General features: G+C 33.9%; 5 protein-coding genes across 7 annotated transcripts in view; 2 read left to right on the top strand and 3 right to left on the bottom strand.

The window, feature by feature from the left end:
• Positions 1 to 8148, bottom strand: part of LOC129000430 (uncharacterized) — a 23566-nt gene extending 15418 nt beyond the window's left edge. The window contains exons 1-6 of the mRNA XM_054427394.1: positions 8128 to 8148; positions 7244 to 7288; positions 5878 to 6709; positions 5598 to 5688; positions 4210 to 4294; positions 3431 to 3466 (exon numbers count right to left, since the gene is read on the bottom strand). Of these exons, the coding sequence (XP_054283369.1) occupies positions 3431 to 3466; positions 4210 to 4294; positions 5598 to 5688; positions 5878 to 6551 (886 nt within the window). The 5' untranslated portion in view covers positions 6552 to 6709; positions 7244 to 7288; positions 8128 to 8148. The remainder of the gene's footprint in view (positions 1 to 3430; positions 3467 to 4209; positions 4295 to 5597; positions 5689 to 5877; positions 6710 to 7243; positions 7289 to 8127) is intronic.
• A 10497-nt stretch (positions 8149 to 18645) lies between these two features.
• On the top strand, positions 18646 to 21654 carry LOC129001324 (uncharacterized). The gene is made up of 4 exons (XM_054428590.1): positions 18646 to 18714; positions 19213 to 19303; positions 20632 to 20661; positions 21228 to 21654. The coding sequence occupies exons 1-4, from the start codon at positions 18679 to 18681 to the stop codon at positions 21629 to 21631; spliced, it is 561 nt and encodes a 186-aa protein (XP_054284565.1). The 5' UTR covers positions 18646 to 18678; the 3' UTR covers positions 21632 to 21654.
• Positions 21655 to 28547: 6893 nt separating this feature from the next.
• On the bottom strand, positions 28548 to 38295 carry LOC129001820 (uncharacterized). The gene is made up of 5 exons (XM_054429264.1): positions 38192 to 38295; positions 36863 to 36947; positions 32261 to 32302; positions 30448 to 30507; positions 28548 to 29422 (listed from the first exon to the last, which is right to left on the bottom strand). The coding sequence occupies exons 1-5, from the start codon at positions 38219 to 38221 to the stop codon at positions 28587 to 28589; spliced, it is 1053 nt and encodes a 350-aa protein (XP_054285239.1). The 5' UTR covers positions 38222 to 38295; the 3' UTR covers positions 28548 to 28586.
• Positions 38296 to 42356: 4061 nt separating this feature from the next.
• On the top strand, positions 42357 to 43085 carry LOC129000432 (uncharacterized protein K02A2.6-like). The gene has a single exon (XM_054427395.1). The coding sequence runs from the start codon at positions 42357 to 42359 to the stop codon at positions 43083 to 43085; it is 729 nt and encodes a 242-aa protein (XP_054283370.1).
• A 4320-nt stretch (positions 43086 to 47405) lies between these two features.
• On the bottom strand, positions 47406 to 114840 carry LOC128999323 (E3 ubiquitin-protein ligase RBBP6-like). Of its 3 annotated transcripts, none has more exons than XM_054425753.1 (18): positions 114592 to 114840; positions 103002 to 103212; positions 99581 to 99668; positions 97702 to 97750; positions 97195 to 97254; positions 94545 to 94633; positions 93777 to 93891; positions 92573 to 92700; positions 88560 to 88714; positions 87464 to 87788; positions 86720 to 86829; positions 85609 to 85719; positions 85261 to 85354; positions 83315 to 83479; positions 81994 to 82227; positions 80820 to 80945; positions 80298 to 80414; positions 47406 to 50532 (listed from the first exon to the last, which is right to left on the bottom strand). In XM_054425753.1, exons 2-18 carry the CDS (start codon positions 103165 to 103167, stop codon positions 48117 to 48119), a joined length of 4548 nt encoding a protein of 1515 aa, XP_054281728.1. In that variant the 5' UTR covers positions 103168 to 103212; positions 114592 to 114840; the 3' UTR covers positions 47406 to 48116. The 3 variants fall into 3 exon arrangements, with proteins under 3 accessions (XP_054281728.1, XP_054281729.1, XP_054281727.1); XM_054425754.1 differs by having other exon boundaries at positions 80820 to 80933; positions 86720 to 86835; XM_054425752.1 differs by having other exon boundaries at positions 86720 to 86835.
• Positions 114841 to 117305: the final 2465 nt, after the last annotated feature.

Here is a 117305-nt window from a genome sequence, read left to right on the forward strand (position 1 = left end):
TTTATTAAACGCATAAAATTGCTAACAGTGTTTAAGACGGCATTTTGTTAAGGCTAAATAAGTCAATAAAAAAAAAAAAAAAACTGGCAATGATTCCGGCGAGGAGTGGTATTCAAGCAATTAACTTAGGCCTATGGGCATGATATAGTTTTTAATAAAGGTTTGAAGGAAAGTAACTGTGACCAGACTAGGGGGCGGAAAATTATTTGGGCCTAGGGGCGCAAAAATGCTAAATCCGGCCCTGGAAATTCTTATCTTTAAGATCGTTTCAAACAAGATGGCTGAAATAGTATCCATTATTTTCTTATGTGTAGTTTATATGGTAGTTAAGTTTTAAAATGAAGTACAGCATTTCCAAGTATATTTTAATATTCTTTTAATAAAAACCGTATACATTTCAAACTGAAGTATTTTCTTTGGTATTTGTACCTAGATTTTTGTTAAAATTTTATATTTAAAATAGCCTAGTGTTAAAACAGCTTATAATTATTTTCTCGCAAACTCGAGAACTCCGTACTTATTATTTTAAGGAAAGTACAGTAGATTTATATTTTTGTAATTCGTGTGTTGAACTTAGAATGCACTCTAAACACAGTAATATTCATTGTTTTATGAGAGTTTTATAGGTAGATAAACGGTATTTTGACTTTAAATTTGTAATTTCTAATATAATGTTAAATACCTCAATGTTTATCATTGATATGGGATTTTTCATTGTAAAATATTTAAAGCAGATGCGGTTAGTAATACAATGCCGTTTAAAACATGTTTCTATCGTGTATAGTTCACGAGATATGAGCGATGTTCTAGAACGCGCCTCAGCGCTACTTCCCCCCCCTCCTACCAAGTTGTGCACCTGATGGAATGGCGACAACATCGGTTTTTGTCCTCTCCAAGGTGCCCCCAACAACAATCAAAAGTCAAAATGCGTTACACTTTCGGTACATACCCAATGTTTACAAGTCTGTACTACACGTTGATTTCTGCCGCGCAGCGGCCTCACCCGCGTCACCGTGCCGCTTCATCAGAAACCTCGCATAACCTTGTAATATTTCGATATAATTACCATATAAAGTCACTTTAGCGTGTAAAACATATTATGCACGATGAAAAACTGTACTTTTGTTGTTTTAAAGGGGTTTTAATGGATAATTTAACGTTTTTTAGGGGTTTTTATTCAAAATTTTAAATAAATTGTTAATTAGCTCAACTAATATCATAGATACTGGACTTTTCCTGGGTACTTTTTTAAAGCAGATAAAGTTGGTAATACAATGCCGTTTAGAGCTTATTTCTATCGTGTATAGTTCTCGAGATATAAGCGATTTTCTAGAACGCGCCTCTGAGCACCTTAACAAGTTGTGCACCTGCTGGGAGGGCGACAACATCGGTTTTTGTCATCTCCAAGATGCCCCCAACAACAATCAAAAGTCAAAAAGAGTTACACTTTCAGTGCATACTCAACCCCCTATAGATGCTGGACTAAATAGTCAATCGGCTAAATCAGCTGAAAAAGTAACGTCCGGTGAGCAAATAGCATTAATTTTCATTGCATACGATGCTTTCGTAAACAAGTGGTGAATCAACTGAGCAAACTCAACGTGGTGGGTCAAGAGTAATACTTAAATACTTTTTTAATACTTTTTATTGAAATGGCAACCATACAAAGTATTTTTTTTAGCCAAGTATGAATTGAGATGAGTGTAGGATGAGTGTTGCGATCTTTTAGTCTTGTTAGTGACTAAGGCCAACATATTCCTGTACAAACAGCTTTTAATGAATAGCCCATTCAGCAAATGATGACTAAAGGACCTACAGTTTATAGTCGAATCCCAACAAAATTGTTGCCTTGGTATTAAAGAATTGGTCTAATTATCAGGATAGTACTGCGGATAGTCGTGGTAGTCACTAGTGCGGTAATACGTTGATTGGAAACTCAATTATGTTTTAGAAGGCTTCCGTAGCCCCTATTGGTCGTCATTGGTGCTAGGATCTCGGCCGGCTCGGCATCAGTTTACGCTTTACGGGATTTAGATAGTAGATACTGAATTTCAGGCATGTAATTATCATTATATTAGGACAGGTTAGTAACCTCATTTTATGTCAATAAATCAATCCTGTAGGCAAATTATGTATAAATCATTATATTACATCAAATATGTCATTACATTACGAAGGATGGTAAATGAATTTACAAGCTTATGTGTATGCATTTTATTGCTTACCGTAGGGTATAATTTAAAAAAAACCTTTGAAACAAAGAATACATTTTGGATTCAAAGTAATTTTAGCCTGATATTAACCTGAGAAAAACAGTTTTAAATTATTTTACTTCACTGAGAGTAACCAATGAATTGAAAATATTCCCATACGTAAAAATTTATGTCATTTAAAATCACAAATCTTTTTAAATTAAATGGTTTACTGTGTTTTAGATCCGTACTTCAACCTGACTGTGCAGCCCGGGGATTTATTATACATCGATGTGTGTGACTTCTCCCTGTTGAGTCATCTGAAGACACGTGCTTACAATGAAAAACACGTGTCTAAAAGAATTGAATGCCGCAATCAGGATCAAAATTTAAAAAATCTATAATCATTATGGAAACAAGTTTTCGAACAAGGCTTGAAAATTTGTGTCGTTTCAATGGCCGTAATTTGAGCGATGTAAATGTTCAAAACTAGAAACAAGATAATTTATTTTGTGAATGGCTGTAATAAAAGTTATTTTTATTTTTAAAACCTTTTCTATTTTTAAGACTTTAAGGGCAATTTTTATCCACCCGTTTCCCATGGACGACCCTGTATTTACCCCCGAACTGTATTGTGGGCTACCTTATTACCTAAGATAAGGTAAATGAGTCTTAATCACTAGTACTGCCAAGTAAGAAAATAATATAAATCTAAATCATGGGTGTTGGTGTTGCTTACAGCCAAGTTCAAAGTCCAATCTAGGATCAACCTTTATGATACTACTGTATAGAGCACTTGAATAAAGCAGTAATTTGTAATAGTACATAGTTTTATTGACTATTAACCTACAGGTAGGTTTTTAGTCAATAGTTTTAGCTTATACTGGCCAAAACTCGGTATCAGAGAACACCAGACAAAGACACATTAGTGGTGGAGAGTTTGGTTCACCGGGCTCAGCCAACTTTGGATACGGAGCAATATTTGTGTGTGGTCTAATCGAAGTGGTAACACATACGCAATAGTTATTTCTATCCGAAGTTTACAAAAAATTTTGTTTGCGTTACTTTCTCTTGCTTAAATCAAAAGTCTATAACCAGTTTGTTAATTTGCACTTTTAAACGCATGTTTTATGCATAATATTTTGGCCTAAGCCTTATACCATGAATAAAGCATTGAAAATGAAGTTTGCATGAAGCGTTCATTAGACGAATAGAAGATAGGTCGTTAGATATCTCACCTCCATTAGAGTTTTCTTTGTTGGGCGGTCCAAGAACTAAAAAAAACAATTATAAAACATAATTTATGAATAACCTCTGCTATAACAGTATAAGTAACTTCGGGGTTTTTTCTCACAGTATAGATATTTACCTATTTATCAGTTCATATCTATAGTAGGCTACCTTATTTATAATGACTTATTTTAAAAATTAATTGAAATTCTATAACTATTATGTAAACAACTTTTCAACATTTATTCCTGCAGTATTATTATAACATTGTTTATAGCTAATGGACTACCAACATAGGCTTGACGCTCAGTATTGCGCCTGTTTTAGTATCATTTTACAGTACAGTATATGGATTTTGTGGTTAAGCAGTAAAATTCGTACCTATTAGCAATGTCGCAATGCTAGAGGAAAACAAAATATAACCAACGTAAGTATGAACAATAAAATAATCGTAAACAATTGTTAGATTGCTATATATATAGTACCTAATAATTGTTTTAATCATTATTAAAATGCAAAAAATACATACATCAAAATAACAATAAAAAATACGTAATATAAAATCCAAAATTCATTGAAATACTTTGGTGCAACATAATACATGCAGGATTTACACTGAAATCGTCCTTTATTTAATATGTTGTACAGAGAAACATTCTATGGCAAGTTCGGGAACCGCTAGCACCGACTGTATATAAGCTATAAAAGTACTTATAAATATGTTGTGAGTATTAAGTGTTGTATTGTTACTGTTTACTGAAATTACGTAGCTATTTAATAGTTCTACCTTCATTTTTCTTCAAGCCACTTGAACTTTTCAACCAACTAATAATACCAGCTTCACTTCTGGGAAGATATGAACAGCTCAGCAACTGAAAGCAACATGCTTAAACAATTAGCATAAAACTAACGTTGGCATTACCGAATTTATACTTACCTTTATACTTACATTATGACTACTGATGCTTCTACAATAACTGGGTCTCTTCATAAAAGTAAGCTTTTGTTATAATTTTAATTTTAATAAACAGAACAAGTTCATCAACTATCATGATAAACTTATTTCAAAAGAGTGATGACGAAAATGGTAATATAAAGTTATGGTATACGTTTGATACAACCTTCTGGAAATAATATTTATAACAGAGAACACCATACTTATTATTAATACTATAATGACGAGAAAGGTGAAAGTTTTTGTGTTTGTAAGTTTGTTTGGGGCTTAATTACGCATTAACTACTACTGATCGGATAAGGCCGAAATTTGGCAAGATATTTACATCCCTGATCAACAAATAGCCCTATGCTTATTTCGAAAATTCTATGACAGCTGTTCCAACTAAACATGTTGGTTCTATCATTGTTCTATGATGATCAACGCACCACTATTTTTTTGTTCAAATTTATGACAACAGCTTAATATAAACTAATCAGCGTCAAAAAACTCTGATACACAATGAGAACTGTAGGAATATTTACTGTTATGTTTTATGTTTTTCATACCTTATAGTGAAAAAAATGATTTTTGATATTGTGCGAATAGGGCGTATTTATTTTTTTGTACATATTTCAAACCATATGCCGGTAGGTAACTGATCCAAAGTGATCCTGAATGGTGAAGGACTTCTCTATCGAAATCAACCAGTCCACCACCCCCCCCCCTCCAGTGCTCTTTTGGGGCTAAAGTGAACCAGCAAACCAGTCCCCGTACTTATTGATTGAACCTGTGTTTCAATAACGTGTAAACTACTTATACAATTAAACAGATTTTTCGTGTATAGAGCCAATATACCCCAGTAGTCCACTGTTTTATTTTACGCTCTGCTATGACGGCTTTCACAGATTTTATGTCATTCTTAGGAATACATTTAAATTTTCTAATTAATATAAACAATGTTTTTGGATAGGATTTTGTTAGTGATTTATAAAAAAAATACTGTGGAAATTTATTTTATAAGTTTATAGGTTTTCAGACAGCAGATTACTTATACATAAGCATTCTCTTTAGCGTTCTCTTTCCATTGCGAAGGACGAGAATGGCAGATAGTGTGTTCATAATTTTGCTGTCGCAACATAAAATATGTATGCAAAAGTCAAAATGTTTCAGTTAACGTAAGAGCTCTGTTTTATACCTTAGATATGATAGTTTTACTTATTTTTTAGTTAGGTACTCACAAAAGATAAAAGGTAGAAGGTAGTATGGATATTCATAATGGTGAACATGTACTGTTCCACCAGATGTAGTTCTGCATGTACTGGCAATGGCCTTCTGGAGATAATTATACCAATTAAGAGACGCCTGTGTCGATACATAATCTTTGTTCCAACGGACTTTTGTTGCATGTTTTAAAATGTATTGCAAATCACAGATATATAGTTGAGAGATAGTTGAAAGAAAAATCAACATGTTACCGATATGTCTTTTATTTCAAGTAAGGATTTCTGGAATAATTACCACCCTTGGCTGATATTTATTTTGATCTGTTTGAAAACTCGTTCAACTTCTTTCCCTTCCAGAAAGTTTAATTTGCGTATTTCTTCAGCCGTTTTACTCTCTTCTTCTTCCATTTCCTTATCGTAAGAATTGTTTGCTTCAACCAATCTTTCTTCTTCTCTGGCTTGCATTTTGTCCAAATCGTCAATGTTTTTGTTGTATTTAGTGTCTTCTTCAGTTATGAGACGGTCTGCTGCATCTGAGGTGAGTTTTCCTAATCCTCTTTGGCTATAAATGCTTCTCATCACTGAACTGTGTCTCTGCCACTCATGATTTTTTTGTTGGTTTATTTCGTTTCGGCTTTGTATAATGGTTCCTCTTTCCTGTTGTAGCAATTGTGTAAGTCTATTTCTTTCGTTAAAGAATTTGACTCTGATGGAATTCTTCAAACTTCTTAGCCTCTCGATCTCTTTGTCAGACTCCTCAAAGAACGATAGCCACTTTTTGATCCTCCTTTTCAATTCATCCACCTCAGTTGAAGTCAGTTCTTTGTCGTTAGCATAATCGTTGCCGTACTCCCCTTTCTTCCATTTTCCATCCAGCAGGTATATTACTTCGTTATTATTAGTTGAGAACGCACAAACGTTTTCTTCAGGACCTTCCACTAATAGGAAATCTCCGACGTTCTTTATCATCTTCGGTGAGCCAGATTTCGTACATTTTCCTCTAAGTGACTTATGTTTCTTATCTTTCAAAGAAATTATTATTTCTTCTTCACACTCTCTTGTTTTCCCTCTTTGTTGCTCAATCAACACGTTGTACACTTGTCCAGAACTCGTTTGTCTCACCGATCCTAGAAATCCAAAGAATAAAGGTAAAATATAAATACTTACAAAATAATTATTACATTTTTTACTTTTTAATCTGATAATAAAAGTTTTATTATTAAAAAATGTTCACAACAACTCACAGCATTATGACTTACAACCTTTGTAAAAATGTGGCTAAAACGACTCAAGTAAATGAACACATTATATGATTAACTGCCAAACCGGTTACTTAAATTTATTATAAATTAAAATATTAAACATATCTGTGAGAATCTGTGAGCATGCATTAGATGTCTCTAATTTGTTTTATTGCTCGTAAAGTTGATACTGTAAATTGGATTATTTACCGTTTCCTAAATTGATAACTTTTCTATATGCTCTATAAAATGTATAAATCGTTTGATTTTTAGGTACCTAAACTTATTATATACGTTTTCCAGTACATGATCGAAGCTTTCAAAAGCATCAATTTGCATAGCCTGTAAAACGTATTCAATCATAAATTTAATTAGTACGGAAAAGTGACTGTCCATATAGTTTAGCAAATAACATCTTACCGTTCGTATTAGCTGGGCCGAAAACAAAGTTTGAAGGGCTGCCACCTAAAAACATGAATATAATATAGCAATAAAACACTTCGTGTCAATCTATATGTACTGCGTAGTTGATTGTAGGCTTTCACCATCAAAATAGACTAACGGATCATGTTCTTCAAGGGATGACTATATCGTTCAATTAGTGAAGATAGTGAAGGACGTTTTGGATGGTTACAGCAAGTATACTTGGGGGGGAAATGATTGATGACATTGTTGTTCAATTTTCATTTGAATTTCAGTTTACCTCAAAGATGGAAAGCTCCAACGAATCAGAAACTTGGGCGTTTGATGTATTTGAAACTTCAGGTGAAGATAGTGATCTTCGCTATTTCAACGATACAGGCTTCCCCCGGATGTTCAACTATACATTATGATGTTTGCACTGTTGGTTATTGTAGCAATTTTTATCATTGCTTCGACTGGCCAAACTTTGGTATCAAAGAACATAAAAAAGGCTTATGAGTTAGCCAAGAGTTTGATGTACAGCACACCTTAGCCGCTCACCCAACTTAGGTTATGCAGCAAGAGGTGTTAGCGTCTGGTAAGTGGTAACAAATACCTTTGACTATTAGTAGAACGTCAGTGCACATACGCAACAGTGATTCCTAAGCAAAACTACATATCTGAAATGTTAACAAACAAATATTACAAAAAAAATTATTTGCGTTTGTATCTGGTTAATTCTATTAATCAAAAGTGTAACCAGTTTTTACATCTGCACATCTAGACACATGGGTTGAAGCATAAATATATGGGGGTCAGTTCCATATGATGAAAAAGTATTGGAAACACATTGTGCATGTAGGGTATTTAAATATATAAAAATCAGTAGTGTGGCATCTCACCTTTGCTGGAGTTTTCCTCGTTTGGCGGTCCATACACTAAGAACAAAAACAATTTTACAAGAAGATTTATTATTTAAAATTAAAATATGTTTTACTAAAATAACCTAAGTGGTTCTTTCTTGGAGAATATTACATAATACTTAAAAACCATAAAAAAATACTTTTTTAAAACCTAATTGTTCGATTTAAATTCTGAAATCATATTTACACAGCTTTTAAACATTTATTCCTGCAGTATTATCAAATCAGTAGTATTTATAACTGATGTAATCATTAATACCAAGAGGAAAAGTCTTGTTGATAAGTACAGTATATATTTGCTAATATATAGAGATAAATTTCGTGGTTAAGTAGTAAAAGTTGTAGAAGCAATATAACAACTTTAGAATAAAACGAATGCAATGACCAATAAACCAATCGTTATTTACTTCATGAATTGCTTTATTGTAAATGCTTCTCTAACCATTATTAAAATGAAACATACATTTTTGCAACATAAAACATTCAGGATATACACTTCAATGGTCCTTGTTAGACAAAATCGTTCAATAGCGAAATCGGGAACTACTAGTACCGATGTATAGATATGATAAGGAGTTTTAAGTGTTGTAATTAATATTACAACACTCAAAGGGACGTTTTGGTTTTAAGTAGACCTACATTTACTCAAAATGCGTTCTATTTATTGTTCTACCTTCATTTTTCTTCAAGCCACTACTTGAGCTTTTCAACCATTTAATAATACCAGCTTGACTTCGTGAAGGATGTAAACTGTTCAGCAACTGAAATCAAAATAGTCATTAGCTTAAAACTAACGTTGTCATTGTCTATATATATTTGACATAATAATATTTGTAAATACTGCATTAATCAAGTCTCTTTCACAAGTTATTTAAAAAGAAATATTTAAATAGACTTAACCAGAGCTTTCGACTATCATGATAAAAATCTTTAAAGGAGTGAATACCAAATGGGTGAGTATATAATGTTGTAAGAATACTTTTTATACTGCTACTGCAAATAATGCTTAGAAAACTTGTGTTTATAATTTTGCTCTTGCAACCTTAAATATGTATATATTTGTTTTAGTATATATGAGAGCACTATTTTAAGAAATACCTTAGATATGATAATTTTACTTATTTTGAAGCTAAAATACTCACAAAAGACAGAAGGTATAAGACAGGTTGGATATTCATTGTGGCGAACCTGTATTCTTCCACCGAATGTGGTTTACATTTATTGATAATAACCTTCTGGATGTAATTATACCAATTTAGATACACCACCTCATTATGCTGCGGCAATATGTTAGCTTTGTTCAACGGATTTTGTTATATGATTTACATTATTGTATTATAAACTAAAAGTTAATTGTTTGATGGTTTAGCTGGGATATCTTTTTATCAAACGAAACATGTACCAGTTAGTATACTATTGCTATTCGTGTGTTATTCTGTTTAAAATGTTGGCCTAACCATAGATAAACTTTTGCTTTTATATTGATTGTTTGCCATCGATCAGCATTTTTACAAGCCATAACACAAAACCAAAGAGCACGTTTTTTAGTACATGTTTTTTTGGAAGTATGAAAGTCCCAATGAATAAAGACAGCTGAACTTATTATGAACCATCAAAAAGCTACCGACTACCTAAGATTGGATCGGTAACTTTCTGTGTACTAGGCAATTATTTTACCGCTCAGTTATGGGGATATTTTATTTTTATAATCTCTCTACTATTGTCTGCTTATTGCAAAATTTTACTACGAGGTACCCGGCGATTACCAAACCTTAAATAACATAAACAACCTTCAAGTGTGAATGTGAAGCAGCACGTACAGTTATAGTGGTAATATTAACGTTACAACAAATAACAATATCCCTGCCACAGCAAACCTGCAGATTAAGAGAATTTCCATTTACTTATTTTCTTAAAAATATAAAATTTTAACCAAATTAAATAACCTTAAACTAATTTAAAGAAATGTATTGAAATGTTTGTTAAGCTTAGAATGGAGAAAATTATTTTACTATGAAACACAACTCCGTCAATAATGGATTAATTTTACAAACAATGTGGTTTTAGCTTTTCTCAGTAACCATTAAACGGTAATAACGCATCAACATACAAAACTAATTTTTACATGACCTCTATAATATAGTTAAGAAACAAATTGCAAGAGTTCGTGTTTTAATGGGGGGGAATGGGAAAACCCAATGTTGACTCTATAAATAGGCTCCCTTAATATACCTTGTTCCAAAAGTGCGATCATTCTGGTTCGCAACCCGTTTGAATATACGAAAGGTATGCAGTTTTTTACCAAATTATTAATCACAATTGGATCATTTTTACTCAAGTTATCGTGCTAACGGACACATATAAAAATATATATTGTTACATTCTGGCCTCAGGTTGCTCAGTCTGGGGTGGGTCGATGTATATGAACAGAGTGTTCATCCTTAATTAATCTAAAGTTCTTCATGAAAAGGGCACCACCTAGTTTTAAGCTTCCTAGAAACCAAACTAGGAAATATTCCAAGGAGAAGGAAAATGTGATTAATTTTTAAACAAAGTTACTAAAAAGATATGACAGAGGCTAATATTAAAATAAATGAAATTGACCAAACATACAAGTCTCAAATAATATTTCTATAAAAATTCAACTATTATCAATGACAGCAGAGATTATTATCTTTTCTTTTTATCTACCAACTAAATATGCAATCAAACAAAACTAATATTTTTGATTTGAAACACTATAGCTTCTAAGATAAGGCTACTAGGCAATATGAATGAATACCAAAGATGCTAAGGTTTAACTTTTTGAATAGCCTATATGTTTTGGTCAATACAATCGTTCAAAATCCGTTATCTGCTCGCAACTCTATTTTTTCCAATTACACTTCTATAACTTATTGAATCCTTTTGTAGGTAATAATTAAAAATACAATATTTAAATAAAGTTTAATAGATTGAAAATATCGATTACGATTACTAAACCTATGTATATAACCAGTAAATTTGGTTAGGTTAGGTTTTGAACAGTTTCATCCTATAATTGAAATATTCAGAGACTAACACTTAACTAATCGATGTGTTTTCTCCACTTTATATGAAGTGTGATAAAAAACCTTTTCTAAATTGCCTTTTCCTTTGCTAAATTCTAAAAATTTAATTATTTATTACCTACAAAAGGTATCAATACGTTATGGAAGTGTAATTGAACAAATTTAATTGCCCGCATATAACGGATTCTGCCCAATCTTTATGTTAAAATATTTTTAGTTTTGAGTAGTAAAATACAACTAACATATCTTTGCTTGGAAACATTTATAATTCATCATTACTTTAAGGCAGCAACGTAGGGTGAAAAAATTGTAGAGTAACTATTTGTTTATATTTACAACGTATTTTTTCCTATCACAAACCCGAGTAGGCGGATTAAAATTGTACATTGAAAACCTTGGGTGACGCGGCTGACCAATCAAAACACAGATTTATTATTTACCAGCCAATAGTGTCACAACGTCAGTGACGTCAAAGCCAGCTGTTTGGCAACAGGGATAGTTAGAAGGTTATTTATACAAATCGTTGCAAAATATTTTAGTCGATTCGGACCATAGCATCCTCTATACAAGGTCGCTGCTAAATAAAAAGGACAACACTGCAGTCCCCAGCCTATTGAACAGCCGCTGCACTGGTTTAGAATGAGATTCATAATAGTGGCTGTGTTCGACGCCTTAATTGTATATTGTAATAATCCGGTTTAGGTTTTATTTTTCAATCAGTTGATGGTGTATAGTCGGAACTTCTCATTTAAGTAACTCCGTCAAAGAAAACTACATTGCTGACTTTTCTTTTTGAAAACAGCGATACAGCACTATAATAGTCTATACGTTTCATATATTTAAATGAGCCAATTATAAAACAATAAAAAAATTACAACCAAAACAATAATATGTTATATTTTATGTATATAAGTTATAACAAGCCACTTCCTTCTAAAGAACCATCTTCTCTTTCTACTGGTTTAAATACTCTTAAACATTAATATTAGTAGAACCCTGGCTAATTTATCATTGTTAAGCACAAACATGATACTATAACCATAGATGAATTATTATATTATTTCATCTATGTTAAAACTTAGATGCATTAGATATATTAAATATTTGTGAAACCGGTAATTTCAGTTAAGACTCTGTCAATTCTATCGGTAAAGCCACTTCTTCCCTAATTAAGTTCCCTAATAAAAACTGAATCGAATAGCGCATTCTTGAAGCATGTAGTAAGATGTATTCGAGCGATGGTAATATAACTCCTTTTCAAATTTCAAGGGTTTTTCCTATGATATAAAGTGGTAAAAAAATACTTGCTGAGAACGTACAAACTCAGATAAGTAAGGTACAAAGGAGATACTCCATGGTGTACTTAAGTGGTACCTAGCCTTAGCCCTGGTGCCTAAGGCTAAGTCCATAGAAGATAGTCTTCAGAAGTGTAATCGCTAAATAGTTAAACTATTATTTTTCGTTCTGTACTGTATTTTGTGATTTGCTAGTAAACTGTAGATGGCTTGATATAAGCACATGTAATACGTCTTTTGTTTACTTTGTCCTTGTTATTTGGCTTAACCAACATAGTTACTAGACAACCCATAAGATCAATGTTGAATAAAAAAAAGTTTTAAATGAGTTGTATAGCGAAATACTACTTTTCCTGTGGTGGCTGACGGCAAGCACGTTTTTAGGCCCATAAGGCCCTAATTCCTAAATGTAATCAAAGTCTTTCCGCTGGATTTCGAAATTTAAATTACCGACAGACAGACAGATAAACAGACAAACAGGATATAGGTGACCACACCGTGACGGTTGTTCCAATAATTAAAATGTTATTTATTTATTTTTTTTATGTGTCATGTCAACGGGTGTTTTGTGTTTTCAAATGTAAACGTATGATAAATCGTAGAAACGGATGAACCTGATGATGTGTCAGTTGTCACGAAACGTATAGTTTAACCTGACGGATAAGGATATTGTAAGGTAACAAAATAATTCTAATAAAATAGACGTAGCTCGATAGTTCGTGTTAATAGTCAATATTCAATAGTCATTTATTCAGTCTTTAAACAATACAGTATTGTAATTGACATCGTCATTATTATTGTAAAAAGATATAAGCTGTCAATACTTGAAATGAGAATTAAGTTAAATTGAATTGAAATTAAATTAGACATGAAAAAATATTAAAAATTATATCAAAAGTTATAGGCTGCCCTTAATTTAAAATATAACAGGTTTAAAATTGGCAAACTTAACAACCTCAAACAATGAATGACAGTGGGTCTTTCTTAAAAGGTTGTGATGGTTATCACAGGTGAAATGGACTGATCCAAATAAAACTACATATAACAAGAAAAATTAACAAATACCCCCGCAACAGCAAACATGCAGACTAAGCGAATTTCGACTTGTCTGATTCACAGGTGAAATGGACTGATCGAAGTAAAACTACATATAACAAGAAAAATTAACACATACCCCCGCAACAGCAAACATGCAGACTAAGCGAATTTCAACTTGTCTGATTACATTATTACTAAAATATTAAAATGAATAAGACATATTTATTCCAAATTTAAATAACATTAGATTTAGCGAGTGCTTAGGTTTGCTGCCACGGGGAAGATAAAAAGTATTTTTTGACCATTCGTCAATAGTATGGTATTAAATAAATAAATTTGCCAAATTTTATCAATATACAGGGTGTCTCAGACCACCCGGCCGACTTGTATAGCTCCAATATGAAAGCAAATGGAAACCAAATTGCAACTGGAACCCCCTATTTTGACCCCAAGGAATTCAGCTAAATTATTTTCAACCCCAAAAAAGCACCCCAAAGGGCAGATTTTGGGGGGTTGGGGTGGTTTTTGGGAAATTTTCAAATGTAAAGGGGGGTCGTGTTATACCTCTTTTTAAAGGTCCTTTAGTCCTGAGTATTTTAGTGGAAAAAGATTTAAATTATCTTCATTCATATTTACAGGGTGTTCAAAAACGTACAAAAAATAGACCTTTGAACTACTTTTCACTGTAAAGAGGTGGAATTTCGTGGGGGGTTCAAATTTTTAAAACACTTTAATTGCTAAATGAGCTTTCAAAAAACTCTAGTTTCAACCCTTTTGCTATCTTTTTACTTATGTTACGCATTTTCAAACTTTTTGAAGTTTCAAAAGCTGTTATCTCAAAAATTTCAAATGGCAACATGGGTTTCATTACAAACCACATTGTAGCCCTTAAAATTTGCTATAATTTTTGTATTTAATGTTTTTTGGTATCTTCATTGGTTAAAGAGATATAGCGAAATTAGTGTATTTTAATGTTTTATTAAATGGTATTCAAAGTGTATGCTGTTGTAAATGTACACCTCTAGGTCTCAATTAAAACTAATTTTGTCTAAAAAATAAAATAGTACTCAGATTGTTGATCTTGGAAGATTGATAAAGGAAAGAACACAACTGCAAATATTCTAAGTTATTTTACAATTCCATGGCTCTAATAGTACTTTGAATGAATGATTTATTTGAACCAGCATTAATAGCCTACATACAGATGGACTTCTACAAATGCTTAAATTGCCTTCCATTTTGATCCATGCAAACCCCAACTCTGTTTATATGCACGTAGTAATTCTTCTCCACTATTATGGTACTGTATTGATATTTTACTACCGCAGGTGCATTCACCTCTCGTACAGGTCCAGTAAGCTCCTTATAATTTGTTTTATCTGATCAAACGTGACCAGTTTCACGCACACGCTCATTGATTTCATGATGATTTTTTTTATTTACCAATAGCATTTATAGACAGTATTCATTCAAAGCACTATTAGAACTTTGTAATTGTAAAATAACTAAGAATATTTGCAGTTGTGTTCTTTCCTTTATTAATCCTCCAAGTTTAACAATCTGGGTAATGTATTTTAATTTTTTTACATAAGTAGTTTCAATTGAGACCTAGACGTGTACATTTACAACAGCATACACTTTGAATACCATTTAATAAAACATTAAAATACACTAATTTCGCTATATCTCTTTAACCAATGAAGATACCAAAAAACATTAAATACAAAAATTATAGCAAATTTTAAGGGCTACAATGTGGTTTGTAATGAAACCCATGTTGCCATTTGAAATTTTTGAGATAACAGCTTTTGAAACTTCAAAAAGTTTGAAAATGCGTAACATAAGTAAAAAGATAGCAAAAGGGTTGAAACCAGAGTTTTTTGAAAGCTCATTTAGCAATTAAAGTGTTTTAAAAATTTGAACCCCCCACGAAATTCCACCTCTTTACAGTGAAAAGTAGTTCAAAGGTATATTTTTTGTACGTTTTTGAACACCCTGTAAATATGAATGAAGATAATTTAAATCTTTTTCCACTAAAATACTCAGGACTAAAGGACCTTTAAAAAGAGGTATAACACGACCCCCCTTTACATTTGAAAATTTCCCAAAAACCACCCCAACCCCCCAAAATCTGCCCTTTGGGGTGCTTTTTTGTTGTTGAAAATAATTTAGCTGAATTCCTTGGGGTCAAAATAGGGGGTTCCAGTTGCAATTAGGTTTCCATTTGCTTTCATATTGGAGCTATACAAGCCGGCCGGGTGGTCTGAGACACCCTGTATATCCATAAACAAGTAAACTACAACCAACAGTTTTCATTTTCTCCATAATAGAAAAAATATTAAGGTTGTTCCGATTGTAAATTTCAAAATGGCGGCCGTTTGAATTTTTCTAACTAAAATAACCCAAAAACGGCTAATTCTATGAAAAATTGTCAAGAATACTTTATTTTTGCATTTTCTATCAAATTATATCAATATCAAAAAGATCGGACAAAATATAACTGAAATATAACGTTTTTTGTGTAAAAATAAGGCAAAAATTAAGGGTTCTCCGACTAACTTTGCCTTATGTTTACACAAAAAAACGTTATATTTCAGTTATCTTATGTCCGATCTCTTTTATATTGGTATCATTTCATAGGAAATTAAAAATGCCAAACAAGTATACTCGACATATTTTCATGGAATTAAACGTTTTTGAGTTATTTAAGTTAGAAAAATTCAAACGGCCGCCATTTTGAAATTTACAAACAGAACAAATTTATTATTTTTTTATTATAGGTCTTGTGCATATTTACATATTCACCAAATGCCATAATCATCGAATAAAAAACTTCACAGATAAAAATATTGTTGTATAAAAACTAAATGGCGGATATCTGGGTTAATATGCATTTCCGGATATACCTTCCCATAAACTTTTTTCTTCCTTTTAGTATGGGGATTCATTTTCTAAAGTTATGAAACGTTTTTAATGGACACCCTGTATACATATATGTGCGTGTGTGTGTGTGTGTGTGTCCGTTAGCATGATAACTCGAGCAAAAATGCTCCGATTTTGATGAAATTTTGTATAAGCGTGTAAACCTACATTTATTCGAACGAGTTCGCGAATCAGCATGATCGGACTACGGGAACGGGGGTTTACGGTTTACGGGGGGAATAGGGTGTTCCCATATTTGACCCAATAAACGTAAAATTTAGCAATTTCTTTCCAAACCATTTTGTAGAGCTTAAAAAAACAAATAATTTAGTATATTGAAGCGTTATGCGCCTCGTGGTTACGGAGAAAATTAAAAAAAAATGTAAATTTAAAATTCCTATGTTATTTTTATGAAGAACAAGTAAACTGCTGTAGTTTGTTTGTTTATAAACATATTTTGATCAAATTTGGAAAATGTTTTTATTTCTCACTAACTATTAACATAAAAAAAAAACAGTTTTACCCTCCCTGATGCAGCAAACTTAAGTACTTGTTAAACTAATTCTATTTAAATAGAAAATACATGTTATATTGTTAAGTAGACATTTTAGTGTAAATCCAATCAGGTAAATGGAAATTCGCTTAGGCTGCAGGATTCCGGCGGGGGCATTGTTATTTGTCATAGTCATACTACAGATGATGTGAATGTTTATTTATTATCAGCTGTCTTTTTTGTTGTTCACATTTTTTTCATAAGACTATCAACATAAGTCTACCGAATAAAGCGCAATCCTGATGGAAGTGTTGACAAATATCGGGCGAGATTGGTCATCAAAGGATGTGCGCAAAGACCCGGAATTGATTCTGCTGAAACCTTCGACATGGTTGCTCGTCTGGAGGTCGATCGAGAAATATTGTCACAGCTGTTGGGAAGATGGTTCTTCGGCAGTTTGACGTCTCAACTGTGTTCCTGTTTGGAGACGTAGAAGAAGAGATTTTTATGAAGCAACCTGAAGGATATTCAGATGGGACAAATCGTGTTTGTCGTCTGCGTAGTCTCAAACGCAGCTTATACGGCCTGAAACAGGCACCTCGATAATGTAATAAACTGTTTGATGACTTCATGAAAGGCTTAGGATTTCAACAGAGAAACACTCCTCAAAACAATAAAGATTTCCCGATTTCTGATTTATCCTACTAATATTATAAATGAGAAAGTTTGGATGTATGGATGTATGGATGTATGGATGTATGTTTGTGACAAGTGAACGCGAAAAATACTGGTCGGATTGGGCTGAAATTTGGCATGATGATAGCTCACATTCCCGATTAACATATAGGCATATTCTTATTTCAAAAATCCTTTCGGGCTACGCCCCAGTGGCTCTGGAGTTTCCCATGTTAACCTTATGAGAAATGGAATTATTGAATCTTAACAGCTGTTTCAATTAAACAATTTGGTTCTGTTCTATGATGTTCAATAGCATTAAAGTTACAAGGATTACCAACAGGGTGCAGCACTATTATTTCTTTTACATTTATGACAACAGCTAATTTGCAACCAAAAGGTGAGTGAGCGTAGCGAACGAACTTCAACCAGGACGTGATTGAGCCATGCGAACGAGATAATCTTGAAAATTAAGAAGTTAAACGGGGCAAAGCCCGCGGGTTACAGCTAGTTGATAATAATTAATAATACACAAGTGTTAAAAATGTAGAACAGTCACTTTTATTTTGTTTGGATTCAACGTGTTTTGCCGGGGATGAATAATTAATTTGTTTTAATGAGTTAATTATTATTTGATTAAATTAAAATTTACCAATAATATTTAACTTTACTAAGTTTAGCGTAGAGAAATCGGTATGATCATCGAGTGTCAGAATAATATTATACATCAATGATTAGAACAAAATACCTACGGGTTAATGGCAGGAATTTGAAAGGTCCTTTAACTAATAAAATAAATTAAATATGAGAAAGGATTAGAAAATCACGAATTACTCAAAAACTTCTCTTGTACCCTAAACAAACATTTAACCAAGAGTCGTATAACGCAAAAATACTGAAATCGTTACAAAGTCTGATCTGAATTAAATACCTCACAAATTTGTTGGAAAGACTTAGTCGCTTCTGTTGCGTGTACCATTGGTAAAATTGGTGCAATTAAATGGGTAGAATGCTATTGACATACATTAGTATGGCTTCACAGTAGATATCATACAACATGAATGTCTGTTATGCTTTCATCTTCGTTTCTTTTGTAAGTACTTATCATTATGTCAGCTTAAATTAATTGTTGGTTGGATAGTAAGTTTTTTTATCAATAATTCTATTATAAATTCGTCCATACTACTGGTAGTAATTATTGCATAGTCTTAGTTATTAAATAATCTCTATTAAAAAAATATATTTACGTTTGTTTTGTGATTTTAAAACAATGTAAATATATTTGATAATAGTAGCTTTGTTGCATTTTCTTATTTAACGTGTTTGTTCACTCTGATGGTATCTATTTTAGTTCTTTAGCTAAAATAAATCGTAGGTCAAGACTTAGATGATCCAGCATTAGGCTTCTTCTCCATTATAATTTACAATATTAATTTGAAGACATTTATTTGGATTCTGTTTTGCCTCTGGTAGCAGGCCTTCACACAATTGATTTGATTGATTGATTTGAATAATGGTATTACCACATGGTAATGAACCATGTTCATTCATTTATTTGTCCCTGACGATGTCCCATCATGCTATTTTGCAGATGCTATTCTGTTCATATCTTCCTGTGGTAGAAACAGGAGGAATTCTGGAGTTGTTGGGTGGTTGGAGTGGTCTCAAATTGCATGAGTTAGGTAAGGATAAACAACATAATTTATTTACAGAAAAAATATAGTAATAATTTTAATACTATAATAGTAATCCTTATAATTTCAGTACAGCTATCTCTCTACAGTCTAATGTACGAATTTGGCATAACAATTGTTTATAACAAACAGATCTGTGTGCTGAAATAACTAGAGGTCATATATATTACACATAGTAGCTTGCTTAAAATTTGGTCCCCAACATCCCTTTAGTTCGTGTATTTTCAAATTGGAAATAGCAAATAGATTTAGTTCAATTTTGTGAATTTTGACCGATAACTACTTGTAAATAAACCTTTGACGATACCAATCAACTCAACTCAACATGATGGCGACTCTGTGATGTGTCCACTTAATTGGTTAAATCGAACCCTTGGAGCAATATCCAACCAAGTTCAGGTCGAGGAAATATTTTATTGTAACATTTATTACTAAAATCAAACCATTAAAAGCTAGGTTCAAGCTCATTTTTTGAAATCGGGAGTTAACGTTACTTAAGAGAACAATAAGTAACGTGATGGTTTATACGTTATATTGTTTATAGTTGTAGTAGTCCTTTGGGTATTATATTTTGAATATTTTATTTTTGAGGCTTTGCTAATACAAAGCATTTTGTAATTTTGAAAGAACTTATGACTTATAAATACGGATATTTTCTGTTACGAGTAGTAAAAATCGAGGTTTCTTTCGGGACCTGGAATGTAATCCCGTTCTCAGGCAAGAATGTACTTATAACAGTACATGAACACAGATGAAGTTGGAAAAACCCAATTTAAAATCCTGGGCTTGGTTTGTGTCCTACGTGGTTTTTTCCTCACATTGAAACGAGATCAGATTTCAGATATACCGAAACTTCGTGAAATCTTATTTTGACAACACGCGTTGGATTTTCTCATAATGATATGTTTATTTACGAAAATCTCATAAGCAAGACTCGCGTATAGTAATAATAAAATATAATAATATGTAGTAATTTAAACCCAATTTATTAAGGTATTTCACATGATACTTGTCGTGCGTGTAATTTAAATACGAACAGAGGGAGTAGATAGGGTAGAAGCTGTCTAAAAGTGAGTAGCATTAATAACATTTGTATAAAGAATTAAATTTACATGTTTTAAGTACAGTATGTTTCTTGGTTATAATGAGAGATAGTCTATTATCTCCGTAAATATAATTTGAAACACAAAAAGAATAATATGTTTAGTAACGTATATTTTAAACGAAACTTAAGAATTTGCAAATAACATTGCTTTAAATATGCACATAGTAATATTTGGTTTGGTATTTGGATTCATCTATGTTTATGTTGACAGGAATTGCCAAGCACAAGGAGCATGATGGAGGTAAGAGACGGCTTTAACAAATCTATTATAATAAACCTCTAACAGAATGTAACAATTTCATATTGATGCTATTACCATATAGGGGATGTGCCTACCTAGTACCTTAATAAGTAACGGACAACCCTTGTCAATCTATGGAGATTTTCTTCTCGAATATAGATGGATAAAATTACAGTAATGCCAGAACATTGTTTTATCATGAAGTTTTTGGCCCATAGTTCTGATGGCGAATCTCCGTTCTAGAACAGGCTGACAACTACTTTACAAATTTGTATACTGTATACCTGTTTTGGTAACTAGCTGAAACTGTTCTATGGTTTTGTCAACTATTTTCGTCGTATAAAATAAATTCCTTAAACAAAAAAATTACATTGTTTTGTAAAATAGTTCACAAATTTTACATTGATCTGTGGGAGATCAAATCCACATAAGGAATACTGCCAGTTCCCTATAAAATGTATCGTGAAAAATAATTAGAGGTGTAGTAAGAATTGTTAAAAAATAATTTAATAATTTTGTAAATATTTAACCTGTATAAGTATTTTATTTTATTTTTCATATGCCAGCAAACCAAGTGTTCGTCGGAGCCGCTTTTGCCGTGGTGATCGAGCAAAAGAGCAAGGATATTGGCCAGTGTAAGGAAAAAATAACTATTACATCAACGGCTAAGAGACAAGAAAAGAAACTATCCACTAAATGTGCACCTTACGGGAAGATTAGAAAAGTAAAAAAAGGAAATGATGATGCAGTGGTCGTGGGGACTCTTGACAGCGGATTTTGTGCTTTCCTACCAAATGGGGTCAAGGGGGAAGAATTTTACTACCTTATGGATGGGAAATGGAAACAAGGAATATTTGGTGTAGCCAGCTCCGACGACAAAGACCTAACAGAGACTGAGATCAATGAAGCAGGACTAGTTGAGAAAATTGAGAGTGTTCTCAAACATAAAACAGAAATCAAATTAAATTAAAGTGTTCCAAGCTTCCAGGAAAACAGTACTTCTTATTTTTATCCAATTTGGTTATGCATAACCTACATAAACAGTGCTTCGTTTCTATAATACTACAGTGAACCATAATTATTAGTAACATTTATTATTTTAGGAATTGGTAAGATAGAATATTCATTCACTAAAATTTTTGAGGAAACGACTACACGACCTACGAAACCTCTCTGTCTATATTCAATACAAGTAGAAAATTACACTTCAAGCATTTTTAGCTTGACGTTTTAATTGGCTATGAAAAAACATGACCGTCCAATTACAAGTTGGTTTTGTTCAAAACACTATCTCGTGTTTCACTCAATGACTAAGTGTTCAAACAGTAAACTTGTATAACTAGTTTTAGAAATATCACTATCTAGACAATCTATGGTTGAAAATAAATATTAAATCTAATAGCTTTCTATCAATCATTCATACCCTTGTTTTACAAACTCAAATTTGGAAAATAATTTTTTTTTTAAGGGAAGAAGAGTTAAAAAACCTCTAGTACTTAAGATAGGTCCTTGGCTCGCCCTCCCTTATTTTACTATGAGAAGTGAAACAGCAAGAAAATTGTTGATTTACTCCGTTTAATGTTTTCTCTAAGCATCTAACAGCTTCTGAGATACCAATGGTTGCATAGTTAAGTTTTCACTCTGTATATGTATATACTGTATACATATATACATATACAGTATATATTTACATATATTTAGTAGACCTATCCATCTAGGCCTATCTACTTATGTATATATACATATACCAGCTGTTGACAGTCTTTTTAGCTGAATTTATTAATATGCTGTGACCAATTGTTTATCCTATAGAATTAAACCCAAAGAGTTAAGTTCCAGTCATAAAATCTATCCTCACATGAGGAACAACTATAAGCCCACTGAATTTGTGACTTCAATATGGAACTCTCTTTGGAACAACCTACATAAAGTTTTAACCAAAAATACTGTTGATGTTTTATTTCCTTTCACTCATAATTAATTATACCTTAAACCAAATTTGTCAATCTCATAACCTAGTTAAACAGTATTAGATAGTCTATCTTAAAGTAGAATAAAGTAACACAACAACCTTTATTTTGTGACATGATGTTCTCTGTTACTGTCTCGGCATGCACCTGATTTGATATTATTGTTGGTTTCTGCTGTCCCCTATTTTTAATATTTCTTTGGCTACCGATACTGCATATTTAATTCTCCATCTCTTTCTTTGTTTAAGAAGCATGTAGTAGCGTGGCTTGTAGGATTGAGCTCAGAGGACACCGAGGCTGTTATCGCGTTGGGCTGACCTGACCGTTGACCCTACACTACAACACACAATCACTGATACAAGGACTAACTAATACACTACCCACCACTCACCTCCATTCGACCTATTTACTTGATCACTTGATTTTTAAGAGAAATCATGATTCTTTTTAGTTCAGGAAAATATCGTAGTCCAGTTCCAAGCAAGATAAAAAGTTCACCCAGCAAGACGTGCTATAACAATTACACTCGATTACATTTCCCACTATACAATTTACCCGCAACTCATGTCTACGCACAGGCCCCTGCCTATGTAGACATTTTCCTTTTAATTTGATAAGGTATTTTTATTTTTTCTCTTTGTGCCATTTAGTTATACAGTATTATACTTTTGTAATTATTATATTTTTTTACGTTAAAGGATTGTATAATTATTATGTAAATACCACGAAGTGTATTATGCCAGTTGGTAAATAAAATGTTATTTCATTTCATTTCGTTATTTCATTTCATTCATTTCATTTCATTTCACATTTAATAATTTTTACCTGAGATTATGCAGGCAGTTCTGGGAATTTAATAGCTGGTTAGCTAAAAGTAGTAGATGGTTAATTGCTGTGGCATATTATTATTAGTTTTTGAAGAGACTGTAGGAAAAGGATGCAACACATCATTGCGAAGATAATAGTTATTTATGTAACTGGTGGGAGAAGAGGCATTTGTGCACAATGAGCTGTTCCAGCTGCGATGCAATCCCATGGCAGGGCTACTACAGAAATGCAACGTAGTAGCCCTGATCCCATGGTCAATTGTAAGCCTGGCCTTCTGTGAAAAAGTGGCACTTTGCTGCACACGAGAGAAATCTTCACGTAGGCGAGTTACTGTTACTATAAAGCATATCAATAATTAGTATTTCAAACACTGCAAAACTCGTTTTTAGGTCAGGGTAGATCCAAATATTGAACGAAATGGGAAAAGCTGCACCAGCTGATCGTATAGTCGTAATATCTTTAAGTGTTGCCACGAATACTAGAAAAATACCGGTATTGATCATAAATATAAACAAATGACGTTTTTGGCCCAAATCCTATACTAATAGCATTAACATATGGTTTAGACAGTTCCATTTAAAAAATGTTAAATAATGTTTACTTTCGGGCCAAGAACGTCATTTGTTTAAGATTATGATCCATACCGGGTCTTTTCTAGTATTCGTGAGTGTTGTCAAGTTATTTTCAAGCGTACACGTATTACGTGCCCAATAAAAACACGCTGTTTTTTGTTGTTTGGATGGAATACTGGAGTGCAGCAAAAATAGTGCGGCAAAAGAACTAATTAATTAAGTAATTAGCAACTTCCTGTGCTATAATCAGTGCATGGAATGCCACTTTGTCAGGTGACTGTAGGAAAATGTATTATTAGTTTGTTTATAAAATGAGTAAAAATGTAAAAATCTGGCCAGCTTTTATGATTTTATCTTGGCTAAATTCTGCTGGGAATTGGCATAGACAAAAAGAATTAAATATAGACTGTCAGCCGTGCTGCGGTTACCATGGTTACCATAGGTTCTGGCGAACACCGCTGGGAGCGCCGTGTAGTTACGGCTGACAGTCTATATATTTAATTATTCTTATCTATGGAATTGGACACAAATACTTGAACGTATCTGTGGAAATGGCTGAGTGCAAAGGTGTAATTTATTCCTGTATTAACTTTTAACGAAAACTATACCCGTTTTACAAAAAATGTTACAACATATTGGCTAATGGTAACAGCTAACTGAATAATGATTTAGAATAGAAGATTTCCAATGTTTATTTTGAGGATACGGTTTTTATACAGTACACGTATTTCGGAAGAAATAGCATGAGCAATAACTCCTAAAACGTACTAAAGTGCGTACTTTAAGCACTTGTACAATATGTTTCGACTTAAAACTGATTTTATTGAAAACCGTTTGAGATAGAAGAGCACTTGAAATACAACAGTTGTAGATAATAATTTAAATCGACACTAAAGATTTTCCATCAGATTTAAGATCCAAGCATTCATTCAGCATATACAGACCCAAATACATTCTTGCCTAGTCAAATTTAACCGGAAATAGCTTTTACCCTTCTAAAACCCCCTTAAATTTAGAGTTTTGCAAAACCTCGTCTTATTGCGCATCTTCACCATACAGGGACTCCCCAAGTAAAATTTTGATCATTGTAAGTAGTATGTTTTTAGATATAGTGATCATCTGTCATCTGAGTTTTGTTTGCCTTCTATACAGAAAAAAGATACAGGCTATTTCATAATTCTCAACCGGCCTTTAAAGGTATTATTTCTGGGCTCATAACAAATTTAAATATGCCATTTAAATCGTCTGTTCGTCAATGGTTACTCACAGAGCCGCCACGTTTGATTTCAAACATAGGTCTTTTCTCAGTAACCATGATACTTAGAACTTTGTAATTTTGCATGAAACTTAATACCGTACCAGTGAAACTAACTTTTGGAAAGAAATATCAGTTTTATCAATGAATAAATTGAAAATGGCTACCTAAGTTCTAATTTGGTATGGAGGTGGGGTTATATGGTGTAAACATTTGGTTTCCCCCATTAGTAGGTAGCCTAGAGAAGTCAAAAACTGTCAGAAACATTAAGCTGGTTTGGATTTCTTAACGGTTTAGAAATTGCTAAGCATTTTCGTTTCAAAGAGGTATTTGTCTTCGAAACATGCTATGAACACTATCGCATGGATGGTATTCACAACAGGCAATTAGCATTCAATAACTGCTGTCAGAGTTATTGTGCAATGTGTGTTAGTCCACACATGCTGCTATATGTGCTATATGTGTGCCGTACATTTGGCCTTTACTGCCCTAATAACGTGCATACACGAATTTCTGGTATCTGTAAATGTAGGACTAATGTTATTTCAGTAACAAAATAACCTCCTAAATCATTTATCTCACGGTAAAATATGAGGTTAAGGACTCTTTTTCAGGACTTTTGGAAAATAATTTTTCGATAAAACAGCAAATTGTCCTTCCATTGAAAGACTTGTCGCTGGCATTACTTTTTGTCTGATTCCATAAAATAAAGTAAAGCTAGTTAATCAAATAAAATAAATAAAATAAAATTACTTAAGCCAGTTTTCGATGAGTAGATATAATATACCGGTTTTACCCTACTTTAGGCATTTTAGAGGCTATTCGGGGGCAATTTTTCTACGAGAAAAATGGAGGAGCTTTTTTGGCCACTTTTTTAAAGACCCTGCTCTCGACCTATACACCCCTTTATAATTTTTTTACTTTTTTAATACTAAAAAACACGCCTGGAACATGGTGAGCTTTTTTTGGCCACTTTTTTTAAAGACCCGGCTCTCGGCCTATACAAGTCTATACAAATGTTCAATACTATTGTACAACTCCATAAACATTTAAAATCCACATTTATTCCCATGTATATTTTCAAAATCACCGACTTAACAGTGCGAGGTTTGCACAAGATCTTGGGCGTGCTCCCGGCCGCGGGCATGCTTCTGATCCTCAGCGATGACAAACTAAAAGTCTTATGAAATAATGTTTGAAACAAAAATTGAAGAACATCCAATCATCTATATTTTTCTACTGAAAGTTTTTCTCTGGCCGAAATATAAAAAAATCCTCGATTACTTACTTTCATGTTTACTCAGAGTAACCTTTTTGTATTTTCCTTAATTAATAATTACACACTGGCACAAATTAAATTATATTTATGTTGTATTAAACAGTAGTTCATCTAGAATTTTAATATATAAATTTCATGCTGTATATATTTTTTATTAGAAGCTAGACAAATGAAGTGTAAGTGATAGGAGGCGCATCACTTTGAACATCGTCACGCCCCCGACAGTGCCGTGCTGGCAACACCTATAGTTTGAAACCATTGCTATTGCTGAAATTATATTATACAGTAACACATTTACATACAAAAGAAACTGGTAAATGGTTTTAAAATTTTAAACTTTTTAAAACTGTATTATTATGTTGAAACCCATGTAGTAGGCTGGAATTTTAGCCGTTTTGATGTATATCAAGCCTTTTTGAGATATAAGAACTTTTAAACAATAAAGCAGACCTTTATTTACTAACGCTGATATTATATTACAATACATTGGTATACAAATGAAAACGGTTTGATTTATTTGTACTCATATAAAATAATATAATTCTTTTGAGTTATTGGAACCTCTGGTGATTAAAATCACAAACACATTTTCATGATAACTGTTTGATTTATTTGTACACATTTAAAATAATGTTAAAATAGTATTTGATTTTTTTATGTTGTAGCCTATTATTGTTTTTGATCAAAAGTTGAAACCAATGTAGTGTGCCTAAATGTTTTTTTACTGTTTTGCTGTATCTCAAGCCAATAGATAGAATATGCCAAGGAGGTGTTTTTGTTGTTTTATCTAGTGTCATCTAGGAGGAGTTTGCGTATTACGAAATGCATAAGGGTAGACGTATAAGAGCTTCGCTCGCTCCACTCAAACAGCATTGTCTTCAGTAAAAAATTGCAAAACAAAAATATAAATATTTTCTCTGACTCTCAATCAGCTATTCCAGCAATTGAAAACTATAAACACTCAAAAAAAGTGATGATATTATTTACAAAATTTTCTCCAAAGCCCAGGAAAGCCCAATACACTATGTACTCCACTGGGTACCTAGTCACATAGGCATAAACAATAATGAGATGGCTGATCACTTGGCTAAACAGGCAGCTAATGATGGGGAATCTGTTACGGATGTACACGTTCCTTTCAATGATTTCAAATCGCACAGGAAGAAAAGACATAGAGATGTTTACAGCAACACAATTTTGTTCTCTGCCAAAGACCATGGTTCTTTGAATCCAAATTACAGCGAAAAGAAATAATTAACATCTGAAAACTCAGACTAGGTCATGCTAACTACAGCACACATTTACGCTCTAAGAACTTGTATTTGATATATTGTGTGCTCCAAAAAAAAAAACTTACAATAAAAATTAAAACAACAGAAACTTTCACATTAATGTAAACTTTGTAACTAATATAACCTAGGCCTAACCTTTGTTATAGAAAGTGTCAAATGCCCAAAGACAACCACAGAAGGATTCAGTGAGTAATAGTCAACATTAGAAATCGAATAGGGTGAGTGGAGCAATTATCTAAGCCTTGTGCCTTAAGAGCTCAGAATAAGAAAAAAAATTAAAAAAGAAAAAAGTGTTATAGCTACTGGACAGTCCATAAGACTAATGTAAAAAATATTAAAATTTCATTTTAAGTTTTTCACGAAAAACAAATTTTTCCAAAACAGAGCCTAGCACGGATGTTGTTTTTGGCCTAAAACTAAGATATTTTTAACAATTTGTGGGAAATCATAGAATCCACTTTTAAAATCATTGTGCGCAAAAGTTACTCATACAGATATAATATAAAATATCCCTATTGCTCTTGCTACTAGAGAAGTTAATATGTTATACAGATAATGTTTGAAAGAAATAATTAATTCTTAGTAGCATTCATAACATGCATTCTGTATTATATTTTTTAAGGCAAAATGTAAATATTCGAAAATCACTCCAAGGAAATTATGTGAAATGGGAAAGAAAAAATCGACACATTACCTTAAATCACTTATTTTAAGACTGTAATTATGAAATTACCACCCTTGGCTGATATTTATTTTTATCTGTTTTAAAACTCGTTCATTTTCTTTTTCTTGCAGAAGGTCCAATTTGCTTATTTCTTCATCCATTTTACTTTCTTCTTCTTCCATCTGCTTTTCGTAAGAGTTGTTGGATTCGTCAAATCTTTTGTCTTCTTCGTCTATCATTTTGTCCAAATCGTCAATGTTTTTGTTGTATTTAGTTTCTTCAGCAGTTATGAGTTGATCTGCAGCCTCTGACGTGAGCTTTCCCAATCTTCTTTGGTTATAAATGTTTCTCATCTCTCCATAGTGTCTTTGTCGTTCCTGATATATTAGTTGCCTTATTTTATTTCGGTTTTGTATACTGGTAACTCTTTCCTGTGTTAGTAAATATCTAAGTCTATTTCTTTCGTTAAAGAATTTTTCTCTGAGGACATTCTTCAAACTTATTATCTTCTCGATTTCTTTGTCAGACTCCTCAAAGAACGATAGCCACTTTTTTATCCTTTCTTTCAATTCATCCACCTCAGTTGAAGTCAGTTCTTTGTCGTTAGCATTATCGTTGCCGTATTCACCTTTCTTCCATTTTCCATCCAGCAGGTATATTAATTCGTTATTATTAGTTGAGAACGCACAAAAGCTTTCTTCAGGTCCTTCCACTAATAGGAAATCCCCGATGTTCTTTATCGTCTTCATTGAGCCAGGTTTAGAACATTTTCCACTGAGTGACTTCTCTTTCTTATCTGTCAGAGAAATTGTTATTGTTTCTTTACACTCTCCTGTTTTCCTTTTTTGTTGCTCAATCAACACGTTGTACACTTGCCCATTAATCATTTGTTTCATTGACCCTAGAAATCCAAAGAAATGTTAGTAAAAAAATACTTACAAAATAATAATCATTATTTTTTCATTTGTAACCTACTAATGATTTTTATTTTAATGCTAAAAGAAATCTTCACGAAAACTCCATGTTTTATGACTCAAATCAGTAAACTGAGGGTGTAAGTACAGTATAGCTAAAACATATTAAGCAAACTAACAAAATAGAAGATGCTTTAAGCTTACTTCAATGTGCTTCAAGATGCTTCAAGTATGCGTCAAGCTTACTTTGATACTTGCAATTTTTACAAAAATATAAAACATAAATTTTGCGAGTATTTTTAATTTATCGAAGTTAAAATGTCTAATATCAAACACTTTAAATGATTATATCTTATGTTCGTATTTAATTATGTGGGCAAGAAAGAGTGCCTTTGAATATTTCTTTAACAAAATTACTTTATGATCAGATTGTTAGAAGGTCCCATGACTATTTAGTATTCGTTTGTTTTATGTAATTAAATCACAGCAACCACTTAAAGAGGATTTAAATTATAGCTACCAACTAAAGAGAGTGCGTTTTAACGATAAAAAATCTTATCGATCACCCTAAAATTTAGAAGGAACATTAAATCCTCTTTTTTAACTACCATAATATAATGGATTATTTAAAAGAATAATTTAAAGAAGAAGAAACTTGGGAGGTAATTTTAATAAATGGTATAGAAATAGGCAATTTTGTATTTGCTTGATACGATGGTCGAAATCTTTAGATTATTATAAGGTCATTAATACTATTACTTCACTTAGTCATTTGAACAGGGTTCACTTTTTCAGCTTTAAAATGGTTTCTAATAAACACCATTAGCTGTTATTGAGTGGTAGACAAACTTTCACACCTACCAAACCTGTCATTCATAAGATTCTATGAATTTAAAAAAGTTGTACTTTAAATAACACCTTAGATTAACAGCCTTAATAAACAGACTACAATCACACGACAAATTAAAACAACAACAATTAATTAATGTATTCAAAAGAACGAATATATTACCTGACAACAGTTCTCCATTACTGATCACTAGGTTGCTGAAACTGTTTCCCCCATAGTTGCCTAAACCCGTATAAACAACATACATACAATTTATGATAAGTAAGTTATGTATTAACAAACAAGCAATAACTGTGATTTTTAGTTGTATCTTATCTTACCATTATGGTATCATACTAATAAAATGTGAAATTTCGAGTGTTTTTTGTTTATTTGTTTGAAGTTTGATCACGCATTAACTACTGTTTGGATTAAACTGAAATTTGGCATGATGGTAGCTCACATTCCCAATTATATAGACATATTCTTATCTCAAAATGCCTTTCGGGCTCCGCCCCAGTGGCCCTGGAGTTAGTACAACAGCTAGTATTATAAATGTGAAAGATTGTGCGTTTGTTTGTTTGAAGTTCAATCACGCATTAACTACTGGTCGGATTGAGCTGAAATTTGGTATGTTGCCGTTAACATATAAACATACTCTCATTTCAAAGATCCTTTCTGTCTCCGGCCCAGTGGCTGTGGAGACTCCCATGTCAACCTTATCAGTATTCATATTTAAAATTAATTAAAGAACTATGGGAAACCCATCTAATTCGACGGTTACTATTGAGGTTTCTGTAACTTCAGCTAACTGTGATGATAGAGTGAAAATCTTATTTAAATTAAGGGAGGATAAGCATAATAATGAATATGAGATTGCGTAACTACCTTCAAAAACGTGGTTGGGTTTATTTTGCCCAAAAGGGTTTTTTGGAGTCTTATAATAATTGTTTCTTGTTCATAAGTTTTGTTCATGTTAAAGCCACTTTTACTATATGGGAAAAGGAGTTAATATAATTGGTCTGTCATCTTACGGAAACAGTCTATATTACTAATAACTGGTTACATCTGCTTTAGGAAAATCATTCAGACCGTATTTGGATTGCATAAGTGAATCACCATCTTTGGCCATAAAAACAGAATTTCATCAGTATATTAAATCAGTTTATTTGTATTGATAAAAATATCGGATTCCCCAGAAGGCAGGAACATTCTTACTTCGATCCAAGCAATTTTGATTTATTCTCTTGCCACATCGACCAATGTATTTAATCATCCTGCACTTATTTGCCAATTGATTAACTTCTGGCGTAGTTTTGCCTTGGCTATATCGATCACATAAAGTTGTGCATGTATTTTGTGGATGGGATGGACCATAAATTGTAGTGAATTTGACCACCAATCTTGAACATTTGCTGAACCACATCACATCCATAACCTAGTCCGGCTTGGTTGGCAACAAATTATGCAAATGAGATGAGATGTGATTGCACTGTTGTATTTCCGAATGTTTTGTATGTAGTGAGGTTTAGATGCATTGTTCGACCTAGCCATATTATATAATATACATATTATATTATATGTATGCACATTATGTACATCAAAGTAAAAACCCTTTCCCCCTTTTTAATACCTGAACTGCCATTAATTCACCTACTGCACCAAACCATAGATTAAACCTACTCCGTGCTTGGTCTGGTCTATTCCAAAACTTGGAACACAGCTCAAATCCTCAATGTACTCATCTAAAAATGATTAATGAAAATAGACCAAAAAAGGCAAGTGCAAACCCCTACAATAAGCTAACCCGATAAGGAATAGTTATCTGTTCCTTTGAAATTGACAAATCCAACTGTTTTTATAATATAAATTTGTTTAAGTGCATTAAAGCATAGATTAAGTCATATATTTGCATAGCCTATTAAGTACATTCAATCGTAAATGTGTTTAGTGCGAAAAAGTAACTGTGCAGATGGTGAAGCAGATAGCATCTTACCGTTCGTAATATATTGGCCGACCAAGCCTGGAGGGCTGCCAACTAAAAACAAAGACAATAGAGCAATAAAACACTTCCTGTCAAACTATATACTACATTCTTGGTTGTAGGCTTCCAAGGTAAAAATTTGCTGTCGGATCTTGTTCTTCAGAATATGTGTTATTTGCCACCAGTGTCATTTGCCACCACTCTAGGATTTGTGTCATTTGCCACCACTTTATACCTGGCTAGGTGAGTCATCAGCCCCAACCCTAGTCCGTGGGTCATCACCCCTCTAGGCACCGGCCGATGGACCAAGGAATACCTATAATTCACACTATCACCCTCTCTTGCAACATTTTTATGGTAAAAATTCCAACACTCTCTCTAGGAGTAGGGAAATACATGAGGGAAACTCTCATTCCTATATGTGGTTTTGTAGTGTTACGACATAGTTAGTGCTGTTCTCACCAAGTTTTACAAAGTGTTAGTCTAATTTATTTATTTATTAATTCGCTAAAAACGTTCATAATTATTTGCAAATCTACATGAATTAAGCTTTCCAATGACCCACTAATTAATAAGTCGGTCCAGTAGAACTCTAGATTTAGTTGTACAAAGATTTTCAAAGTTGAATTATATATAAGTAGATGCATATTGCACAAGAATGACATCACAGTTAAATGAATCTTTAATACAAACTAATTACAAATGTAAACTAATAACGTACTAAATAAAACCACATTCAATCAACAAATTAATTTAGATGATAGATGGACTTGGTTAACATGCTTTTAGTTGGTTATTTTTAAGAAGTTATCAGGCGGAATTTTACACAACATAAAACCGACATAAGAACGATTCTTTCCAAAGAACTTCAAGATAACTTATGATAACAAAACACAGTTTTTAGGTCTGTTGTTTATCCCATAACTGTTACATGAACCTAACGTCTCAAAGGAATAATTTCAATATATTTTATGATCTTTTTAGAATGTAGATGTAATTTTAAAACATTTATAATTTATTCTTTGCACTTTTTCTCCAAACTTACTCGTTTAGGAGCTATATCATGCTGAATGTAACCAAAAGCTACTTTAATCTAAATTTTACACGCTGTAACTCCTTTACGTAGCTTTATAGAAAAAAATAAACTAAAAATTTTTTTTAAAACTACAGTCTAAAATCATCATAAAATACAAGGTGTCCGATAAGAAATTGTTAAGTTAAATAATGAAAATATCAGACTTTAAAGGATGAGAATTCATATTTTTGAATGTCATAAGATAGTAGTTGAAATTCCCCGTAGAATGTTTTCTCTAAATCGAATAGTTTCTGAGATTGCAAGTAGGTGGTACATTTAAGTTCTTCACCCTGTATATTCGCAGAATACTAAACACTGAAACTGCGTCTTTTCAAGTATTTTAATGGGATTTTATCTCATTGATGCGTTGTATACTGTGCCAAATGTTATTTTTGTATTATTTATCTAATCTTAGGCCATGTAAGGAATATTCAAATAGCTTAAAATACCTTAACATAGATAGGCCTATACTGTTTAACTTGCGATTATGTGATTTTGGACTAAAAATGTGAGTTTTCTTTTGCCGAACAAGATGGTAAAATTAATGTTCACAATTCACAGTTGTAACTGGAGTTATAAACATTTATTTAATATCCAAAACAAAATTATAAGTACATCTACATGGTTATGACTCATAGAAACGGCCATGGCGGGAATTCCAGGAACTGACCCTACTGGTGGCAAATGACACTGGTAGCAAACGACACTGGTGGCAAATAGTAGGACACCTGTTCTTCATAGGATGTCGTGAATTTGCGAAGACTGATTCAACTATCTATAACTAATATGAAAACCTTTATTTCTAGAAGCATTTTAAGACCAAGACATATAAAATAACTCAAATAAAAATGGAGTTACCTATAATTGATTGCAGATAAGTACTAAACTAAAACGATAATATTATTGACGATTCGTGATTCAGCAGTGTGCTTTAGGTAGTCTGATCTTAATAATCAATAGCTGAAATGAAAGCTGGCATTTCACTAAACGTTTTTAGACCAAAACATATAGGGTAATGTAATTAAAACTGCTGGAATACATCTTTAATTTAAGTAAAAATATAAAATATAAAATAAAATTTATATTTTTAAGTCGAGTAATACATTAGATAAATTTATGGTAATACTTTATGACAAATACGTGCTTGCATAGCTTTATTTTAAGACCAAAATTATGAAAATCGGTCTGGTGGAAGAGCCAACAAACGAACTCGAAAAAACAAATTTAACTCCCATTAGAAATGTACAGGGAGTCCGTTTGTGTATAACTCGAAATGTATACGTTAAAATGAATGTCGATGCTTGATGGCAAATCTGTGGTGCGCCCATACCTAAAGGTGTCATACTAAAGCATATACTGTATAGATTTGGTCATACTAAAGTTCAAGGCCAAAATTATGAAAATCGGTCGGGTAGAAGAGCTAATCCGACTCGGAAAAGAAAAACCAATAAATGTTATAGATGGCAATAATTGGTTTACCAATATGCTTAATCTAATCATACGAAACACGTGTTAATAATTAATTAAACAGATTATTGTTATATTGTTATTTAATTGATTTTTCTTTCATTGAATATTGTTGTTAACAATTTGCATTTGTGTTTAAAGTGTGTTCCTTATGTTAGTGATGCTAATTATCTGCAATCAATGATAGGAAATTCTATTTTTATTTAAGTTATTTTATAGGTCTTGGTCTTAAAATACTTCTAGAAATAAAGGTTTTCATTTTAGATATTGATAGTTTTAATCAGTTAGGTTTAAGATACTATATTGCTCAATCAGAAAACCCAAATAAGATTATATCTTGGATATGGAATTTAGTTTTAGATATATTTACTCAATTCTAATAACGTTATCCTATTTGCCGTTCCACAAAAGATTATCTAAAAGCAGGTTCTTTTGACGTAAGAACCTTCAGTGAAATACCAGCTTTCATTTAAATAATTGATTATTAAGATCGGTCGTACCTAAAGCACACTGCTAAATCACGAACAACCCAAATCGTAAAAAGAATTGAGTTATTTATCATCGATTTATAGTCAACGATTTTGGTTGCAGCCTCAACAGTTATTGTCGACTTTGACAAGTTTCACCTAGTAAATCTTAAAAAAATCAAATTTTCATTATTATTTGCAAATCTACATAAATTAGGCTTTCCAATGATTTATTATTTATTAAAATCGGTTCAGTAGAACTGTAGATATAATTGTACAAAGTTTAACGACAACATCTTCAATTCACTATTTTCTCACCACTATAAGGAGGTTGCTGAACGTTTTTGCAAATAACTTTGAAATGGTGAGGAAATCAACCAAAGTGAAAGGTTATATTCTGATAGAGAATGAAATTTCCTACAAATTTCAAACAGAAACTTGAATAAAGCAGTTTTTAATGTATTTTTGTTGTTTTTACTTTTTTACCACAAATATTTAATAAAATCACACTTTCATAACTATTTGCAAACCTTAATAAATTAGGCTTTCCAATGGACCCATTAATTAAATTAAATAAATTAGGACCCATTAATTAACAAAATCGGTCTAGTAGAAGTCTAGATTTAGTTGTACAAAGAGTTTAACAAAAATATCTCTAACTCAGTATTTTCTCATTACTATAATTCTAGAGGTTGCTTAACTTTTTTGCAAATAACTTTTAAATGGCGAGGAAATCGTCCAAGGTGGAAGGTGATATTCTAAAAGAAAATTAAATTTACTACAAATTGATACAATGCACTTTTTGGAAATACCCAAAAAAGGCAATCAAAAATCGCACACAAATTAAAAGTATGAAAAAAAACTGGTTTCAATGTATTTCTTATGCAAGACATGTTTATTTTATTTTGTTTTTCACCATAAATCATGACAAAAACAATAATTATTTGCAAATCTACACGAATTAAGCTTTCCAACGAGCCATTAGTTAATAAAATCGGTCCAGTAGAACTCTAGATTTAGTTGTACAAAGATTTTTAAAACTGAATTATATATAGAATAGATTAAACATTTTTTAGCCATAAAAATTACTTTACCACACTACACTATTTTGACGAACTTCCCACGCAAGTATTTTGTCCAGAAAACCGCTGTTTGCCGACAGATTAATCAAATGGGGTTTCATTAGGTACTACTGTACTGTAATGAGTTTTACCGGACACCAATCAGCTGATTATACTGTATTTGGGTGGCAATGAGTAGTTATAAACAAAAACATAACCTCTCTTAGAGGTTATGACTAGTGATTTTTAGTCCTTTAGTTGGTGGTCATATATAAGGATTTGTACGGATTTAGTAGTATGGCGTAAACTATCGTACGTCAATCGTCCAAAATGTGTTTCAGGACTCGTATTGTAATCCCGCGCGAGACGACCATACACTCGTCCGGCAAACACTTATTTTCGGGACTAGTAACGTAATATACTATTACTGATGTTTTTACTTACGTGCGTTTTAACGCAAATTACCATTTCGACATAGTACTTTAATTTCAACTAACGTAATTTGTTATTAGGAGATCTTCAGCGAAAAATATTGTTGACTTACCATTTTGATATTTTTTAGGTGGACCCCCGAAGACCCAGTCAAAAATTCCAGCTTCAGCAGATGGGAGCGTTAGACATCCCAATACCTGTAAATAAAGCTGTTGATATGATCATCAATCATTTCTCCGCACTAAACATCTACCTATGTGACACAAACACCTATGTTATATATGGTGTGAGGTCCCTCACTACCGGTACAAAATGTGGCCCAACAAGATTACAGCGGGACCAAGAGCCCAGCGGATAACGAGTCCAGCGGATAAATGGTCCAGCGGACCAAGAGTACAGCGGAGAACCAGAGTACAGCGGAACCAGAGTACAGCGGAACCAGAGCACAGCGGACCAAGAGTACAGCGGACCAAGAGTACAGCGGACCAAGCGTACAGCGGAACCAGAGTACAGCGGAACCAGAGTACAGCGGACCAAGCGTACAGCGGAACCAGAGTACAGCGGGCCAAGAGTACAGCGGACCAAGCGTACAGCGGAACCAGAGCACAGCGGACCAAGAGTACAGCGGACCAAGCGTACAGCGGAACCAGAGTACAGCGGAACCAGAGTACAGCGGACCAAGCGTACAACGGAACCAGAGTACAGCGGGCCACGAGTAGAGCGGAGCCTATATAAGGAGGCGCAGAGGAGCCCACAAAGTGAGTCGATCACGGTCATCGGAACGAGAAGTAATTGCAATAGTCCAGCTAGATCATCAAGTGTAAGGAAGCTGGTTAGGCAGTCCACAAGTATACAGGGTGTTTCACGGGAGCCCTGACAAACATATGTTTAGAACATATGCTTATAGGACATTTTTTCAGTTTCGACCCCAGGAACCATTTCCCGAAGTTTGTCAGGGTTCCCGTGAAACACCCTGTATAATAGGTATTTTCTATAATGTGCATCTGTACTATTTTTAGACGCCCAGTATTCACTGTATCTACTTGATGGTGAAGGTTCCAATCAATTAGTTGACTGGGTAAGGTTGTAAATTGAAATATTCAGTAGTCAACAGCTGACACAAGACTTCAAATTCCTTGCTGAAGACTAGATTTAAATTTCCCTTAAACTTGAATTAAAACACTATTTTTTTATGACGGTTAGTTTGCTTTTAAATCTGAACGGAAGAAGGTAAACTAGAAAGGTCATATATATTATTGAAGGCTAGATTTTCCACAACCCTATGCTCAGTTATTTATGCATTATAAGATAACCTGTTTTTTTTTCTTCAAAAAACAGGTTATCATATATTGCATTTAACTAGATATAAAATAAATTATAACTACAAAAAGAAATTAATTTTACTGTAGGTCTACGTATATAAGATATAGCTAATGCTTACAACTGCAACCAGAAGAATGAAAGTCCTCATTATATTACTTAGTAAGCACAGTCATGCAGTTTGAAATGGTAGAGATGAGAAAGAGTCTTAAATATGAAAGATCCATGTTTACATTGCTTGCTTAGCAAACAGTTGGATGAAAGTCTAACATATCAATGTCAATCCGTCCAATGTAACACCTGGTTAATTTCTGTCTCGTCAGAGGGGGCTGTTTACCATGTACCTATGAATGGAACTAGACATTTTATTCTTATGTCATAACTTCCACCAGTTTTAGACAATAAATAGACATAGTTTGATTGAGCCTCTGACAGGGGGAGCTGATATCAATCATACATTTTGTTGCATACGAAAACTTTTTCACCAATGCAATTTTAAAGAACAACTAACTTACTATAATCTATGAGTGGCTCATTGAACTACGTGCAGATTTAATGGAAATTTGGTCCATATTGATGGGATATCTATTTAAGTTTCCAAAAGTTAGATTGGAATGTATGTTGTTTTTTAAGAAAATTGCGGTATCTATCATGAAATCTAACAAAGTTTCATAATTGCCGAAGCAGTTTATAACAACATATGATTTGTAGTGTAAAATATTCTTCATATTTTTTATAGAATTTTAAGAATTAATTATGTTATGACTCACCTTCACATCCTGGAGAGCTAGGTTCTGTGACATTCTTCTTTCACTTAATTACTAAAGAACAAGTCCTAGGTATGTTTTAGTTTAAATTTATGTTTGTGGGTCGTTAGTTCAATCGGTAAGTAGTGAAAACATCATAGTTCAATTTAAGCATAACGCATTGAACACTCTATAAGCTCTGGTAGGGTTATATGTTTAGTTTTTACTTGGAGATAGATAAAAAGAAGTTAAATATTGTTTGGTATCATTTATTTAATTACCTTTACCCGTTTAAGGTTTTAAGGAGTCGATTTGAATGAGAGTTATACTGTGGCGTAATTATTACAGCTCATCAAATTCACTGAATTTCTGGAGATAGGCATGGCACCCAGGCCTAATCAAAAGCTTTTAGTGTATAACCATTGACTATTGGATACTGAATCTATATGGACCAGCTGTAGCAAATGTTTTGTTAAAAAAGAATGTAGTTGTGTGAGCCAGTCACAGAATGCGCTAGTGACTAAAACTCTATTTTGTACCTTATTTTTTGTTGATGGCCAGTCGCTATAGCTCACAATAAGTCATTTCATTAGTTTGAATTGGTAAAAAAGATTGTGTATTCAATATAAATCGGTAATTTATATTAGCACAATCTGTCGAAGGCTCATATCAACTACGACGATTTTGGTTAAAAAAACTGGCTACAAATTTAACATGGGGATGGAATGTCTAATAACTTAATACATTGCTCAGATTCATAAATTTTTAGGTTATTTTTACGTTTTATACATTAAAGAAGACGAAACAAGTCTCATCTAAATTTCTGTCTGTCTGTCTGTCTGACTTTCTGTCTGTCTGTAACACTCAAGATGGCATTTTACGCAATCTTCTCCAGGAAAACCAGAGTACCTATCAAGATCCAAGTCATTTTCATTTTAATTTATTCACTGGATTGGCGAGAGTGTCTTTAGCCATCAAAATATGGCCTCACTAATTTGTAAATAACATTACGGACGTTCAAAAATGCAGTTTTGTGCGATTTTTGTCAAGTTTTCGTCCAATTTTGATCACATTATCATCTATGAAATAACGAACAGCTGTTCGGATCAAGATAATTTTTTCTAGCTGTCTCTGATATGTTTACAAATGTTGTTTACAAATACCACAACCATTTCCGATCACGTTTTGAAGGCAAATCCCATCCAAGTGAGATTAAAAACGTGTTTCTTACATAAAGGATTTAATTAATCGCAAGTGGAATATAGTGTAACCGTAAATTAAATAACTATCCTATAACTATTAAATAACCTCCAGGGGCCCATTTCATAATAAACTACAAGTTACAAGTTACAACTTGTAACTTGTAATTTCCATTAGATTTGCATTGGGCGATCAGCTGATTCACTAATAATATTAGTTTGTACTTTATTATGAAATGGGCCCCTGGTCAGAAACCAGAGATTCTTTTTGCATAGAATTGTTCTTAAGATTTGATAGCTAGAAAGAAGACCTTGAATCAGTGTTGTATACGGCTGGGAAACTTCACAACACTTCAAAATGAGGTGTCACTTGATAGGGGTTTACATTGAAAAGTTTTTAGTTGCCCCCCCCCCCCCATCCCCACTTTTGGGGGGACACTCAAAATTTTTAAATGTAAACCCCCATTTAGTGACACCTCATTTTGAAGAGTTTACAAAAACTTAAAGAATGGTGAAAACCAGAGTTCACTATCTCTTCTCTATCCAAAATGGTAGCCAATATTACCATTACGAACCATATTAACCACTGATTTTCCACAACATTTGACGGGCTACCATTTTGGATGGAGAAGAGATAGCGAGCTCTAGTTTTCACCATTCTTTAAGTTTTTGTAAACACTTTATAAAATGAGGTGTCACTTGAATGGGGTTTAAATTTAAAATATTTGAGTTACCCCCAAAATCCCCCCTTTTGGGGGGCCACTCAAAAATTTCAAAATCATAAAATGAAACTTCCTGCTAAGATTGCACGACCCTTAAAAGGATATCTTTGTATATTAACTTGGGAAAATATTAGATGGGGGGGTCTTGACTTTTTATTCACCCTGTATATAATTCAGTTATAAAATCTTTGTACAACTAAATCTAAGTTTTAATGGGCTGATTTTATTAATTAGTGGGTTGTTGGAAAGCTTAATTAGTATAGATTTGCAAATAGTTATGAAAGTTTGTTTTTGTTATGACTTATGGTGAAAAATAAAAAAACACGTTTTCCATAAGAAATACATTGAAAACGGTGTTTTTTACACTTTTATTTGGTTGCGACTTTTGGCTGCCATGATATCAATTTGTAGGAAATTTTATTTTCTTTCAGAATATTACCTTTTACTTTGGTCGATTTCCTCACCATTTAAAAGTTATTTGCAAAAAAAGATAAGCAAACTCCGAATTTATAGTAATGAGAAAATACTGAGTTAGGGATATTTTTTTAAACGTTGTACAGCTAAATCTAAACTTCACTGGACCGATTTTGGTAATTAATTGGTCATTGGAAATCCTAATTCATGTAGATTTGCAAATTATTATGAAAGTGTGATTTTATTAAATATTTGTGGTTATTATAGCATGAAATAGTACAAATAATTGAATAATAGATAATTTATTAATTGATAAAATAACAGGAACGATCTTGAAATTAGTCGAACCCAATCTCTGATAATGTTCATAATCTATTGTTGGTGATCATCTCCTCATGCCTTCTAAATTAAATCTTAACAAATAACAAATCTTCTGGTTATATATATGAAACATAAATTAACTTTACAACAACTCCTTCCAACGTAAAATAAAATTATTTAAAAAAAATATTGAAACAAAGGGAGGAATTTGTTTATAGATCTAATTTCGCTGGCATTCTGCAGGTTCTTTGAGAGCGTCAAATGACAGCATCTGATAGTGTGTTATTGTTTGTAGTAAGAGGGATATTGGTTGATGAACATTTAGGAGATATTGGTCTGGTATGTGATGATGGAGATTTTGCTGCATCGTCATGTTGTAACGTTATCTCTTTAGGACGTGAATAGATTTCTCTTGAATATTGTACAGTGATATCGGCGCATGGGCTTTAATTTTATCAGCCTATCAGTATGAGATTCGGTATAAGAAAGGTAGTGACATAAGTAAAGCTGATGCACTATCCATCAGGTTACCTTGTGCCAATGAAAATGATGTGGGTGAAGTGTAGCATTCTTTTCGTCTTATCACGAGTTACCGATCGATCACTTCAAAGGAAATCGCCCTCGCCACCAAATTTTATCCAATCCTATCAAAGGCTCTTGATTTCACCGGTAATGGATGGCCTAGTTTTTCGGATGATACAGATATCAAATCATTCTTAAACAAAAGCATACAATTATCAGTGGACCGTGGGTGTCTCGTATGGGGAAATCGTGTAGTGATACCTTCTACTCATCAAAAAGAAATACTAATGCTGCTACATACAGAACATCCTGGCCAATCAAAAATGAAGACATAGGCACGCAGTTTTGTTTGGTGGCCAGGAATGGACAGAGATATAGAAAACATGGTGAAGGAATGCTCGATATGTCAAAAGACACGTAAATCTGCTCCACTTGTACCCCTACAACCATGGACATGGCCACATCATTGCTGGCAAAGAATTCATCTCGATTTTGCCGAGTTTCAAGGAAAAGACTTTCTGTTGGTTGTAGATAGTTATTCTAAATGGATTGAGGTGTTCTACATGACTGGTACTACTGCTAATCACACTATCGAGAAGCTGAGACATTGCTTTGCAACTTTCGGGCTTCAAAACACTGTTGTTACCGATGGAGGACCACAATTTAGATCTGAAGAATTTGATAGTTTATTGAAAACTATTGGAGTTCACCGCATATTTACTCCTCCGTATCATCCTGCATTCAACGGTCTTGCTGAACGAGCAGTTCAGACAGTCAAGGATGCGTTCCGCAAGCAAATGCTTCATGACGCCAAGCATAACTGTTCCCGAAGTATACAACATCGTATAGATTCGTTCCTCTTCGTTTATCAAAACACCCCACATTCTATCACTGGCATGACACCTTCAGAAGCTATTTTTAAATACAAACCTAAGACCCACCTGAACCTACTAAAACCCCATCTGGCATCAGAAATGGAAGTGAAGCAAGATAGTATCACTAAATTGGCTAACACAAATCGAGGGAAGCCTAGAAACTTCAATTTGGGAGAACAGGTATTAGTGCGTTCAGTACGCAAGGAGATTATATGATGGCATCCTGGGGTTGTTACTAAGATCATAAGTCCTGTCACATATTTGGTGAAAGTAGAAGGCCGGACAAGGTTTGCGCATGCTGACCACCTTAGAACAAGTCACTTGAGAAGCGAGGAAGAAGAGGACGATATCACAGTACAATTTCCAAGAGAAATCTATTTAGTCCTAAAGAGAACCAAGTGCTTTTCGTTGGAACGCCATGATGACACACTTGACTAATTAGGTATTGAACTCCGCGACTCCGCGTAAGTAGACTAACTTCAAACACGAAAAACAAAATTAAACAACTAATACTTGTCTTTAAAGATTTAAATAACTCAAAACACACACATGAGAACTTTTTAGGCTCGTCGCCATTATTATAGCATGAAATAGTACAAATAATTGAATAATAGATAATTTATTAATTTATAAAATAACAGGAACGATCTTAAAATTACTCGAACCCAAACTCTGATAATGTTCATCATCTATTGTTGGTGAGCATCTTCTCATGCCTTCTAAATTAAATCATAACAAATAACAAATCTTCTGGTTATATATATGAAACATAAATTAACTTTACAACAGTGGTAAAAAAGTAAAATAACAAAAATACATTATTTTTTCTATTTTTAAGTTCATATTTCTAGCCAGCTTTAGGCTGCCTTTATTAAGTATTTTCAAGAAATGCATAGTAATTATTGGTAGTAAATTTTATTCTCTTTTAGAGGATAAAATCAAACACTATTAAGTCTGACTAAAGATTTAACATTAATAATTGTCAAGTATACTTTTATAACCATCTGACTAACCAATTTAAGACTAGGCCAGTTTAAAAAAAAAAATAAGAATTTTAAGAAGCATTTCATGTAACAATTGAGGAAACAGCGTTTTTAGGGCATTTCAACCCTGCTGAGTACGAATCTGCCTGTTGCCAAAGCGAAATTTGAGTTGCCATATCTCCCTCGTTAGTTGGCCTAAAATAATGGTTTATAGGGGGTTTTCAGATGACAAAGACACATTACAACACTCAAAATTTACTTAAATTAGGTTTTAATGGCATATCTTCCAAAATTGCCACCAAAAACTCGAATTTCCGCATATCTCACTTTGCTTGTTAGCTTAAAATAATTATTTAAACATCTGCATAGGATTTTTCTCGGATTCCAAACATATCGCATCACCTAAAGTTTACTTACATTAAGTTTTGGGGGCATGAATTCCAAGATGGAACCCAAGATGACGTCGGAACCAGTTGCAGAACGCAAGACGTTGCCCGATATCATTATTGTCTATTTCCCGGACCAAAATCATTTTGTAGGGATGGAACTTATTGTCTTTAAGGATGTTACAGATCGTTGCACGACTAACTCCAGATTCTCGTTCGTGCCGTCTAATGGAATCATGGGGCTGAATAAGCACGGATGCTATAATATCTGCAGACTTCTCATCCCTAACCCGTCGATGAATTTTCTTACCCTTGTTGTGGTGAGGTTGAACAATTCCTTCTGTCTGGATTCGTCTTGAGTCTTGCAAATACATGCCGGGAATGAGGGAACCGATCAGGAAAACGTTGTCGCCAGAGAGTAGCAGCCCAAGCAGCGCCTTTAAATGACCCAGCTTCAAACAGAACTTGCTACATTACAAGAAAATGGCAGCGCAAAATTACTTTAAATAACCATTGTCTCAATCATTTTTAGCTGCCATTTTGTTATTAATGGTCCGATTTCTATTTTCTTTATGTTAATTGTTATGTTTCATCAAGACCTACAAAATGATACCAAACTCGACTATACTTGCTATTTGAACATTTTGAGCTACCCTCTACCCCCGCTACCCCTAAGGGCAAAATTTTCAAAACTGACCGTGATTATTGTAGCCCTTCATTTCCAAACAAGTTGCCGCAAACCGATTTCAAATATCTCAAATAGTTAAAAAGTTAAGGAGGGTGCAAGTTAATTTTTTTACCACCCTTATGGTTATGTGGATTTGAAACGTTTTAGGGCGCCATTTTGTTATTAGTGAGCCGATTTTGGTTTTCTTTATGTCAATGTTTATGTTTCATCAAGACCTGTAAAATGATACCAAACTTGACTATACTTGTCATTTGAACATTTTGAGCAACCCCCTACCCCCCCTACCCCTAACGGCAAAATTTTCAAAATTGACCATGAATATAGTGGCCCCTCATATCTAAGAAGGTTGCCACAAACCGACTTCAAATATCTCAAATGGTTGAAAAGTTAAGGGGGGGTGCCAGTTACTTTTCAGCCACCCTGTATATTTTATTTGAGTTTCTATCAAATACAACTTTAAATATATAAAATATTTATAAAATACATAGGTATTTGTGCTACTAGGGAAAAATAAGTAAATCCATATCAATATCGATCGACCATGATGATATAGAAAACTAAACAGACTAAAAATAAAAACTAAATAGCAAATCAAAACTAAATAAACCACTTGGACACTGCGCTAAAATCAAAAACAACAATCGACCTTGAGGGTTGAACCACGACTGAGGAGTGGGGGCAGTCGCAGTTCCGGCTGTTTCGCCGGTATGTGTGTTTATCTTCATAAGGCACAATGCCCCGCTACCCACAATGCCCGGCAAAACCGCCGATCCGGCGAAGAGCATTTTCCCGCCGGACCGGTGGTTTCGCCGAACCGGAGAAGTGTGGCCTTCCCCATGCCTTCCTGTGTATCTCAACTTGCTCCGTCGGTTTCACCTTCGCCGTAAGTGTGTCCCTGGCCTAGTGAGGTTACTGTAATATTTAACAACTACTTATTGCAGGCACTGCATACATTCATGGTGTCAAAATTGCAGGATTACTCTTGATATTTACAATGCCAGGAAAAACTGACAATGGCATAAAATACGTACTGTACATCATTCTGGAGTTACTGAGTTCATTCCCAATGATTTGGGAAAGCATATTTGTTGCAAATTCCCTGTTCAGAAGGAGTTATATCCACGGTTTTTTATTGGAGTTATTTATTACACCTCTTACCAAAACGTCCCTTGCTTTATAGTAACGTCCCTTTATAGTATTTCATATTAAACATACTTCATAGCTAAAACACCATAATACTCGTTTTCTTTGTGTTAAAAATATGTTTTAAAATGGTCTTATGATCACTGATACATATTCATTACTGTGCTTATCAAGTATCAACTATAATTGACAATTTAACAGATACAATATGGATTACAAAAGATTTGGATAAATTAAATCGACCAAAGACTGCTCTCAGATATACTAATAATTTTACCCGAGCGAAAGTCGGTCCCCCTGGTACTATTATATTAAGAGGGGAACTCATTAACCTCTCTTAATCGATTTCATTGTAACTCTAAAAATTATGACAAGAATAGGTTACTAAAAGAAATTCATTAATTATTCCAAGCTCGTAATTGAAATCGGTAAAACATTACTGTGAATTTAATAAACATTAACTTTCTCCAAGGTATTTTATTGCTTACCCAATAAAGCAAAAATATGAAAAACTAGTAGAGAACCAAGCAATTAATAGACAAATGCCTGAAGAGTTTCTAAATTCATTTTGCTCATAGCTCTTTGTGAGGTGATGATAGAGATTGAAAGTGTGAGTTCATTTATTTATTTTCTTTTCCCCTAAAAGCCGCGTTTACTCGGGCCAGTAGAGCAGGCAGGTCCCACCAGCTGGCCTCATGTAAACACGGCTTATAGACTCAGTTGAAAGAAATAAGAATTTTTTTGTTGTTTCAATATTTTAGACAGTGAATTTTAAAGCAGAAAGCTGTTTATTTAACATCGCTTTCTTTGAAACTTACTATCCTTTGTCGTTATTATTAAGTTTACATGTATTTTTATAATTAGTTTATTTTATGCATTAGCAAGTAAGTTGTCTGTTTCACTGGAAGTGTATGTTTATATTTTATACTGCTCAATTTTTTGGAAATAAAGTAGATTTTGATTTTTATTTTTTCTCTCACTACATCTTTATACCTTTGTTTGAAACATCAAAGTATTTCTAATGATGTCCTATTTCCTATCATAGTCAAATAATGGCAAGTAATTTAGCAGAATATTGTCTTTAAAAACAATTACACACAGTTATTAGGGAATAAATCAAAATATATATTGATTGATATTTACAACTTTGAACGCTTGAATGTTTGATATTATTCATCCACTATAGTCTAATAGGCTATAGGTCATTTAGGCTAAATCCAATGAACAAAGCAGTGTAGTGTATGTAAACAGTTTAAATATAATAATGATACCTTTATACATCTAGTTTAATCCTACTGTATTGTAAAATATTGGCAGGGACTGGAAAGTAGATAGACATTTTTTAAAGTATTTATTTTCATTGTTCAACACAAGCATTATAGGATAGAATTTCATGTTATTTAACTATTCAAATATACACATCATAAATTAGAAAACTCAGAAATTAAAGAATTTCCTTACACTATAAATGGTTTGCCATGAGCTGAAATGAAAAATATGGTATGATTTGGAAAATAACAATTTTAAAAAGATAATTTTTAAACATTAAAAAAATTGCAGTTTTATAGGAGACAAATAATTTGTTTTCATAAGGTAAAACAGCTTATCACACTAGATATATAGGCAATATAAAAACATGCATGTCATTTTTTTGTAAATTTTTAAGGCTTTAACAAATAAGAATGATTTATTTAAAAAGTTTTAAAATCCAAACTATACAATCTGCTTATTAAACAAAACCACCCCCTCCATTGTAGACCTTTTACAATTTTGTTACATTGATATAACGTCAAAATATTTTTCCCCAAAAATTCATATTTACAAAAATGAAATATACTAAGAACACGGGAAACCTACATGTTGTGTTTCTACATGAAAAGAATAGTAAGAATGGAATAACCAATTGATCACTTTATACTCACACTTTATTAGTATATACCATTTTAATACTAAAATTTACACCTCTTTAGAAAAGGTCCCTCCTTTTCAAAGACGTATAATAGTATGTCTTTACTCAAAACTGTTAACTTTTAAGGATTTTGATGGTTTACTTATGTTTTGACTTCTTCCTTTTCTTCGACTTGCTGCTCTTTTTCTTATGCTTATGTTTCTTCTTCTTCTTCCCTGAATCACTGTCACTGGAGCTAGATTCGCTGCTCTCTGATTCACTGCTTGATTCTTTCCTCTTCCTTGATTTCTTTTTCTTTCTTTTCTTACTCTTCTTTTTCTTTCTCTTTTTCCTCTCAATTGATGAATCAGAACTAGAGTCAGAACTGGAGTTTGAATCCGAACTTTCATCAGTCTCTGGTTCTATCTTCTTGACTTTTTCAAGGTCTTTAACTTTGGACATTAAATCAGTAGTTCGCTCGATCTCACTCTCTGATTTCAATTTTTTCTTCTCTTTTTCATTACTTGGAGATCTTGATCGTTTCTTTGGAGGTGACGAATGAGAGAGTGTCACTAACAGGCTTTTCTCTTCGCCGGGAACTTCTGGTTCTGATTCAGGTTCAGATGCATCATAATCCGGTTCAAAATTTGCCTCATCCAAAGCTGACTTTCTCCTATCGCTGGACAATCTGGGATTCTTCCTCCCTTTCTTTTCTGAGAGATCTTTTGTCTGGTCCACCTTTACGGTAACTAGCCTTTCAACAGGCTTCTCTTCTCGCTTTCTAATAATAATTTTTTCAGTCTTCATTTCTTTTTTAAGCTTTTTTTCACGACTGGAACTTCTTGAACGTTTTTCTCTTCTCCTCTCTTTATCTTTATCAGAAATTTTTTCTACTTTTCTTTCTACGCTTTTGTTAATTTCAATTGCTTTCCTTCGGGTTTCATCTCTTTCTCTTTCTCTTGACCAACTGGTGTTCACAACAACTCTTCTAGCACCAGGACTTATTTCTCTAAGCTTTTCTCTATCGCTAAATTTTCTGTCTAAATATCTCTTAGGTGTTCTAGATCTGGACTTCCGTTCTACAGTGCTGCGAACCCTACGGATCTCCTCCCTGTCATTTTCTATTTTGGCTCCAAGCCTTTCTTTGGCAGATTTTCTAACAGGAGAGTTTGGTATAACTGGAACAGATGCTACCTTTGGTTTCTCTGAGTGTGACCTAGACTTTAAGGGGTCTGATGAATCAATTGAAATAGCAGTAGAAGCTATTTCAACTGATCTCTCTGGAGCTTTAGACTGATGACTCGGAATTGTGATTTGAATTGAATTCGCCACTTTTCTCGCTTCCCTTGAGTCATTTGTAGTAGTTTCAGGGGAAACATTCACTATTTCCTGAGCAGGCTGGTCTTTTGGTGGCGCATCTTTGCTGTCTTTTCTTTCCTTTACCTTTTCAGGGATTTTTTCAGATGATGTCCCTTTTTTGATGTCAATTGGCCTAATGGCATTAATTGCTTTTTGAAAGATTGCATTTTCAGCCCTTTTCAAAACCTCTGATGTAACAACCTTCTTTTCTGTGGAATTGTAACCATCTTCTCTACTCATCTTATCATCCTGACTCAGAAGGTCTTCATCAAGTTCCCATTTAGACAACTCTGGAACGGGAGCTAAAACAACATTTTCTTTAACTTCAGAAGCTTGTTTTGTACTCTCAACATTACCATCACCTTCATTACCTTTCTGCTCAACTTTACCATAGTTTTGCACAACCTCTTTATCAACAGATGTCCCTTCTATATCACCATACAAGGGATCTATCGGGTTTGTATCTACTTTCGCTGCAACGACTATAGGTTTTCCTTCAATGGTTTTTACTGGCTCTAACTTAGTCTTTTCAACAATATCTTTCTTTTCCTTGCGTTTCTTTTTCTTCTCCTTTTTCTCTCCTTCTTTTTTCTTCTTTTTGTCTTTTTCCTTTTTCTTTTCTTTGTCCTTCTCTTTTATTGGAGTTGCAAACTCTTCTTTCTCTTTTTCCTTTCGTTTCTCCCGCTCATCACTCGGTTCTTTCTTTAGATCTACCAGTACTGGAACTCTAGTGCTGAGTGTTGTGGCATGCGGTGGCTCGGAGTTCTTAAACTGCTCCATGTTTTGATCTCTGAGATTAATCGCTTCTATAGCTTCACCTTCACCTCTCTTATTTTCTTTGCCACGTTCATGGGATCTTCTCTTCCTGGGGCTAGATGATTTAGTGTTACGATATCCACGATGATATTCTTCATACTCTCTCATCCTCTCTTTTTCTCTAGTCTCCAGCTCTCTATCCCTCGTCCGTTCCCAATCCCTGGCAGCTGCTTCCCTTTCTCTCTCCCTGTCACGATCTCGCTTGTCTGAGACGACAGTGACACGCCGTTCTGAGTACTCAGCTGGGTATTGATCGTAGTTGCCACTCGTCTCTGTGCCAGGCGGCACTGTTTCATTGTAGTTATCATATCGACTAGACCTACTGCTATACCGACTTGTTTCTGGTCTGGAAGATCCTTGCTGATAGCCGCGACCTCGATCATCATATCTAGTTTCATACCTGAAAAAATATAAATATAGTTCAAATGTTTTGGCAAAAATATGATACACCTTCATAGACATGGAAGAAACACAACAATTACAATTGAATACAGAGATTATTTGTTATAATTATTTGTTTTGAACTTGATTTACAATAATTCATTCCTGATGACTTATCATCAGAAGTCACTGAGTTTCCATTATAAAATAAAAGTTATGAAGTTATTAGAAAATAAGTTTTAAAAAAATTTAACCATTGTGACTTAATTCATCATGAGTTGAAGAGTCTGGTTTTAGATTCCTCAACTTATTTGGCTGCAAAAATTACTGAATCTTTTCATATCAGTAATGTTATAAAATAGTAGGCCCTACTGTATTCAGTACTCAAACAAGTAGGTGAGTGATATGCTGTATGCACTTGAGAGAAATGTTTACGCACAAGCCCTGCAAACTGTGGGCGACTGTGGAAAGTTTCTCGAGTGCAGCAAAGGCAGTTTGTACTCTTGTTACACATTATATTTTTCCTACAGTTACTATAAATCATATAAATAATTCATTTTTCAAACACTGTACAACACGTTTTCAGGTTAGGCTAATTCTTAACATTGAACAAAATTGGAAAAGCTGCACCAGCTGATCATAGTCGTAACATCTTTTAGAGTTTCCAACTTATTTTCAAGCGTACACGGATTACGTGCATAATAAAAGCATGCTGTTTTGTGTTGTTTGGTTGGATTACTATTTTTGGTCCTAGGACGCTAGGCACGAGCCCATTACATTACTTCAGGCTAGACGTAGGGGTTCCGGCATTATCACTTAGATAAAATCCATTGGTAAATTGTAAGAATTTTGAACCCGGGACCTTTGGCACCGAAGTCCTGCGCTCTCTACACTAGACCAGTTTGCTATTGGTTGGAATACTGGTGTGCACCAAAGTAAAAAAAGTGCGCCAAAGTAAGTCTTTCTGTACTATAATCTGTGCAAAGAAGCCCACTTTGTCGGGTGACTGTAGAAAAAAATATTTTTAAACCTAGTATCATACCTATATTTAAAGTTTTCATTACATCATTTTTTTAAATTTCCCTCTACTATCAAGTGTATTAAAATTATTAAGCTCAAAACAGTCATTATTTCTGATTCATTAAAAAATTGGCTTACATAATGTTGTCTATGGCACAAATGTCATCATTCTTTTTTTCTGAATCATAAAAATCTAATCAATGTTTGTTGCAAAGCCCCAGAACAGAATTTCATATTAAGAATTGAATAGAAATATGCATAATATAACATTAAACAAGTTTTTAAGTCAATTGTGTTTCTTAAACATATCATTTAATAACATGTCAAATTCAGTCTACTAATTACTTTCAATGCTGTTGTTTCAAATGAAATTTGATTCTACGTACACACCGAGAAATTCTGCATCATCGTGAACAGCTAAATTTTGGTCTCAACACTCTCTTGCCAATTGGGTTTTATCGTGATTCATTTTCAGACCGTTAATGTTGAACCACCGTTCCAGTTCCAATGGGGCTTGATAAACTTAGATCAATAATTCTGAATAGTTTTTAGATTTGACAAATGCAGTTGTATCACCGGCATATAAAATAAGGCTGTTGCGGACGATATTAGGCAAATCATTTATATACAAAATAAAGAGTACAGGTCAATGAGTCAAGCTACTGTACTAGTGTTGGCTGCTGACTTGTAGAAGAACCATTAGACGACGACTGCTCGGTTTGAAGAGTAGTAGTCCACTTCTTAATTGATTGTTCCAGGGCTCTCAGAAAGCCTCAATGTTAGAGTCCTTTTTTTCAGGGTTCTGGTAGAATTTTGAAAATATGAGATAACGATGATGGTGGCCTCAGTTGCAGGCTGAAATTTAATCAGGATTTTTTATGAAATGGTCTGGTTGTATTAGGACACAACCCATCGGTGCACGTACTAGAGTCTTAAGCCCACTCAATTTTAAATCTTCTGTCAGCTGTATAAATGCATTGTCATACTCCAGCTTTGATGGTTTCCCCCAACATACTGCCTTTGTCACCAGACTGAAGACTGTTGCTCCATTATCACATTGATGTCAGAAATATAGTGATTTAACTGAGGTCTTCATGGTTTATTTCTGAAGGTAACGGCAACACCAGCAGACATATGTTTAGGATCTGCAAAATCCGTGGAAATGGTGTGGGCAAAACCCACTGAACGGTTATCTCTCATCTTGTCGATGATGATTTTCATGTTTGTTTTAACAATATAAATTTTCTTGTTGTCAAAATTAAGGGTAGACTTCTCTTCTGCTGCTCTAACTATTTCTTTAAACTTTTTGGCCAGCTTGATATGCCCCTGTTGCTAAAGTGCAATTCGTGAGATGTAAATACGTGCCGGGGTAAAAAAATGAAGGGTCAGTGGGGAATCATTAATGTGCAAAGCCACAATGTCTTCCAAATCTTTATTAATTTTCCCAATTGCAAAGTTTAGTCCTAGTCTGTCATGTCTCCACGGTAAGGAAGCAATCATTAAATTGGTATGATTAGATATCATACGTTTTACTTTAATTGGAATTCCATGCCATTAGTGCCTCCGATGACCAAAAGATAGTCCCCCTTTCTTTTCTTTTCTTCAAAGCCACTGATCTGCATTCTCACACATTCAACCACATTACTGAACTAAATGTTTGGTTTAACAAAAGAGAAAACATTGAAATTAGTACATTGTTTAAGACTCTTCTTTACCCCTGCAAAAACAATAAAAACATGCCTTGGACGTCCCTCACTCAGGATGGAATGCGTAAAGATATAATGTTAAAACTTTCTTTCCCTTACAGATTAATGTTGGTTCTAAGGCCCTCATTCATGATATAACCCAGAAAATCAAAAGTATAAGTAAAAAAAATCCTTAAGTAACGCAAATTAAGTCACTTTTAATCACTGATAAAACTAATTATTTTTATCATTTTCAATTTTTTGAGATATAAGAGCTCTGATATAACTATTCAACTACATTGATACCAAATTCCAAGAAAATCTGTTGAAAACGGCGTCTGAAACGGGGGACAAAATTAACATGTTTTGTCGGATGCTACTGCGCTACTAGCCTTTTACAAAACTTGGCTCAGGCGGCAGATGAATCACCGACGTGTCGATTTAGTAGTCGTGTATTTGCGATGTTTTCAGAATGGCGCGCATAATGATCCCGCATTACCCTCCCGTCCTTAACACCTCCCCCCCAAAGCCATATCCCCAAAACGCAACTACACCGGGGGGGTGAAGACTCTTAATGAGGTGGCCTAAATTTTTCATACATGGCTGTCTACCAAAATAATGAGTTTTGACTTTATTCATTTTTGCTTTATTATCATTTTGACTGTTGTTTTGTAGTTGACAATTTCATTTATCTTCTGGCCTATAAAAATAACTTATTTGATTGGTGGCATTATTTTCTTCATTACTTCACTACAGGAGTTTTTACATTCAAAACTAATCTTACAAAATTATAGTTATGAACCACAATAAGAGATCCACCAACAGTTTTTTAACGTCTAGCTGCACAAGGCTGTAGAGCAGGAAAACAGTCAACACAATCAGATTTTGTATTCTTTAACTGTTCATACTCATTATTTTCCAACGTGCTATTATCAGACTGCAATATCTCCATTGCTTTAAGTAGGTTTAGGTTTTCAGTTTTTACTATAGCCAACTCTTCAAATAAAATTTCATAAAAAATGTGTGGTAACAGAGGGGTATAGTGTTCGCCTTCAGATATGAAGGATGTTGATTCATTCCCAGCCAGATTGATTCTGGATCTAGATGACATTTGACATTGGGCTACTAATTAATTATGTTAATTAACAAAAGGTAAATTATGTACAAGATTGTTGGACTGTTCCCTTACAAAAACCTGAAAAGTTCCACTGGCATGGATAAACACAATAACAAAATAAAAGGTTTACTGGGACGGTTTGCATGTTGGTTAGAAGAAAATACACTCCAGCCGGTGTAATCACAGAGTGGGATATAATCTAGAGGTCGCAAGATTACAATTTCTGTTTGGCAAGTACCTGTTTGAAATTATCAATAGTTACTGCAGAGGAGCTAATTGTTATTGAGGCTAATTGTAAGAAACAACCATGTTTTCCAAAATTCACCTCAAATAAACAAGTATCCTCATTCTTGCCAAAATTATGCAAGTCTTTTTACTTAATTTACATAAGTAATTTAATTCATTGGGTTTGATTTACATTTTAGCATTGATCAAACCTTAGTTAAACATAATGCTTCTGTGACAACATGAAAAAGTCAAACACTGATCGATAAACAAGGGATGGTAGACATTTAGCTTTGATTTATTTAAAGCTCAGAGACCAAATCGTAGTTGGTTATAATTATTTAAATTGCTTTGTGAAAACCATGAAGCACCAATTGTAAGGAAGAACTTATGTGGTCTAATTATAATACTTCCAAAATCGGCATTAAAATATTTGATCTGTTTCACACAAAATCAGTTATTTGTTTTAGTATCCCAAGTACCTACCCAAAAGTATGGTGATTGATACAGCGATTGATATGAATGAAAACTGTACTGTGAGATAGGCAAGATATAATCTGAAAAATGGTGGATTTCAACCCCTGGAATTCAAAACATGAAAAAGATCTTTCAAAATCAGAGCAATGTACAGATAAAATGTCTAATCCTATATATTGTGTGTGGATTTAAAAATCCCCTTTTTAGCGAATTTTCCTAAAGGGAAGTAGCTATTACCGTAGGTCTCATGGTAAGACCTTGGCCCGGGACCGATTTACTTTTTCATTTTGATGTCCCCAGAGGCCAAAAACACCATTCGTTAAAATTTTTATATATGTATATATATATATATATATATATATGTCCGTCTGGACGATAAATTGGGTAATTTTTTGAAGTTTTGCAAAATATCAAAGAATTGATTTTATACACATTTAGCCAATTTTGGACTTTGATGGAACACTATTGACTTAATAACATGTATAGAACACTTGTACTATGAGCATTGTAAACTGTAAAAATGTTCTGATTTAAATTATTAATTAAAAGTTCACTTAGTACCGAAAATGAGGATTTTTCTTTAAAATTCCCGGAATTCCGGTAAAACTCCGACTATCCGAATTTTTGATTATCCGAATGGGGTCTGGTCCCTATTGATTCGGATAATCGGAGTTCTACTGTACTGGTTTACTTTTAATCTCAAAACAATTTGACTTCCTCATATAAAAACCTATGAAAATTTTTAATTTAGCGGTAGAAGTAAGACATGAAGTAAACCCATGACAAAGCGGTTTATGCTTAATATTCCTCCAATTTAATGCCAAAAATGTCTCCAGCCCTTACATGGAATTTTGACTTAAGATGGTAGAGGATTTTTTACCCTCAAACTGGTGGTATGACTAAAATATTCGTAGTAGTTGGTGCCTGTAGTGGCAGAGACTATAGGAGTAGAGTTTTCTAAGGTTTCTTTAACCCTAAATAAATGGTCAATAAATATTGTAAAATTTATAGCTTGTATAGCAATTGAAATACAAGATTCCACACTTCCATTTATTACATAAATGAGCTTTATGGTGAGACATAAGGACTAAATTTGACTTGGTCAGGCCTCGGTCCGCAGGGGCAGCCATGCGACAATAGGACTGAGGGAAATCTCCCTCTACACGTCGGTTTCTCAATGTTCTCCCGCAGCCAGCTCCCATCTGATTAACTACATACACACAGTCAAAAGAACTGATCACCTAATGATCGCTGGGAACAGATCACCTGATGGTATCGTTTACCGAATTGCTGTGTCGTGTTTTCAAAGAGATCAAAGTTTACTGTGCGCCATAATTTTTCAGATCAAGACAGAAATGTCCTAACCTAACCTAACCTAACCTTACCTTACGTTACCTAACCTAACACCATAAAAATATTTACTACAATATAAGACAAATGTGTAATAAAGACAAGTGCCAACAAATTTACACGGAGTAAATATTTCTGTGAATTATTCCATTAGCCCACACTATGTTCACTAGCCCCCAGTGCGTTTGGTGGTAGGGTGATGGGTATGGTGATGGTCAGGCAGGGAGAACGGCCTCCACTCAGTCCAACTGTTGCACCCTCGGAAAATGCCGCATGACTACGCCAGGGGGGCCAGGCTGGCCCAGGTCAGATTCAGTCCTGTTGTCGCTTTACCGAGCTTTATATAACAAATGGACCAAGGTAGAAAAATAAAATCAATCTGTCAGTTGCAACCATCGTAGTATATTAACACAACTGGAACGCTAAGTACGAGTTCACAAAAGCGCGCCATTGTGGCAGCCTTCCCCCACCACCATGTGGGACCCAGCGGATTTTAGCCAATTCATCGCATAGTACGCGAAGCTGTTAACTCGCTCATAGCCTTCAATAACGCTCATTAAGTACAATAATGTTTATATATTTGTAATCTGCATTAAATACAGAATGTAATGGTATAAATAAATTTTACTTTTGATTTGAAATATAATTTACATAGTTTAAAAAAGTCTACAATTACTACATCAAGACATGAAAAAGTTAGTATGCGAGGAAGTATTTTATTTTTGGGCCAGAAGAAAACTTCAAGTGACAAAGTTGTAGTTGAAGAGATGATTTTTAACATTTGATTGAGCAATTTACAATTAAGTGTGTAGTTTGTTTGTAGTAGAGTGATTAATAGCGCTACAAGGTTGATTTTATCTCGCACCAACCTCCTCAGTCCAGCAACTCTTTATGTTTTTGCTACTCAATCATTGTAAAGCTAAATAAATTTTAACTTTTTTTTAATAGTTGATGTAAGTTAAAGAATACAACTATTCTATGAATGTGATCATATATTTTATTTATTTGCTGAAGATAAATATCAATATCGGTACCAGTACCGGGCTGCCGCCCATGAATGAAACTTATAGGGACACTGTTTTACAAAACCGTTTGTTTCTCCAATGCTAGGAACTTTATGAATGAATGTAACAAAAAAAAAAGTTAGGTTTAGGTGTAAGGCAGAGATTCAAGAAATAGATTTTGTTTCAAAACACGTAATGCAACTTTTGTACTATATTTAAGCCCGATCTGTTTACGTTTATATTTAAGCATTAATCTGTGCGGCGTTAAGGGCCAGCAGCATGTGTCTAAGGAGGACAAGGAAGAAGCGGAGGACCCTTAGAGAGTTTGAAGATGGGGCTGGAGTACCAGCTTTTTATTAATTTAAATAGCAAATGTTTTATTATTTTTCCATGTCAAAATTGTACTATAACTTATTATATTTAAGTGTTTTGGTTCTTTTTAGCGAATTTCCCTATAGGGAAGTAGCTATTACCGTAGGTGGCACGATAAGACCTAGACCCGGGACCGATTTACTTTTTCATTTTGATGTCCCCAGAGGCCAAAAACACTATTCGTTCAAATTTTTATATATGTATATATATATATATATATATATAGACTTATATATATATATATATATATATACGTGCGTGAACGCGATAACTTGAGTAATTTTTGTCCGATTTTGATGAAATTTGGTTTAAATGTGTAAAGCGGGATAAACTTGAATGAGTTCGCGAACCAGCACTATCGGACCATGGGAACGGGGCTTTACGGGGGGTTTTATGGGGTAAAAATTGGTTTTTCTCACTTTTGACCCTCAAAACACAAAATTTCCAAATTTCTCTTTAGACCTTTTTAAAGAGCTTAAAAAAACAAATAATTTAGTAATTTGTTCAATTATTAGTAACGGAGAAAATTAAAAAAATTTTAAATATAAAATTCCCAAGTTATTCTTATGGAGAATATTGTCAAATGTTGTAGTTTGCTTGTTTATGAATATATTTTGATCAAACTTTGCAAATTTATTTATTTTGTACTAAGCTATCAATATTTTACTCAAAAACACACTTTATTAGTTTCCTTGTAGCAGCAAACCTAGGTACTCGTTAAACCTAATGTTATTAAAATATATTTACAGTAGACTCTCTCTTATCCGGACTCCTCGGGACCGAGGCCAGTCCGGATAACGGGTTTTCCGGTTAAACCGACGTCCCCAATAACTCTTTAAAACGGACTGTTTACTGTGATATTCGACTTAAATTTAGGAGAGCATTGTATTTAGACACGTGATCACTGGTCTCAAATCTTTCCCATGAGAACAGTCGTTTCAGTACTGCCCACTTCCTGCTGATCTAGTCCGGTTAAACCAATGTGTTGATAAAAATTGTCCGGTTAAAGAGATGTCATTTCCACCGAGTGTAGTCCGGTTAAACCGATGTCCGGTTAAAAGGTGTCCGAATAAGAGGGAGTCTACTGTAACTGAAAATCAATTCATACAAATGGAAATTCGCTTAGTCGGCAGGTTTGCTGCGGCGGGGGTATTATTTAAGCACGATTGTGGACCGTAAAACATATTCTTAGAAGTACTGTATAGTATTATTAACCAAACCCTTTTCTCTTATGTGTGATGATACGAATTCTAAAACATATACAGAATAACAATGGCACTCAAAACACTTTTTTAACTAATCGTGTCTTTGCAACATTATACAGGGTGGGGCAGGGAAGTGTCCCTAATTTTGAAGGCACATTAAAAGACAACCAAAAATGTTTGAGCCAAACTTTATATTGGGATTAAATGGTTACATCTAGGAGTTTATTTTAATATAACTTTACTTGGTTTTAAACAACATATCCTGCAAATGGTGTCCCCAATCGTAAATACACTGCTGTATTCTGGTTCTGGAGTTCATCATAACTCTGTGAAGCATTTGCTGTGGAATGCGGCAAAATTCAAGGTGAATTGCATCCTTCAAGGCATCTAGGGTCTTCCCTTGAACTACCCTAGACTTAGCATTACTCCAATAGAGCATGTTCTACTTATTTACCGCTTTGGAAATAAAATTTGGAAGTGTGCCTCGTCACTAAACAAAACCCGAGCAGCATGAGGTAGTCCCGCAATTAAGATTTCACATGCCTGCATTCGTTTGTTGCCAGTCCCGTTGTGTGAGTTCATGAGCAACTATCCTCTTGTATAGATGGAGGTGTAGGTCCCCATGGAGAATACGAGGCACATTATGACTAGAAAACGCCAGCACGGATGCATGCTCACAAGCAGAACGTTAAGGATCTTCAGGATGTTTTCAGGAGTCCGTATGGTTCTTTGAGCTCCAAATATCCTTCGCAATACATCACCACATACATGGATGTCCTTCACACACACCAAAGTGTAACAGCTTTGTGGCAGGCTATCTGATAACAAGTTTGCAGCGCACACTAGCTGCACAGAAAAAATAAATATATTTGGATTTTTGAAAAAAATACAATTTGAGTGCAAAAGCACATTGCTTACTCGAACAAGCCATGTCTTCTACTGACAGTGATATTCTTAGAAATTCCCAAAACAGTTATGTGGTACCTGTAATAGAAATGTATTTAATATAACTATTGATTGTACTCAAAACGTTTCTGGGAGAACCGTAAACGAAAAGATCAGCGGAACCAGAAAGGACGGCCAGCGGCACGATTTTTAAAGAACCTCCTTGCGCTACTTATTACTCAATTACACACAACTAACAAATGTTATTTGAAATTGCTTGGTTATATGCTGAAGATCTCATTAGCTACAATTTTTTCGCTTGAAGTTTGCTTCTGACCAAAAAATAATAAAATCCTCGCTAAGTAACTTTTTCATGTAAAGGTGTGATATTTTTTTTAATATTTTCAGTTGTTAAAATTCAAATTACGATTTAAATAAGATTATATTTATACTGTAAGATTCTACATTTAATGCAGATTCCGAATATATAACTTTAATTGCAGTCAACCTATTGCATGGACGGCCAGGAGCACATTAACAACCGCGTGTACGGCTTTAGGAACTGACATATCTGCGTTGGGTCCTACATAGTGGTGGGGGAAGGTTGCCGAAATGGTGCGCTTTTCATCCCACATCTCCTATCTACCCGGTGTTCCAGTTGTGTTATATACTTTGATGGTTGCAACACGTAAGCATTACCAAACTGTCAAACATTATTTGAAAAAAATCATATCAAAGAATATTTTCTTTCTACAAAGAAACGAGAGTGGTAATAATGGGTAAGAAATTTACTTTTTCCCAATGTAAACATTATTTCAATAATATTACATATGCATATGATAATCTCAACACAACAATTCAGACAGTTTTGTGAGTTTTGTCAGTTTGTGAAGTTATAGTCACAGTAGTAAAACATAATGTTATTACCAATAACATAACTTTTCTTTATTTAGTCTCAAATTGCATAACCTTCGATAAAATGTGTGGTTTATGTAGATTTCTTTATAACATTTTTTACTTTCATTAATGCAAAATCCTATTACAGTAAAAAGTACTGCTAATCTTTTGTATTTTTATCATAACTACTTGAAAAATAATTTTATTTTGGGTGTTTTTACATTTCTATAGAGGAATAAATAAGAAATATTTTTTCCTATCAGTGATTTGACATAAAAATTATCTGTTCATGAAACAGAGTTTAAACTTACAACCTTTCAAAACTAATTATACTTTTTTCTTTTTATACTACCGGTACTTTATTATAAAATTGCTATCTTAATATTTATAATAAAGTGTTATAATTTTCAATTTTTTTTATTAGATTACACACATAAACAAGTATGTGGTTTAATAGGTTTGCTATATTTGTTGAATTTATACATACTATACATTTTCAAAAACTTGTCTGCAAAATCACAAAAATTTTCTTGCTACTATACAGTTTACTATGAGCCATTTGGAGGGTTAAGAAAGTCCTTGAGAGAAGTTAAACATTTGTACCCTACCTGCCATGTTAAACCTCCCTATCCCAAGTGTGATGTAAACAAATTCTTTACTTCACTCGGTGAAGTAATGGAACCCATTCAAATAACATTGAGTGCTCAACTTAATAAAATATACCTCTATGAAGCCGACGTTCAACGCTAGAAATCAGCTGTGAGCTTGAATGTTATTGTTATGCTTTTAAGTATTTTCCTAACCTAGCTTTTGTTTGTATAAGAACGTACGTTGTACTGTTAGAAGATGAGTTAAATGGATAATGAAAAATATTGTATGTAACCCACTGTATATTGTCGGGTCAGGTAAAATCTTGTACGTTACACGTTACGCAAGAGCGTGTTTACATCACTAAGGTGACAATGTTCAACTGTGTGATGTAAAAACGCTCTTACTACACTTGTAACGTAAATAGCCATTGTTTTCTTGTCTATAGTGATACTATGAATTACCTATTTATTTACATGCACTAACTAAATATACTGTTTAATTATTGTTATTTCTCAATATATCATAGCCTATATGAGAATTTTTTTTTATCTCGCCATTTTAATTTTTTTCTGGAGATACACGTTGCAGGATTTGATCATCCAGGAGTTGTTAGGTTTCTGATCTATTCGACCAAAATGTTTGGTTAAAGGCTCGTGCAAACCGGAGCGGGAAGGGGTGAGTGACCAGCGGTAATCATCGGCAGCGGTACGTGGCAGGAATGGGGTAGCCCACACCGAAGCAGCAGGCAACGGAAAGCAGGACATCTCCTCAGTTAATTTTCAGCTTAAGATTAGTGAATGTTTATATTATTGTGTTTTATGAGTTCAAGTTATGAGTCTGAGGCCACAAGAAAAAGAAGCTTTAGGAAAATGCTAGCAACAGCTGAGGATGAAGATGAAGGTGGAAGAGATTGGTCCATTTGGGTTCATGAAATCTATTAAACTAGTAATTTATTTCGTGAGTACCGTACCCTTATGCTGGATCTAAGAAAAGACGAAAGATGGCGCTTGTGTGGATGGTCACGTAATTTTTCACCAAGTGCTTTAAAATCCCGCACGGGAATTCTTCCTTCTCCTACCATTGTCCCGCTTCGGTTTGGTTGAGCCTTTAACTCTTGCAAGTCTCAACCTACTGTATGGTACTGTGCCTCTTTAAAGTTGACAAAACTTAAAATTTAAGAATAAATTTTGAAATAAAAAGTTTTTTTTAAGGCTTTCTTATTTATACCACTAAATGAAACCTGTTCTTAATCTAAATGATATTTCTTCATACTGGACTGCTATACCGGTGTATAGCTTCGGTACTAAAGAGACAATACACATTTGTTTGGGTAAAACAAGCCTTGTTATGATAGGATTGCTTAAAATTAACATTTAATATTAATCCATTTAGTTTTAATCCAGAGTACTGACCAATGGTAACCAATAAACCGAATCATGAAACAAAATAATAAATGATTTTTTCCCACTACTCATTGAAAAAGTATCAAAAATGCAAAGTAAAAAAAAGGTTGCCTTTGCTTTTATAACAGGGTTTTAATGATAGGCTACTTAGTTTTTTATCAACCTGTATTTATACATTATTAATGACAATAACTTTTACTGATTAAGGTTGAACACGGTGTTTAGGCCTACAACCTTATTAGAAACAGAAAATAAATTTTGGCAAAAACTATTGTACAAATGAAAAAGAAAACACAGTCATGAAAAAAAATTTAATAAGGTGTACAAAGAACAGGATATTGAATACCTTTATAAAAATCAATAGCACAGTCATTTTTGATTAATTAAATTATTGACAAATCATACAATATTTATTCTAAACTAGCCAATACAATAAACAATTATAATATTATATAATGTATGAAATGATCCCATCTCAACAAAAATTTAAAACTTGGAATCAGGTACAAGCTATTGCCCATAAACTTCTAATATATTATGTTATGCTTAAAAACTCAATAGAAGTATGGTATTTTGAAAGATTATAGAATTACTTTATAAGTAGTATTTTAAATGGCCAAAAGAACAAGATAGAGCTAATCACAATACTGAGTAGAACCTCTGTAATCCGAACGCCCCATTGCTGTACTCTTTACACAGTATGGTAGTTCTTTTTTGTATACAGTAGACTCCCTCTTATAAGGACACCTTTTAACCGGACATCGGTTTAGCCGGACTATACTTGGCGGAAATGACATCTCTTTAACCGGACAATTTTTATCATCACATTGGTTAACCGGACTAGATCGGCAGGAAGCGGACAGTACTGAAACGAATGTTCTCGTGGGAAAGATTTGAGACCAGTGATCACATGTCTTAATACAATGCTCTTCTAAATTTAAGTTGAATATCACAGTAAACAGTCCGTTTTAACAAGTTTTTGGGGACGTCGGTTTAACCGGAAAACCCATTATCCGGACTGGCCTCGGTCCCGAGGAGTCCGGATAATAGGGAGTCTACTGTACTGTATTTATTGGTATATGCACCGTAATTTTTATACTGTAGTGTACAGTACCGTTTATTCACTATGTTTACTACTGTATTAAATTAACACTGTATTTGACTTTATTAAGCATTTTTCACTTTTTCCGTAACTATTACAATTCATGTTAGCTACTGTTATGTAAAAACAACAATATGTTCTGTAATCCGAACTATTCAATAGTCCGAACCACCCTCTGTCCCAATTAGTTTGGATTAAAGAGGTTCTACTGTAGCAATAAAAATATATAAAATTGTGTTTTTGAAATTTTCAGAGAAATCAAACTATTCAATTTTGTATATAGTTAATTTAAAATTAGTTGTATGCATACAGTATAGTACTATTTATAATATGAATATACAATTTATAGATAGTTACAGTTCAACAACACCACTGTTATTTCAAACAATTTAGTCCGTTCATCAGTTAAGAGAAAAAGCAAAATTGTAATAATTCAAATAAACATTGCAGTAAAGTGGTATTCTAGCACTGTACCCATTATATTGAGACCTTTATTGATTTAGCAGTTATTGAAAAAGTTTTATATATTTTACTGTTCAAATTCTATAAGTTTAATGATACAATAAATGAATAAATGATAACACTAAAAAAAGTCCTAAGAAGTAATTTTAATATTTAAGTTTTTGTAATCAAACATAAAATCTTCTTTGATAAATAAATAAATGAATGAATAAATAAATATCTTTACTGTCACAAAACGTTTTCAAGATTACATAGCAGCAGCTACAAAAACAGGTGACATTGTCAACATAATCATTATAAATAGGTAGGTACTTAAAATACTAAAAATACACAAAGATTCATTGAAATATTATTTTTTTGCATATTTTACTAACCACTAATATTAACTAGGTTGAAATTTATTTTTAAATGTCTTTCCCATATGTTTTGGAGTTTTCTACTAATTCGAATCGGTGAATCGCAAACTGAAAAATTCTTTTTGAAAAGGGTGTTATATGGATGGTCAAAATCCTCCACACACAAGTTTTTAAAATTTGACTGCACCATTAATAAGAATTTATAAAATTAAACTTGGTACAGACATTATATTTAGTTCTTTAAATACACAATACATAAATTCTACATGAATATTTCCATTTGGCAAATTATATAATTCATTTATCATAACTTCATATCCCATAATGAAGTATTGAATAAAAATTGGCCTAATAGGTCATTAAATGTATTTTCATGTCTAAAATGTTTTTTGGAAACAGGAAGATTTTAGTTTAAGTAATATATTTCCAATGCACTTGGCCCAGGTTAAATTTGAACCAACAGGCCTTTTTTTTAACTTTTGACAGTTTTGGTTGATGGTGATGGTATAGTATTGAATCTTACCAAACATTGTGTTCATCTGGATTTAATTTTAACCCGGTTCCAGTAGTTTTAAATGTACGCATGTTGCAAGTGTTATAAATGCATATATGCAACAGAGTATAACTATAATAAAGAACTATGCGGTCCTAACTTTGCCTTAATTAAGGAGAATTTTCATTCAATTTCAAGTATGATTTTTTAAATATAAGTACATTAAAAATGAATATACCTTCGAATTAAAACATAATTTTTGTCAAAATTGCTGACAAACAAAGAAGCAGTTTTTAAAGTTATGGATTAGAAATGTTTAACTGTTGCAGCTATAAACTATTGTGCCTAAATTTAGTAGGTCATTCAGTGTTTTATACAGACTCTTAAAGAGAATAAGGAAACTTAAACGATTTAGGATTTTCGTCACAACAACACAGTAATTTGAAATTTTTTGTATCAAAAAGACTAAACAAAATCAAGAAATACAATTGCGCCCCTAATTGCATAATAAAATGTTTGCAATAAGACAATAGGACTTAAGTTGCCAAAATACAATTTAAATTCTAAATTATCAACCACTTTCTTTACGGATACGAATTGTCTTCCGTACCAATATTACTAATAATATCGTGTTTTTATTTTCAAACAAACTCACAAGATCCTTAGTCCGCATAATACTGGATGTAATTTTTTAATACTAATTATTAAAAACTAAACATATTTTATGTATGGTATTCTTAAGATTTGTTCAAAATACATTATGTTTAATTCAACTACTATATAGTAATCTGAATATTACAATGATGCTCTTCATTTTGCAAGAGTAAAGAATATGACAAGTATGAGTTCTTAAAAATATATACACTGTGGTATGATCACACACTTTATTGAATATCCCAGGTTCTGGTTTGTGTGGAGTCTAATCCAAGAAGTGCTGATTGTGTTATGAAAAAATGCTGTGTTTCTTATAACAACATTCTCAAGAATATATTTAGAGAACAAAACAATTACCCACATCAGGCTAGAAATTTTTGTCAACAAAACAAATTATAAGCGTGTTAACTACATGATTAAAAGTTGACCACCATTTTTAAAGAAGTTGCAACACTAAATTCTTATTTGCTATACAAATCACAACATCAAATCACATGTTCTAACATGTTCTAACACACATGTTCTAATTAAACCGTGAATACTTTTTTTAAAATTCCATACTATTATTAAAGCAAATTGACTTTACACAACGATTTCATCAACACTTTGAGCTCCACGGATTAATCAGTAATTTTAACTATGCCAATTTTTTTCATGTATTTGTTCTTGTATTCTAAACAAAAAATCCAATTGGTTTAACACAAAATGCCTGATTGCAAGTACATATCACAAGGGTTGAGCACATAGCATCAACTTTCAGCTGAGCTGTCCAGCTGTCGATTGTAGGTCAGCCTCTCAACAAGCTCTGCCACAATCTTAAGTAGCACATCAAACCTCTCCAAGAAATCAATCAAACCCTTTAGTCCAAGGTACTGTTCCCTACCCCATAGATGTATCATCCACACAATAGTGCTGGTAAAAAAAACAAAAACCCAGGTTTCATTTTACAACAACCCCAAGTCAACCATATTTTAACCTCACTTGTAACTAAAAACAACATCTAAATCGTGGAATAAATCTCGTAAAAAGCAATTGATGTGGTTAAAATTGTGGGACTATTATCATACAACTGCTATCTATATAAAATATTCCAAGAAATCAATCAAACCCTTTAGTCCAAGGTACTGTTCCCTACCCCATAGATGTATCATCCACACAATAGTGATGGTAAAAAAAAACAAAAACCCATGTTTCATTTTACAACAACCCCAAGTCAACCATATTTTAACCTCACTTGTAACTAAAAACAACATCTAAATCGTGGAATAAATCTCGGTAAAAAGCAATTGATGTGGTAAAAATTGTGGGACTATTATCATACAACTGCTATCTATATAAAATATTTGAGGGCTATCCAGAAAGTGAAAGACATTTTGGACTGGGGCAGCAGCGGGCGGGACTAGGACCGATATCTTGGCATCGGAATGTTCCTACACTCAGTACGCAACCAGCTGTGGGTAGCTGGAGCATCTCGTCTTCTACAGCGGAGTTTTGAAATGAGCGCTGTGCTTGAAAATCCCGCCAGTTGTGAAGTGTGTGGTGTGATAAGGTTTTTGTTGGCAAAAAATTACAAACCGATTGAAATTTATTGCCAGGTTTGTGATGTGTATAGCCAGGGAATTATGAGTGAACCGCCAGATTTGGCGCAGAGTGACTAAAATCTGTTCCCAGCAATGAAGACGTGGCTCGCTACAAACGCTTTGACACTGATGCTAAACATGACTGTCATCGCATCAGTGGTTAACCACGCAAGCAGCAGATTTATACAGAGGGCAATTAAAAGCGTGTACTATATTACGATAAATGCCTCAATTTGAATGGTGTGGTTACTGGTTATAGAGAAAAATAGCCAAGAGTTTAGCTTAAAAATGTATGTAATTAAATTAGTTTTTTTTCACATTCTATATGGTATATTATTGCAAACCGTCTGTTACTTTCTAAATAGCTCTCCTATAATAGGCTACTGGTTTGATAACAAAGTACAGTAGAAGAATACTTTAAGTAGATGAGTTGACCTCAAACGATGTAAAAGTTTAACATTAAACACACTCAGATTCTACGCTTAAATGATCAGAAACTTATGTTTCATCACCAAACACCCCTCCAAACGAAAATACAGCTTCTTTCAGGAAATATACATATTTATGTGTAGGACCCATTTGGGTCGATTCTTTCAGATTAGTGCTTTGACAAAATGAGTCATCAAAATAGAGTCACTAAAGTCATTTCCAGCATATTTTTGCACTAAAAAGAATTAGAATAACGAAAACATTTTCATTATTATTTGATATTTTCATTATAAGTATTTGGTAGGCCTATGAATGCAAATAAAATCTATGTAGTGCTGACTTCTGTGGATATATAGAATTTTTATTCTTTAATTCTAAATGATTACCTCAATGCTGAGGCATTAAAATTTCCTCCCTACATCAAAGAACAATTTCAAAAGTTTTACTGTGACAGAAACAACCAAATTTCACAATTACGTCAACCTAACAAAGTTGTTGACCAGATCTTGTTATCTGTCAACATTTATCAACTATGTGCTGTCAAGAGTTTAAATTAAAGATCACTTGATCAAAAAGTCTGGCTACAGACCCACTAAGCTGCTAAGGAATAGTTTTTGACTATTGATAGATAAAAACTTTCTATAAAAAAGAATGATTTAAATTCAAGCCATTAAATATACAGAGTGTTCAAAAAAGGTTGAGATATAATTTACTCAATTGATTCCTTGGGTAAAAATAAAGAGAAAATCAAGAGTAATATTTTTTCCAAAATCGCTTCCTTAACCAGATATCCTCCATTTGTTATTTTTTACATAAACATTTTTATATTTGAGTTTTTTCATCCAATCTTTATAAAACTTGGTAAGTATGTTAAGGTAGAAGAGACCCATGTTACTTTAAATTTCAAAATGGCGGCCATTTTAATTTTTTAAACTTAAATTACTCAAAAATGGATGATTTTATGAAAAAATGTCAAGAACACTTTTATTTATAATTTTAATTCCCTATCAAACAATACCAAGTTCAAAACGATTGAATGAGAAATAGCTGAAATATTATGATTTTAGTTGTAAACGGGGCAAACCTGACTAGCTTCTGCCTTATTCTACCCCATTTTACAACTAAAAATCGTAATATTTCAGCTCTTTCTCATTCGATCGTTTTGAACTTGACATCGTTTGATAGGGAATTAAAAATGCTAAATAAAAGTGTTCTTGACATCTATACTAATATAAAATTGAGGCGGTGTCTGTCTGTCAGTCTGGGCAGCTTTGTCACGACTAAAATACCAAACCGATACAGGCAAAATTAAGCAAAAACTAGATGGTCCACAAATCAAGGAATGTCATAGGTCTATTCACTTCCCATAGTTCCTCTCGGGCCACGCCCTTTGGATGTCCAAAGTTTTGAGGTGAGGTTTTCAAATGTAAATATTAATTGGTCTCCATGGAAGCATGAGAAAATTCACAATGTTTACCTTTGTGTTGACATTAAAATGTAAACAATCAGATGCTCAACACAATAATTTCAGACAGCTGATCCAAAGAAATCAAATATATTTTAACACCTTAACCGTAATACCGGTCTGTGAGACCAAGAGGGATATTTGTTTCTAGGGTGTGGTAGCCCTGCTTGACCTAGATACCGGCCCACCTCAGTAGCTTCCCCCCTCCTACCCCTCTTCAACGCTAACTGGTTTTCACTCAGTTTCAGTTGGGAGTTTGATTGTGACATTACGACTTTTAAAGTTCTCCCGGTCTGTCAGTCCGGGTATTACTATATACGTTACTTCTACTCCGGTCTCTCATACCGGCTATTACGTTTAACGTTGTATGTGCTGTCTTGTAACTATGGGTTTATTTTGTAAATAAGACTGTAAATAGTTGTTTGTTTTTGAAAGTATAATTATTTTGTAAGGAACATAGTTTAGTAAAAATGGATGAACCCAGTACAAGTAAAAAAACTGTTTCAGTCAGTGATGTAGATTTTGTTGATCGGATAAATTTGATGCTTGAAGATGCTCAACTAGATGATAGTGAGAGTGATGTTGACTATGATCCTGTGGACGATTCGGATGCAGATCCCGACTATGTACTGTCAGAGGAAGAACAGCAAGAAGATCTGGCTGATTTGGATGACCCAGGCGATGAAAGCAATGAAGAAGAGGAACCAGAACATGAGGTACTTATAAACGATAATAGTAACCTACCTAAATACATTTTTGGGCGTTTGAAAAAAAATGAAAGTGGCCCGCCATATCCATGGTGTACACAAGAACCTGCTCGAAACCCTCGTGTACGTACCCCTGCTCACAACATTATTAGGGGACGGTTGCCAGGATTGACTAATTATGCAAAACGCATTGGAAATAATCCTGACAAAAGAAAGGTCTGGTATTTGATATTTGACCCTACCATAATTGAAAAAATTGTTTTGCATACTAATGTGAAACTAGCGTCAGTAAGACTAAATGTAAGGGACCCATCAAACAGATCAAACTATCGAGAAACAGATGCTGTTGAGATCAATGCTTTAATTGGTTTATTACTTTTGACCTCTGTTTTGAAATCTAACCATGAAACTGTCATGTCCATGTTTTCAAAAGATGTTATCAACAGACCTTACTGTACTTCAATGCAACCATGTCGATGAGGCGGTTCGAGGTTCTTCTGTCATGTTTACGTTTTGATGATACTCTGACACGTGCACAAAGAAAAGAAACTGACAAAGCTGCACCAATCTCGGAAATATTTTGTAAAGTGATTGAAAATTCACAGAAAACCTACAGTCTTTCAGAAAATGCAACAATTGACGAGATGCTTATACCTTTCCGTGGCAGATGCACCTTTAGAATGTACATGCCAAAAAAACCTCACAAATATGGCATCAAAGTAATGTGTTTGGCTGATGCCAAAACAACATTTTTATTCAATGCATGTATTTATACTGGCAAAAACAGTGACGGTGTAGGTCTTTTGCCCGAGGAACAATTTAGGTTGGGCAAACCCACACAGTCAGTAGTTCGACTGTGCAAACCAATCTCCAGAAGCAACCGTAACATAACGGCAGACAATTGGTTCACAAGTTTAGAAACTACGGACGAGCTTGAAAAAATGGGACTGATGTATGTAGGAACAATGAGGAAGGACAAAAGAGAGGTGCCAAAGGAGTTTCTACCTAGTAGACAAAGACCAGCTAACTCAGCTCGATTTGCAATCAATGGCAACAGGACTCTGGTCTCTTATGCGCCAGAAAAAAAACAAAGCTGTAATTCTAATCTCAACAATGCATCACAGCTTTGAAATCAATGAAGAGAAGAAGAAACCAGAGATTGTATGCTACTACAACACTACTAAATGTGGCGTAGACCTTTTGGACATGCGTTGTGCAGTGTATGCCTCTAACAGAAGAACAAGACGTTGGCCGATGGCAGTGTTCTACCGTCTTCTCAACATTGCAAGTATAAATTCTTTTATACTCTACATGTGTTTTAAAGATACAAAGATGGTTACACGTTTTGAATTTACCTTAGAACTAGCCAAGATGTTGATTGAACCACTTCTTAGACGAAGGCTAACAGTGCCAAACGTACGGAGAGAAACAAAAGAAACAATCAAGAAGATTCTCGGGGAAAATGTTGTAGAAAGAGCCCGTGAAGATGTACCAAATGACAAAATGGACAAAAGAAAAACCTGTTCGAAGTGCCCTTCAATAAAGGAAAGAAAAACTCAATACAAGTGCATTGTGTGCGACAATCCAATCTGTTTAGAATGCAGTCGAAAAGTATGTGTGGACTGTGCAAAAGATGTATAAATCCAACCAAACTGGCCATTTCATGATTTTTACGTGTCTGTAATGTGATTTCCTACTTTAATGTAATAAAAAGTACTATAGAAAAAGTAAGTTTAAGTAATTTTATAACCAATCATTACCAAATTTAAAAAGTTAACACTTATAAAAATCCAATGAATGTTTTTTTATGAAATAACAGTTATAAATGTTATAAAAATATTTATTATTAATGAAGTAAGCATCATAAAAGCATTATCAGTGCTAGGGTAAACATTTTTCTTCATATCAATTGCCAGAAAGTAAAATATATATAGTTTTTACCATAAAAACTCCCAACCGGTCTCCTAGACCGGTATTATTACAGTAAGTGTTTCTATGCCGGTATTACGGTTAAGGTGCTAAAACGTTTTTATTAGCTCGCTTTCTTGTCCGGTACAAATTTTGCAATCAATTTTATACTAACTTCCCGATGAGCTAGAGACTTGAAACTTGAAACATAGCTCACAAATGGAAGACAATGCAATATTATATCATTTAATTTTCATATTTCCCTTGGGCTAGGCCCCACGGGCTTGTTATTACTAACTCGCTTTCTTGAAAATTTTGATACTTCCCGATGAACTAGAGACTTGAAACTTGAAACATAGCTCACAAATGGATAACAATGCAATATTCTATCATTTAATTTTCATATTTCCCTTGGGCTAGGCCCAATGGGCTTGTTTTTATTAGCTTACTTTCCTACAAATTTTGATATCAATTCTAAACGAAGTTCCCGATGAGCTAGAGACTTAAAAATTTGAAACATAGCTCACAAGTGGGTGACAATGCAATATTATAGCATTTAATTTTCATATTTCCCTTGGGCTACGCCCCACTGGCTTCCAAATTTTCCATGTTTACATTTTCAAAGAATGTAAATATATCAATTAGTTAAAGTCAGCTGTAAATACTTAAATTTGACAGTTCAAAAGCAGAGGTTAAGAGGTACAGGTTCTGCTCCCAAGAGATTCTTTATACAAACATTTCAAAATGAAGTTAAACAATCTGATTGCAGATATAAAGGTGTTTGTTAATAATGTCATTTGTTATTTATTTAGTATTCTATAAAGTAAACAATAAATTAAATAGATTGATATACAGTATTTATATTCAGTAGGTAGGCCATACATTCAATCTAATACATAATTATATGAAAAGAAACTCAAATAAACCTTAGATTTCCCACATGCCTCTGTCTTAATCTGATATAGATGCATGAAATAGATTTAACATCCACACACATTAAAAACTAAAAAGTAGAAAATAATTTATAAATAAAAAAACTTTTGTAAAACAAAACGTTTTTAAATGCATTAAAAAGTAGAAAATAATTCATAAATATGTGGAGAGTATAAATACTTGTAAGATTTAAAACGAAAAACGTGGGGTGCATGCAATTGATAATAATACAGTTCAATAGGTGAAGGTAATTGTAAATTATCTATTGCATGCACCCCAAGTTTTTCGTTTTAATCTTACAAGTATTTATACTCTCCACATATTTATGAATTATTTTCTACTTTTTAATGCATTTAAAAACGTTTTGTTTTACAAAAGTTTTTTTATTTATAAATTATTAGACAACTATGTGGCAGGATTATTTAATCCAAAACTTTATCATAGATTGTGTATTCTAAATCTATTTCAATGATTATGAAACAATTTTTCTCCCCGTTGCAAAGCATGGGTACAACAGCTTTTTTTTCATCAAATCAGCCATTTTTGAGTAGTTTAAGTTTAAAAAATTAAAATGGCTGCCATTTTTAAATCTCAAGTTGAATCAAGATGATTTTAGCGAATTTCCCTATAGGGAAGTAGCTATTACCGTAGGTGGCACGGTAAGACCAAAGCCTGGGACCGATTTACTTTTTCATTTTGATATCCCCAGAGGCCAAAAACACCATTTGTTCAAATTTTGTTTTGTTCTGACGCCACCAGGCGCGCGCCGATCTTGTACATTTTGGTGTCAACAAAAACTGTATCACTGACCACACCGCACCTCATTCATAACTGGCAGTATTTTCAATCGCAGCGCTAATCTTTTGTTGAAATTGTAAAAAATCGGGCAGCACTAGAATGCTCTTGGTGTCACAGCTGGACGCCGACTGAGTTGCCGAACACACACGTACCAAAATGTATGAGATTGACGGCACAGAAAACATACTACTATAACCCAGAATGCCAACCGCATGGTAAAAAGCATTAAGTGTTTTGAGAGAGCTTTGCCTGTCAATCGTAGGCAGCGCCACCAGCGTTGGTATGCTGAGTACATGGCAACGCTGGTGGCGCTGCCTACGATTGACAGGCAAAGCTCTCTCAAAACACTTAATGCTTTTTACCACGCGGTTGGCATTCTGGGTTGTAGTAATATGTTTTCTGTGTTGACGGGCACCTAGCAGTGTTAGAATGAAACGTTCTTTAGTTTCTGGATGACCTAAATATATGTAGGCTATATGTATATGTACGTGAACGGGATAAATTTAGTAATTTTTGTCTGATTTTGATGAAATTTGGTTTAAACGTGCAAGGCAGGATAAACTTTAATGAGGTCGCGAACCAGCATGATCGGACGGGACGGACCCATGACCCATGGGAACGGTTCATGGAGTAAAAATATGTTTTTCTCATTTTTGACTCTGAAAATACAAAGTTTACCAATTTATCTCTAGACCTTATTTAAAAGCTTTAGAAAACTAATAATTTAGTAGGTATATATATCAAAGTGGTTTTGTACAAGTATTGATATTGTACATAGAAAATTAACAAAATTGTAAAGTTAAAATTTCCATGTTATTCTTATGGAGGGTATTGTAAAATGTTGTAGTTTGCTTGTTTATGGATATATTTTGGCCAAACTTGGCCATTTTTTAATTTTATACTAAGCTATTAATTCTTATTAAAAAACAAACTTTATTTGTTTCCTTGTAGCAGCAAACCTAGGTACTCGTTAAACCTAATATTATTCAAATAATTTAATTGAAAATCAATTCAGACAAATGGAAATTTGCTTAGTCGGCAGGTTTGCTGCGACGGGGGTATTTCTTTCTAAAATTTTTTTTCTAACATATTTTTTTTCTCTTCTACTTTAACACGTTCGCTGCTAGAATCCCTTTGGTAGTACGGTCGGAAATGCGACGCAGCCTCGGCGCGCCAGTGAATCAGCGAACGCAATAGCATTTAAATATTTCAGTCTTGACAGCGGCAAAACAGCGGTGGTGATGGTGCTGTGTTACCCTGAGAGTTAACGTAGTTTACTGAAAAACTCACAGGTATCAGCACTGCCTGATTCCGTTGCCAGTGTCTTTGTAATGTGGCTCAAAGAGAGAAAATCCCTGAAATGGGACAAAAAGCGTTGCCAGACGGGATTTTACAGGAAATTTTACTACCAACCTAAACCCAACCTACACCAAATTCAAGTATAGGACGAGCACAACGTGCTGACATAGTTTAGTTAATCCCCGATAAATGTGAAGGTCACAATAGACCAACTTGTTTAACACTGCACCATTACTCCGACTGGAGTTGTATGCATGCTGTGCCAGTATGACTCCAAAGGATATATGTTTAACAAAGCGATTTTAGAAAAATTGTTTCTTGATTTTTCTCTTTATTTTGACCCAAGGAATCACTAAGTAAATTATGCCCCCACCTTTTCACCCTGTATATCAAGCAGAAATTATGTTTAAAAATAATAGTAAAATGTTGTAGTGACATAGCTACTTTAAAGTTTAGGACCTTTATAAAATTTTAACTACATATTATGGTTCCTCTATGGATTTACGTCCCAAATTTGCAATTTAGTTACCGTACACCCAATAATTATTGCATTTGGTTTTGAGTACCTAACCATTAATGTAAAAATTTTGTAATAAATCACAAAATAAACATGCGACTACATGATGTTTATTAAGACAAAAGACCCATTATTTAGTCAAAAGACCCGTTCAAAGACTGTCAGGGATACAGAACCATCTAAATAATGTGGTAAAATCCCACAGGAAAGTATATCACATATAAAAAAACAACATACCAAGTTCAATTTATGGGAAAAATACTTAAACTGAGAGTTAGTGATATGAGCATAAACAAACCTGCAAACTTGGTAGTTGGCACAAACTGAAAGAGAAATGAGCAACACAACAAGAATATCGGCTAAATACACACAATACAAAAACATTAGAATGATACAATGTAATCTGTGACATACAAATACATTCACATTTACTATCTTAACAAACAGTGAATGAATAATAGTAATATATGATTGAATCTAAACACAGCATGGACAAGTTGTCTCCACTAAAACAATTTATATAAATACTCATTTCAGTACATAACATTGATATAAAAAAGTAATAGTTTACATAATTTACATATAAGAAACATACAAGTTGTATAAGCAATTGCATCAAAATCCAAGACAGGTTATTCCACTACTAAGAGTCTATTTCTTCTTTTCTTCAATCACTCCACTCACTCAAAAGTCTTTCCAGTCCATCTTCTAGCATAAATATCACACAAGAAAACTGATTATAAACATACAAAGAATACAAGGAAATGAAACAAAGATTGTAATAAAAGGGTATATTTTTTATACATAATGTATACATTTCAGTCTTGATAAAATTTCTCACAGTTAAATTCATGTAAAGTTTCATTGTAGGCAACAATCTATTATAATAGTTTAAAACTAAAATACCAGTTTGAAAATAGAATAGAAACACAATCTGTAAATGAGACATTCCGTTTAGTTATAAACAAACAACTTGATGAACAAAGGTATAATATACAATGCTTCTAGGTGTCGAGATTGCTTTGGCAAAAAACTCAAACAAACAATTAATTATAGTTGAATTCAATAATAGTCTTAACAACAATTTTGGGGCAATAATTGTTTAAGAGCGGAGCGCGAAAACAACTATCCATGCCATGGAATGGAACTTTTACGATGAGCAGTGAACGATACCATTCATCCCAATGCAAATATTTACACAAAAGTACTTGGTTTTAAATAATAAATTATCACATCCTATAATAATCCTGTGTCAAGTTGTCATAGCATAGTTTTACAATACAATATATTAAAAAGTCAATGGTTTAAACAATATTTCTTGTAAAAAGGGAGTGCATATGTTGAGTGCTCCTGTTGAGATAAACAGGAACTTGGTTTGTTTGGGACAGAAAAACTTTGTTTTGGAGAGTGAAATTATTGTTCGGACAGGAAAAGAAATGTTTAGGACAGGCAAAATTAAAAATTATGTTTCGATTGAGTGGAAATCAATGTTTTTTTTTTTTAATTTCAGCGATTGGAAATGAGTTATTTTAGTAGGTATTTAGAGTATTGAAAAAGCATATCATTATATAACATTAGTTAATACACTGAAACTGCAGGTGTGAGATGAAACTGTATTATGTATGATTTCTTCCAAATGTAAGAAATAAAAGATTTGTGACACATCAAAGTGTTGTTGAGGGAAGAATGATAGCATACATTGTGGTATATTAGAGTTACCAAGTTTTAGTCTTCAGAGAAATTATAAAAGAAAATTTTAAACTAATATTGATTATGAAAATTGCATGTAAAAGCTGATCGTAAAAGATAATTAGGCTGTAACAAAAAATGAGTAAAAAAACCTTACGATAATTTAAAAGTTAAATGTAGAACTAATGACAAGAAAAATATGCATATAAGTTTTAGTCCAACCAAATCCTTCTAATAAGCTAAGAACAAATATTTTGTACCATAAATATTTTGTAACATAAAATTAGTAAACAGCAAAATCACACTTTATACATATTATTCCATTTTCAAGAAGCCAGAAGAACAGAGATAAGGATTAAGATAGGAAGGAATTTAAACATTTGCAGATGACGTAGTATTAATTGCTCACAGTATTGAAGAACTTAAAAATGGAACAAAAATTCTTATCAATCATACAAAAAAATGTGATTGCACATAAATAAGAACAAAACCAAGTTTATGAGATGCGGAAGACGGCAAAATGATGATCAACTAAGGGACCAGAACCAAAAGCATTTTGAGATTGAAGAGTTTCAATTTCAAAAAGTTACTAATTTCCAATACTTGGGAGTCATTCTTACATATTGTGTTAATAATGAAGACAGAAAAACAAAATAGATTAAACTTAGCACAAAAAAGTTTTTCAGCTTGCCACAAATTATTGAGCTCAAAAATACTACCCCACATCACCACAGAATTTATAAGACCATCATCAGACCAGTTCTCCTGTATGGATTAGAAACTTGGGTTTTAAGTAAAAAAAAAACACAAACACACACAAAAGAAAATTATAGTATTTGAAAACAAAATATTAGAAAGAGTGTACTTTTGAAGATGGACAATGGAGAGTAAAGCATAATTGGGAACTGAGAGAATTATTTAAAGATCCGGATATTGTTGCTGAGGTACGGAGTAGAAGGATGAGGTGGGCACTGGGCAGGGCATATCTTAAGAAAATAAGACAACTTGTTATTAAAGAGAAAGTAGTGTATTAGAGAACAACCCAGAAGGAAGAAGGCCCCTTGGTAGACCGAAACTGAGATGGTGGGACCAAGTTGAAAAGGACATTAGAAAAATGGGAAGAAGGAAGGAGGACACAAGATGCAGAGAGATGTGGAGGCAGTGTGTTGGGGAGGCCAAGTACCATTTTGGGTACCAGTGGCCACAGCAGTAAGTAAGTAATATTATTCCATTTGTTTTCTATTATAGGCCTAGTTTACTGAATTTTTTAACTACATTTCACACAAACTCCTGAGCAAATCAAAAATCTAAATAAACATCCAACAGAAATAAGTACCTACGTAAAAAATTTAGTGAACATTCTAGTATATTGCTTTGTAGGCTATGTATTGCAGTCTTTACCTTTAAGTATAAGTTTTAAAAAAGTGGGCAACTACTATAACTTTTTCAATATAGGCTTTACATACACACACACCCTTTAAGTGATATATTTGCAAGAAGAAGAAAATATTCTTTATATCAATAATTTTTTTTATAATAAGTTTTTTACTAACTAGGGAAACAGTACTTTCATAGTAAATTTTTAAATATTCATTTATATGACATCCAAAGGTGTTTAAGAACTTTATAGAAAATGTCCACTTAACTATAATACGTATAAATGTTTCATGTAAGAAATCAATGAGTGCTGGAACCTCCTTAGGGACATATCCACAGATTAATATAAGTTCACCAAATATAATGCTTAATGCAAATGTTTATTTTAATAAAATGATAAATGTTAACACAATACTGAAGAAAATCTTGACCCAGAAGAAAATCTGGACCCAGTGCCTGATGAGTTATATTCAATCATTTGAGTTAGTACCTATTTGTGTGAACTAACAACACTTCAGCATTCAGAAGTTATCATAAGTGTTGGATCAAAAATTTACAAACATTGTTTAAGTTGACACATTAAAATTGTGCAGTTATATATCAAACTTATGTCATACTTATTGACATTTTAGGACATGTAACAATTAATTGTTTGCAAATTTAACTGGTAAACAGATTTACTTATTAATATGAAACATACTTTTACTATTAACTCACAAACAATGTTTTTTTCAGCAAATACAGTTATTTAAGACACAAAACTAGTCATTAAGACTATATCAACAAATTTGTAATGTGATAAATTATTTTTGTAACACTTTTTAAACACTTTGTATCTTATAAAAAATAGGCAATGCAATGACAACTTTTGGATTCAACTTTAATCCAACTTACACTGGAACTTTGTTATCCATTCAACAAAGTCTAATCCTGACATTTTGAAAAATTTACAATTTGAAAATTAACAATACGGTACCACTAAAAGAATTATAATTACACTGGAAAACAAAAATATAAATAACCTTAAAAAATAATATATGTATATAAACAAAATTGTATGTACAAATAGTAAGCAACAACTTTAAAATATCACAGATATATCACAACCGCTTGTACTCATATCTCTAGTGAATTACATGTAGAAATGTGTCATCAGTTTTATTATTGATGAACACATAATTTCACTGGGAGAATATACCTAAACTAATGACGTAGGTAAGTAGAAAAGTCTTAGAACAGTCTTATAAGGCAATATTTCATTATTTGTAGAACGATACAATATTCTACTTAAACACATGCAACTCTCATTTTAAAATATATTTAGCAGCTGAAAAGACTTGTGTACCTGCCTTTGGAACTGAAAACATATATTTAAACTATGAGAAAATAAAAACAAAGATTGTTGGTTTCTTGTTTATTTTGTCTTTGTTTCTAATAAGGAAAAATACATAATTTTATATTCAAAATAATAAAAGTTTGATTTAGTTAGAGTTGAAATTTTAACCTAAACTTCGTCAAAAAACCACAATTAAACTTAACACTTTCATTTGGTTTTTTTTAGATTCCATTTTAAAAAATATTAGTGGTTGTTCTCTGACCATAACTAACTTTAGGACAGGTAATAATATTTATGTAAAAAGCATAAAGTAGCTTATTTATTTATTTAAGTTTCAGTTGCTGTAACCCACAACACATTAGCCCCAAGGTGTACACAAGTCTCTAGACGTAGTGTGTTGCTATCTTATCATCTACACTATCACGCACATGTAGGCCAAGGCCAGTACCTGACAGGGGATGTGAAGTAGGTAGGGTCTCGGGGATAGCCCCGTGTCCGGCCCCCGCGGCGGTTCTCGTAGAAAGTAGGTTCATAGTCATCCGGCGGCCGACGTCGACTGTGGAACCTGCCAACAGATAAAGGTGTCAGATGAGGTAAATTATATAATTTTTGTATAACCTACCAATATAATTTTTGTATAACCTACCAAGAGTGAATTTTGGTAAGTTGACATCAACATTTCAACATACATAGTTTGCACACACTGACTAGTGTAAAATGTGAGATTTCTGTTTCAGTAAAATCAATCGTCACTATAAATTAGCAACGGCTACTTTAATTCAAGTTTTGAACCAAGTCTCACAATTATAAAAATGTTTAAAAAAATGGCCTCGAGAAATAGGTCTACCAGACATCAAGGGAATTGGATAGCAAATAGCTCCAGAATTATTGAGGGGTGGAATGTCCACTCCTAATAATCATTTATCAGTCCTTCCATAATCGATGCTATTAATCACTTAGATTTATTTACCTCTGAGGAGAGTTTCTACCCTGGAGAGGGCTTCTGAATCGTTCATCTCTTCTGCGAGGTGAAAAGTGTCTATCTCTTGGCGACGGAGTCCTGGAGAATGAACGAGAACGGGATCTGTGAACAAATCTTATCTTACAATAAAGGTGTAGGCCTAACCTGCATGAAAAACAATTTATAACAAGTAACTAGTTGAAACATTACAAAAGTCCCTTGATGATTTGGTCCCTGATTATTCTGACCCTCCAGAAATCTAACCAGAGTTAAATGTATTGCTAAATTAGAAAGCAACAATGTGTGAATTTATTGTACAGTTAAGTCGCACACCACACAGAACTGCCTGTTGCAGAATAAAGAGACACGGGGCTATTACTTTCAGGGACAAATCCAGGTTTGGAACCTGCAACTTACACATAAGGACTGTGATTTTCTGTTATTACTATTGGCTATGTTAGAGTTTATTTTGAATACCAAATAATAATATCAGAATGGGCAAAGAGTTATTTGGAGATTCAGCCCAAAATTGAGGAACTATGGTAAACATTTTAATCCAACTCGTTTTCTTATTCAAAATGTTGAAGAAGTAACATTTAGGCCCAAAAATATGCTACTGCAAAGTATGTTGTCGTTATGTAACCTTAACATGCAACCAAAACCCACTAAGGCTATACACCATGTACAACATTAGACAAACCAAAAGCAATACTGCCTCTCAGTAAATGTGTATCTACAATATTTAAATGAATAAGCTCTGTGAATTCACAGTTTTTTGTTCGGTTTTATATATATATATGGGAAAGTGTATTTAAGATATGTAAAAAATTATATGCTTTAACAAGGGTACAATTTTATGTACTTGAGTCTATACTAAATAGAATTGGAGGAAACAGAGCAAGGTATATTACCCAACATTTAACTAATCTTGTTAAGGAGCATTTTCAAGGTTATGAAAGGAAATTCTTGTAGATTTATGGTACCACTGTACTCATACAAAATTAAGGTTTTCAATGATGAAATTTCAAGCAGAGCTTTGATATAGGTGTTTGTTTTAATTACATGTAAAATTGAACAGCACTTCAGTGTCTAAAGAGTAAAACATTGTTTTTTACCTAGTTCAGTAAGAAATGGGATCATGGATGGTATGACGTACAACCACTATACCACAAAATTTACTTACTTGCTGATAGTGAACGACGGGCTGCGTCGCTTTACAGGGGTCCTCGACCTTGACCTCACCTCCCTGCGTGGCGGAGTGCGCGACTTGCTGCGGCTGCGGTGCAGTGAGCGTGACCGAGCGCCGCGCGGGTGTGACACAGGTGAGGGGGAGTGGCGGCGGGGAGGGGGAGAGGGACTGCGTGTTCGGGTCCTCGACCTCTGCCGAACTGGTGGGGGGGTCGGGGAAACAGTGCCCCTGTACAAACAACATTCCAGTTATAATTTTGAAATTTAAGAATATGTTCCAATATATTGGAATAATTTGTTTTCCTTTAATGGGTTTTAAGTTTTAACAAAGCAGTTGTGTATTATTTAGTATTTAAATTTCATCAAATAACAGTTTAAAGCCAAAAAGAATTGGGGAAAAATGGACTGAGAAAAATTCAAGTAGGCTCATATTGAGTGTAAGGAAGACAGTTTTAGAATTAAAATAAAGACTACAGATAGAATTAGTTTTCAGAATTTAGTTATAAAGAAAAATTAGTTTATTAATTTTGTTGTAGTTCAACTAAAAACTGGATCCCCCACCAACTCTGCACATTTTTTGTGAGTGGAGTTTATTTTTGAAGTATGAAAGGAGAGAAAACAATGTACACAATGATAGATTCACAAGCAAATGGTTCAGTGTGTTTCACACAGTGTCTGTTCATGCAAAATATCCTTTTAGTAACACTTTAAAAATATTGGACCATACTTGTTCGGTAAACAAACGTTTAAAACAGTTTTTTTCAAATGGTTATATGCAATGGTTAATAAATATCACTATGTTAAAAATTTAAAAACAAAAGTCAGTCTAGATCGGACATCACCTATTGACAAAATGTTCTCTACAAACTGTTCAAGATTGAAACCAGACACTGTGGAAACAATAAGCAAGGTTGGCAGAGGATACCTTTGTAAAAACAGAGAAAAAGGCTCGTTTCACCTCCTACTTTTGAATATCGTTTGGTAACTTGATGATACCAGTTCAAATAAAAATCCAAATACAAATTGATATATATTTTAATGTACTTGTAAGTGTTGAACAATTGATAAAACTTCACAAAACATGAACTATATATAGCTTAATCAATGTTTTGTTAATACAGAGACCAAGTTTTACAATGAATCTTTTTGTAATTTAGCTTCTTTCACAAAACGTCATCAACAGATAACTTTTGTACAACATCAACAAGTAACTTTTGTACGGCATCAACTTTTGTACGACATCAACAAGTAACTTTTGTAAACCAATTCACAAAGTCCAGAGCCTCTTTCTCATCGCAGCGCTTGGCATATTCTACCTTTTCCGATGATGTAAAGGAGGAGAGCGAGACCTAGAAGCTCTTGATCTCGGTCGAGGACTGAGAGATCGTGAGAATGAGCGTTTGCGCCTCCTGATGCGTTCCCGTTCTTTGTCCTTCTCTCGCAAAATCTTCTCAAAAGCCGACAACGGATCGTCGATGGCCCTAACAGTGGTAAACAAACAGTGAAAACACCAACCCAAACACACCCCCACACCCCACATGCAAGTTGATTGAATCCTGTGGTTCAATAGATACAGTACTTGGGATTATGATGCTTCTTCTAGATGCATCTTACCCTTTAAATGTATGAACCTGTTGCTCCTCTCACAATGTTGGTTAAGCTTGTCATGGCAAGCAAGCTACAGACAGATTATTTTGACCGTAAAATTTTTTGTCCCAAATACTTATGATACAATAGGCCAATATACAACTAATTGATCTCTAAGTTTGCTTGGTAACAAGTTATAATATCCATACTGATCAGTTTGCTTCTTACAGCAACATTCACAAGTAGGGTGGTAAGATCACTAAGATCAGTAATATTTGTAAACACAGAACAAGTGTTTGCCTTTTGTCCTTTTTCTATCCAGCCATATTTGTATCTTTCAATCAGCCATGACAATCAAAATAAACCTAGATAGAATAGGATTCATAACAAATTGTCTATTTTTTACAATTACAATAAGCTTGTGACAAAAAAAACAAAATAACTGAAAACAGCCACTATCAATCATTTACATAATCCAAAAGAAAACACAAGCAGGTAACAAAAAATCAAGAAAATGTGACACACATTAAAAATGGAAGTAGGCCTACAGTACTGTATTTACAAAGCAAGGTAGGCAATTGATATGGACAATTATTAATTGGTTTATTTTAAAGGTTATTTTGACAAATACAGGGTATTTTTAAAAGAGTGCCGGGATTTTAAACGGTCGTTGCTCAGGGACTATTCAAGATAATTAAACGATTTAAACGTCAAATTGAAGGGAAAAGAACAAAGTTTTGTTCCCACTCTTTGATCCAATTCGGAATGATTTAATAAAGTTCAGATTTTGTTTAATCTTATTGAGCGTAAAACTGGCAAAGTATGTACACTTAGGACGATCGGCGGGTTTATCTGATGTCTTAAATCAATCTCTTTAGACACAAAGACTCTATCTTTTACAGATAACACTATAAAGTGACCAATTTAGGTTTTTTCAACTGAAGACTTTGTCGGGCAATCGATTTTTTCGGGCTTCTGATGCAGATTTGTCAGATTTCTTTGACTATGTCATCGTTTGTTTTTAGCCGGCCAGGTGAATGTCTTTTCAAAACACTAAGGTGCCATGAAGCTCATTAAACCAGCTTCAAGTTTCTTTATCATCAAGTAGATTTAAATTTGGTTTAATTTAGCAATGGATATAAACTCTGCGAACCACAAATTACAATCTGTGCCTTCTGTTCCGTAAACGTCGCACTTGCAACTGGCGTCAGGCGTATGAGTAACAATAGTGGCCTACCACTGCGCACCTGTTTTGCACAGGTTTGCAAAACTTGTGTTATTTTTAGCTCCAATTTGAGGTATAAAACGTTTAGTTACCTTGAATAGTACCCAAGCAATGATCATTTAAAAATCCCGGCATTCTTTTAAAAACACCCTGTATTTAAGCCAACTTAGTTTAATTTGTAAATTGAATCTATTAACTTATTCTTATAAATCTACTTGTGCGATATTTATCAATCTAATAAGTATATAAACACACAAAAAAATCTTGTTTGCAGAAACAAATTTTACTTCAAATTTCTACGTGCATGTGTATTAAAATTATAAAACCTAACCGTTTGAAAAATGTCAACAGGAAAGAGCATGTGCACAGTTGAAGCAACAATCTACTAGAACAGAGTACAAGGTAAAGATATTGTTAGAACCCAACTTAAGAACTACTTTTGCAACTTACCCTGGAGGCAGATTATTTCTGTCATGGTACCCTCCGTGTATCCGACTGCCTCCTCTCCGGATATAGGGTCTGCCGTATCCTGGCCGCATGTTCCCTACGGAGATAACACAGAATAAATAACTAATTTAAATAATGAGGGTTCATATTGTTGCATAGTAGCAAACAAATTGTAAGTATAAAGCTATACCATATCCATTGTACTTGGTCCAAAAACCAAAGTGTTAACTATGTTAAGTACTCAATCCTCAATCACAAAACTTTGTATTAAAAATAGAAAAAAATACATCTAAATAATATTACTAGTCAGTAACACATAACCATGTGTTATTGGCCAGTAGATTGTCTTACCTCTTGGCTCCACAGGAGGGTAGCTGGGAGTCGGACCAGGACCCAGATTGGGGTACGGCAACGGAACTCTCGGATAGTTTGGTGGAGGACCACCATAACCTGGCGGAGGACCTACAGAGCATGTAAACTATGAAGCTGTGCATATATAGAGCCGTCAAATCAGACAAAGGTAATGTTTTAAACAACCAACTTTATTTTAATTCAAACATCACACACAACACCCCAATAGAAATACTGGAGAGGGGAGGGGAGTGTAGAGACAATGGAACCTGCGAGTGATAAGAAAATGGTATTTACTCAGGGGAGGTATAGAAGAGGCTACGATGACAGCTGTGGGCTTCTTATTAGCTGAGGGAACGCCATTACCGTAACAAAACGGTTGATAGCCATCGGCTTCGGTGGTCTAATGGTTAGCGTGCCGGGCTGATATACTGTAGGTCCCGGGTTCGAATCCCGCCGGTGGCATTAACTTTTTGTCCAAGATTTTTTTCATTTTCAGCAAGTTTGGTTGGTTTGGTTTGGTTATTACAGTTTAATTTTATTATTAAGTAATTATAAAATTTTAATTGAGCAATTTCTAGTTTTATTTTATAAACAGAATTATTTTTCCGATTACTATAAAACTTTTGTTATATTATTTCTTTATCAGCAAGTTTGGTTAGTTCGGTTAAATTATGATAGTTTAATTTTATAATAAAAAATTAATAAAATAGAATTTTAGGCATTTATAATTTTATTTTATGAACAGAACTATTTTTGCGATTAGTAAACCTTCATTGCCAAAGTGCTCTTTACTACAGCGCTGTTCACGGAGGAATTTTGAACTAAATGCCTCATTTGTACCTCCCCTAAGTCAGACCCTAAGAAAATGTGTGTGATACCTGACCAGCTGTGTATCCTACCGATCCTACAGTCTACTTATCCTCATCTACTTAGTTGTCAAATAAACTATTAGATACTTTTATTTTCTCATCAATTTCATGTATGAGGATTAATCTTAGCAGATAGTCATCCAGTTCAGCAGGTAAGCCCAAGAAATTTATACTAACTTAGAGAAATGTGATATCAGATATTCAAAACAAGAAAATCTATTTACAAATACAAAACATACCGTAGTTGGCCGGTGGGTAAGCAGTTGAGGTTATCGGGTAAGTGTTGACTGGAGGAGGTACTGAAGTGTCAGGAAGTGTGGTTCTCTCATCAACAGTCGGAGTGGCAGACCTATCCCTGGACAAACCAGTCAGAGTTAAGACTACAGATTACTAAATAAACCAGTTACCTTAATTGTTGCTTTGAAAACAGAGCATAAATAATGACTGTTGAATGTAACGAGATTTGAGAGTAGTTCTTTATCCATTTTAAAGTTTTTTTTTTTTTTTATATGTGTGATTTTATAGTAACTTCATGTTATCAAATTAAACTGGTTAAAAGTATGTTAAACCCCATGGTGATGGTTTTATTAGTAGGCCTATGCCTATTTTATGCCATTAGTGTTTTCCAAGATTAATTGGCCTCATACACCCCATAGGGTTAATCCCATTAAAAAATTGTCGAATTAGACCACTTAATCCAACAGGGTTTTTCACAGTATAGTAATTATGTAGGCCCCCCAAGTTACGCAAACTTTTGACAGCAATACAAAACCACAATATACCTAAATTAAACTTGCTTTCACTGTTTGGTGGCTTATTACAGAAACATACACAGTAGTGTTGTCTTATCCAGCAAAAAATATCTTTCTTAGAACATCAGTGTAGACAAGAACTAACTTGGAGCCGTTGTATCAGACAATGATATTAACTACTCCTACCAGAATTTAGAAACTGCAAACAAAGAGAGCTAAATTATGACTTACGGTTGAGAATACTGTGGTATTCTATCCCTCTCTTTGGATGAGTTATTGTGCATTGGTCTGTTGGTTCTGGGAGAGTCAACGTCGGGAGTCTCGACAAGGTTGATCACCTCCGGAGGCCTGTTGTTGCCCAGGGCCTGTATGCTCTGTCCCTGAGGAGGCTCGAGGGCTCGGACTGGCTGTGATCGCTGGTACCCGGTCTTGTTCAGCCAGGTGTCCACACTTTTACGCAAGTAGCGGTTGGGTATCATAGTGTCCGGAGAGATACCGATCTCACCACAGTCTGGGCACTTGTGGTTCTCAGACTCCAGCAGCACCGTGCGTATGCCTACAACGTATTAAATCTCTTGTCATATTGTGATTACCTAGAGCTTGGTTGATTAAAAAGCTCACTGGTGGTTTACTTTTGAGTGGTGTGCAATTTCATTTAATAAAGTTAACTATGATTAGACAGATGGGAGTAAAATACTGATTTGTTCAATTTTACTCCATCTTTGGTTCTTTAACCAATGGACGCAAAACCAAACTAACCAAAACGGGTGTGCCCAAGCGAATGAGTCAATTACATTGAGCTAAAATTCTTGATTGGAAAGAAACAGAAATAACAGCAAAACAAAGTTCTTTAAACATTGACAGGTGTTAGACAATGGAAAACTTCTAGTTGTACAGAAGATGATAGAGTGGACATTTCTTGTTTCTTCCCTCTAATAACTGACCAACAAAACATAACATTCAGTTGTCAAGCATCTACTGTCTTCCGTTGTGTCAAACATGGCCGTGTGTATTTAATTTTATGACCTGATCGTGACCAATGAGAGAATCAAAACAATATAAGGTTAAATTATAAAATTGAAATTGACTATAGATATGTTTCAAAATTGTTGTTTAACTTGAAATGTTTAATTGTTCACATTTATTTGTAAACAGTGACCTTGTGAAAATTAACTCATCTACTACAACGACAAGATCAAACGATGTATAATTAACAACTTAACATTATAGCTTGTTCAATAGGTATCAATGTTTTAAGATGATGAAAACATTACATATAAATGTGTCACACGAGTATGGTAGGTATGAGACTGTATACTAGACCTACATTCATCACAGAATGAACATCCACAGCAAGGAATCATAACAGTGTCTGTGAGCAGGTCATGACAGATGGGGCACACCAGCTCCTCTGGTATGTGCGGCTTAGCTTCCACCTCCTCTAGAGGCATGCTGGGCTTCTTCCCTTCTATGTAAGCCTGGCTGAAAATGCAAATACAGTTGTCAACTAAACTACACTTTGAACAATCTACGTTAAAACTAGTAGGCACAGCTTTCAACAAAGTAACTAGAGAATAGTATAAGCCTTGGAACTTACTTAGTTATAAGCCTTAGAATTTGCAAAGCAAGGGGTAAGACGGTACAGTAAAAGAATGAACTCTACAGACCAAATTTAGTGGCAACCACCAGGCCCTAGATAATGATGTCATGGATCCGTAGTGCATCGCTCTAGACACTGAGCCAACCCCAAATACCCCAATTACAGTCAGTCTTGGTTTCAGCAAAGTGCACAACCACAAAACGTGAAAGTAACAAACTCTATTTCAAAGACTATAACAAAATTATGCGATTCTAAGAACTTAGATTTGAATCGATGCGATTCGATTCGGTGCAGCACGGCATGATTTTCTTTCAAAATTATTTACATTTGTTTCTGTAATGGAACGTTTACCTTAAAAAAAGGTTAAAGTAAAAAAAAATTACTAAATAAAGTGAACAAGAGGATAGTTGCTGACCTAACCTCCAGCTGATGGACACTGCTAATTTTATGGTTGAAGGAAATCCAGACTTCACTAACAATTAGAATAAGCCTATACCTAAGCAACTGTTATTATTATTGACCTGTGCCGAAAATTTAGTTTATTTTACAATGTACGGTAACTTAATTTCCACTTTTATATTGTTGGATTTCTCAATATTTTCGGTTCATTCTTAGGCCCTGTACACATGAGGGCGGCAGCCGCCGCGGTGGCCGCAGCGGCTGCCGCCTAGGACCGTACACATGGCAGCGGCTGAAGCCGCGGTTACGCTGCGGTTGCGGTGTGAATTGACCGTCGCTCGACAGCCAGTACTGTATTTACCCAAATATTTTTCTTTTAAACGCGTAACGCTTGACAAATCTTTTCAGCAAAAAACTCAACTAACTCTTGCTACGCAATCTTTTTTAGTTTATGTCCTAAACGTATCTTCTTTTTGTACTTCTGTAATGAACAGATCAGTGTCAAAGTTTTCTGGTTCCACAGCAGCACGCATGGCCATTTAAACTTACACTACGAGCACTACATCAACTCCAGCCACAGCTACACACTTCACCAACACACAGAGAGAGAGAGAGCGATGTCCACAGGGCAAGTGCGCAGATGTCTGTGATCCTATATAGTAGCAACTGCAGTCAACCGCGGCGGCTACCGCCCTCATGTGTACGCTCTCATGCCAACTCTAGTAACTTCAACCGCACGGGAGCCGCGGCGGTCGAAGGGAAATCTACGACCGCCGCGGTTAGTTGCGGTTGACTGGAAGTGGGCGGTTGCATGTGAACGGTCCCATTTGCTCCTTTGTACTTTCAACCGCCGCGGTTCCCGCGAAATAGCAACCGCGGCGGCTGCCGCCCTCATGTGTACAGGGCCTTAGGATCAGGACGAACAAAAAAGTTGATAATCAGTGTTTATTGTCTATTTGATACATTAGTACATGTTATGTAGCCTAATAAATAGATGTGAAATTAAAAATAAATATTGAAATGAATAAAAGTTTGTGTTTCACTTAACAAATTTCAAGAAGATCAGTGAGTAGGCCTACCAAAAAGATAGTATTTATTAATTAGAACTTAAATCGTAAATAATGACATTTTCTCACTAGTTGTATCTTCCTAGTGACAGACGTCACTATCACAAAAACTCAGCTCTACTCTCTACAGCGAACTGCAAGTGTTTAGTGTGAAGCGCCCCCCTTCCCCCACCCACACCCTAACAGGACAAGGGGTAGGAAGAGACAGTTTGGCAGAATTTGCACTTGATGTAAAGCCTGGTTCACATGTCCTCCCTCACCCTCAGTCGCTTAGAGAATTCTACTTAACAAATGTTTGAGTGTTAATTTTAAAATAAATGTTTTAATTTGACTAAAGCATGAGATCTGATAAACTTCCTCTAATTCATCAATAGGCTTATCAGTATTTATCTAAATCATATGTCAGTTTTTTTTTTTTCTTGTAAAAGCAATGCATCGATTTTCTTAACTCATTATAAATTTTACGTTCATCTTGGTTAACAAATACTTTTTGTAAGTCTTTTCTCCAGTGAGTGAAAATGATCGTGGACAAGGAATAAACTATGCTAAAAACAGGACATTGTCAATGTTTACAAAAGTATTTTGACTGAAACCTGAAACGCTGGTATTTTAAAGACAGTGCAGTTAAAATAAGTCGATGTCTATGGAGATAAGTATGGCTATAGTTAGTTAGGTTTTACTTTTAGCTTTAGCCTACAAGAAAGATTATGTTTTGGGACTAAAATCTCCTAAATAAAAGAGAAAAGACTGCACATTTGATACAATTAAACTTTCAACAAGTTAATGTGCAATTAGGCGACTATTTTTTCATTTAAAAATAACAGCCTACAGTGTAAAAATAATTGTTTGCACTTAGCAGCAAAATATGTTTCTTCGGGTGCTTTTCTAACAAACATTCCATAGTTTTAATTATTAACAAAGGTATTTAAGTATGTTCCAGATGATACCAAGAGCAAGACTGGGCAAAGTGGATTCACTGAACCGGCCTGCCTGGCCCTTATGTACGACGTCACTATAACCTCCGTGTAGGGGTGGCAACGACGGATCAGAACAATCAATGTTTTGACCCAAAAATATTCATATCGATATAATCGGAAGAAATCGATGTTTTTATTACAATATCATGAAGCCAGATCAAGACTTAGTTAACTGAAATTAATTAAACATCGAATCTAGGTCTTTGGGAGACACAAGAATATCACACAGTTTTTAACTTGTAACCTAGTTTTATACTCTATAAACAAACACGTCCTACACATTGGATTTCGATATTCATCAATACCCTTCCCACAATAGACTCACATAAAACGACGTCAAAGCAATCGTCATTTGCTCCCTTGAAACACGAATGTTGATTGGCTGAAATGGTAGTGCAACGTCGCCTTTCGACCAATGAGAACTCTTGTTTCATACTTTGATTTATCTTAGATTGTCAACATTCACCATTAATTATAATATTACAAAATCGACATGGACTATGCATATGATATTTTTCAATCAATACACTATGTTATAGTAGCACTTAAAACTTCACTAAACTCTTTAACTAGACGTAGATAGTACAGTAAAATATGGATCTACTTATTGGCGCAATATAAGGCAAGCCTAACCCTACGAGGATGTTGAAGTTAAATCTAATTTTTCTAATGATGCGTAATGCAGGGATGAAACTGAACATTTTGACTTGTTTAGGTTATTTATTTTGTACTAAAAATAATATATATAAAGGTCTGACTTATTGATACAGACATTTTTTTTTTTGTATAACTTCGGGTTGGCAGGACATTTGTTGTCTGAGTCTGACATCTTGAAATGTAAGTTATGTTGTGCAATATCATCTGCAGAAAACAGCTGAAGCACAAAGGCACCGTAGCTGTTATGAACTGAATAGAACTAAGTTGGCTACTGAAGTTGTTAGCCGTGATGGCAAAACTAATAGCCTAGCTTAGCTATAAAATAAATAAATTTTAAAATAAAATATCTATCCCTGTCGGGTGTTGTTATCGAAATCGACTTTTGACAATCGATTCTTGATACCGATGCCAATATCCAAGTATTGGTGGTATCGATAATCGACACATCCCTATCTAAAACTTATATTAGAGGCTGAATCGAATCAAAATTTCAATACATTTTTGAAGCATCGCCCACCACTAAAAAGATTCAACAGCCCATTTGTTTGAAAACCACGAGTCTAAAAAAAACCTTAAACTAAATTTCTAATCGCCTTTAAATAAATTTTGAGGATGAATCACAGTTTCAACTTAGGCCTACCGATCAATCGACGGTACAGCAAACTGTCCAGTAGGGGTCATCATGGCTCCAGGTACTTGAGGACCTTCCACTGGAACCATAAAACTCCGGGGAATCCCTGTACTCTTCCTGATCTCTGGCTGATTCTCCTGAGGGAATAACAAGGAAAAGTAAGATCATTTCTACAAAACATCAGAGAAGATTGCAAACGGTAAAGAGAATTTAACATATTATGTAAAATAGTTGTTTTATGTTTTAATAGGCCATACAATGTTTATCAGTTACAAGCTCAATTTTAAAGTTTTGGGGTCCACGAATGGTAGCTCTGAACGATAAGAATAAAAAAGACTTCAAAGCGCAAAGATAAGGACACAAAATGCTGATATAAATCAGTCTGTGAGATAAGGTAACTCAAGGATTGTACAAACATGCAAAACATCTGCAGACAAGGCAAGGTTGTAGTTCACTGATAATACTATTGCTATAACTTATGGGAATTCGGTGAAGAATACAAGTCTTATAAAATTTATTACCAAGCCGAATGGTTAATGAAACGGGATAATTAGTAGATCTTCAATACCCTTTAAAATTTAATCATTACTAGTTGCTCAGCCCAAGCTCCACAAGGCAGTAAAATTGCTCAAGTAAATAAAACATTTTTCTCTCAACGATAATAAAGGGAAAATTCAAAGAACTAATTATTTATTTTAATGAATATCTCTTTAGTTGATGTATTTGCTATCAGCTTTGTGGTAAATCATAACTAATATCTTCATCGTATTATAGACATAGGTACAAATTCAATAAAAAAGATAAAAAGCTTTTTAAGCAAAAAAATAATCAAACAAATATAAGTAAAAAAAATGTACAGTGGACCCCCACTTAACCCACCTCGCATTAAGAGATAATCGGATTATCCGTCTTCAATCATAAAATATAACTGTTTGTTTTAACCGACCTTGCTTTGAGGACAGTTCGGTTTAGCCACCGCTTTCTAGGAACCTTGGCATTAAATTTTTTGGTCGCAACATTTTAACAGACCCGTTCTGCGATCGCCAAAGTAAACAATCAGCTCGACTCAACCTATTTTTGTAAAATAAAGAATTTCAATAATAGTAGGCCTATGATTTTTTGAATTTTTGATCATACAAATGTGTTACGTTCCCAATTGATTTGGATAATTGGAGTACCACTGTACCTCATGTGACATGATTGATTCACTCACCTGATTCTGTCCTAAGCGACAATCCTTGATCCAATGTCCAGCCTGATGACACTTGTAACACCTGTAGTTGGGGGGCACTTCTCCTACCTGTGTTGTTCCTCTGATACGAGCATAGCTGCAACATTTACAAAATGTTTCATTGAAACAAGGACAATATGAAAAGCAAGCATCATTTTCATCTCACCAACTAACCAGCGACTCACACTGTTTTCAGTTGACATGACACCATAAAAAACAACTTTGCAATACCTGTTTCTTCGATATTCAAATTTTAAATCAATGGAAATTTTATTAGTTTTAAACCGTGATCAGAAATACAAATTTTGATGACAAATATTTTCATATACCAATAGAAAATGTCATTAAAGTAGGCCTATAGAGAGAAAAAATTAAATGACACACAACTTCCTTACTACAAGGTGTAATGACTAGACAAAGAGAACAGAATATTACCATCCATCCCAAGATATTTCAAAATCATAAATTGATTTTGAAATTATTATTTTATTTTGACGTTTAATTTTTGTACCTGCACGATTAGAAGCTTTTAAACATTTTTGGTAAGGGGACGGTTCAAAACCTGGTCTTGTGCAAATTTAACGTTGACCAACGTTGACCTTTTTGTCTAATTGACTAATGGTTGTTGTTTAGGTGTTTTTAGCTACTTGAAACTGTAATTAATCAATATTGTTGTAACTAGTATGAAAAGCAATAAAAACTGGATTTATTCTTATAGTGTAAAAAAGGTCAAATTCATCAACAACATACTTGACTGGATCATAGTCTTGGGTGGACTGTGTCATCATCGCCGCAATCTTGTCATCTTCACTGGCGTCGAGACTGGACAAGTCCACAGCCTGTAAAACATGGAAAAAGAATTAGTCATTTTAAAGGTAGGCTACATACATATTTTTTATGTATTTAACGGTATTTAAGTAGACAATGTGATGTTAAAAATCAAACAAAACTTTTTCACAGTGATAGTCAATGGTTGTATGTAATAATGAACTGCAAATCAATTACGAGGGACTATGATATTTAGTAATCAACCAAGATCAAATTAATACAATTAAGGGAGGGTTTAATTTCACCACCTGATCAAAGGAGACTGACTAAAAATTATCAAACTACAAATTTTTCACTACCTAGTAGTTAGTTTTGATAAGTTGAAATTGAAATTGTTCAATTAACTAAGTTTATCAGCATTATCTTAATATTTTAATATTGACACAGCCTTAAAGCCACCGTTCCTTTATGGAAAAAGATCAATATTTAGTTATCTAATTAAAATAAAGGCAAACCTTTCTGGTAGGAAAAAATTATTCATAACCATTGTGTACTTTAGAACTTGAACAACCGAGCAAATAAGTTTAAAGCACTGTTAAAAAGACCATCTCCTTATTGTTTTCCATTTTTACTTAGCTCAGTTAGTGCGACCAGGGCCCTGTTTCATAAAAATACTAGTCTAGTATTTACTAGTCCATGGACTAGTAATACTAGTGTATTTTACAAGTCTACGTTTCAAAAACCTACTAGTGTAAAATACTAGTTACTAGTGTAGGGACTAGTATTACTAGTGGTTTTTACTAGTGTAGACAGCAATGTGTTTCATAAAGATTTACTCTTGTAAATTACACTGGTTAATACTTGTCATTTTCTAACAACCTCTCTACACCCGTATTATTTGAAGTAGACTAGCATTTTTGGAAACAGTGTTATTTCATTACACACATCACTTAAACAAATGAATTATTGAATTCTTTTTTCAAGTGCGTATTGTCTCAAGTTTGCAATTTAAGATAAAAATAGATCTGTGAGTGCTAAAGTGATAATTATTAGATGTAAATTACAATCAATAAATGTGGCGAAGTACAAAATGAGTGGAATTGAATTTTATAATGTATGTAAAATTGCCCTATTAGAATAATTATAATTATAAGTTATCAATTTCTGTGAAGTTTTAGTCTAAATTTACTTGAGTTAAATTTCATGGTTATATCAACTATTTAGTTATCACAGATAAAAGATTTTTAATCTTCGAGATAAACCAAATTAAAAACCGCATACCACATTGCATACAAAGATGTACAAAAATGTATCCAACATTGCAACATTAATCAGATTATTTTACACCCAAGGCTCTCGGTTTTATTTAAAGACATTTTAATAGGAAATAATAGTAAGACAATTTTAAAGAGGAGTTGCATTGTATTTTTTGAGGTGCTTATTATTTGCTTCCCTAAATAGCTAAAACCCTGTGATGTACTAACAATTTTGTAGGTCTATATTTGATTTTTGGGCGTTGGACTGAACTGCTCATCATAAAAACATTACTTTTAATCGCCTACCTGAAAAATCCATTTTGGTATTCTGAATTTGTTATTCAAAGTAATACAAAAATTAGATGTTGATTAGAGCTGTTTTTTAATGTAAAAACATGTAAAAGTTTAATTAATGGAACAAAAAGTATAGTGAGTGGTGCGGATTTGAACCCAGGGACCCACCACATGAGAAGCAAAAACTCCACCTCTGAGCTACGCCCTGCAATAGCGCCTATGCCATGTTTTACTATACTTGAAAACCTACTTCTCCATTGCTTGTAACGGCGTTGCAATTATTCGTTGCATCAATAAACGTTTAGGCTTGTTATTCATGGTTTGTAGACTCAAAATTGGAATATCACCAAATGTTTTTTAACCCAAATATCCTTATGCATTCGAATATTTGAAAACATAGGTAAGGGTATTTGAAACCGTTCCAATAAACAAAATGTCCTTAGACGATTTAATTACATTCAAAATTTGAGCCTTCTTTTCTTTACTTATAGCAAGCTTAATTTTATATGTCAGAATAAAACAAAAACTATACAAATCACAGCGAATGCGGCAGCAACAGATCCAACTTCCACCCAATTGTTTCGCCTACAACCGGGTACTACAATCACCGTGTTGATTGCAGTGACGCGACGCCGCCCCGCGCCGCGCCGGCGCGTCGGCAGGCTCATTGATGAACATAAATAATAGCGGTTTGATAAATAATGTGTGATTGTTTTACTTATGTGTCTATATAGTTATTAATTAAAAGAAAACACTGCGTTTCTACAACTATTTACTTTTTGTATCAAATGAAAACAAAATTAAAACCCTTTATAAAGGGTTTGAAAACCCGTGATTGAGGTTAGAAATTTGTTTTGAAAGTTTACCTTGTAAAGTTGGTCACGTGACTAGTAGTTTTGGTCACGTGACTAGTAAAATACACTAGTATTTACTAGCGGTATAAAAACGTTTATGAAACACAAATTAGTAGGACAGGTAAATACGGGACTAGTATTTACTAGACTAGTAATTACTAGACTAGTATCTTTATGAAACAGGGCCCAGTTGGTAAATGCTATTCACTTGGTTTAAAATCATCTTACCTTGGCAAGTTTCTGAACCAGAGGATCTTGACCTTCTTGATATGTCAATGGTATGTTTGGCTAGAGATTGAAAAGATTCAATTAACAAACATGAAATCAATGATAAATATAAAATACAAATCAGGCAATTTACCTGTTATAAATGGAAATCACTCATTATCTACTATTATAACCTATACACTATTAGCCTACTCCTGCATAGTGGTAGAAAGACATAACTCCCCAACACTGATACAGCAAGTATGAATTTGAGTTAGAAATATACATTGGACCGCAAGACATCTGGTATGGAAATTCAAAAATCCAAATATTGACTAGTTTTGCCTAGTTAGTTTTGACTTGGTTTGTACTATAATATTATAGTTTATACCTATAACTTTTAAGTGAAGCCAATTTTTTAATTACAAGTAGGCCTAAACGCATGCATAATTTATTCTCTTTTCCTACTACTCAGTGTGCAGTTATTTAAAAATATTATTGACCAGTTAAAGAGAGGAAAAAACTTACATTAACGTGTTTAAGTCCTGCCAACTGCTGGTTGGCTTCTTGTCTGTCCCTGAAAATTAAAACATGTAAAACAACAAGAAAAATAACATTCTGCCAGTCTTGACATGCAATGTTTTTCAGGTCCGGACAGATCTTCCCTTGCAACAAAAAAGTCACATCATCCAAAAGAAATACTTAATTTTTACCTTTTCACCGGCAAGGGGGAGATAGTTGTCCCCTCCCCAGAGAAGCCACCATTATTTTGCACTGTTGAATGCGGTGACCAATACGTCTACAATTGTATTTGTGTTGACTATATCTCTTGAACGTTGTTGTTAACAGTATCAATGTTCCCTTTTGTAGCTTATCTTTCAACTTAGCTCTTGTGTTGAGGCATACATAACTTTTATTAGAAGGAAACCCTTAATTGAATGCAGTATTCTATTAATTATCTGAGCCCCCGTTATCTGAGCCTTTATGGTAATTAAGGTCATTTTAGGCCTAAATATATTTTTATTTTTGGTTGAAATACAGTATTGTATTGGCCTACATTATTACAAATTTTTATGCTGAAAGGAAACTAAAATTAGCAAGTAATTTGGGTATTGTGTTCTTAAAATAATTATTATGGTTTTTTTTAGTTTTTTTTGTTTTTTTTTAGATATGAACGAACCGCAATAACCTAGAAAATGAAAATCACAAAGCAAGCTGAAAGGTTGGCCGCCGACCATTGGGGCAAGCTGGATAAGACATCTGTAGAATGTAAACAATAGCAGTGAGCTTGGCATTTCTGCTTGAACATTTAACTGACTACCATCGCCTTTTGTCAGTCTTTGTCATTAAACAGTATCTTAATATGGACATGATTGTGCCAAGTAAAGCTCAGGTCAAACTCAGTTAAAAAAATTTTAATACTTAGTAAACTAGAAAGATCCATCTTATTGCGTTTTTAAAACTGTAGTATGTTGGCTTAGCATAATTCTTTTATAATTTTTTATTTAAAGTTTTTCAAGGCGATTTAAGAAATGTTGACCATTGTTTGAGTAATTGTTTTCTTTATTTAATAACACTACAGTAGACTCCCTCTTATCCGGACTCCTCGGGACCGAGGCCATTCTAGGTAACGGGTTTTCCGGTTCAACCAACGTCCCCAAAAACTCGTTAGAACAGACCGTTTAAATGCATGTGGACTGTATACAGTATTTTACTTAAATTTAGGAGAGCATCGTATTTAATCACTGGTCCAAATCTTTCCCACAAGAATAGTAATCAGTTTCAGTATCCCCCACTTCCTGCCTATCTAGTCCGGTTAAACTGATGTGCTGATAAAAATTATCCAGTTACAGAGATGTAATTTCCGCCGAGTGTAGCCCGGTTAAACCAATGTCCGGATAAGAGGGACTGTACCTTAATCAACAAAATGTTTGCATTGAATTGCAAATTTTTCATTCACTATGTGTGTTATCCAAAATCTTCGGTAATCGAGATAGTCTCGGTCCCAATAACCTCGGTAAGTTAATTAAAGGGGCACCACCATGGTTGCCACCTTAGGTCAGGAAAAAATCGGGACATTGCCCACCTCCCTCCCGGATTAACACAGGCTTAAATACGGGCATTAGGAACCAAAATCGGGACTGTCCCGGCAGAATCGGGACGGGTGGCAACCCTGGTCACCACACTACTAATGGGTGCACACCAATCACTTAGAGGATATGATAATTTATTAACTTAGCATTGACTGTTGGATATTATGGGCTTCGCTAACACATCTGCAGTATTTCATATCCCTGTATGTCAAGTACTTGTGTCACATTTTTTCTACATAGCAGGACGGTTATGAAACTTAATAAAACAGTTGCTTTATAATAAATCCAAAATTTGTGTTAATTTTAAAACTTACCAAGCGCGTTTCTGCTGTGCTGTGAGAGGTACTCTGACAACAATGAGTGCTGAGTTCTTGGGGATTAAAGTGTTCTCATCTTGATAAACTGAAACAAAAAAACCATTGTATAGTTATTATGCTCTTCTTTATGTTTTTTACCACTGTCAGAAATGAGTACATTACTAGTGTCAATAAAAATGTTGACCACAGGAATAAGTCCAGTAAATTAGGCATAAGACAACAATTTCTTAGGACGAGATAAGACATTTGTACAACAGACAACTGATACAGCTCACTTTGCATTAGTTTAAAAGGAGCTGTGAAAAAATACATCAACTGAGACACAATGCAGCTTGTTGGGGCTCAAGTAGTTTTTTTCTCCCTAGGGCAAAAAGAATAAGCTGGATTAGAGGACATCAGCTGTGGTACATTTTTATAGCTGTGGATCCGCCCACTGAATTTGCCAAAGAAAATAGTGATTATTAACAAATATATTATCACACCGTTATACAAAATTGTGTGTGTTAATGCATGGGTTTATTGTTGTTACCGGAGTTGATGTAATATACTGTAAAGTCTGTACAGTGGCTAAGCAGTCCAAACCTCTCCATACAAGAGACAACACAATGGATTGATGAGTTCAATTGTCTGTGGGAGAGGTAGATGGTAGACAGTTATCATGTTCTATTAAGTTATAGGAAACAATTTATTGAGATCGTAAATACTTAAAAAATGCAAGATGCAAATACATACTCTGAACTGGTCTGTTATGTAGAAGAGTGAGAAAAGAAGATTCACTTCCCAACCAACTACTGATCACGTGGCTTGTACATACAAATCAACAAGGAGAAGAGAACAAATGTAACAACTGTTCCTTCTCAACTGAGACAGAGAAAATCAAACAACAAGTTTATCCTTCATATGCCTAGAATGCAGCTGGAATCTTTGCCTTCAGTGTGCCTACAATAACTGGGCAAACATTAGGCTACAGACTTCTCTGAGTACCTACTTTTTAACCACAAGTCTAAACATTTACTCATTATTTTATTAAATTGGAAACTACACTCTATTTTTGCCAATAAATGTTTTTTCAAAGTTTTAATATAGATAAAATCTCTTTAAATACTGTTACATGGTTTGTCTGCAAATTAGGGCCTCCATCGAACTCATGTTGTGATCCTGCTCATACCTAACTCCAGGGCTAGGGCCTAAATTTTTTACTTCCCCTGACTGAACTACTAAAACTACCAAGGACAACAGCAAACCCTCGAAGTTTAAATACATCAATCAGTAAGCAATTTCCTCAACATAAACCATAAGTCAGAATCAGTCTCAATAGAAACCAACTGAACACCTGCTGCCAGCTAGCTGCTAATGTATAGAAAAAATCATGGTAGTAAAGCTGACTTTGGTATTCAATAGTCAACAGCAGTAGGAATGTTATTGATATGGATCAGCTGAACAAAATTGAACGAGTCTTTTACAGAATATGTATTAGCAAAATACTTTTTCTCCTTTGGTATGCTAGTTGATGAGACATACAATGCTATACTTTACAGACTTGGGCTAGCTTGATCGGTCTTGGCCGGAAGACAATAAAGTCTTGAATTTACAAAACACTAATATTATTTTATTTCTTGTATCAATGCAAAGTTTAAGATTTTTTTCTGAACTAATACCTAGTTAACTTTTTTTTATAAGAGACTTTTTAGAGGAAATTACTTTTTTAAGTACCTTCACCAGATTGTTTTATTATTATATCAAGCAAACTATTAAAGAAGTTAAGATGGCTTGGAAAGCAGACGGACACAGACCTCATGATTGAGGTTATATACAAAACCTGATGACCCAGGCTAAGGGGTTAAAATTATTCCCATTGATTTTTTAATAGTGCAAGTCAGCTTATAATCCCTTTGTAAAATCTGAAGCCCAATGTTTGTTACGCTTTTGTTGATTAGATGTTTTTTACATATATTAGGGTTGGATTTTAAGATTAACGTTGTAATCTAGTTATAGCTTTAGAAAGTTTGTGTGTTTGTTTGTTTGTTTGTTTGTTTGTTTGAAGTTCAATCACGCATAAACCACTGGACGGATTGGGCTGAAATTTGGCATGATGATAGCTTACATTCCCGATTAACATATAGGCATATTCTTATCTCAAAAATCCTTTCGGGCTCCGCCCCAGTGGCTCTGTAATTCCCCATGTTAACCTTATGAGTATGCATATTTAAAGGGAATTAAAGAATTTAGTCAGCTGTTTCAACTAAAAAAGTTGGTTCTATGATATGGAAAAGCATTAAAAAGTTATAAGATTTACCAACAGGGTGCAGCACTATTTTTTTTGCATTTATGAAAACAGCTAATTTGAACTAAGCAGCAACAAAAAACTGTGATTCGCAATGAGAACTGTCAAAGTAGGATTGTTTACAGTTATGTATATGTTTTTCATTTCATAAATAATTTGTGATATTTTGCGAATTGATAATTCATTTTTCTCTATTGTTTAGGTAAAATGGTAGAACATTATGGCTATGGTAGATGTGTAATACTATAGAATACTGTAAATTTAAAAAAGCAAATTTTATCAAACTGTGTCCTCCACCCATTTCAATCGCAAAGCTTGAGTATAACTGCAATAAGCATTTTATACTTATATTCCAACCCCGTACGAAGGACGGGTACTCTGCTAGTAGCTTTATATAGCATAAGGCCATTGTTGAAATGGTTGTTTTAAACTTGTTGGCCAAAATAACAAGATACAAATAGTAAACAAATAATCACTCTCCATAAAAAAAGGATGGATTAGCTTTGACATTGTCTTCAGAACTGATAAATCATGATGAGTAACCTATGTTTAACCAATGGTATCACCCAACATGCAAGTTAAGAATGCAGAAGGTTCTCTAACAGCATTCAATGTGATGCTTGTCAAAGAGCTATGAGCCTATCTTGTCAACTTTTCAAAGCAATCACATAGAACTCTGGCTAGCCTTAAGTCAAGTGTCATTAAACGTTATGGCTAATAAGCTGACAAATGAGTTGTAATTGATGACGCGTAACTGTGAAAGAGGTCCAAAAACAGGCCGCACCACTGACCATAGCGATCTGAGCATTTTCATGATAATCAGTACATATAGAACTACTATGACAACAATTATCTACATAAAATCTTCCGTAACAACCACCCTGTAGTATTCAAGGTCTTTCTTTAACTATATTAAAACTAACTTCTGGTACTATTAAATTTCTACTATTCAATGCAACCTTCACCTTTATTCACGCTCTAAATAATCCTTTACTATTCATTAAGAGTCCTTTATATACTATCCAAGACCCAGCACTTTGTCCAATAACATTTTGTAAATGCGAGTTAGTATTAAAACCTGACAAGCAGAAAACCTACATGCTATGTACACCAACACCAAAAACTTCCTCCTACCTTCATTTGTCTGAGCATTAGTTATTTGCAGATCAAAATCACCAGTTTTTCCAATCTGTTTTTGTTGCAAAATATCTCTCTTCAAATCTTTAACGGAAATGTGGAGGCCATCAAATGTAATGGTATCGTATTTCAATGCTGACTTGAACTTATAATGAACAGACATCGTATGAAGACAACACCATGCCTTTATTCCATTTACTTTTCCTTCCTAAAAAAAACAGTGAACTATGATATTTTACGTGTACGTAAATTGTTTTAAAACTAGGATGTCTACTGGGCCAATAATCGTGGTTAAGCTTGCTTTTGGAACATTGCTGAAATCAGATTGACAATAAATCATTTCAATTAATTTTAGTTAGGCTTACAAATGGAAACCTGGCTGAATTGTGACCAATCAAAATTGATTACGTTTTGTATCAAAAATAAGCTCTTAAAGCTTAAATGAATATCCTTGATAGAACTGGATGGTTATCAACCCAAAAGTTCTGTCCAGCAGTAGAAATTTAGGTAGGCCTAGGATCGTTTTTAAGGTTTAAAAATTTACTTTCTCTTTCAATGAACACACAATTGATCCTGAAAATCCTCATTAAGTTTACAGGTTTTTTATTAGAAGAAGAATTCAAAGATATATATATTGAAGAGTTTCTTGGACCGTAGCCAAGTGAGAGTAGAAAACTATTATTACAACCTAACTTAATAAACAACACCAAAATATTTTGTTTGTAAAATTATGTCTATAGCGGTAGTCATTATAAGAGGTATTGGATAAATACAATAGGTAACTATATTAGATACTGTATAGAGAGGTCTATAGGCTATATAGTATATGTTTGCAATAGAGTGACGTTTTACAACTGTTATATTAAAAGTAACCAGAGCATTTACTTGGCATTTCTACAAGCAGACGCTCCTGACATGATCGGATTATTTCAAATCCTCGTTTTAACAATTCAGACGACATTACAAAAATAATATGATATTCTCCTTGCAGACTATTTTTCTTGATTGTGGCTGTTAAGTTAGTAGGAGTACACAACCTGCGTTATTTCACTCGCTTGTTGTAATAGTTCAGACGTCCGAAAAATAAAATTGTATTCTTGGTAATATATTAAACAGGGGCTTATTTTATGATTCTCACTGTTGATAGGAAGACATGATCAGCTTTATTCCACTTGCGTGTTTTATAAGTTCAGACAAAGTTACAAATATATGTTATCCTCAGTAATCTATTACCAAGGTAAAAGGTACTTCAGTAATAGTATTATTTTTAACACTTGCTTTTTTAACACCCACCCCTAAACCACAGGTAAAAGGTAGTTGTTAGTTTGTTAGGTTTTGTATTTAAAAACAATCAAATCAAATTAATTAGAAATAACAAATTTCTTGTCATAGCCTACTCACTGTGAGGTTGTCATTGTAGCAAAATGCCTGATTAAAAGAGCATCACACAATGAGTCTACTGACGTCCCACAAGTTCCACCTAAGCCATCAACGTTGTATATTATAGACCAGCCTCACCCCCCTTAACACTCAGCTTGAAACAGGTGTTGTACATTAACTGACAATAGAGATGAGTAATAGTGCTATCTTTTGGGTTTGCAAAAATGTGATAAGCTGTCCATGATCATTTGGGTTTTAATGTATCTTAACCCCTAAAATAAAGGTTCTAGGTAAGAACAAAACACTAAGATAAGCAGCAACTATGTTACTTTAACACAGACAATCTCACTCCTTGTCACACTCAATGGCATTCATAATCAGCTTAAAAACGACACTTTGTATGCGATTCACTTACTTGTGATATCACGGACAAAATGAAATTCTGAAATGATATAACAACCTATAAGATTTAATTCAACACTAAAATGAGCTTGTGTTAAGGCCGTTTTAAATGATTTTAATAATTACCTAAGACAAAATTAACCCTAGATATCTATATATATAATTCTGTAAGACCAAATTTTTACCAGAAAATTGTGGACGTCTGGTAAGTTGCAGAAAAGTGGGAGAGGTCGTAAAATAAAGGTCTTGACCCCCAGGGACTCGGGAAAAATAGCAGAATTCCCATAAAATTACCAGAAAACGAGATATAACGTAAAATATCCACCATAAGAAATGCATGGGGACTGAAAAAGTCTGCACTCTATCAGCTGTTACTTATTTATTTGCAATGTTTACATTTATTCCGAAAGTCAGTGTTGGTAAATAAAGTTTTAAAATGAATTGTGTTTAATTTTTTTGTTTTCCGTTTTATAATGAGTGAAGTAGCTAGACAGGGTAGGGGAAGACCTGCAAGACGTGGAAGAGTGTCCAGGAATTCAACAGACTTAAGAAATGCTAAAGAGAATGTTATGTAGAACTGTGAAAGGAATCCAGAAGCTGTTTTACAACCTGTCTTTAGAAGAACGCTGGAAAATGAGTTGAGTTTTGTTTCTCACAATCTAGGTCCTCTTAAAGCACTTGCATGCGTTGTGGCGCATTTCACTTCGCAGAGGAGACCACAAATGGACATTTCAACGCATGTTGCCACAATGGACATTCCACGACCACAAGTAAATGACAAACTAAAAGAACTGTTTTTACATGATTCGAACTTCATAAAAAACATAAAGCAATACAACAGTACAATGGCTTTTGCGTCGCTTTCCGCTACACAAAAAGATATTCCTGGAAATGGCCTTACTGTTTTAAAATTCAGGGACGAATTCATAGATATATTTCTGACTTACTATCGCGAAATGGGGAGTTGCCTTCATAATAATTAATAATAATTTTAACCTTTATATTGGGTTCTCAAAATGGAAACTATAACAGAATTCGAAAGATTAGAAAACAAATCTTCAATTTTAAACTAGAAAAGATGTGCAATGTTTGGCTGTATGATTTCAGCTCTTATTCGTCGTTCTCCGGGCTCAGGCCAAACTGTGTGCACGTTTCCATTTGTTAATATGTTGTGTTATTGATTTAATCATTATTTTACAATTAATTGTATTTCATTGACACATCAGAAGCAACTAATATACGACTCCAACGGAAGGAAAACCAAAATATAAAACAAGAAGCACTGTTAATTTTAAGTAACATAAAATTGATAATTTTAAAAACATATTTCAAATATTTGTCCTTTTATATATGGTTTTTTTTAGTCTAAATTAGGGGCTATGGCCCCTACAGGCCACTAGTGAATTATTAAATCATTTTGCCTTTTTCTTTAGGTTATCCCATAAGGTTTTCAGTAAAGGCGTATGTGATCAGCGATCGCGTTGAACTGATTGGCGATCAAGCTTTTATCTCAGCTAAAATGAGTGATTTTCTACCAACATTATTAAATTCATTTTTCATTGTTCGAAAAAATAGGCTCCCTTTTCCTTTTCCCGGTTTTGGGTAACCTTAACCTACGCTCAAACAATTGTTTTGCGTTCGGTCAGACGTAATTAAGGACAATAAATAAACCTAAATTGTCATTACTCTGCTAGTATTTACAGAAAATCATTATTTTGATGTTATCTTTATCATATCTCGTTATTGAAACTCGTTTTGGCTCTTAGTTTTTTCACTACTTCAAATCTACCAAACTGGTGAGTAAACAAGCAGAAATCTTGAACTTCCCGTAAAAATTAGATTTTGAGTCTTGACTCAACAGCAAGACTCAATCAATTTGTTCTTCAATTGAATCTGTTTTTCATGTTAATTGTTTTGCTATTTTTCTTCTATTCTGTTGTTATTTTGTTCTTGTTGCTCAGAATCTATTGTATTCTTGTAATATTACTGTCTCCAGTTTTGTTTTCATTACCTCATAAACACTGATTTATTTTCTAGGTTATGCTTGCTCCCAACAGCACGGTATTTAATGACAGTTCACTGTCATGCCACCGCCACCTGGAGTTTACTCAAAACTCTTGTTTATAAAACCAGCGTTAGTTTTGCCGCGTTTTCGTTGGTGAAACCAGATCCATATATAAATTCAAATTTATTTTAAAAATTGAAATCTTACTACACATTGTAGTCTGCTGTAGAACAAAGAATAATATTACATTAAATTTTGCAAGTTTGTTTAAACCTAATTGTGATAATTGTTATATACCGGTAGGTGGTTTCTTATAATATTAATAGAAAATTTTATGGCTGTTAAAGATATTAAATATAGCACTTGATTTTCCAAATTGAATTTCTTCCAAAATTTCTCAACTTGTTGAGGAATTGTTCCTCTTGATCCAATGAGTAGTCCATATACTTCAAATTTTGATATTTTGTATTTCTCCGAATAATAGGGGATAGTTTTCTTATAAATATTTACTTTTTCTTCATGGACTTCCTGTGGCTGATATTGATTTGTCTCAAGACAAACTGTTGGGTCTATAATGAGACCGAAATCTTTCTCCTTGTCTATAACAATGATGTCACTCCGCCTCACAGAGCCCTCTTCTTCTATAGCCGTGACCTCTTCATAGACCTCATAACTTTTCTTTCTGAATTGATCAGCTATGATTTTTCTGATGGTATCCCAAAGTACCCATGAACTGTTGAGAAAGTCACGCCCCCATAAACCATATAATTAAAATGATCGTCATGACGAGAAACCTTGGGCAACACTATCCATTATTTCATAAATTGGTCGTAATTCCTTTCTAAACTTTCCATATACCTAATGTTAAAAATACCTCAGCTGTACTTATTTGTTAATTCTTTCAATTTATTACCTTATTAAAATTATTTGTTTGTAGGCCTATTACAGTTCTGTTTTGTTTATTTCAGATTAACTTAACTAATCAATAGTTTCACGTTCGCTGCTGACCGCTAGATGCCGGGACGGCGCCAGGAGCTGAACTAACGCTTGTCGCTGCATAAACATTGCTGCCGACACACTGAATTACAGTAAAAACAACAGTAGTTATACTGGATGGCAATGTTCTGCAATAAAACTGGCTTTGGACATAGTACCAAGCGATTCTGATAGATAGTAGCATTGCCCAGGTTGCAGTCGGTAAAGTAGTGTCGCTATCTATCAGGAAAGAGGTGGGGACAAAGCCCTGTTCTAAACGACCCTGGTGGGGATTTTGGGAAACTATATTTTTTATTGTGTATATGTACAACGCTAGCTCCTGGCGCCGGGTAGGCACGTTGTAAAAATACAACGCCAGCAGCAAACGTGTTAACTGTGGTTTAAATCATCAGTTAGTTTAAATTGAAGATTAACTAAAACCATCGTTAGTGTGAATTTGGTGAAATCGGGCGTTATATTATTTATTTTATTCAATTATATCTTTAACAGATGTACTAGGAATGCTTTACTAGAAAAATACAAAAATAAAAATAAAATAATAAAATAAGTAAAAAAAATAGAAAATAAATATTTTGGGCAAAAGTGTTGCGAAACTATTTACAACATTCTATAAATTAAAGATGTAAAAAATTTTATATATTTTTTATTATTTTGCTGTCTGTAGTTACATATTATAGGCCGTCCGGGAAGGTTTAAACGGCAAATAGGCATAAAAAAATACTCTTGGCCACGAGTTAAGTTACTTAAGTTACTAAGAGGAGTTGTGTTGCTGATGGGTTTAGTTAGTTAGTTTTAAAGTAGTACCTACTTATTAAAGCACCACTTTTACTTAGTTTTACTTAGCTAGCATTAGTTTTAATTTAGTTTCCCTACATAAATATATCAAAACATTTGAAACTACTATAAAACATTTTGAGTTATGTTCAAAAGTGTAAAACTCTGCACTTTTTCTGAATTTTACATAGCCTACTTATACTTTTTAGGCCTACTTTTAGAAATAGATCAAAAACATGAAAGCAATACATATTTTCTGTTAGGGAAGTAAACAAGAAACCAAAAAATATATATGATTTTACATGCAATAACTAAAAAATAAATAGCCTATAGTATTTCACTTAGAAAAAAAGAAATTTGTTTTTACTTAGGCCCACGGAAAATCACAAAAAATCTTTGAACTTCAAATGTAATTTAAAAAATAAATATTTAGATTAAACAAATTTCAAGATATACAAAATGTTTGAAATGTTATGCTTATTTAGAAAATATATACCTAGTTTATTGGGTATAGCCTAAATAAATATTTTTACTTACTTACTTATAGTCTTAAATCAGTCCCAATTGTACCTTTTAACTTTTCTTGGAGGCCTGTGACGCCAACTGCTATCATTAACATTGTTCATAGTTTCAAACTGTCAAAGAGTAAAGATTGTTTTGACATGACAATTGAACTACTTAAGGGTATAATTCATGTAATTTCCTCTCCCATGGCTACCATCATAAACACCTGTTTGTATGAGGGGGTATTTCCTGACGCCTTGAAAATCTCCAGAGTTGTACCAGTTTTTAAAAAGGGATCTCATGATAACTTATAATTCCCATTCTGGCAAAGGTGTTTGAGGCTGTTATGCTGGAACAACTGTATGAGTACTTTGAAGTCCATCACCTACTTGTGCCTGCGCAGTATGGCTTTAGGAAAGGCAGATCCACTGTTTCGGAAGTGGACTCCCTTCTTCAGGTAGTGCTTGATTGCTTTGAAACCAAACAAAACACTTCTGTCTTGCTCTGTGATCTTTCACGAGCTTTTGACTGTGTCTCTCACCAAATTCTTGTTATGAAACTTGATAGATATGGCCTGCAGAGTGGTGCACTCGACGTACTCAGATCTTACCTTAGCAACAGACAGCAGATAGTATGTTGGAATGGTAGAAATTCCACCCCTTTGGCAGTAAATCATGGTGTCCCTCAGGGCTCCATATTGGGCCCTTTCTTGTTTTTGGTGGCCATTAATGATCTCTACTATGAAGTGTCAGGTAATGTTATTATTTATGCAGATGACAATACATTGTTTGCCAAAGATCCTGACTTGAAGCTCTCAAAAACCAAAGTTGAGGGTTTTCTTTCTACTGCTACTGCCTGGTTCAATATCAACAAATTGATCCTCAATGAATCCAAGACTCAGGCAATCACCTTTAGCTTGGGAAAGTCTGCTGAGTGCACTGACCATGTAAAGCTGCTGGGCTTTACTCTGGACCCTCACCTTGACTGGGGAGATCATATTGAGTCGCTGTGCTGTAGGCTTAACAGGTTTATATTTTTATTGAGAAGACTGAGTTTTTACCTGCCAAAAGATTTCATTCGTGTTGCTTACTTTGCTTTTTTTCACTCTATTATTGTCTACGGAACGAGACTCTGGGGTCACTCGCCCAAAGTCAACAAAATTCTGGTTCTGCAAAAGAAAGCGATGAGGGTACTTAGTGGACCCCAGGATCTCGCGCACTCCAAACCACTGTTTCTCCAAAACAAAGTCATGACTGTATATAATGTATATATTTTTCAATGAAGTCCAATGAAATATACCTACCTAGAAATCAGCATGTACATAGCCATAACACTAGAAATAGGTTTGATATTTTCACTGTAAGGCACAGACTGAGTAAATCAATTATTTGTTTTCCTGTTACAGGTTGCAAGTTGGCCTATTTTAATCATCTGCCTCTTGGAGTGAGGCGTTTGCCTTTACCTAAATTCAAAGCCTTTCTAAGTAATTGGCTCTTAGAAACACCTTTATTCATGACTCTAGTGAGTTCCTTAAGACAGAGGTCCACCTGTAATTAGGTAATGCATGGTGTGTGCTTTTTTTAACTGCTTTTTTATTTTTTTTCTCCAAATGTGCATGGTTTTAATCTGATTTATTGACATTTTTATTTTGCCTGCTATTTGACTTGAACTAAGCATGGTTTGATTTTATTGTTAACCAATCTCTGATGATGGTTTTATTCTTATTTTATTCTTATTTTATTGAATTATGTATTGACATAGCCTATTATGTATATTGTTCAATGGCCAAATAAACAATTTGAAATTTGAATTAATTTTTGAAGCAACAAAATATAAAAAAAGAGCACATTTTTGGATCCAGCCACAGCCACCTCTAATACAAGGCCGCGACGTTCGAACTGGCAACACCGCAATCACACCCCCTCTGTGTCCGTCTTCAAACGCGCTAGGCTATGAACATCAATGAGAGTATTGCTGCTCTGTATCAATGAATGAAAGTATTTAAATACGTAATAACATATTTTAGTAGATTTTTAAATATGGTAAAATAGACAAAATTTGAATCTATGTTGTTTATTTAGTGAAAAATTGCAACATACCGCAATATGTCTAAAACTAAAAATATACAAACATAATGTTTTTGGTTGCATTTATCGTATTGTAAGTATGATGAATGTGGAAATAGATGGACTTTTACATATTTCCTTTGTTAATTTGATAATCTACACTATTATATAAAAATCTCATGGTGTCTGTATAATATGTGTGTTATCTAACATAGTAAAAACTAAATTTTACAAAATAAAACTACTATACCAAGAATGGTTATACAGTAGGACTAACTTATTGCCACTTCAATATTTGTAGAGACTTTGGGATTTGTAGAGACTAACATCTAACAATTTTTTCAAACAAAATTAATTTTAAATTTTTAATAGGAATATTATGTTTTAGTCTACCTGAGGAAACCATAAGTTAGCGACAACAAAATTTGAAGTTTTCATTTTGAAGGCATACTGACAAAATAATTTATTTCCATTGAATAATTACTAAGAAAAACGTTTGCCATTTTGTAAACGATTTCAGAAGCTAGGCCTCTATATGGCTTTCCACAATATTAATAGAATTTTTTTATCACATCAACATTCAGACTGGATTCGGAGACAATGATGCTTTTATTGTTAGATGGTGTAGTACATATTTTTTTACTAGTAGGCCTACTTAACAGAAACACCGGCTTATTTCTTTGAAGTGGTATTTATTTAAGTTATTTTAATCACTTAACAACAGCATTTATCAATAAGATAGACAAATAAATAAGGAAATAGTACGGTATTACTACCTAAAACTTGCTTCTCGCGTCTATATTTACACGAATCGTTGTCTTATTCTTACATTTTTTTACAAATTTAATCTAAGCTCATATTCATGATAAAATGTTTAACACCAAAACGAGAATATTTTTAAGATGTTTAATTTGATCGAAGAATAGCAGAAAGCTTTGTTGCTTACGCGGCGGATCAAGTAGTCTTAGAACACTGTATGTATTATTCATTTTTAATTGAGCTATCGTAATTATTCTTACATCCAGGCACATCACATCTATCTGGCATGTTGTAAGTTAGTAAGAAGTTTAATGTCATTACTAATGATTAAAGGTAGTAGAAACGCGATTATGTACGTAGAGTACGCGACTCCTCCATTCACTGTACAGTAGACTCCCTCTAGTTCGGCTTCGGTTGGATCGCCCGCCGGACGGTCCGGCCCGGTCTCAGGGGGACAAGTCATATGTCACGGGCGAATGACCTTCGACAGGATTGAACTTGAATGTTTAGTTTCCGGCCATAGAAGTAAACAATTCATGTCAGTTTAGTTTACGGGTGCTTCTATGGGTGAATTGTTGCATATTACAGATACCTAATACATATTTAAAACTATGTTACATAACCTCAAAAATACCAAGAACATTTTTTATAAATAATTTTTTTTCGGTCTAATATGTTGAAATGCAGTGTATAATTAAATATTTCGGACCACTTTTTTATGCAGTAGGTTCCCCCATTATTGTTTTTGAAACACTACGGTTTATTTGACAAAAATAAATTAAAGCAAAACAAAGAAATAGCCATCGTTAGCTTCAAGGTCAAGCTATCCCCTTGCACTGACAGTCATCTGCTCACACAAACTGATTTCTGCTGTGCACTTGCTTGCTATCTCACAACAGTTTGTGATTGGGTGATTAGTAACTATGGCAACTTGTTGAATGTGTGGATGAAGAGAAACCAAAGAGGCAAAGACAGAATAGAAGAACAAAGAAGAAAGAATAAGCGGTGATTTACGTCATCCATTGTTATCTTTATCATATTTTACGACTGTCCTTATTATCTTTAAGAATAAGTACTATAATTTTATGCTGTTTTATGAACTGTCTAATGTTTTTATCAACATTCTTATTTTCTGAAACAACATTTAGTAGTAGCCTATGCTAACTACGGTAGCTTGCAGTACTAGACTTTCTATTGTTCTGTTCTTTACGTGATTTATTGCTGTACGTACAGTGTTGTGTAATTTTTGTTTTGATTGAGTAAGCGTGATTTTAAACGTTTCAGTTTTTTTTACTGAACCAAGGTTATTGACTTAACATATCACGATTGCGCAATACTATAATTTGTATTTTGGTTATGTAAAATGCACTAAATCCGGTTAGTCCGGCCGTTTTGTAGTTCGGCCAGTGGTCCGGTCCCGAGGTGGCCGAACTAGAGGGAGTCTACTGTAATGGTAAAACGACCGAACGCCAAGACACTGATGCGACGTTGCCGCTTTTCACTCGCCGCGGCCTTGTATTAGAGGTGGCTATGATCCAGCACTAAGTTTTGCTCTAAATTGTCTACAAATTACAAATTACTCTTCCTTTCTTGATTATAATGGATAATTGTTGCTGTTTACCATACCAAATAAGATCTGTTTAGCAAAATATTAAAATTTGTGTACAGGTAACCATAGAATCAAAAATAAATGTTTAGTTAAAACCAACAGCTGCACGCACCCAAATACTGAAAACATCTGACCGCGGCGCGACAGGTATTTGGACATTGCATCAGTTTGACCAAAAAGAAAAAGAAAAATATCACTGAAGGAAACTTTCAACTATAGTAGGGGCCTACCTAAGTTCGAAAGAGGATTTCTTCCCCTCTATTTTCATATGTTTCTTTTTATCCTCGTCAAAATACATGCAGAGTAATAGTTTTTCAAAAGACTAAAAAAGTCGTTTGGCCATATAGAAAACTCTTACGCAATTTGTTTAATAGAGTTTTTGTAAAAAGAATCACAGCTTGTAAACTAGCAATGCTAGACAAAATCTATCAACGGACAGAATGTAGAGAAAAAATCCCTGGATTCAGTGAGGTACCAATCAACATAATCTAACGACGTAGAATAGCTTTGCCACGTATTTTAGAAAATGGCTGATTTTACCTTTGCTGCCCGATCGATAAAGCCCACGAGGCGCAAAACTCAAATAACTTATGTGTTAATGTTTATTTACTTTCCCTAACTTACGTTATTAGTTGACGTTAAATGTGTAATATATAATGTATGGAAATTGTAGCTCATTTGATTGTCTTTCCAATGGTATAATCCGTGTTGTGATTACTGCATATTATCAGTTCCAAATATTTGCTAGAAAAAAAGTCTGTAGCAAACGACTAAAAAAAGTTGTTTGCCCACCATCTTACCGTAACCCAACGACTAAAAAAGTCGTTTGGCCGTTCTAGGGTTAAAATAGTCTAAATTTAGGTAGATAAGGCAAAAAAATTCAATAACTTATGACATAATTAGGCTAAGTAGTACGCCTAAGTTAGGCATAAATTCAGTTTTTACCAAAACATCAATTAACTTATCTCGGGTGAAAGAGAAAAGAAACCACGATAGACGGATACAAAACTCAAACGGATGAGTATGCTAACGCTAATTGTAAATTAAGACAAATAACTTAAGGATAATAACACTTAACGCTAGCCTACTTACAATGCACTGAAAAAGCAGACAGGACACAAGTTGTTGATGTAAGTTACAGCTAGCCTAGGCCTACGCAATAATTTTAAAATGCCACGAGAATTATAACTTCACTGAAACAAAGCTTTAAATTCCCTTGGATCACTAATTGGTTTAATTGACGTTTGGTCACTAACTAACCACAATCACATTAAATTAATAATAACTTAACAGGGAAACCGAAAGAAAGTTCGGCAGTTCTGAAGCCCTGATTCAGCCATTTTCTTTCTTGCTTGATCTTCTTGCTACTTGCTAGCAGTGTTGCCAATCCACTATGGCCCGATTACCCCCTCCAAAGCAAAGAATTACCCGCTTTTTCTAAAAATTACCCTCAACAAACCAAAAATTCCCTTTTAACACTCTTGCCTGTCTCTAAAAGTAACGAATAAAACCCCTGATAAATTAGTTTTGAGTAATCCCACAAATTAAGATGTAGTAAAGAACTAAATATAGGACTTGAGACTTGTAATTAACCTTCATAATGAAATTTTCAATCTTACTGACCTTACAAAAATATAATTTCATTAGTCCTACAATGATTTGGTTTTTTTTATGATAGCCTATGTCATATACTTGTTTAATAATGAGTAAGTACTGTTAAAAATTATATTTTTTATTAGTTTTAGGGAGAAAATAGTTATTATAACCGAAAAAGATTATTATTCCCCTGTTTTATGTTATTCATCTTCTTTAGAAGTAGACTAGTACGGTATTTTCCTTCCACCATGGTATCAGCGTTGACTGTAGTATAGTGAGAAGTGAAGTGAGAGTGAGATCAGGATCACGGATCAGGCATTTAAGGCCAGGCAACCAAAAGTTTTTCCACTCCAATCCAAAAGAAAAGACTACAAACAACCGTACTGACTGAAACTGAACCGAACCGAACCGACTGAACGCTGTAGCCTACTCGCATTGACTTTATATCTACTGTAGTGACTGAGTGAGAACTGAACCAAACTGATGAAGATTAAGAGAAGTAGTGTAAAACAATAAAAAGTCTGTGAAATAACTTTAATGGAAAAAAACACAGGGAAATATTTTTCTTCTAGTGAAATATAAGTAATAATACGAAAAACAAATAATATTTGATCAGTTGTCATTTACCCGCTTTTTACCCGCCTATTTGCCATTACCCGCAGCATTACCCCCAGGTAACTAAATTACCCGCTTTTCGGGTAATTACCCGCTTTTTGGCAACACTGCTTGCTAGAGTGCTAGAGTTTCTTTTTCTTGTTCGTTGTTCCGTTGTTCGAGTTCGTATTAGTTGTTCTTCTCTCCTCTCGTTCTTCAGTCTTTAGTTGCAGTTCAGTTGAGGCATAGATTAAACATACTATAGAGATAGTGAGCACACCGTTCCAGAATCAGACGTTCGGCGCGTCCGCGTGTTTTCTCAAGTCAGAAATGTTGTTTGTGACCACAGTGGAGAGAATAAATACGTCGTCGGTACTGACTCGGATACTGGTACGACTAAAATCAGCTGTTTCATCAGTCAGGATCATTAAAAGCCCAATGATCAGGGACAGCTGGGACCAGTTTCGAGCAATGCAATAATTGAGGCGTCAAAAAGCTACTGACTTTTCTCAGGACAGGATCGAACGGGTGACCTTTTGATTGCTAAGCAAGCCACCAGAAAGTTTAAAACCACCACAGGAAATTTCTTCCGTAAAAATCCCTACTTATCAATAAAGGAATTCCTGGAAGGTAGTTTGGATGAGCTGAATTAGTAACATAGCGACCGCCATGAGTACTAAAGTATGTTTTTTTTACATATTTTAAAAATTGTGAGTCTTATACATATGTGCGGGAATTAAAATAAGTAGTTTTTACGCTGACACAGCCTATTCCCATCATACGATGGGTCAACGGCCAAGAAGATGGTAATAAGGTAACACTTAGCTACCCAGCCATCAGCAGTCTGTAAAAGAACTCGTGTAACCTCTTACCTCCATTATCCTGAATAACAATGTTTACTATGGTAACCCCTATAGGTGACGAACAACAACAATTAAATACATTACAATACAACCGAACTTTATTCAATTAAATATTAGGCATGCAAGCATTGTCTGATTCGGAATCTATAGAATCAGAATGTGATTATGTAGAATTCACTCTATAAGCAGGCACCCGTGCTCGTGAGTTCTGCTTTCGGTAGCCCTCCGATCCATCTATACTTACATCTTACATCTTTATGTCCTCTTCATCGCAGTCGTAGAGACTGGAGAATTGCCATTTATTAGTTCTTTTTTAATTTCTTCTTATAATAACCCTATGTGGTAGTTTTGATCTTCATAGAATTCTTTGATAGTGTAGTATACGGTATTTGAAGGGGATAGGTTTTTTTTTAAAGTAACAGTGAATTTTTTTGTGTTGTTTATTGTTTTAAGATGTTGTGTTGTGGCAGTAGGTTATAGTAGAGTTTTGCTCTAATATTGCAGTTGGGGTTTCTGGTTTTTGTTTAGTCTGTTTTGTTGAGTGTTATAGTTTGATTTTGATCTGGTGTTGTAGTGGTTGTGGCATGTTTGTCTGGTTTCAAGCGGATTTTGTTTTATGGAATTGATTGTGTCAAATATGTATTGAGAGGTTAGGGTTAGGATTTGGTGTTTTATGAAAAGAAAATGCTGTGTACAAGGTAGTTGGATTGGATTGGTCTATTATTCTGGCTGCTTTCTTTTGAATAATTATTT

This window comes from Macrosteles quadrilineatus, unplaced genomic scaffold (genome assembly GCF_028750875.1).
Source record: "Macrosteles quadrilineatus isolate MER2022 unplaced genomic scaffold, UCM_ALF_1.0 Scaffold_8__2_contigs__length_117827958, whole genome shotgun sequence".
Lineage (NCBI taxonomy): Eukaryota > Metazoa > Arthropoda > Insecta > Hemiptera > Cicadellidae > Macrosteles > Macrosteles quadrilineatus.

What these genes read in the sequence shown, in the direction of transcription:
- LOC129001324 (XM_054428590.1), top strand. Translation starts at nt 18,679, where the DNA reads ATGAATGTCTGTTATGCTTTCATCTTCGTTTCTTTT. An exon ending in CTTTCATCTTCGTTTCTTTT is followed by an intron (nt 18,715 to 19,212) that starts GTAAGTACTTAT and finishes GCTATTTTGCAG; the next exon opens with ATGCTATTCTGTTCATATCT. An exon ending in GCACAAGGAGCATGATGGAG is followed by an intron (nt 20,662 to 21,227) that starts GTAAGAGACGGC and finishes TTCATATGCCAG; the next exon opens with CAAACCAAGTGTTCGTCGGA.
- LOC129001820 (XM_054429264.1), bottom strand. Translation starts at nt 38,221, where the DNA reads ATGAGGACTTTCATTCTTCTGGTTGCAGTT. An exon ending in CGGCCAATATATTACGAACG is followed by an intron (nt 30,508 to 32,260) that starts GTAAGATGCTAT and finishes ATACGGGTTTAG; the next exon opens with GCAACTATGGGGGAAACAGT. An exon ending in TAATGGAGAACTGTTGTCAG is followed by an intron (nt 29,423 to 30,447) that starts GTAATATATTCG and finishes TTGGATTTCTAG; the next exon opens with GGTCAATGAAACAAATGATT.
- LOC129000432 (XM_054427395.1), top strand. Translation starts at nt 42,357, where the DNA reads ATGGACAGAGATATAGAAAACATGGTGAAGGAATGCTCGATATGTCAA.
- LOC128999323 (XM_054425752.1), bottom strand. Translation starts at nt 103,167, where the DNA reads ATGTCTGTTCATTATAAGTTCAAGTCAGCATTGAAATACGATACCATT. An exon ending in CAGGACTTAAACACGTTAAT is followed by an intron (nt 97,255 to 97,701) that starts GTAAGTTTTTTC and finishes TTCAATCTCTAG; the next exon opens with CCAAACATACCATTGACATA. An exon ending in TACTTCACATCCCCTGTCAG is followed by an intron (nt 50,533 to 80,297) that starts GTACTGGCCTTG and finishes ATATTTTTTCAG; the next exon opens with GTATGAAACTAGATATGATG.